At 41.7% G+C, this 144,179-nt stretch overlaps 2 protein-coding genes and 1 pseudogene across 3 annotated transcripts; 1 reads left to right on the top strand and 2 right to left on the bottom strand.

Annotated features, from left to right (window-relative positions):
* The first annotated feature begins 37,086 nt into the window (after window positions 1-37,086).
* LOC132993184 (hatching enzyme 1.2-like) lies at window positions 37,087-44,545 on the top strand (annotated as a pseudogene).
* Window positions 44,546-45,990: 1,445 nt separating this feature from the next.
* Window positions 45,991-48,941, bottom strand: fadd (Fas (tnfrsf6)-associated via death domain). Its single transcript, XM_061062113.1, has 2 exons — window positions 48,588-48,941; window positions 45,991-46,532 (listed from the first exon to the last, which is right to left on the bottom strand). Exons 1-2 carry the CDS (start codon window positions 48,886-48,888, stop codon window positions 46,261-46,263), a joined length of 573 nt encoding a protein of 190 aa, XP_060918096.1. The 5' UTR covers window positions 48,889-48,941; the 3' UTR covers window positions 45,991-46,260.
* Window positions 48,942-50,096: 1,155 nt separating this feature from the next.
* Window positions 50,097-138,504, bottom strand: LOC132970374 (anoctamin-1-like). 2 transcript variants are annotated; one of them, XM_061034628.1, is made up of 25 exons: window positions 138,368-138,504; window positions 124,071-124,225; window positions 108,339-108,683; window positions 102,681-102,779; window positions 101,712-101,863; window positions 97,595-97,649; window positions 95,106-95,157; window positions 92,216-92,271; window positions 91,857-91,898; window positions 87,027-87,091; window positions 85,988-86,122; window positions 85,526-85,686; window positions 83,938-84,023; window positions 77,589-77,657; window positions 75,238-75,312; window positions 72,482-72,683; window positions 69,998-70,109; window positions 68,289-68,346; window positions 67,698-67,798; window positions 65,833-65,975; window positions 59,420-59,572; window positions 57,827-57,879; window positions 57,441-57,625; window positions 56,598-56,703; window positions 50,097-55,189 (listed from the first exon to the last, which is right to left on the bottom strand). In XM_061034628.1, the coding sequence occupies exons 2-25, from the start codon at window positions 124,167-124,169 to the stop codon at window positions 54,947-54,949; spliced, it is 2,847 nt and encodes a 948-aa protein (XP_060890611.1). In that variant the 5' UTR covers window positions 124,170-124,225; window positions 138,368-138,504; the 3' UTR covers window positions 50,097-54,946. The 2 variants fall into 2 exon arrangements, with proteins under 2 accessions (XP_060890611.1, XP_060890503.1); XM_061034520.1 differs by lacking the exon at window positions 138,368-138,504 and adding an exon at window positions 136,080-136,469.
* Between the last annotated feature and the right edge of the window lie 5,675 nt (window positions 138,505-144,179).

The following is a 144,179-nucleotide window of genomic DNA, read 5'->3' as shown; positions in this document are numbered from 1 at the left end:
TCCCTTACACAATCTCGTGTGTGAACAAAAGAGTGTCTTTAGTGGGAGGCTACGGCAGCTAAGATGCAAAAAGGACAGATTTAAAAATACTTTTTTACCTACTGCAATTGCACTTTATAACGACTCCCCTTTAAGTAAGGACAGAAGACATTTAAACTTTTAAACTTTAGCCTGAGCTGCATATATCAAACTGTATATTTGCACACTTGACTGCTTTTTTTTATCATAATTATTTATTTATCTATCATACTATGCACTGGCAGAGCTAGTGTTTTGTACTGTTATCTAATGAGTAACAGCTACTTATGCACATGGACCATCCATACCACTTCTTTTTATCCTGGCTATGTATTGTGGGCTCATGTTTTTTGTATGGTTGAGATATGTATGTATATATGTGTTGTGTTGTGTGTTTGTGCTGCTGGAACACCTAAATTTCCCTGTTGGGATGAATAAAGTATATCTTATCTTATCTTTATCTTATACTTTATACAAGAAGGAAATTCTAAATAATTTGTAAGTTCGCAGAAATTCCCCATTACGGAATATTGAACAGTTAGATATTGAGTCAGCTCAATAAGGACAGTGCGTGAGAACTTGAGTTATCCTACTGCTTTAATTAAATGTTAGTCCTGGAGTGTATTTTGTCTCACCTGTGCATGTCCAGTTCATTTTAATCTTGTTTTCTTTCCACAAATAAAGAACACTACATAGGCTATGTGATCTATTGGCGCATATAGGCTACCATTATGAAAATGAAATATTGAACAGACTAACAAAAATAAACTCTATGCAACTTAATAAAAGAAAAATGGTGTGAGCTACAGTATATCCCAGAAATAAAAGTGGGGAAATGATAATGCACAAAAAACAGGCTTACAGTTTGTGATAGATTAATGTTTAATTTGCACATTGAAATGTTTTGATCTTAGGCTATAAAGTTGAATGTGTGCAGGAGTATTCATTTATATTGACATTAATATTAATATTTCATTTGTTTTACTTAGTGAGACGTTTCCAACAACTTTACTTTGAAGGCAACACCGGATAAGCTCCATCGTGCCTCGATGTTACTCGGTGTGACTTGACTGGAGGCGGTGAGCTCCTGCAGGACATCAGCTGATGGAGATGACTCGCTGTAAACTCGGATGTTGTGTTACTTATCACAAGATTAAAATTCAGGGACAAGATTATGTTTCCTGAATTATCAAAGCAAGTCTTGAGCCTGTAAAATTAAATGTTAACTTTAATACATTCAGTCTTGGTCTACAAAACTACAGGCGTTCAGTGAAAACCCCAATTAGTCAAGTCTGTCGTTAAATATTTCTTGTGACACTATTTTTGATTTAACTAATTTAAGTGACATTTTGAGTCTATATTAAGACAATAGCTGTCTTTGGTGATTTCTGTCTGTATGTAACTGCACATATCTGGATGATAGAGGGCGCCAGTTCTCCATCATTTGGCAGCCTGCTCGGATCGATGAGTTTGTAGAATGTGGCATCACTCTCTTCAAATGTAATATGGTTAATGATCAGTCGACTGGCTGCTTCTAAATAAATATGAACTTTTATAGGTCATCTCATTTGTAACTAAAGAAAGTTTTGTCTTCTCCTTCATGACATTATAATGAATAATGCACCATAATAGTACACAACCTACCTTTAATCTAAAATCTGCTTCCCCTCAGCCTCTCAGTAAAATACTGGCAGCAGGGGCCATTCTAGGCTCTGTTGGGCCCCTTAGGCAAAAATTAATTGGGGGCCCCTCCAACCAGCGTTCATTATTATTTTCCTCTTTCTCTTTTCACCCCCACACGGATAACTTCAATTTCCTTTATTACATTTTTTTTTTTTTTTCCACGGGAATAATGTCGCAATGCTTAGCAGGGCATTGAGAGAGAGTGCTGTCACATGGGGCCCCCTTAGGCAGGTTTCCAATTGTCGTTGCAAAATTTGCACATTCTGAGGCAATGCTATGTGGTTTAAAGTTCGTCAGCTATGAGCCACTCCACACCATGGGAGACCGGGCTTTCTGCTCCTCTGCTCCCAGTCTGTGTAATGCTCTCCCTGACCACCTGAGGGCACCACAGTCCCACAAAACCCACCTCTTTATCAGAGCCTTTTGCTCGTGTTTTTAGTTTCGTTATGACTTCCTGTTTTTATTCCCATGGTTTATTATTGATTGACATGTAAAGTGCATTTCAAGTAAAAATGTATTATTATTATTATTTATTGATTCTGCAAGACATGTTCTTATTAAAGTAAACGGTCATGGAGATCTTGCATGTTGCACTCGTCCTGGTAATGCACATTTTGAGAAGCAAGAGCGTTTGATACTGTGACAGTGCCACATATTAATGGAGTGTCTGTAAAAATGATTAATTATTGCTAGAATTTTTCAAAGAATAACAAAAAGTAGGCCTATTGTTATTGAAACATTTGCATCCGTTTAGTAGGCTATAGGTACAAAAATATTCCATTGTTTAAAAATATTTATGTGTGGGCAATCAAACGGTGTTATGATGAATATGGCCGAGGTTATAAAGGCAGGAGTGCCGTGGGGGAAAATAATGAGAAGTGAAGCGCCAGGAACACGTTGCTGCAGCTGCTGTTATGTTCAAAGTCTGTGTGGTTTAAAAGTGTTGGATAACGAAAGAAAGGAGCGCTGAAACGCCTCTGAGAGCGTCTGAAAGATAGACCGAAGACTCCCTCCGCGTCTCGTCACCATATGCATAGCGGGGCTGAGACAAAGACGGTCCGACTGACCGGATTATTCTTCCTCCTAGATCCTGCTGAGGTCGCTTATTTTTTCTTCCTTTTTCTTCTGGTATACCAATGATCGATCGACTACATTTGTTGGATTACTTTTGTTACTTTTTTGGAGTAACAAAAAAGAGCGACCGGCCACGTCGGCGGATGTCTTCCTTCTTTTTCTGTGGACTAAAAAAGACAATTTGAAATGAACTCTCGTAGATCATAATGCATATTGTTTGGGACTTTTGGTTTATTTTGAATTCATGAAGAGTAAATTAAAGGGAGGGTTAAACAGCATTGTGCTGCTAACCAAACAATTATTTTCCATAATGCGTGTGGCAACGGGAGCCTGTTACGTACATTGTCCAACCTGTAAGAATCCCAATACTGTAATTTAACCATCCACTATCTGAGTTCAAGATAAGCAAGCAATGTATTTATTTTCTATTGTTTTGTACCTTTTTCATCCTTGTAGAGAAGGAGGTTGAGGAGCGTCTTAATAACAGGAACTTAACTGAGGCAGAGAAGGCTTTCATCCTGGACTTTGCAACAGGAAGCACTAAAGTTCCTGCAATTGGATTTTCTCCCAGCCCAAAACTTGCTTTCACCCATGATGAAACAAATCACTTCCCCCGTTGCACACACATGCTCTAATGAGCTTAAAATATTTGTCAACACAAAGAATCTGGCAGATAATGACGAGTTTGATTACCATTTTCTCTTGGCTCTCGTGAATGGAGCCATTTTTAGTGCAGTCTAGTCAAGAAAAGCACAAAACAATGATTGGTTCCAATAGCTTGGCAAAGACAGACAAAAGTCATTTCAAATAGATATGAGCAATCCATTGTAAAGTAAACAACAGTTTGTGTTTGTATTTGTTTATTTTCTGTTAAGACTTTTGATGTTGTGAATACGGTTTAGTCTTTCCAAAAGTCAGTTTGTAGTAGTTAGTCTTTGCAAAAAATGTTCCTTGACTAATCTGTCAGTTTTCATAAGCTCATAAAAAGGGCAAGATGTTTTTACAACCAGAGCCAACAAAAAAAATGTAAATCCTAAAGAGTATATATGATCACATACATACTAGAATATGACAAAAAAGTGGCATTAAAGAAGTTGAAAACACCCATTGTTTAGTTGCCAAATGTATTTCATCATTTGCAGCCGTGTTCATGATTATGCTAACGAGTTAGTTACACAATCTTGTTGAATACAAATTCCTGCACTCTGTTATATATATATTTTTCCTTTGTTACCATCATGTTCAAGAGGGTTTACTGTACCAACAAGTTCCTGCACGTCCTGCTGGTTAAGTGGGCAAAAGAAGTGGTCTGCATGAGCTATTGTTGAGTCGACTGTTCTTTCCTCATTTGCAGCTTCTGGATGGTTCAGTAACGTAAGATGTCGGTCTAGCGTGAAAAGCTGAACTGGGGTCCTGTTCCGTTCAGAGGAAATTGAGTGATTGTTAAATGCATGGTTGATCCTGGGGATGAACACATAATGAAGACAAAATTAAATCTGATTCATTGTCTACATCCAAGGCCTCCATTGATTCTAACTCATAGAAAGGGTTCTGGAGCAGGAATGAGCGCTTTGCTAAAGTCCTGTCTGCTGACAAGAAAACTAGACCTCTTGTCCCCACTTGGCAGGACATAGAGGTCCTCGAGGCAGTTCAGAAAGCTGTGAAACCCCTTCAGGACTTCACTGACGCTCTTTCAGGTGAGGAGTTCGTTACCCTCTCATACGTCGGGCCTGTACTACACCAGTTTAACTCCAGTCTCCTCGCAACTGAAGAAGGCGATACCGAGCTGTGCAAATCGATAAAGACCAGCATTGTGGATTACCTCAACGCAAAACACGCAGATCCACCCACCAGTGACCTGTTGGACATCGCCTCTCTTGTGGATCCAAGGTTCAGGGCCAAATACATCGCGATTGAAAAATTGGATGCACTGAAGCGTAAAGGAGGCAGAGTCTCTGCTCGGTGATCAGGGAAGCTGATCTGCCTCGACCTCAACTTGTGGTTGCATCCAATTCCACATCAGAAATGTTCGAAAATTTTGTTGGCCTTATGTTGTATTCCCGCATAAGCTTGTACAATGTTGGTCTGGAGATCCGCAGGACTGAAGCAACTTCAGAAAGTGATGTTCCTGTAGCAGCAACAAACTCACCATGTCCTCTTTGGAAATGATGGTACTCCCCTCCTAAGAAAGAGAAGGAAAAGGCAGAGCCGTCTTCACTAATACAATGACTTCTCAGTTTGTCATGCACATAATGGAATCTCCTGAATAACTCCGGAGGTCAGGCTACCCGGAGGGGCTGTAGGCTATGTGTGAACGCAAACAGCCAAATTTTTCGCGCAGACTTTACCTGGAGTTTCTCTTTATTCACATTCCACGGCCTCTCAAAGCAAGGCCTCTCAAACAACTGTGGGGTGTTTGTTTTGATGGTAAGATCTTCCATATTAAGTGTATTTGTCCTATGAAACTTATCAACATCAGCAGAGTTTAATAACGGAGAAAAGACGGACATTAAAAAGACACTAAACGGAGCGTCGGACATTTAAACGGACCGTAAACATCTGTCAGTTTGTGAAGAGTCAGTCTGTGATGAGCTGGGATTAAAAAAAGTCTCTGACATGAGGAGTAACAACGAAATATGAAGCATAAGTTCTATAAAATCAACATAATGGAGTGTAGACCGATCTCTCCCGACTTTATATTTGATTTGTTTTTGATTCACTGGCAAACAAAAAGACTGTTAGTATGAAGTGTTCAAATAAAAAGATCATTAACGATTCCTTCATAACTATTACAGGGAGGTTATATTTCTTTTCGTGATCAGTCAGACTGTCCGTTTTAATTTATTATATTGAGAATGAACGGCTGACAGCGTGGGAGTTGTCTGTCAGTCAGAAACACGTTTTACATTCACCATTATGTTAAAGAAGTTTCATATCAGACTGATCATTAATGATCTTTTTGTTTGAAAAATGTCATGTTTTTTTTCTCTTTAGAACTTAATAAATAATTTCCAGTATTCGTAGGACATCATGAAATATCTTTGTTTACGAAATACAGAGTTCATTATCAAATTATTAGTCAAAAAAAAAAAAGAATCAATATTAAATCTTTTTGTCAGTATAAATTGTCCTTTTGGTTTGAAGCAGACTGCAGGTTGTTCTTCAGGTGTTTGTTATCAGGTAACATAAAGAGACTAAACACTGCTACTGTTTGTATTTTATTAGAAGTACAGTTCATATTTGTGCGGACATAAACAGATGTTTAAGTCGACTGACAGCTGAGCGTAATCAGCTGATGTCATCATCACAAACGGACGTCGCTTCACGTGACGCTACAGAGGAAAGGACGTCTCATGTCTCTTAAAACATATCTCCTCTGCTTCGTTTCCTTGCATCTCTGGTGGGGGGGGGACTAAGACGCAAGTGGAGGACACTTGGATGCAATTAAGGGGACTGGGATGTACCCTAAACACAGGGGTAATCAAACACATCAAGCCTGGGAATACCAGGTGCTGTAAGCTTTTTCATTTTTTTCACCTCAACTGAAGAAGGAAACTACAGCTATAGAATAGAATACTACATATTCTGATGTCATAATACAACATGTTGAAATGTCCCAAAAATTCTGCCAGATTTCAGATTGTGAGGAACACATCTTTAAATGGCTGTCACATCTGAAGATTCAGACTCACTTATGTTTCTTTGGGTTATTGACTTCCCTCTGCTGCCCTCGTGTGTCAGTGTGCTGGTCCCAGCTGAAGCTGATCAGCAATCACTCCAGCTGTCTTCCCTCGTCTTGATTACCTCATGTGTATTTAGTCTGTGTGCTTCCTACCTTTTGTGCCAGTTTGTCTCAGTACCTAGTGCGAGTAGCATTCCAGCCTTTTCTTAGTGATAGACTTCACTTGTGTATGACCTCGACTGTTTTTTGGACCCTGTTTTTTTTTGGGGGGGGGGGCTTTTTGTGCCTTTAATGGATAGATAGGACAGTGGATAGAGTCGGAAATCAGGGAGAGCGAGAGAGAGTGGGGAATGACATGCGGGAAAGAAGCCACAGGTGGGAAGTGAACCCGGGCCGCCCGCTTGAGACGCCAGCCTCAATACGTGGGGTGCGCGCATTAACAACTGCGCCACCAGCGCCACCAGCGCCCCTGGACCCTGTTTTTTGCCTGACAATGTTGCACCTCTGTCTACTCTCTTTGAGAACTTTTAAGGAGTTGTGCATTTTTGTCCACAGTTTGTGCCTAGCCTGACAATGGCCCGTTTCTGCACACAATAATCGCTTACGGCCATACCACCCTGAACACGCCCCTTTTTTCCGGCAGTCCAGAGTGAGTGTGAGAGAGCAGAAGCTTCTTTTGTTTCATTTGAGTCCTCTGTTTTAGAGTGTGTGTGTGTGTGTGTCCCAACAGTCACTGACTGTTAGGGGGAACATTTTGCTTTATTATGTCGCTGTTCGTTTGTTAGCATGTCGCTAACAAACTCATGACGACGGACAACAAAGATGACGGGACCACGGAACGGTGGCAAGGATAAAAGCCAAGACGACGGACAAAAAGGACAGACAAACACAGGCATGGAGTAAACGACAAAGAGAAGGATGACGGACAAAAAGGACGGATCAATACAGTAACCACAAAAATTTGGTATAGATGCGCAAGGATGGATTTGGTACATTTGTTCGTTACGGGGTAAAGTAGTATGAAACGGGCTGGGAAGGAAACAAAAAAACTACAATGTGATAAGCATGATTTTTGCCTTTGCCAGACAAGCAATATTTAACAGACACAACTTTGCACTGTATGAAAGTAAGAGAATGAAAGTGTGGCGTATGTTTGTGAACGGATGGAGAGCACACCTTAAAATGTTGCACGTGGCGAATGAGCAAATGTGTGCAGAGTGAATGAGGGGGGTATGGGATGTTTGAATTATTATTATTTTTTTGTACGTGGGATTGTGAGTTTGAAATGGGTGGTTTAATTTGAAGGGTTTTGTTTCGTGGGGACTTGAAAGCACTTTCAAGTTAATTTGGGGTTTTGCTTTGTTTTCAGGGTTAGGGTTGTTTGTTCGTCTTTTGATTTGGTTAAAGTAGCATTTGTTTCGAAGGGGTGGTTTAATTTAGTTTGTTTTATGGTTGCGTATGTGGAAAATGGTATGAGGTATTTATTGTAAATGAAATGACGATGTGATTGTGATATAAAATGTAATTTTGTATTTTTGATAAAAGATTTTTTTTAAAACACGCCCCTTTGAGGAAGTGAGCTAGAGAGGAGCTACCAAACATTTGTGAATTGAAACAGACCGCTCTAGGCCTAGTATTAAATTTATAGTTGGCTTTCCATACCTCCCCAGGAGGACAGTGGCCGTATCCGAATTGCCAAGTACCTACTCAATCTTGCAGTAGGCACTATCTGTGCTGCATACTGTTAGTATCTACTATTCAGTGTGCACACACAGTAGGCAGATATTTGTGCCTACTTCGTCTGATTCATTCAGTATGGAAGTGACGCCATTAGCCCGCCCCATGTTATTGACACTCCAACTCAGATGAGGGCACTAATGATCCCTCTGGCCAAATCATGAATGGCCCCATGGCTGACAGAATAAAAGCCAGCTGTCAACATCTGAATTCTGAGTTGCATTCACCATGTGGACACCGCAGCGTGTTGCTATGGAGTTAGTGCTAGGGAGAAGAAGGCGAGCCAGGAGAAGAGCTCAGAAGATGCTTTTTTCTCCTCCTGGCCTTGATGGAAGAGGTGAGTTCATGTCATTTTACAGGTAGTAGCGAAAAGTCAGGTTGATTATTGAATTGGCGCTTTGGTCACTGTGTGAAGGTGCAATACAATGAGTTTACATAAGAATAAAGTATCATGAAGCTAACCACACGCTAATAAAACGCTGGAGCAGGGTAACGTTAGCTATATAGTCAGCTGATTAAAGTCTGTTATCTTATTATTAACCATAATGCAGTTAGTTATATCGTGTTTATCTTGTACTTGACCATACATGTAGCTACCAAAAACATTTCCAAGTAATGCACATTAAAACTGTGTGGCATTGGGAAAAACTGTTTCTACTTATTAATTGTTTGCAATTGACAAAGAATGTAAAATAATGCAATGTGCAATTATTGTCTGAGTGAGTCCAGCCATGTAATGTTTTCAGTTATTTGGTTTTGCCGTTGATGAGATACTTGCATTAACTGAACAGCCTATTGTAAACTGAATTACTACACAGATTCTAACTCAGAACCTTCTTTTCCCCGCAGAATACCAGGGGAGCTAGAGGCATACAGTGGGTACGGAAAGTATTCTGACCCCTTTACATTTTTCACTCTGTTTCATTGCAGCCATTTGCTAAAATCAAAAAAGTTCATTTTATTTCTCATTAATGTACACTCAGCACCCCATCTTGATAGAAAAAAACAGAAATGTAGACATTTTTGCAAATTTATTAAAAAAGAAAAACTGAAATATCACATGGTCATAAGTATTCAGACCCTTTGCTGTGACACTCATTTAAGTCACATGCTGTCCATTTCTTCTGATCCTCCTTGAGATGGTTCTGCTCCTTCATTGGAGTCCAGCTGTGTTTAATTAAACTGATTGGACTTGATTAGGAAAGGCACACACCTGTCTATATAAGACCTTACAGCTCACAGTGCATGTCAGAGCAAATGAGAATCATGAGGTCGAAGGAACTGCCCAAGGAGCTCAGAGACAGAATTGTGGCAAGGCACAGATCTGGCCAAGGTTACAAAACAATTTCTGCAGCACTCAAGGTTCCTAAGAGCACAGTGGCATCCATAATCCTTAAATGGAAGAAGTTTGGGACGACCAGAACTCTTCCTAGACCTGGCCGTCCAGCCAAACTGAGCAATCGTGGGAGAAGAGCCTTGGTGAGAGAGGTAAAGAAGAACCCAAAGATCACTGTGGCTGAGCTCCAGAGATGCAGTAGGGAGATGGGAGAAAGTTCCACAAAGTCAACTATCACTGCAGCCCTCCACCAGTCGGGGCTTTATGGCAGAGTGGCCCGACGGAAGCCTCTCCTCAGTGCAAGACATATGAAAGCCCGCATAGAGTTTGCCAAAAAACACATGAAGGACTCCCAGACTATGAGAAAGAAGATTCTCTGGTCTGATGAGACCAAGATTGAACTTTTTGGCTTTAATTCTAAGCGGTATGTGTGGAGAAAACCAGGCACTGCTCATCACCTGCCCAATACAATCCCAACAGTGAAACATGGTGGTGGCAGCATCATGCTATGGGGGTGTTTTTCAGCTGCAGGGACAGGACGACTGGTTGCAATTGAAGGAAAGATGAATGCGGCCAAGTACAGAGATATCCTGGAAGAAAACCTCTTCCAGAGTGCTCAGGACCTCAGACTGGGCCGAAGGTTCACCTTCCAACAAGACAATGACCCTAAGCACACAGCTAAAATAACAAAGGAGTGGCTTCGGAACAACTCTGTGACCATTCTTGACTGGCCCAGCCAGAGCCCTGACCTAAACCCAATTGAGCATCTCTGGAGAGACCTGAAAATGGCTGTCCACCAACGTTCATCATCCAACCTGACAGAACTGGAGAGGATCTGCAAGGAAGAATGGCAGAGGATCCCCAATCCAGGTGTAAAAAACTTGTTGCATCATTCCCAAGAAGACTCATGGCTGTACTAGCTCAAAAGGGTGCTTCTACTCAATACTGAGCAAAGGGTCTGAATACTTATGACCATGTGATATTTCAGTTTTTCCTTTTTTAATAAATTTGCAAGAATGTCTACATCTGTTTTTTTTCTGTCAAGATGGGGTGCTGAGTGTACATTAATGAGAAATAAAATGAACTTTTTTGATTTTAGCAAATGGCTGCAATGAAACAGAGTGAAAAATGTAAAGGGGTCTGAATACTTCCCGTACCCATTATGTATATATATGCACCAAAATAATCATGTTTAGTAGCGTTGACTAAGTAAGTTTTTGTAGTTGAGGGGAGGGGCTAACTTGTTCTCGTCTGCCCAGCAACAGGTCTTGCGCACACAGTTGCACTGTGCTGAGTCTTCCCCGGCTGCGTGCCGTGGCTGCTGCGTTTGCAATTCAATGTTGAAGGTGAGTGTACGAAATAATTACCTGTAGATATTCAGGTTTTAAAAATTTAATACCCAAAAGAAGTTTCAAAACCTTTTAGCTAAGCGCTAACGTTAGCTCGGTCAGTTAAGTTTGTTTTAGCATGTGTGTTTGCCATCTGCTTGTGGTAAATGCTAACTTATTTCTGTTCCACAGAGTAATGTTAAAAAAATGTGCTTAGTCCACGGGCCCCATGTATGGAGGACAAGGGTCTTCCAAGCGGGCGGCCCGGGTTTGAGTCCCACATGTCATTCCCCACTCTCGCTTCCACTGTCCTATCTCTCCATTAAAAAGGCACAAAAATAAATATATGTCTATATAAGGCGTTTTGAGTACACGTTATTTATTAAATGTATTTGAAAACATCCAGCTACTCCTTCCTTACACTATTCCTGGTACTAGCCAACAAAGGACAAATTGAGTCAAGTATTGTGAGTTTGTGACAAAAGGGGTTGTCATTACAGGTTAAAACATGGGAGCTGGGATCATTTTTTGGTGAAGCTTTGTTATTATTTTAGTTTCGTTATTTTTTATCAACAATGATAACCTCGCTCTTATGTTGCTAGGACTCAGATGAAGTCTCATTCTGCCAAATATACACTGGGATCCTCCTCATTGAGCATGAAGGTGCTGTGCTCTCATCATGGAGGGACAAGTTGGGATGAACAACATTCAGGATCTGCCAGAAGCTGTGTGCATTCTGTTTACTCTCATATGCACTGCCGGGGGCGGCTCTCTCCATAGGATCCCGTTTGTGCATGTGTATATTTCAGCCTGCGTGTGCGTGTGGTGCATGATGAACAGAATTTCCCCTTGCGGGATCAATAAAGTAAATCTTAGTCTCAACTATATAACTGTATCTGTCCTTCCACGGTCAAGTTAAGTCCAGTTTGAAATGCAGGTCTGTAGTTGTTTGCAAGAATTTACAGATATTGTTGAATACTGTTAGATAATGTTTTGTCCTCATTATCAAAAAAAAAAAACTTTGAAATGAAATGTTGTTTTTTTGTACAATTTCATACAATAAACTAAAAATCTAAATGCACAAAAGATAATACATTAGTTGAAGTAACAAGTGATTTTAGGTACCATTAAATAAAGTTTATTTGTTCCATGTTCAAGTGAACTAATGATTTTAAGTACAGTCTACTTTTGTTAGATTGTTTTGTCTGCTGCATTCAATTAAGGTTCTTTGTTATTGTAGTAAAGATTATTTGTTCACCATTTTGTTTCCTTTCACTTCCTCTTCTTTCCTACTGCACCTCCTTTAGTACACTTCCTGGTTTCTCACTCTCTCCTCTCCCCCTTGATTGGTTGTTGTTTGCACTCTGTCACTAATTAATTAGATTGAATTCACCTGCCCACTCTGTCACTAATTAATTAGATTGAATTCACCTGCCCACTCCTTATTTAAGACTGCACTCATCCTCACTTGGGGCGGCAGTTCAGTAATGCATGGATGTTTCAATCCCACGTGTGTCTTATGTTACCCTTATGAGTCACCTAACTTGTAAGAAAATAAACCTGTTGCATAAAATTCAAGTCTTGTTGGATTCCTGCATCCTGACCCGATGCCCCATGGTGATGGCACCTCAAATTTGAACCCTTCTTTACAGTTATTATAACTAAACCACTGTAGTTTTTGTCACAAACAGTGCTGAAAATACAGAAGGAGGTGGACCCAATTGCAGGTAAAAAGAAAACTATTTAATTTAACAAAAGGGTAGTAGGCAAAATGCAAAACAAAAACTTACTAGAACAAAAGCCAAAACACGGAAAACAAGGAGTCACGAGGAATCACAAGAGCACATGGACATCTGGGCCCCGTTCCTCGTACCTGACTAACTCAGTTAGCTGGATAATTTCAGGATAACCTGACGTCAGTCAGGTTTGTTCCGTGCCTCGAAGCAGTTTAAGCTAAATCGCTATAGCAACAGCGCAATACAGTTAAACCTGCTCCAGGGCAGGTTTATTTCAGTTAACCAGATCTAAACTATAAACACACCCCGCCCAAGAAATAAGAACAAATTGTCATTTACATGCTTTTTCCTTTTGTCATCTCAAAACCATTATGATTTTCTCTTTTGTCCAAATGGAATCCAAATCATGAGTGGTGTAGTCTGTGTGCCATGTCTAAAATGACCTATATAAAAAGGGTAGCACCGTTATGTTTACATATATCGGGGCACTGGTGGCGCAGTGGTTAGTGCGTGTGCCCCATGTGTGGAGGCTGTCGTCTCAAGCGGGCGGCCCGGGTTCACCCCCCACCTGTGGCCTCTCTCCCTCATTTCCGACGCTATCCGCTGTCCTATCCATCCATTATAAGCACAAAAAGCCCAAAAATAAATCTTTAAAATGTTTACATATATCTAGATCTATGGTGCCTTGCCCTCACTTTACCAAATGATAAAAAGAGAACAAAAAAACATGTTCAAAATATAAATGTATTTGGCCACCGACAATTTATAATAATGGGGGAAGCAACAGACACTGGAGAAAGTTTGAGTTGTGCTTTCATTCAGCTGTCGGTCAAGCAATTTGAGCTCTAAATGCAGCTTCCTTATCTTCAGCAGCCTGTACACGATGTCGGTCTGCAGGTATCACTTGTACACACAACGGACACTTTCTCTTGGTCTCTGTCTAAAATACATCAGTCATTATTGAGTTGTGTGTAGGTCAGATACTAACTTAAATATCTTCTCACTATGCGAGTATTGAATATTAATCACTGTTGGTCTGACAGTGACACTGGGAACTTGTAATCACTGCTCGTTTGGCCTTTGCTGATGCAGAGGTGTTTGATTTGGCTGTTCATATGGTCTTTAAGTTTTCATATTCTTCCATGATGGTTTGCTGTTCAAGTTGTGTAAAAAATGTTGCACATTCCTTTAAATTCACCATTGATTATCACAGGGAGAATCATGAGTTCTGTGATCCAGGCCGCTCCCTTTTCATGTAGAACAGGCACGCGCCAAGCATCCGGATCACTCATGTCTGGTACCAAGTCACGATACTGATTTAGCACGATTCAGCGGTGGAGGAACGGACTAACCAGCCTTCAATCATCACGTTACTTGAATCAGGCTAAAAGGACATTAGCTCTGATTATTTGAACCACGTACTAGGAATAGGGCCCTGACGTGGACACAACTAACATTGATGTGCAACATCTGACAAACTACAATGAACTGACACAGAAGGGAAGAAACACAGAGACTAAATAGACACAGGGGTAATCAGACACAGGTGAGACTAATGACACAGGTGAAGACAATGAGGGCAATCACACTGGAGGGAAACACACAGAGGAAGGAATAAACACGAGACAAGAAACACTGGTGACTAGATCTTAAGGATAAATCAAGAAACATTAAGATACACAGAGAATTCAAGAATGTAACATAACCACTAGAACAAAGAAACACAAGGATAAGAAACTACAAAATAAAACAGGAAACACTAAAGACCCAACTAGGAAAGAAAACCAACTAAACAAGAGTATACCATGACAGTTTTAGCTGTTGTAAACAGCAAAAAAGTAAGTGTAAGTAAGTGTAAAGTAAGTGGTATAAGGCAATCACTTTACACAAAATTTTCTAGTAAAGTCAACTAATTTGGATTAAGATAGCTGGCAGGTTTTCAGTAGCTCGCCTATAGATTGACCGTCTGTGTAACAAAACAAAATAAAAATCAGATGACAGTAAATGCACCTCTTCTCACGATTCATATATTTGGCCCATAAAAACAAATGTAAAGTCGTAATGTTTTCTTGCACCTTGATGTGAATTTAAGATTATTGATGAGCATTGGCTTATTGCAATTTCACACGTGTACAAACAGCAGTTTAATTCAGCTGATGTGTGCTATGTGTATGTAAATAAATGCAAGCGATGTGATGTAGCTCTCAGATGAAGACTGTTTGGAGACCCCTGGTATAACGTCTGAGTCAGATCGTTGCGGTTTCAATGTGACTTTCTTTGTTATAATGGGTAGTGCCGTATGAGTCTGTAATGTGGTGGTCCATATGGCCGTAGCCTCCAGAAAAAGCCTTTACATATGTGCGGTATTTGAAAATACCAGTTAGTTTAGAAACAGCCAAACCAAAATGTGACCTGGATGCTGACATCGTCTCAGAATACGTGACGGATTCAATTAAAAACAGGAGAGCTCAGTTGGCTTAAGTCAGCACACAGGTGATTTTGCTCTGGTGAGATGGAATCCAGCTCGACACGATCATGCATACGTTATATTTTATGACATTTGTTTTCTCGCAAGTGGCTTGTATATTAGTGCCCACTTATACAATCATAAGTGGCCGTGGACAATCAATGCGCGATTATAGATTGTAACAATCTCCATATATCAACACACTGTTTCATTAACATGAAATCTTTTAAGATCCCCCTTGAACACATTACTTTTTGATACATCTGTTGGTGTCATCACCACATTGAAATCCCCCAACACAATACAATCCCCCTCCCACCATTTGTTTATTTCGATAAAAAATATGTTTTCTTTATTTTTCATCGTTTGGCGCATATATATTCATAATTCTCACATTTTTTTGTTCAAAAACATAATCCATTACGAAAACTATTTTTTATCTTTGTGGACTAAATTAACTCCTGATACCCGACTCGTTTTAACTTATATCGCAACACCACACGCTCTCGGCATGCCATTTGGACTTCAAAATCCTTTTTGACTTCCACTTGTCCCACCTGGTCTCCTGCAAGCAAAAAATGTCATTTTGCAGGGAATTAAAAAAAGAAAGTCCCTTGTCACAGCTCCTTAGTCCATTGACGTTTAACGAAAGTATCTGTAAGGCCATTGTCAATAAGGAAAAAAAAAAGGATCTACAGGATTCAATCATTGTCTTTATTTGTCTCTGCTTTTCTTTTTTTTTCACCAACTTTTTCCTCTAGCCTAGGCTAAGCCTTTTTTTGTGCGCTCGCCAGTTCAAAGACGTCCATTTCACTGTCAGTTTCATTCGCACTAGAGTTTTTAAGTGAGGGTTTACCCACGTCTTTTCTCCCTCCCGCCTGTCCAAACACCATCTCAGGCATCACCCTCCTCTCTGCAGCTTCCATTGTCCTCCTTCTCCACTCTGCTCCATTTCTCCGTCACTGTTCTCGTCCTCTCCGTCCTCCTCCTCCTCGTTCCTCCTCTCCTCTCCGTTTCTGCACTCGCTTTCTCTCTCTCTCAGTTGGTGCATTTTGTTAATTGTGCGCTGCACCCCACATTTGTGGCACATAACTTCCGGGCATTCCCGCAGGATGTGTCCTGACTGGTTACACATCCTGCATACTTTTTGCTGTCTATCATGTATTACTCGAAAAAACTCGCTCCCCACTACTGTGTTGAACTTGGTGGAGTACGGGAGCGACTGCACCTGGTCCGTAAATCTGACTCGTCCCGTCAGCAATTGTAGTTCCTGGCCACATTCTCCTTATCGGTGATGTTGGGTTCACTCCCCAGCCCGTCAGCTTCCATACAATCTCCTCGTCAGTAACGTAAGCCGGCAGGTTCGGAAACGACACCACCAGCTCGTCATTGTTCAATTCCCTCGCCACCACTCTCGTCTCCCCGATTTTGAATCCGTCCAGCAGACTTTCTTTCCCTTTGATGTTGCTCACCGTCACTTCCAGCTTTCCCGGTCCCAAAGTTCTGCAGGCCCCGCAAATCATTTTAATATTGTTCATGACCTCATTCAAAGGCACCTTGTCCCTCACCACTTCAATGTTCAAAGTTAGTTTTCGCTCAGAAACCACCTCTTTTGCTCTTGCTTTCTCCTTCTCATCTCTCTCTGTCCTCCGGTCCTCTTTCCGCCTCTCACATTGTCCTTCTCGGTGTTTCCGTTTCCATTCACCTCCTTCTCCATAGTCAACTGTCTATTCTTCTGACAGTTTACTTTCACCTCATCAATCAGCCCGCCGCGCCTCTCTTTTCCGCTCTCTCCGTCGTCCATGCCTTTCCTCGTTTCAGTTACCGTATTGATCCGTCCTTTTTGTCCGTCGTCCTTCTCTTTGTCGTTTACTCCATGCCTGTGTACGGTTGCCGTGTTTGTCCGTCGTCTTTGCCTTTATCCTTGTCACCGTTACGTGGTCCCGTCATCTTTGTTGTCCGTCCTCGTGAGTTTGTTAGCGACATGCTAACGAACATTCACCAACGAAAAGACCTTCGCAAAAAGTGGAATATAAAAAAGGATAAAGCAAAAATCAGTCCATGACTGTTAGAGGACACACACTCTAAAACGGAGGACTTAATTAAAACAAGAAAAATGTTTAAAATGAAAAAAACAACTAATGCTCCTGCTCTACTCACACGCTGGACTGCTGGAAAAAAGGGGCGTGTTCAGGGTGATATGGCTGTAAGCGATTATTATACCCCGATTTACATGTTATTTTTTCCTGCTTCTGTTTCTCTAAGCCAAGGGAAAAAGCAATACTCCTTTCCCCTTCATACATGTACTGTATTCAGCTTCTTATGGCTGCACCATTACATTTCTTTTTTTCAATTGCATTAATTAGTTCTTTTAACAAGATATATTTTTCACTGCATCATCCATCAGGAATCTCTGTGTAAGTCTGTATTGCAGCTTAATCATGTCGTGAATCCAGTTGTAAAACTTGTTAACTTGATACGAGCAAGGGGACTTCAGCATCGTCAGTTTATTACGTTCCTGGAGGAAACTGATGCGGATCATCAGGACTTACTGTACCACTCTCGTGTCCGCTGGTTAAGTTTGGGCAAAGTGTTTCAACGAGTGTGGGAGCTGAAAGAGGAGATCAGCGTATTTTTGGAGTTAATGGGGAAATCTGACAAATTTCCTGAGCTAAGTGACAAGAACTGACTTTGTGACTTTGCATTTGCTGTGGACATATTTTCACACATGAATGAGCTGACTGTGAAACTACAGGGGAAAGATCAGTTTGTGCACGACATGTACAAAAATGTTAGAGCCTTCAAATCCAAGCTAACTTTATTCTCCAGACAAATTGCATACAAATCTTTCGCTCATTTCCCCACACTTGCCATGCAGAAAGAGGCGACGCGAAATGCAAAGAAATACAGCAAATCCCTTGACGACCTGCACAAAGAATTCTGCCGTCGGTTTTCTGATTTTGAAAACATTGAAAAGTCACTTCAGCTGGTGTCCTGTCCCCTGTCAGAAGATCCTGAAACAGCACCACAGGAGCTGCAATTGGAACTGATCGATCTTCAGTCTGACTCCGTCTTAAAGGAGAAGTTCAACTCTCTTAAACTGAATGACTTTTATGCTTCACTTAACAAAGCCACGTTTCCAAACCTCCGGAGGACGGCACAGAAGATGCTGACTTTGTTTGGCTCGACCTACGTATGTGAGCAGACATTCAGCGTCATAAACATCAACAAAGCCCCTCACAGATCCAAGTTAACTGACCAACACCTCGGATCTATCCTGAGAATTACCACTACAAAACTGACTCCAGACTTTAATACACTGGCAAAAAAGGGAGATCAACAACACTGTTCCCACTGAAACTGGACGTGAGTTTCTCTACTGTGTTTATTAAAATTTAAATTAATTAAATGAATGCATTTGGAAATCAATTTGTACAATGAGCCTTGCATATTCATGCTTTGCTACCTGTTAAAGGCCAAATCCTTTCATGTAATGGCTTTTACATGTCATTTCTATTAGTTCACACAAACACTCCATCCATCTGTTCCTGGCCCGGCCCCTCTGTCAAATTTTAGAACCCATTGTGGCCCGCGAGTCAAAAAGTTTGCCCACCCCTGCCCTATATAGTCCACTCAATGTATCCCACAATGCATTTTGAAAAGTAGTGTATGAGCGATGGTCACTATGCGAGCAATATATACCATCATGCATTGCGGTTCAAAAGATTTTTACGAACGGAGATTGGCGTTTGACTCGGCTGCTCTCAAACCAACGAGAGGAGCGACCAGCATGAACGCAGAAACTCATTAAAGTTCATATTCAGAGCGTTTTACTGAAATCTATGATTGGTTTTAATAAAGATTAAAAGACCGTCAACTTTAGTGATGTTAGTCCTAATGATGATGACAGACGAGAAACCAGAGTCTGTGAGCTTAAATAATTTAGTTTTGGTCCGAAGATATGTCTCATTATGTAAAATTCAACATTTTATAGGTATTTATTATTTGTAAATGTTTTGTGAAAATACACTCAGTATAATTTGAGTTATCACGGAAATTCATGCCGTTATTTACCGTTGTTATTGATCCTCGGCTGTTGCTAAACTGCGCGTTTCAGTTGCGCGACAACAATGACGTCACTGTCAGCAGCCGGTGAGTGAGCGAGTAGTGTCCAAAGTGTTTTTTAATTTTGCTGAGTGAGTGCACTATATAGTCCACTGCATTAAACTCACTATATAGTGAATAGGGAGTAGGGAATGAGTGAGTGATTTCGGACACAGCCACAGACAATCAGAGGATAACGAGAAACAGGTGAGCACAATCGAGGCTGAGGGCAGGAAAACCTGAGGAGCAGGTTTAGAAAGATTAGAAAAAACAAAACATGACACTTGGTAACTTTACGGATCTTGTCAGTGGCTCTCACAACACCAGGCAATACAGAATCTGCAGAGAAACCTCAGCGCAGTACTGGCTGAGGAAGTGGAAGTCATGAAATGTGCTGCTGCTAAAGGACTCTACTCCTTCCTTGCCACATTCCGCTTCATTGCTGCTCTTCACCTGTAGGCAGGTGTTCTTCCACACATGGCACGCCTCTCCACGATTTTCCAGAAGGAAGATGTGAACTTCCTGGCCATCAAGGAGTGGGTAAACTATACTGACCAAAACTATTGGTGCTACAATTTGCAATAGCAAACATTTTGAATGGTAAAGCAAGTTACAGAACACATTTTTTACATAATTTGAATGTTTCAGGTTCCTCTCAAAATAACATTGATCACAGAGATCAAGAATTCTGGTCTGTCTTCATCTGCTATTTGCAGGTGAAAAAGTTACAGGAGTTTAAACTCACCAAACAGTTTGTCAAAAACAAGTTTCCGTTGTGGTCCTGAGCTCAGCTCTCAGTCTGTTTGTGGCAAGTGAAGGTTCGTGCAGCTTCTCTTACCTTTTCAAACCCAGTGTTTGAACTTCTCGTCCAATCAGCTCTTGCCCTTTGATCACCCATTTAACACCTGTGAGCCTAGGTTATGTCAGGTCAAGGAAGGATGACCCCCTGCTTCCCCAAGAGGTACCCCTCTGTGCCTTTGTTGTTCAGTTGACAGAGATCTGACTAATTAAGTTCAAACACTTTAGAGACTATGAACGTGACTGTGGTGGCGATATCTATAGTCTATAAATAACAGTTTCCCTTCAAGGTGACACTTGTTTGAGTAACAGTGCAAAGTGTCAAACACAGGATTAAAGTAACAGGAGTAAAACTGGACATTTATTGGTATTTTCACAACAGCGTAAGCAGCACAGAGATGGCACAGAAGCAGATACAACAAGTGTGCCTATTTGACAAGGAGTGCGACACAGTTTCAGACTATTACAAGTTGCGGCAAGTTATGAATACACTTCACAGATAGTAGCACATATGAAAGTATTTGTATGAATGTTAAGGTTGTGTGCAGGGGTTTGGCCACTGTGTAAGTGCAAAGAGTTTTTCCTCAGCAGAGTCCAGGGAGGGCCTGAGGACTGGTCATGTTGCTGTACAGATTGTGAAGCCCACTGAGGCCAATGGCTATTTGTGATATTGGGCTATATAAAGGAAACTGATTTGAAATTTGTCTGATTGTCGATGATTGTTGAACTATTTACAACAGACAGTAGAAACACTATTTACAAGATGTATACACAAACTATTTACAACATACACTATTTACAGTATTTACAAGGAAGATCAACTCTGGTCCAAGGAGACGAGCCATGCCTCAGCAGTGAGGCCGTTGGCAGCTGAGGGGCAGAAGCTGACCCTCTGTCTGTTGGCTCTCCTCAGCTGCCTGTGGCCCGTCTCCTTTATCTTCCTCAGCCCACACTTTCCACAGCGGCTGATGGAGGGGGCTCTGACCTTCAGAGTCACTCCCCTCCTTGCTGCCTCCGCCTGCCTCTCCATCAGCCTCTTCCTGGACCAGGCGGTGGAGTGAGGCGTGTATGGGCCGGACGCAGCAGCAGAGGTGGAGGCTGCAGCAGCAGCACCAGCAGAAGAGGTGGACGCTGCAGCGGGGGCAGCCTGGGCGGGGGGCTCCTGCTCCGGCTCCAGTGTGGGCTCAGCGGGGTAGATGGAGGAGCCCGGGTCCGGAGGGGGATGCTCCATCCCCTCCAGGTTCTTCTCCCTGGTCCTCAGCCGCTCCAGGCCCCCCTGGGCCCCAGCAGGGGCATGTAGGGTGGGCGTGGCCGAGTCCAGGGTGGCCTTCTCGTGTCTCGACGAGTACCTCTGGTGCCTGGAGATTAAAGGGAGAGTTAGAGTGGAACAGGGACCTTTAACATGAGAGTGTGTCATGAAGCACAGTGGACGGGAGTCTTACCACTGAGGTTGCCTGGCTCACATTGAACAGCTGGAGGGGCGTCCTGGTACTGAGGGCCGGGTGGCTAGTTGTCAAATTCCTGATGGAATTATAGTCCCTCAGAACCAGGACCCAGCGGTTAATCAGGCAACCCATCTGCCTCTTGCTGGTGGGATGGAGGATGCAGAGCTCCAGGAACACGGCCTCCACCAGCCGGCTGGTGTTGGGCCACGTGGTCGGCCCGCTGCCGGTCCCCGCAAGGCAGCTGTGGCCAGGCAGAGGAGAGAGAGAGAGAGAGAGAGAGAGATTAGTGGGATGGAAACACACAGACTGCTGGATGTGGAACACAGCAGGTCTCTGCAAACACGTACCGCTTGAGGCTCTCTATCCCCGGAGCCACTGTGGTGGTTTTGGCTTTGGCCTTCTTGAACCTCCCCTTTGTCAGCTCAGACCTGTAGCGCACTGGATACACTACAGGAGCCCTGTCTGCATCGGGGAGGCTCTGCCAAAGCCTGACCACCTCCTCCACCTCAGCGTTGCTGATGTAGCCCTTCCTGCAGTGCTCCACCAGATACTTGGCCAGCCGGACCACATGCTGGTAGCCAGGCACTCCTCTGGGGTCAACACAGCTCTGGAACACAGAAACAACATGAGCACATCAGTCCATCACTTCTTCAACATGCCATCAGACCAACATGAAGAAGTAGCTTCTCTTAAACATTACTAACCCCAGAGCTGCTGCCTGGCTCCTCCTGGCCACCAGGGCAGGCCGGCTGGGCAGGGAGAGCGGGCTGCAGCAGTGGCGGCTGCTGCAGTGGCTGTGGCTGCTGAAACGGCTCCTCCTCAGGGTTGAAGGCCATCAGCAGCTCATGTCCTATGTCGTCCTCCTCCTCCTCCTCCTCCTCCTCCTGGTGCTCTCCAGCCTCGTCCCCGTCAGGCTCGTCCGGGTCATCGGGGAAGGTCTGCAGAACCTTCCCTGTCTGGTTATACAGGTAGCTGACCCCGATCAGCTCACCTAAAGAGAGTATCTGAGTGAGTGTTATAGACTTCTTCTGTGTTTCTATTTACTACAATATGGACGAGTGAAACACTGGCTTAACACTTGTAGATGCTTGTTCATAAAAAGACTACACTAAGCTTTTGCATGTTGCGCTGTCATTATTACCTGTATACGCCAGAGGCTCCCTGCAGCCCTCAGCCAGCGGCACCCCATACAACTCCTGGCTGAGCTGGCTGAGGCTGTGCAGGGTCCGGCTGCTGGACACCTTAGCAGCCGACCCAGCCGTGCCCGCCGCCGCATGGAACCGGTCGTTGTTCCACTGTGCGAGTCCCTCCAACAGGAACATCTGATAATGGCAACCACTTGCAGAGGTGCCTGCAACATGAGAGAGAGACATCAGGAATATGAACACATGGAGAAGTAAAACAACAGTGACAGTCACACGTGTACGGTGTGTGTGTGTGTGTGTGTGTGTGTGTGTGTGTGTGTGTGTGTGTGTGTGTGTGTGTGTGTGTGTGTGTGTGTGTGTGAGAGACTCACCTGGGATGAACCTGTTGAGGTGCAGGTGGAACGACTCCAGCGACGTCGACCCTCGGGCACATCTGTACACCGGGAGCACCACCCCCCCCCCCCCCCCCCCCCCCCCCCCTTAGTCACCTGACGGGTTCTGGTGTAAAGGGGAACTCCAGGAGGATCCTGATGTGGAGAGAAGGACGGAATCAGTCAACACCTACTTTATAAACTTATAAACTTAACCTACAGTCTTCACGTCAGAACAGATGCAGCCGTACCTGGATACAGGGGACGTGGATCCTCTGGGTGCTCCAGATGTTCTCCATGCGGCGCCAGTCCAGCAGTGGGAAGCCCATAGTGTCTGTGGCACTGCGGTACGCCTCCACTGCCTCACTCAGGAGACAACCTACGGATGTAGTGCCAGATGTCCAGTCTGACGGCCAGGTGTTTCCACGTGGGGAAGAGAGCAGCAGCTGCGCAGGTCCCTCCGTCCCGCCTGCAGCAGTCTCTATCCACGTAGAGCACGGACGGAGGAGCCTTGCCCACCCGCTCATACCTGTTCTGCAGGCCCTCTGCCATCTCCCGCAGCCCGTTGTAGCCCTCCGCCACCGTCAGCACCGAGATGAGGACCTGCCCCATCTCGTTGCCCACACTGGTCATCCAGCTGGCCGTGTGGGCGTCGGCTCCGGCCAGCTTCCTGGTGACCTGCAGAGGAGAGGTGCCTCGTCCGTCAGTTAAGGGGCAGATGCTACATGTCGCCAGCAAATATTAAGCACACCATTAGTTTTTAATTACACCGAACCCTTCTCACCTTCTTGGTGGAGTCCATCTTCAAGATGGAGCCGAAGGTGGAGGTGACCTTCGCCCTCAGCTCTTCGATACGGCTGAAGGTGTCCCTGGCGTAGGTGGAGAGCAGCCAGCTGCTGCCAGGGACAGGCTCCAGCAGGGGCAGGGGTGGAGGAGGAGGCAGCTGCACCCCGGGGACCTTAAACCCATAGCACACACGGAGGTAGCGGTGGCAGCGCCTCAACCGCTCCTCTGTGTGCTGTTTCACCAGGAAGGTGCGCAGGCGGCTGGAGCTGTTGCCCAGCGTGCGTTGGCTCATCTGGGCCAGCACCTTCCTGTCCACGGCCAGTCTGCAGCACAGAGACAGGTTCACAGGTCAACAGCACACCCTTCACTTGGCTGAGGTAAAGCATAGAACTGTTAGCAGCACTGCAATGTAGTACTGCATGTTTGTTGCTGAGACTGACTGATGTGTGGGAGGCCCTACTTGAGAACACAGGACTGTGATTGGTGATGTATAGTTTTGCATTTAAGTTGAAATAGGCTCATGTTTGGGACTATAACTCAAAACACTCTGTCTGCAGGACTATAATCTTTCACTTAAGTGTGTTGTTTTTATTTTATTTTTCTTTATCTATTTTTTTCTTTTATTTATAGTATATTTTTGTTTTGTTTATTTGATAGTCTTGTTTATTTACTTGTTTTATTTGTATGCTGCTTCCTTTGGTTTGCTTTTGATGTTCTCTTTGATGTATTGTGTAAATTCTGAATATGTGTGGGGCCCTGCTGGAGCTAATGGGGAGCCTAATAAACTAAATTAAACCAATGTTTACCTGTATGTCATGACGGCGGGGAAGAGGTTCTGGTGCTCCAGATGCAGCTGGTCCCTCACGCACCTGTCCCATCCAGACACCTTCTTCTTGCAGTATCTGAGGGACAACAGTTACACATGATTTACCTTAGTGTTGGTGTTCTGCTTCATACAGCACCAACAAACATTCTGATCCTACTCGTCATTACCTGCACTCCAGGTACTCCGTCGCCATGAAGTACCAACCGTCAGTGTCCAGAACTTTGCGGACCGTCTTATAGACTCCGCAGCCTGTGAGCCTGCGTTCGCATCTCGGACACTTCAGGTGGTACTGCCACATGCGGTACGGGGCCCAGAAGAAAAAGGGCCGCAGGAAGAAGCTGTCGGGCGACGAGGGACGCTGCAGGTAGACCAGGCGAGGAGCAGGCGGGTGGTACCACAGCTGCAGCTCGTTGGCCAGGACCGCCTTCCCCGTCCTGTCCGTCACAAAGAGGGCCTTGCTGACCCAGTCCTGCTGCTGTGGGGGAAGGCTTCTTTTCCAGCCTGCAGGCAGGAGGAGCTGAAACGACAACCCAACGTTCACTGAGCTGCAGCTTTCAACTGCACAGCTACACACTTAGAAACAGACACTCAACTTTCACAACAACACACCTGCGCAGGAGGAGGAGGAGCAACCAGCACCACAGCAGCAGGCGGGTGTCGTGGAGGGGCCCGACGTACCACCACAGCAGCAGCAGGCGGTGGTGGTGGTGGTGGCTGAGATGCTGTTAACCACAGAAAAAGAAATGTATTATCAATTAGGAGACACAGTCTCATTGTGGCCTTACACACAGCTGGAATAAACACTCACCTGAAGCAGCAGCCTCCTGCTCAGCGACAGCAGCAGGTTCCACCATGAGCCGGTCGTCCTCATCCTCAGAGGAACCTGGAGACACAAGAAAAAAAAAAATTCTTTAGCTGTCAGTTAACAATAGAGAACAGGCTAAAGCACCTTTGAAAGCAGGCGTCAGGTAAAACACTGAATGAGAGTGGAAACCTACTTGACAGGACTACTGCCCTTCTCTTCCTCTGGGGGGGGGGTCTGGTGGAAGGGGCCATGGCAAAGGATGCAGAGGAAGAGGCAGCAGTGGTGGAGGCCTCCCTGTCCCTCTTCACCACATACTGCCTCAACATGGCCAACCTGGAGGCAGGATGCTGCACTGCTGTGCTCCGCAGCCAATTCCTGTAGCTGATGAAATTATAACAAAGTTTTATAGATAGATAGATAGATCATGTAAACTGTGTGCACACAAAGTTCCCACATTGCCTGCTTCATACCTGCTGGTCTCTGCATCCTTCGCCTCATAGAACTCCCTGTAGGTCAGGGCGGCGTGCTTCCCGAAGCCCACCGCCTGCTGACCTTCTGCCTCCGTGCCCGTCCTCCTCTTCACCGCTATGGCCGCCACCACAGCAGGAAAGAGACGGGCGTACTCCAGCAGGGAGTCCTTGTGGCAGGTGAGGGGGCTGCTACCGTCTCCCCCCCCCCCCCCCCCTCACGCTCCTTCTCGTGGCCAGCCAGCAGGTTGGCCGTGTAGCCGACGTCGTTGGCCAGCAGCCACTGGAAGGTCTGGCCCCAGTACTGACCAAACAGCACCCTCATCCTGCTGAGGACGAGCCGCTGGTCAGACGGGTCCCCTCCCAGCGCTGTGACCCGGGCCCGAGCGTCGGCCACTGCCCTCTGGCCAGAGGGCAGTGGGGGGGCCGGCTGGCTGGCCTGGCTGGCCCTGGCCTTCGCCTTCTGGGCCACCTGCACGGCCTCAGGGCTGGCCTGGAGCCGCAGCTCGGTGGACCACGGCAGATAAATAAAGGCCGGTGTGAAATCCATTTTTTCTACACAAGAGAACAGAACATGTGAGAAGCTGGAGGAACATCATCATTTCCCATGGCTGAGAATATCACAGTTTGCATACATGCTGACAGAGAAGAGGATCAGGCAGACTGTGATTTAAAGCTAGTGAATCCTCCCCATACTCTGAATGTGTATTTGAGCTTTCTTGTCTGTGCTGCTGCAACACCCGAATTTCCCCTCTGGGGATCAATAAAGTATTATCCTATCCTATCCTTCACCGTCACTTAGTATGGCTTTATTCTCACTTTATATAGCTTTACAGACGCTTCATATGATTTAAACTATTCTTTTCAGTGATTTCTATTCTATGGGCAGTGTAACTGCACACGGTCTGAATAAACGCCATTTTATATAGTCTCGGACAGACTGTTACAACACTATAACGTCCACAGATTAACAGTTTTATAAGTGTTATAATACAGTTGTGAATTCGGCATATAAAAAATGTAGAATAGTGATAATCTAGTAGAGTTTAGACTTTTTAAACTCTCATATCGCGATATTTTGTCATAGAACTACAGACGAGAGGTTTAGAACGCTGCGTTAAAAAGGCAGATTTTTTAACGGAGTTCGGTTCAAATACATTCCGCATTTCCCTGAAGTTATTTATCACACAGCAGGTCACAGACTGACTTGGAATGAATGGAAAGTTTAAACAGAAACATGTTCAAGTCTAACCAGCGGGTAATTCCTTTAAAAATGAATAGAAATAAGCAGCGGCATTCAACTGAAGCTAAAACAGCGTCCCGTAGACACTACAGTAGCGCCAAGCTTAAGCTAGCTTCGTCTCTTTCATTAACTATTTTCACAACGTTAAAATACTGATAACAGCCTCCTAACTTTGAACTCCTAACTTTGAACTCCTAACTTTGAACCGTAACACAAAACGAACCGTTAGGAAACTATCATCTTTTAGCCTCTCGGCACATTAAGCTCGTTTACTAACGTTTATGACATCGTCTCAACCCGTACACTCAGGTTACATTAAAAGTATTGAATGTAAACCTTTTACCTTTTAATGTCTAGTGTTTTAAAATAGTGTCCGCTCTCTCTCTCTGTGGCGATAACAGACTGACAGCCTCCGTTTACGGAGAGTTGGACCGCGAAGGAAAAAGTGAGAGAGCCAATCAGAGGGGTCGTGTAAATGAGAAGGGCCTAGCTCTCAGCCAATCAGAGAAAGAACACTGAGAGGCAAAGTGAAACAAGTGAGAGGCTAATTCAGACAAGTGAGACCCGAAGATGGCTTTCCTCTGGGAACAAAGTTCCATGGCTTAGCTTATATTGACGCCAGCAACCGTTAGTTTAGACAATTTGTACGTTTATCAGACATAATTCTCATTGTCTGCTTGGTTTAATGTTCCACTGTGGTTCTAGATGCCAAATGAAGAGGACGGTCCCACTTCACCCATCCCTACAAATGATCAGCGTATACTAGGTGTTGGATGGATTATCTGTGGGTAAAAGACACTTAATATACAGAATGTTTCTCAACAGCTTTATGACCTTGTATAAAACAAACAAAGCAGGTTGATAATCAGTAATTAATTGCGACCCTAATGTGCCTTGCTGGAGGACAATGTCCTGAAACGACACCCTCCCTGAGTCAGTCTGAAAATAGTTCCTCAGGCTGTTCTGCACCGCGTTGCCCGGTCAGCAGTGAGGCGTCCTGGGGGCTGTAGTGTTCTAAATTCTGTCGTACGAATGAAATTTAGAATGTTTCTAAGTATGAAAAAAATCTGTATTTATCAAACATGCGGACGGTGATTGTACGCACATTGGTAGGTAATCAGTGTTGATAAATCCCACATGTTCCTAACCTGCAGGCTCGTGCATGTTCGGGCACATTTGCATTCAGAAACGCCTCCACTAAACCATTTATGGTAACTACACACCTCTTTAAAAACCACGTGAACATATTTACCTCAGCGGAATAATACGAGCGCAAAGAAAAGAAGATTTATAACAGAAATGGAAGTGGATGAGGTTGAATAAAAAACGGTAATAAATAAATAAATAAAATAAGGTTAACTCTCGTGCTAAGTGACCCAGATAAATGATTAGTCTTTTCACTTAGTCGAAGTTACTAACAAAAGAACAAATGCTGCATGAGAGAACGTGACCGGTCAGAGGAGAAAAGACGAAGATAAAGTTTGATATTAAGCTAAAAAAATAAAACGCATCACGGCACAAAAGCGAGAAGCATTTGCAGCTGAAGTATAACACAATACTCCACAATTTCACCCAAGAACGGTGCATTTCCAGCATCATGGAGGGCACAGTTCTCTCTGAGGAAAAAATCAAACAGTCGCGCTCTCACAAGACAACTCAAAGCCAAATCATCTAATGGCAAAACAAGCCATAATGTAACATCTTAAACTCCTGTCACGTCGGTCTTTTTAAGGTTTTGGAACAAATTAAGGCAACACGTCTGTTTCAAACTAGACAAGATCACTTATTTGGGGTTTTTAGTTAAAGAAAACTCGGAACATGCATCTACGTTGAGATTCTGGCGTGCTGTGACACTCATAGTTCTTTCAATGTTGTACCGCAAGATTCTGTGCATGCTCAGATTCTGTGCATGCTCAGAGCTGTGCTTATATTTACACACATTTCTAAGTAAAAGTGCAAGTTGATAAATCCCACTCTTTGCGTGGGAATGTTCTCACACACACATCGCAAAATAACACATTTTGCGTCAGTTTTTGGCAAATAATGTGTTGCATTCTGCGCCCTCTTGAACACATCAGAGTGTGTTAGATTACTGGCCAATCACATTGCGTATCCGTCCACCAGTTGACTTTTCCCGCCCACTTGGCAAAAATAAATAAATATATATAACGATCTCTAAGCGGACTACCAACGATGCGAGTTACAAGAGGACAAGATCAGCGGAGCAGATAAACAGGTAGAAATTGTGCTATTGTGTATTTAATGTGATAATTCATAAGTCATATGATGTTAAGAAGTATAGAAAAAGTAAAATTACCAATATTTCGTCTTGGCCTGAATCAAGCTAGTACCGTATAATTATTCATGACTGTTGTGGCTAAACCGTTAAAATGCTAACTGTTAAAATGCCTCAGCTACCCCTGACTCAATTTATTTCATACTTTATTGGTGGGCGAGAGTCTTATAAGTTATTCACATTGATTTAAAAATTGGCCAACGTGTTCACTTAACACATACGCGGTCTAGCTAACGTTGATCAAGTCACTGTGGGGAAAAAGAAATCTGAAACGATAATGTTACGTGACTGAATTAATACCAAGCAAGCTAAGTGGCTTTTATAGCTAAAGTTGTGTTACATAAATTATTTAATGCCTATGTTGCAACTAAATAAGCTTTTGAAATGTCACAATGAAAATTAAAGCTAGGTGAAATAATTGTTAACTGCCTTTTTGTCTTTTTTTCAATGTTGCACATTTGATATTGAAAATGGAGGCGTGCCATTCTGGTTTCATCCGGTTCTGCTTGGTCATGCGTCAGCGATGTGGTCCTCTTCTAAGATAATAGCAAATACATTTTAGTAACCTGAATATTGTGCTACAATATTCTTACCTGATATTGAATATGGTATTTTAGTTGCTTAGAAGTCATTTTTAACATTTTGAAAATGGGTAATTGGAGAAAGTGGCAGTACTTTTGACACTTTTGTCTTTTTGGACTGCACTTGTGCTACTTTGGTGCTCTCTACTGCTGTCATCTTAGGGATGATTATGACCTTTTTGAAATAATAGATGAAGCCAGATTTCTGATCCATTTTTTGCAGGACATTTTAAATTATTGACTGTCCATAACTTTTTTGATCTAACATGTATCACAATTAGTTGTCCATGTCTTAAGCTTATAAGCTTTGGGGGTGGCAGTAGCTCAGTCCGTAGGGACTTGGGTTCTGGTAGCTGGAGCACCGCCGAGCCCAACCGCTCTGGTGCGCTCCCTGCATAGCAGCTTGTAGCAGCCCCACTCTGACATTGCTCCACCAATACATGTCCACAGGTCCTGTTTGTGCATGTGTGAGTCGGGCCTATGTGTGTGAGAAGCATGTCCCTATAAATAAGTGTAAACTCAAATTTCCCCTCCGGGATGAATGAAGTATATCAAAATAAAAATAGAACAGATGGTGCACCAGTAAGGACGGGAGACAGCAGCACCTTGACTACCATGCCCAATACTGATGCCAGGGTGAGGCAGGCCATGAGAAGGTGATGCATTTAATCTACTATTTTTCCATTTTACGGTAGAAGATCATAAGATGGCTTAGTTTCATATATGTATACTGATATTTAAGCTTGCCCTACATTTTGAAAAGTGAAGTTAATCTTAAGCGAAGGGTTTTTCAACATATTCCTATTTTTTCTGTTCCATCTCCTCTTGCTGCTATTCAAATGGTAATGTTAATGTTTCAGAAAACATGAATTCACCAATTATGCTTTGTGCTAGATGTAAGAGACTATCTGGTTTCCCTTCCGAATCTTTTTGTCATTCCCACATCAGGCAATTCCAAAGTATGTTCAGTACTGATCAGCCAAGGGGGAAAAAATGATTCTCAATTCCTGCCCCATGCATTGTGAAAAGGACAGACTTTCATTTGTCCTTTCGCAACCCAGTCAATTCACAGAACATTCAAACAGCAGCATTTCTTCACTTCTGAATTTACCAGCCTTAAACAACATGCGGCTCAACACTCAGAACAAGATGCAGCTCGTGAAGATCCCGAAAGGGAAGAGAAACACCTTCATGCCGAAGGTCAAGGCAAGAGCTCGGCCGAATAACAAACCGAGCGAGCTCTCAAACCTCCATCAAGAGGTGAGCCGGCTCAACGCGCTGCTCAACAGAAAGATGGAGCACTGCAGCCGGGAGAAGAACGAGAGGATGGCGATCAGCCACGAGTTGGAGGAGACGAGGAGGCAGCTTGAAAGACAAAAATCTTAAAAGGAGTTTTTTATGAACCGCTGCAAAGAGCTGGAAAGACAGCAGGGACAACCCTCAGAGGACACTGCCGCCACCCAGGGACAAAACAAAAGGCGCAAAGGGAACAAACGTGTTGCTGAGGAGGAGATGCAAGTGGACCGCACAAGCATCAACAACAAGACGTCAGCTGAGCTCGGAGGAGAAAGAGAGAATAAGCTCCTCAAAGAAGAACTGGAGAGGGTCAAATGTGCTCTAAATGAGCTGGGCCTGAAGTACCAGCATGATATGCTCAGCGGCGGGCAGCAGATTGAGACCTATCAGCGTGAGATGCAAAAACAATTTAAAGCTCACGCTGACAAAGTGTCTCATGACCAGGCTGTCATCAAGTCCTTAAAAGAAGAACTGGCCTCCCTACAAAAGAATATGGCTGAGGAGAGCCGCAAGCACCAGAACATTATGCAGAGTGCCGGGCAGCAGGTGGAGATCCTGCAGCGTGAGCTTCAGAACCAGAAGCAGGCTCACACTGACAAGGACAGATGTTCTGGACAGAGCTGGAGCAGATCAGAACTCAGCTCAGTGTCCAGAATGTCATCCAGAAAGACCACCAGGAGCTTCAAGCCCTGCACAAAAACTGTGTGGAACAATTCAGAGCTCAGATCCAGGAGGAGAGGAACAACAGCAACCTTTTCAAGGAAAACCTGGAGAGGTTAGGAGCTAGCTATCAGGAGCTGAACCACAGGTATCAGTCTGAAGTTTTCACCCTGCAACACCAGGCTAAGAGCCAGCTGTGTCAGTTTGAGTCCGTCACCAAATCTAACTCAGACAAGCTGACAGAGAGCCAGAATGTAACCCTGAAGCTGAGGGCTGAACAGGACGCCCTGCAACAGAACTACCAGGAGAAGGAACGCTTCTATGAGAGACAGCTGGAAGAGCTGGGCACCTCAGCTCAATCTTCAGCTCCAAAGAACCATGGAGCTCTCTGAGCAGCTGCAGGCCGACAGAGAGGATCACATGCCTCCCAAGAGGAAAAGAGCACGGCGTGATGAGAGGCCGGAGGACGAGCAGCGCTGGTGAAGACCTTCACGAGTGCATCAGCAGCCGACCCTGACAAGAGGTGGGGAGTGAATGATTCAGAGACGGACAACAAACTGTCTATCTGGATGGTTCCTCCTTCTCCTCTTCACCTCAATAGACATTTTTTTCACAGCGGACATTTTTGAATTGCCGTAGTTCAAATTATGGTAGATATAATTCAAAAATGTCCGTTTTTAAAAAAGATGGCCATAAAATGTCAATTGAAGTAACATGAAATAAATAAAAAATCTGAAACATTATATTCCTTCACGTAGAGTTGTTTTCTGCAGCTGTAAGTTGTTGTACAGTTCAGTTATTAAGAACCTGATTGTCCCTCTTCTAACTTTTACACTCAAATGTTTCTGCGGTGTCCGTTGTACAAAGACTAAAATATAAGTAGCTATACACTGTAAAAAATTATCAAGGTGGTTTCACTTAGAAACACGAGTTAACTCAACTTCAAGATAAGCTTTGTTTCATTTCACAATGTTAAGTTGTAGAAGTCGTTTGATTTATGAAAATATATTTTTTGAACTTGATACTCCGAGTTAAAACGACTAACTATCATACATAATCCATTCAAGAAGACTTGCTTTCTCTTGTCAAAGCAACATAGGATTATTATTTCAACTCACAAAGTTAAGTTAATTAATAATAATTTATTGTCTGAACTTGATACTCTGAGTTAAAACAACTAACTATGATACTTAATCTGTACAGGAAAACTCGATGTACAATTGCACGCTATTTTAACTCACATCTCCAAGTTAAGGTAACTTTACCATATTCATACCACTTGCCTTTTCAGGTTCTGTTAACTCATGTTTTTAAGGCAGTAACTGAACTTCAGTTTTCAAACTAAGTAGACTAAAGTTTTAAATTTTTATCCCTTATCTTGACTAATAAGAAGTTTACCAGTTTCACAATAAACATACAACTCATCTCTTCAGAAACATTCATTTCAACACTTGCCTCCACAGTCTTTTTAATCCTACCAATACACATATTGCAGATGACATATTAAAACAAGGCTAAAAGCCACAGTAAATGAAAGCATGTCTCCAAAGAGAAACAGATGTGTGTGGAAATTTAAAACAAAATAGTCGCCGAATCTGCCCTAAAAAAAAAGGAGCAATATTCTTGACAGGAACTCTTTCCAGATGAGAAACCGATGTTTCCGTTTGGAAACCTCAGGATTCTGTTTTTTAACCCGTGTACTCGGGCAGAGGCTTGTTCTGCTTCGATCTTCATCACCACTCTCTGTAGAAACTCAAAGGAATACGTCATGTCTTCTGTAAAATGATTGTGCGCATCATAAAATCAAACATTTTTCGAAAAAGATCCCAAAGCTTTGTTAAGTTGTCATATAACATTTTAATAACAGACAATTCTGTACACAAAGTAAGCTTTCCACATGCTCTAGTTCCAGGTCTATTTACAGAGAAAAATCGAGAATTGATAATTTTGTATTTACAGAAAATTGATGAGAGGACTGATTGTAAACAAATATTCTCAAGTAATTAAAATGATTTACAAAATTTGTTACGGGGAAAAAGATTTAAAAAACAGACTAAAATACTGTGTGAAATATAGATTAAAAACCCTGGATCTAAAAAGTCTCCAAGGGAACTGCTTCTCCTCTTCATCTATAGTGACCCCTAAAGGTCACAAGGGGGCGCCAGATGACCATCACCTGTAGAAACAAAACAACACATTTTCACTTTCACTGATCTCTAGAGTTTTGTTAGTGTAATCACTCATTTCATGTTCAGTAATTAGTAACTGCTGTTATACCGGTTTCATCCTTACAAACCCAGTTATGACTTCGATATAGTGTATATACTCTATACTCAGTCAAAGCTTGTCTAGCTCACAGCTCAAAAAGCATCTTATAGTGTGCTGACATGTATAGGTGGTTCTGCCAGGGGACTTGGCCAGCTGTGAATTGGCTCCTCACAGTGACGGCCTCTATGCTGCCAACCCTGGCAACATTTTGAATTGCAGCAGATGGTTCTGTAGGACCAGTCGGTGCTCCGGCTTCATCGCCCAGAAAGTTATGAAGGATGCGTGTTGCTTCGATGGCTGCCTCGGCTACCTGCGGTGACACACCAAGCACCCTCCGGTATATCCTCCACTGCTAGAATGCCGAAGACACACTCTACCATTCTCTACCAGAGAGACGGTGATTAAAAGACACGCTTTTCCCCCACAGTGTTCCCAGGGTAGGAGTGGAGGAGGAGACTTCTCCTCAACGGGAATGTCTCGTCCGCCAGAAACACGAGGTATGGGCCCCAGGTGCTCTGCTCCAGGTAGAGGGGCCCCCGTAGGCAGGTTGAGGGTCCCCTGCAGCAAGGCAGACCCGAAGGTTGAGGCAGCTAATGTCCCTCCATCGATGTTCTTCCCTTAGGCACCAATGTCAACCACCCTGAAGCGATACCGGGCATCCACCACAGCCAACAGCACAATGGAGAATGTCCCCTTATGATTGTAATAGAGGGAGCCGCTACGTGGAGGTGCCTCAATTACCACATGCTTTCCGTCCATTGCACCAACGCAATTAGGGAAGGCCCACGTGGTCGTTAAGTCCTCCGCAATCTTCCAAGGAAATCTTCCTCCACTCTGCCTCAGTAGGAAAAGCTATGAACTCACAAGTATTTTTAATTTTTTTTTACATGTGTTGCGATTATTTATGCATGATTTAATTATGTAAGTGCGGCTCTTTAAGGTGTGAGGGGTGGGGGTTGCATCAACCCAGTCGGGATGTCACTAAGAGGGGGCTGTGTTCCCTAAAAAAGTAATAGATCAGCTGTTTTAAGACTAATAACAAGTGACGGTAGTTAATTGGCATCCAACTAGCGAGGTGGCTAAAAACAAAAGTTACAGTTTTTTTTTCCATCTACTGCAAAGGAACAGATGTGTGTAGTTTATAAGACGTGTTATTAATTTAAAATGAGTTACATCCAAAGCATCCTGCATTTTGTTGTATTTATTGACATACTGTATGTGGTATATTAAATGTGTTAAAACAGTCCCTACATGACTGTCTGGCCTTGTCACAGTGGGTGTTACCCACAGTGGGTGTTTGTGAAAGTGTGTTGAATGTCCCACACTGATAAGAGCAGAGGAGAGTTGTTTTCTCTCAGACAGAGTGACAGATGTTTCAAACTCAGAGTCGACGACAGCACGCCAACACGATCTTAGAGTGTGAAAATGCTTTTGTGACACGCAGCACCATCGTAGTGCAGCAACTGGGAGGAAAATGCAATTTAATATTCTGACATTTCTATTTTGGTCCTTTTTTTGTTAAATCAGTAATCAGCTTCAGAGTCATGATAAAACTTCTGTGGAGAAAACTCTAGAGCTCTTGTGATTAAGTTTAATCAGCATGGGTCGTTTGATAAAAACTTGTGTAACCTCCTCTCTGCAGGTTTTTATCTGACACTGAGGACACTGAGGTCATGTTCTTTTTCTTTTTTTAATCTTGGCATTTGGCCATAAGAGGTGACAAAAATATAACATAAAGAAAACATGGTATTGGATGTTTCAAATATTTTGATAATCTTTGTATTTTACTTAAATGGTTAATAGACTTAGCGGCTTATGTAGCGCTTTTCTAGTCTTCTGACTTCTCAAAGCACTTTCACACCAAAGGTAACTCGTACCCATTCACCCCTTTTCACACACTTATGGCAGAGGCTGCTTTGTAAAGTGTCCATCAGTATTGACTAATCCATTCATACGTGCCGCTGATGAAGGGGTTTGAGTCAAGTGTCTTGCCAAAGGACACATCAGACGTGTCTGCAAGAGCTCGGGATCAACCCCCTGACACCTTGCATTAAATCCCATCCTGCAATCTGATAAAAGTGGATAGAATTTAAGAATAAGCGTTAACAAAGCGCCGCCTTTGAGCGCTTGAATTCAGATCTCACTTGCCCACCTCACATGTAAATAAGTGCCTTTCCGTTTAAGACTGAATTAATTATTGTGTACACCCAGCAGGAGGCAGCATTGCTCCCCCAGTTGATGGGTTGGTCCTTAACACTGCACAGGACGCATGAGTGTCTCCAATACTAAGTCAGTCTGGATAAATGGGTGCCAGATCACCTCTGAATGTGGTCTGAGCTGTTTGATCTCAATCCATCCACAGGATGCGTTAAGCTCTTTGCATTAATGCTATTAACTTTTTATCAGATCACCCAATCTGGATGTTAATGTAAGGTATAAACGGGTATTAATTGGTGTTCAACAATCATCAGCATAAGCAAAAAATGTAAAACTTCCTAAAGCGTTGTATAGTGAACACACACTGTTACCCATATTCTCTCTCTCTCTCACACACACCCACACACACCCACACACACCCACACACACACACACACACACACACACACACAGTGGTGACAGATGCCGTGTTTCACACATGTTGCAACCACGCAGAACTTTCCATTTACAGTGATAAAGGCGGCTGTTTGCACATTTTGATATAACGTTGTTTGCGTGTTCTTGGACGATATAAAAAGTCTCACTGATGCAGCGAGATGATCATTCTCTCTTCAGGCTCTCAGGTAAGAACTCTGTCCTACTCAGGCACTAAGCACTTCATCTCTAACAAACACATGTCATTGTTTGAGGTGATATATTAAGCCCTAGTCCAGCATGTCTCATCGACATTTGCATGTGTCGATATAAACACTCATATTTCTCTCTTCTTGTTGCAGGTCTGTTGCAGCCATGTTGGTTTTTTCTCTTTTGGCTCTGCTACTGGTGTCCTCGTCCTGGGCTGAGGTACGAAAGAAATCTCCAGAATTAGGCTTGTTTCCACCTTAAAAAAGTAGTTTCAAAGCTTGATTAAACAGCACAACGCAAGAGGTCATCTCAGCGTGCATACAGCTTTAAGTCATTAGTTCACACACAAGCCTTCAGTTATAAAAAGAAGCCAGTTAGCCCCTCCCAGTGCGTTTTGATGCAACCTTAGGCTGTATCGTTATCGGTGTCATAGTGGTCAGCCGCTTTTACCGGGTGCAGAAAGTCAACTAGAAAGTCAACTAGCCCAAGTTATGTCTCAGGTTTGCATACAAATAAATAAATGAATACGTCACATGCCATAAAGTTGTCTCTTTCCTTGTAAATCTTCAAGTTAGCTTAGAGGTTGGGACCAATTTAGCCCTTTAGTCACAGCCCACAGATATCTTGGCAAAAGTTGAATACACATGCAAACAGTTTGCAAACAACGGGATGAAGACGCTTGCAGAGTCGTATTTGAGCATAATCAGATAAAATTACTGAACCTTCTCTGCTGACATGTCTCGGCTTCACACCCTGTGCTGGTAAACAAATGCACGTTATCTAAGAGGGGTAACAGCACTGTGTTTCTTATGACAGTGCTGTTGCACTCAGAGACCTTTACTGGGTGCCAGAGCGCACAAAACCAAATTTCTACATATTGTTGCTTTAATCACATTTTTATTGTTATTACAATGAAGGCATTCGTAATAAACACAACCCAGAACTCTTCATTTTAAGAGTTCTGTAAGAGTTTAATTTTAACGCAATAAATTTGATCAATCCAGCCGAGATTTCTCAATAAAGGGGCCGAGCTGATCGATATCTCATGTGGCTAATACACTGACTTAACATAAACAAATACCTTACAAATATAACTTTAAAAAACAACTATCCCTTTTAATCTTTGAAATCTCAAATGTATGTCAGAATGAGAAGATATCAAAAGCTTTGCTTGGAATGAAGCTTGAAACTTTTAATTGATTGGAGTTTGAGCTGTAGAGAGCCACAGAGAATATTTAGGAAATGTTAATTACATCCTCATAACGGCTATGAAGGGAATACAATTAGATTTTTTTTCATACCACTTTCTGCTGCCTCTAGATACTCATTAGTGCATCACATCACTCCCGTACTTAAATTTCACTGGCCCCCGGTTAAAATGATCATTTTCACTTACAGATCCCTACATGGTCAGGCCCCATTATGTGACTGTTATCATTCAACCCTGTCAGGCAATCCAAAACCCCTTAGGTCAAACACACCACAGTTTCTTTCTGTTCCTCGTACACATCTGAAAACCTGTGGCAATAGAGCTTATCAGGCCGTAGCTCCCGAAACTCATACTCTTGCAATCTACTGAATCTGTAGATGATTTAAAAATCACTTAAAGACTAACCTGTTTGGTAATTATGCCTCAACTTGTTGATACTCTGCTTACTTTACTGTTTCTGTGAACTGTATTTTTAATTTTTCACGATTTCTCTTGGGATGGTAAATCTTTTAATTTATTTATTTATTTATTTCAAAGTTGGTTGTCTAGTCTAAAGTTAAGAAAACCCTCAGGAAGCAGCCAACATTGAGCACAGTTTATTTAACACTGCTAATAACAGAACCGCAGAGTCTGCAGGTAAACAATGTCTTATTGGTTCGCAGAGTGTGGTTAGCATTAGCACTGCAGCCTTCAATCCTCCCTGCAGGTTAACGTAGGGTGACCATGAGTCCCGAATGGACGGGAACCATCCCGTTTTCAAGCTCCATGTCCCGAGTCCCCACAAATATCTATCAAACAATAATATGTACCCAGTACGTCGATGACAACTAACTTAAACAAGCTGCTGAGGAGGGCACCTTTGCCTATCACCTTGTGTGAGCAGTGCAGGTCACCGATCCAGTAAGGAACATGTTGTGTTATATATCGACATTTTTCAAATGAAGTTGTGGTTGATCTTTGGAGACATGATGTTTTAATCTGCTGAGGCACTCTCCATGGTGTTGAAAGATTTACTGCTAAAACGTCCGACTGCACCATGAGCTCATATGTGGTATTTGTGGTAAAATTAAAGTGTCCTTATTTTGAGTTTGACAATAATGGTCACCCTAGGTTAACATGCAGATGCCTATGCTAAATGTGGTAAAACATTTATCTGTTCAATATGCCAGTTTACCTTGACAGCCCACATACGACTTTATCTCCATTGTCTAGATCAAAATACTGACAATCCCCGAAGCTCACCACGAGATCTGTCCACTGTGCTTGTTCACATCTGGGCAGAAGAGCTTTATGGCAGTCTGGTGGTAGCCATTGCCCTGAACTTAAATCCAGACTAGTACTAGGCTTCAGTTTGGACATAGCATTTGACCGTCCTGAATTCTTGAAAATATTGACGATTACTTTATCTGACTAGTAATTCTGGTGCCGACTGGCAAGGGTTTACTTTAACCCTCTAAACCACAAAGCGCGCACATCCCTACTTTTTATCTGTGTCTGGTTTATGAAACGGACTGTGATCTAAACAAAAGCCTTTACAACAAATTACTAGATTCATTGTTTCTGTATTTTTGTTTTTATTAGCCTGTAACCGAAGTTGGGGGGTTATAGGTGCCAGACAAGAGGTTTTACAGCATGTGGAAAAATCGTTTTTCTTCAACACAGTATAATTATTCAACAGTTGACAGTTAGACCACAGCACAATGAGATTTTTTTGTCAGAAAACTGAACTTAAATATGTTCAGGAAAAGCTAGATGCACGTGGTCTGCAGAAGGCGCCAAAATGGACACAAACTGAAAGTTCCTTGCAGGTTTTTAAAACTGAGCTTTAAGTCATCTAGTGCTGGTTTATATTCTGTTCATAACATTTTACTGTTTTTCTTTTTCCCCATGTCACTGTGAACGAATACAGGAAGGTAAGACCAAAATGTTATATCCCCTCTTTATACAACGTGAAATATAATCTCTCAGTTAAGATAAGAAAAATATAGCCTATGTATTTCCCAGAAGAATGAACTGTCTCTGTTTACTGATAATGAATGACTGACTGTATGCGAGCACTTTAAACTCAAAGTGTGCCCTTTACTCAATGTGTTTCACAGATGTTGCCACCATTGAGGAGGACACATCCAGGGAGCTTTCTGTTGGTGAACTGCTCGAGAGAGAGCCAACAGAGACCGCAGTGAGTCTAACTTTATCAAGATTATTTATCCACTAACCTTTTCCTGAGCTTACTGTCGGGGTCAAACCTGACCGTATGATGATGTCTTTGCACCAACAATAATCCAACAACATCCTAAACGACACACAGTTCTATTATAGCTGTTGTTTGAACTCAGCCCACCTGTACTGGTGTTGCAGATCCTGGTCCTGATGAGCCCACCCTGATCGGAGGAGACATCGCCATCAAGCCTGGCGCCGACAGAAACGCCGACCCCTGCACCTCCAGAGGCTGCCTGTGGCAGAAGTACACCGATGGGAAGGTTTACATCCCTTACTACATCGCCAACCACTACTGTAAGCGTTCAGTTTAATTTTTGTGTCTGTTTTATCTGAATAGAGACATTTTGCTCAGGTTTGTTTTCAATGTGTTGATTGGAGAGTTTCTGAAACCAAGGCAAACGCATATTTCTAAATATTTAGATATAATTCAACATCACTCAGCCTGCAGAACAGACAACACTTCAACCTTTACAGCAGGGACTTTTAGAGGGGCATTTTTACCTCAGGGTCCAGGGTCTAAATAAATAAAGTGGATTCATTATTAAAGCTCCTGTGAGGAACTTTCAGGTGGTCTTGATTTTGGAGCAATCTCTGGATAAAGTGAGACGATTCATATCTTTCCAGATCTTGTATTTTCACCCATATTATCCACTGTTCTCTCTACATAAGCCCAAAAAAGTATATTTCAAAAGAAAGAAAGAGTTTAATGCTGAACTGCAGGTCATGCATTATTAAAATAAACAACTCTTGTTCTGACTCAAAGTATAAAAACTACAGTGCATAGTGTAATTCCACCGTGAGGTAAGGTTACATTGCTGTTTGTAAAAGCAGCACTGCTACTGATTGTCTCTCTTTTTTTTATTCCAGCCTCCAGAGAGATTTCTATCATCACTCGTGGACTGGAGTCCTTCTCTGCAGTTTCCTGCATTCGCTTCAGACCCTACCAGAACGGAGATCATGAGTGGCTGAGCATCGAGTCCAGGGACGGGTAAGGCTCTGGCTGAGGGTTCACAACTCACAGGAAGGATTTGAGCAAAGTTTCAGGGATTATTCAGTCATTTTTATGCCTTTACCTGAGAGACGACAGTGTACAGAGTCGGCAATCAGGGAGAGAGAGAGAGCAGGGGAACATGCCACAGGCTTGACTTGAACCGGGCCGCTCGCCCGAGGTCAACAAGCCACCAGGCCAGCATGTCGGCACACATTGTACTGGGGGGTGGGGTTTTGATTTTTTAAGGATAAGAGTTGTTCACAGTGAGATGCATTAGCTGACCTGATTGACAGTTTGTCAAGAAGCTTAAAACCCACCTCAGCTCTCAGGGCACACTCACACTAGGCAATCCATACCGTGCCTAAGTGCGCTCTACCCCTAAAGTCCAGTTTGTTTGACTGGTGTGAGTGCTCCGACCCGAGCTTGGAAGATGTGTGCTTCAACACGGTACAGTTAATGCACGAACACAAGCATGGTTAAACAGCGTGGACCGCCTTCATTATCGTGAAATCCAGGAGTGTTATGACAATCTATCTGACAGAAATCAGTGAAGCAGCTGTCATATCCTCTGTGATGTTCTCCGATGTGCGGACGCAGACTCAGCAGCACGCCCCTTTTATTTATATTATTATATTTTTTGACTCCTGTCTTGTCCTGTAAACCAAGCACGCTTCATAACTACATAAAGCCGTGCAACGTGTTGTTTTAACGACGTTATGTAACCGTGGTAACAGATAAAGTTACCGTGCTCAGGCCCGGTTAGTCCTGCAGCAGTGTGAGTGCAGGCCAGCAGGGGACGGTACGGGACAACTTATCCTGGTGTGAGCGCATTCTTAGTCTGACGTAAAATTGACTGTAAGTTAGGTTGAGACAGCATTTCCAACATGGCGAGTGTCATCGACGGGCTTCTAAAGCCCCCTGCAGTAACAGATGGGTGACGTCACTCAGGCTTCGTCCATTAATATTTACAATCTTTGGTACAGAAAAGGTGAAAACAAGTGAGGATTTCATAATGAAAACTGATAAACTCATATGAACTCAGTATTGTGATATGTATAGTATCTTGAGTTGAGTCAATCGTTACATCTCTTATGCTTTAATGAAATAAATAACTAATAAAATCTAAGGGATGGAAAACAAAACTTCTCTTTTTAATAGTGATATCTAATATATATTTCTTGATGTGTGAACAGCTGCTACTCCTACGTGGGCCGTCAGGGTGGCGGTCAGACTGTGTCTCTGAGCCGTCAGGGCTGTCTGTACCACAGCACCGTCCAGCACGAGCTGCTCCACGCCCTCGGCTTCAACCACGAGCAGACCAGATCTGACAGAGACAGCCACATCAGGGTGTACTGGGAGAACATCATCGATGGTTCGACACTCTCACTAAGTTGTTACATGAATGTAGAGGTTGTAAAAAAAAAAAACAGTATGCATGAGTGTGAGTGCTTCTGGCTCTTTTCTTTTCTCTGTCTGTCTTTTCTTCTCCCTTGACTTAGAACTGAACACTTTGTGGTTTGTGCATTTTCTCTTATCTCTGCAGGCATGGCGTACAACTTCGACAAGATCAACACTCTGAACCAGGGAACTCCTTATGACTACAACTCTGTTATGCAGTATGAGAAGTACGGATGTTTTTATTTTTGTATTTTTACTCATATTTCCCCTCCTAAATACATTTTACTCGCAAGCATTCAGTGTCTCTTTCGAAGTATCTGACGACCATCGCAGAAGTGTACGTCGTCTACTCCTGCGACTAGCAGGCCGAACTCCAGGCTCAGATGTAGACCGTGAACAGGAAGTGGACTGAGCCTTTTTGTTTTGAATAGTAAAGCCAGTAGAAGCCACCACAAAGTCAGTATGGAAGACTTCCACAGAATGAGCCTACTTCTCTGTAGATTTCAAACATTAGACAAACTATTGTTTCAACTTGTTTTTGTGGTCTTAAATGTTTGTTTGTTACCATGGATACCTGTTGACCAAAACAAGAAAAAGGAATGTATATGTACGCTGTAATCTAAATAGTGTAACTACTTGAAAAGAAATAATAATCAGGATGGCTATCATTTTTGAACTCAAGGCTTTGGACAGTATAAAAAAAAATCAATGAGTGATATCAGGATAACTAAGTGCCCCTCTTATTTACAGTCTAATAGCTCAGCGAAATCAGAGCTAACAAATTCATTATCTGACCTTTAGAAGAGTTTTTATGTGACTCTTGTGAAGTATCATTACTAACCTAAATCCGCTTTTAAACGCTTATTTTTTTAAAGCTTTTTTTATTTAGAGATAGATAGGATATACAGAGTCAGAGACCAGGCCTTGAGGACCACAGCCTCTGTACATTGGGCATGCAAACTAACCACCAGGCTACCGGCGCCCCCTAAATCGACTTTCAATCCTGATCCAGCAGCGGTGGTAGAAGCTCAGGCTGTAGGGACTCGGGTTGGGAACTGGAGGGTTGCTTTGTTCAAGTCCCGATGCCGAAGTTGATCTGGTATCTGGAGAGGTGCCAGGTCACTTCCTGAGTACTGCTAAGGCACAGAACCCTGCACGCTCCCTGTGTAGCAGTGTGTAGCAGCACCACTCTGACATCTCTCCATAAGTGCATGTCCACAAGTCCTGTTTGTGCATGTGTGTATTTCGGCCTTTATGTGTGTGAAAAGCATGTCTCTCAATATCAGAGAATTCCTCAGGGATTAATAAAGTATGTATAAATAAATCAGGGATAGTTTCCATCCAGGTTATCAAACTCGAACTCACCTCTGTGCATTGTGGTGTCTGATTCACTCAGGTACGCCTTCTCCAAGAACAACCGTCCCACCATGCTGCCCATTCCAAACAACAATGTGGCCTTCGGCACAGCCAACCAGATGAGCCAGAACGACATTGACAGGCTGAACAGGCTGTACAAGTGCTGTAAGTATTGTTGGGGATGTTATGCCACTCTGTTGTCATTGCCATCGTAGTCATAGATAAACATTCAAAGACATATTTGCAGAGAATAAAGACTGTGAATGTTGTCCCTAACCCTCTGTCTCTTTAATGATTTTTCTCTCTGCAGAAACAGCACGTGACCTTTGACCTGCCTGCCTGATGATGTCATCGTCGGCTGATGACGGAGACGATGAGGTTTTCGGGGGGATGGCAGTTTGTGTTGTCCTTTCAAAATAAACCTGCGAACTTCGAAAGCTGCCTGCCTGCTTTATGACGGACGTAATGAGACACATCATTTTTAAATACCCTACTGTTTGATTTTCACATCACAAGAAACAACCATAAATGGAAATAACTTTGATTACTTGATTAATCTTAAAAAAAATAATTAGGAAGAAAGACTTTTTGATTTTCTGGCTGAAAGTTAGATGTGAGGATTAATACATTTTTAAAAGTGCTCTGCAAAAAAAGAACTCAGAATCAGCAGCTAATTAGCTGATTTAGTAGAGAAGTTGTGAAAACAGGAAGTAAAGCCAGCCGCTCTGTCCAAAGCTCAGTATTGATGTATTTGTCCGAGAAAAATATAATATTTGCTGTTGTTTATGCCTGATATATTAAACAGCTAGATACATTTCACTCTCCACCACATAGCAAATACCTGATTTCCCAGAAATATTCACTGCAATACATATTTTCCTGTTTCCACTGATTGAATAAAAACCTCAGGACTTTTGAGTTGTGGTATTGTAAGGAGCAAAAAGTTTGTAGTTAACACACAACATGTTTGGGACTTCAGGGGATCCGTAGTGTTGCATACAGAAACACTACTACAAAACACATTCATGTACCACTTCACTTGAAAACTTGAACCGCAGCAGTGAAGTAATGGCTCTGATGACATTAAAAGGGAGATGCCGGGTAACTCTGCCCCTTCATTGAGAAACCGTCTCGCTTCAGACGGGGTCGTTTGCACCAGTTTGGGAAAAAACAACCTAAATAGCCATGTCAGAGTAAGAGTTCAGAGAAAAGCCTCAGCGCTTCACTTTTCTGTCAGAAAGCCACTTTTTGTTTTAGCACAACTTCCAGACAGGACACACACGTCCTCCTTCGCCTGCAGCGCACTGATCAGTAGAGTTGTAGTGAAGACAACACTAACCGAGACCGAGACATACCTGAGACCAGAGTGCTCTGAGACTGAGAGAAGACCACTGAAAAATCCTCGTGTGCAGGGGGCATGACTTTAACATCGGGAAGGTTGGGGATAAATATCAAATCATGAAAAGAATAGAAGTTACTTGTTCTTTTAGAAAGAGGTGTTTTACGTCTAATCACAGTGATGATGTGGAAAAACAGCCTGTCAGTGGTGGTCTTGACCGGTCTCGGTTTAAAATCCGCCCAGTCTGAGACTGAGACAAGAATGCTTTCGATTCAGAGTGGAGGACGAGACCTTCAGAAAGTGGTCTGGAGACCAACACTGCTGCTCAGCTGTTCTGATCTAAAGTGTGAGTCGATTTGATTTTGCCTTGTAAAATCAGTTATATTGTGAATTTTGAAATCACTGCACCCACGTTTGAGATTAATTTAAGCAACAAATGATGACTTGAATAAAAAAGTACGAAGCCAGATGCCCATTTTACAATTCAATATTAAAGAGGTCAAAGGTGAGGTGTTGATAAAATATCACAAACCTGTCTGTAACGCTTGTTCCACTTGAAAAAGGCTCTTTGGTTTATTTTTCATTTTTAATCAACAGAATTCAAGTTCATTCCCTTATTTTTCATCTTCGAACAAAAACATGAAAAAAAAAAAACTTAGATCAGCCCATTCAACATTCGCTCTCGCTGTCATACTTGTGCAGCTCTACAATCAAGAAGTTGATTTATCCACAACATTTTTTGTGCATTATTTGAAAGATCTGAATACAACTCTGTTGAAGATGAATTATTAAAATCCCAGCTCACATCATCCTTCACTGACGTCTGAGTCTCTCCTCGATTTTATCGGCAGTTAGGTTCAACCCGCAGGCTCTCAGAGCTTTTATAAGATCGTCTGTTCGGGCCTCGGCTCCTCGACTCTTCCTCCATTCCTTCAGCATCTCCACCGTCGTCTCCTCCAGGTCTGTGGGATGCCTCAGGGAGATGGACTCCAACTTTGTTTCTTTCAGTCCCAGTTTGCGGCCCAGTTTGCGCCAACCTCTTCCCAGACTCTCTGAGATCAACTCCGTGGCAATGCCCAGTTTTTCTGCAGGAAGAGGAGGAGAAAATGTGGGTTTAGAAAATGTAAGAATAATCAGATAACCAATTACAGTTAATACAACATTTCTTTATTAGAAACACAACTATTCAAACAGCGTCATAAGGCCAGGAGAGACATTTATAAGGCTCAATAATGTTTCTTCTGCTTGTTGTTTATAATCCAGCTGTTCTCTTTGACTTGTCTGTCCCCGAGTTATGTAGCATCATATGTTTAAGGTTCCTAACCAAACAAATCTGTCCTCGAACGTTTACACCATTTTAATGTTGGTGCTTGTTGTGTATTTAATCCACACAGTTCTGTTCCAGTTAGACAACTCCAGGTTCCTGTAGTGCATCTTATAAGCATGGAAAACACCCGCCTTATTAAATACCATCACTTCTCAGGTTGGCTGTTCCCAGAGAGAACATGCCACGACATGTTCAGAGATGCTGGTTTCTCAAAATGTAGTTCAGTGTGTGCTAACTAAAAGTCATCAAGACTTTTCAGCTGCATCTGTAAAAAAAATAAAAATTGTACGGTATCCTGGGGGACTCTAAAAGGATGATGTCATCTGTCTCAACACCTGTGTGATAAACAGAGGTTATGCAGTTTGAAAGACATGGCTGGTGTTTACCAGTGGGGGTCTGACAAGCTGACAATTTGTGTTGCATGATGGGAAATACATGACAAAACCTATGGACTACAAATAGCACTCAGCATATCTGATATTGGTCGTTTGAGTGACCCTTAACTTTTTTCTTAAAAGTCTTTTTGGGGAGAATTTTGTCTTACCTATTTGGTGGGTGCTCTGAAAACCACCAGGGAGCCCCAACTTCATCAAAGCCCACCCTTTAAAGATGGGAGGCGAAATCCAGTACACTTCTGATTAAACCATAAATATCTATGTATATATGTATATATATATATGGTGTTCGTACAGAGCTCTGTAAACGGGACACAGCTCAGCCCTTAAAGCTGCAGGTGAGTTGATTCAACAGATTTCTGAGCACAGGTAAATCTTTCTGCAGTTTGCACACCCTAATTTTGAGTCATGTCAATATTCTTCTCATGTAAAATTGTAACAAGCCTTTTCTTAGACAAAAAAAAAAATATTAGAAAGTCTCAATGTTGAGCCTGCTGGGTAATGCAATAAATCAAATCCCACTCTTATGATGCATCACGATGATCTCATGTATGTTAGAGCAGTGGTTCCCAAAGTGGGTGTCAGGACCCCGTGGGGACTGAAGACACTGAGAGGGGGGGTCACGAGATGCCTTTCATAACTATGTTTTTTTTAATGATTTAAAATTGCATATTTTGCCCATTATTCTGAAAATAAATACAAAAAGTTGTCAAAATTACAAGTGTAGTCGTTAAGTAAGATTTATGCTGAAATGATTTTTTGTATTATTATTGTATTTTCTCTCCCTTTATTTAACTGATGTACATATGTTTGATTTTTAAGTTCTTGTTATTTTTGATAATTATATTCCTGTTTCTTGAGCTGTTGACAAAAAAAAATCAAATAAAGATCAATAAAGTTTATCTTTATCTTTAATTTAGCACATAACCGCATTAATGTAGTCGTCTGTTGCTTTCTAAAATATAACACACTGACATCTCCTGTGTCTGTTTATTAAATGTTGCATGTCCACTCAGTCCTCCAGTTTATACATGAAGATTACACAGCCTTTCAAGTCAATAAACAACTAAATATTATACAAATATAGAGGGACAGCGGGGGTCCCACAGTTCTTTGGGGGTCCCGAGCAAAAAGTAATCTGTTAAAAAGTATATTGGTCAGTCTGTGTTCACACTACTGGATACATTCACTGTAGGCAGGTATCATGTGACGGCTGCAATTTGTGGTGTTTTTATTAATAAATTATGAGCTTAGGCTTATTCCTTATTTAAATAACATATATAGTTTTTGATTTTGTTAGTATAATTTTTTTTTTTTTACAGTGGTGGTTGCTTTGCTTATGAAACACTGATCTAAATAAGCAGCGCCGCCTGGTGGCCTAACAGCGCTACATGCTCATATATATTAACACTTCATACCTCTCTCCGGCTCAGGCGGCTGGTTCTCGCTGTTTTCAGGCTCACAGTCAAAGTTTTGGAGTCTCTCGGAGAGGTCGGGTCGTTTAACAGTCCGGAGAAGCTCGCAGACATGCCCCGTGTTGTCTACTCCCAGTTTGTTTCTCTGAGTCAGAAACTGAAACAGTTTCAACCCGCTGTCGATCTTCTCCATGTCTCTCTTCCCGATATCATTATTACACAAATACTTGATTTGTTCCAGCTCCGAGGCAGACAGGTTGTTAGAAATGTCGAGTAAAACGGCGTTAAACTGTAAAGAGCTCATTTCTTCAGACAGAGAGGAACCCGCACTGACACGACGATCTGCCCCGTCAGACCAGGAAATACTTTTTTACTTTCACTTCCGTTGGTTTGTCTCAGTTTGTTGACAGGTCTATGTGAGATTCCTGAGGAGCTGGTGAAGTGAATCCGCAATTTAAACTAGAACTAATGAGAACTCTTTTTTTTGTGTGCATGTTTTTGCCTGAACCAAAGTCAATGATCTGACATCTGGGACTGTGCTCAGTAGGGGAGACCGGGGTAACAAGAGCCACACGATTTTACCTAAAAAATAACAGTTTAGGCAATTTATTTTGTCTATGTGTTGGTACTTTTTTAGTATTGAGATAGTTTTTTTTTTGTTTTGTTTTTTTAAGTGGTTAACTTAAAATTCTTGGCCCTGTGCATCGCCATTATTTATTATTGCTTTCACGCTTGCTGAAAATTCCTTAAAACTTCCTAAAGTTTTTGGGGCGAGCTGCATGTGTGAACACAAACAGCCACATTTTTCACTCTGAATTTAACCAGACCTTTTCTTTCCAGTCCCCTAGTACATTTTCAGTATGAAATCTGGGCGACCTGAAAATTCACTGCGAGCAAGCGGAGGGTCATATATATATATCCTGTGATTAGTGATAGACTGTATGCACGTGACCAAAGTGAACTTAGCATGGATATGAAGACAAAACATTCTTTTCAGGAGTGCATTTGAGAACAGCTTCTGGAGGTTACAGAAGCACTTAGTGGACATGCATCAAAACATTTTATTTACCCCATTTTCCTCCGATAATTAATGAGTTCTTGTTATTTGGCGGCTGGTCAGCGGAGGCACATTTTATCTGGTTCATTGCTTTTTAAATATCCTTTGAATGCTTTTCTATGACCGTGTTACTTTGAATCAGCTCGGTTTCAAACGTGCTTAATAAGGTTTCCTCACCTTACCTGTACTTAAAAGTCAGCGTGTCCTCGAAACTGACCTGCTGCTAAAAACTGAACAGATGTCTCAGAGCGTCTTCAAGGCAGAATTACTCATGCCAGATTTGTTTTTCTTTGTTTGTGTCATGCAATCTCTGCACGTGTTCAAGCTTCCAGCACAAGCAAAAAGAACCAGCAGATTATAAAAAGGTGTGATTTGACAGCAACAAACACCAACCTCATGTATCTTGCACTTCATTTGTTTAAATATACAAATGTTCAATGAACGCATCAACATCGGGCAGTCCATCTCTAGTTTATTTGCAGTAGATTCAAACCAAAACAAAAATAGACTCAAAATATCAGACAGACAAATCGCTTATACATGCATATACACACACACATGTTGTGAAATGTGCTAAGACATACATTAAAAATTAGCATGTCACAACTTGTATTGTTTTATTGATTGCTGCAGATGCAACGTGGAATCAGACGGCAGGAGAAGGACATCTCATCAAGACGATCGAGTGACGGTCTTCATCATGTGACATCAGGTTATAAGAGGCAAAAGATCTTCTAGCTAAAACAGGCTCTTGCAGCCCCGCGGCAGCTTGTAATCTATCACTGAAAACCAACGCTAACCCTACTAACATACACATCAGTAACAGAATTAAAGAAAAAACAAAATGTGCAGTTTTTGCGAGAAAAAAAAAGAAGGGCATGTCATTTCCCGGAAAGAAATACCTCTTTTGTGTAAAATGTCTTTAGAGGCTGTCACTCAAAGGTTTTTTTTTTTTCCAGGCATCCTTAAAGATACAGCAAAATAGGTCCATAGTAATAGTTTCTTATACATTAAATAAGGATTTAAAATCAAAGCAATCATAGAGTGTTATTGATAGATCCCCTGAATATAAAACCCCTTCAACACACCAGACTAACACTTAGAAATGCCTTGTAATAAAATAACAAAAACACACATATATATATGTATATATGTATATATATATATATATATATGCCAGAACAACCCCCCTCCCCACCAGATTGTTGATGGACAGCTTGCCTCCCCCTATCCCTTTCCAAGCCCGGTGCAGTCTAGGCCTGTGAAGGCTGTTTCATCATGAGCCGGGGATCCGGCCGAAGATTTCTGCCTTTTAATGAGGCAGTTTCTTCTTACCACTGTAACTTTTGCTGCTTTGCTAAAGTGCTCATGATGGATAGGCCGGATAGGTTTTTGTAATATAGCAATAAATAAGGTCTTTTACCTGCTTCTTGTAAAGTGTCTCGAGATAACACTTGTTATGAGTTGACGCTATACAAATAAAAGTTGATTGATTGATTGATATACAACTTGACCTCAAGTGATAAAACATCACTGAAACTTTAAATGTAAGGATACATTCCATCAGTCTGGTGCGGGGCTTCAACGCGGGGTCGTTTGATGTATTTACAGCAAGGGCGTAAGATGGGACACGTCGACGAGCGTAGACTGTACACATGACTCCACACCTCAGTCCACGGTACATTTACATTCCTCAAAGTGATACCCAGTCACTCCCACAAGTGTTTTTGCAGTTTCATACATAAAATTTAAAAAAACAAAAGTATTTGTCAGTCTTTGTGCTTGAGTATAGCTTCAGAATTCAGCCTGGTAATCCTGGTAATCAAATATAAGGCAATATAATATCAACACAGTGCGGCCTTTCCGTTTTGGCGCCCTTTGTACGAAAAACTGCAGAAAAGGAAATCTCAAATGAGCCGTTGTTGGTTTCACAAAGGTGAGGGTTTGAATTTCTCTGTGAACTGGAAAATAGCAAGGCAGGTAAACAGAGTCAGTATTGTGTCTCCTCTCCCATCAACTCCCACCTTTGTGTCCTTGAGCAACATTTTGTACCGCTTGCATGAGACAGACATCGTGTTTAAAATACTTAAACAGAAACTAAATGCAGCCTCACCTTAAATGTACAGCATGTTCAATTAAGTCTAACCGTCTAAGCTAACTAGATAGTTTGCATTGCGAATTGCTGCATGATTACAAATATTTTCACTTTTAACAATGAAGCTGAGTAACAACAAGACCAAGTGTTTAAAGCTCCCCTGAGGTTTGGGTTGATTTTGGCGCCCCCTGTGGACAAAGTGGTACGTTGCCGCAGCAGGTTCATCAAAAATTACTATATCGAAATACTCAACCATTTTGCTGATGGTCTTGTTTACTTTCGTTGCTCATTAAGAGGCGACAGTAATCCTTTTGGTCTGTTTCATAACCCCCTTAAAAGCTCCTCACAGGAGCTTGAAACAGTGACCCTCCAGGCTGTATAAGCCAATGTTGGTAATAGGTTGTGAAAAAGTGACCAACGAAAAAAATCTGTCACAAATCACTGGGATTTGGTCAAATGAAAACTCATCCGTAGGGTGATAACACAGCTTAATTATCCCCAACACACTGAGTTTGAAAAGTCTGAGTCTGGGGGGGGGGGGGGGGGATGAACTGAAACCACAAAACTGCCATATCGTCAAGTTTTTAGTTAAAATGATGAAAACATCCACTCGGATAGAAACATAACCATTAGTTTGGAATCATGTTTATGAGGCTGTAGTCCTCCAAGCGGGCAGACTGGGTTTGAATCCCACCTGTGGCTCCTTTCCTGCATGTCATTCCCCACTCTCCCGGTTTTCTGACTCTATCCACTGTCCTCTCTCTCCAATAAAAGACACAAGAAGCCCAAAATAAATCTTTAGAAAAAAATAAATAAATATATATATTTAGAGAGAGAAGTTGTACGTGTGGGTGTGGTGGGCAGTGAGAGCCGGCATAGAGGGGGGGGGGGTGACTCTGGGATCTTGGAGCTCACTGTCCTGTCTCCCTGAGGTGTCACTGGGACTAATCAGTAAAGGGAGTTTCCCACTAGACACTCGGTTCCTGCTGTCCATCAGCCTACACGGTTGGGTAGTGGGGGCCACATGAGGCCGTGTAGTAGGGAAGGTAGTTTTAGCATTTTCACTACCTGGAGCTCACATCACAGCTGGGTGTTGTTGAAGGGGCCATAGGGTACAGGCAGGTTATGAAACTCAACAGTAGGGCATAGTAGCATAATTAGGATGAGGGATGTCTTCACTGAGCACCTATCCTTTCATTAGGGTGCCTTGTGTTTATTTAAAATATGAAATATAAAGTTCTGTGATTTTAACTAAATAATGAAACACTTCCACAACTTTGTTATTTTTGAGATTTGTTGATTTTCTATAGAGACTAACGGTCTGCCACGGCTCATAGCCAGAGGCGCTGTTTGTCAACAGGCAAGGCAGGCAACTGCTTGGGGCCCCAGACCCGTAGGGGGCCCCTGAGGGCTCACAAACTTAAACCAAAGCAGCGGCTCCAAATTTGCAAATTTTGCAATGACAGAAGGAAACCTCCCTTTTACTGAAGTAAAATAAAGAGGAATTAGCTGTCTATAGAAAAGAGCGTCGGCTGGCAGAAATAATGATGATGAACGTTGGTTGGAGGGCCCCCCCCAATACATTTTTGCCTAGGGCCCCACCAGACTCTAGAATCGCCACTGCTCAGGGCCGTCACACGTCTCTTTCTGCTAGCGAAAGCTTTGCACTGTGATGCATGATGGTACTGTGTATATTGCTTTGTTGGTGGCCGTCAGATGCAATGAATCCACAATGTAGGGTTTAATAATGCTTTCTCATACTTTTTACAGCAATACAAAATAGTGTTTCCATATATTGAGCACTATATAGTGAGTATAGTGTGTGATTTTAGGACACAGCATGAGTGTACTTAAAACTTCTCGAACAGCGAACAGCAGACAAATTAAATTAAAAAGGAGATCGAAGAGCCATGAGAAAGATAGAGTAGAATAATAAATACTGGACTGAATAAGCAGAAACGGGGGAAATTCATGTGTATGTTCCCGTTAGTTTGATGTATATCCATTTTGAAAATGTATTCATGTTGTGTTTTCAGTTTGTCGTTCGTTTGCTGCCCCCAAGTGGCTCAAAAATCAGCTGTAATAAATAACTCTGAAAGTTTTAACAGACATAACGGTGAAGTGGATTTAAAGTATCTACAGTTCAGCATCTCTGTTCGGGGCAGGTGGAGCATGACATCATCATGTTGTGTTTACACTGTAAATCTCGCCAATTTAAGCTTTACAAATTCCAGTTCATTGGAAGGAATAAAAAACGTGACTTGTGCTTCCAGGAGTAGTAACGGCACTGAGCGCTGTTAGGCAGTTTGTTCGTACTCAAAGCGTAACAAATGTAACAATGAGCAATACTGTGCTCAAACGAGAGGATCGTACAAATCAACAGGTCGCTTGACACAGACGGTGTTCCAAAACCTTGATTTTGATCCCAGCAACCGGACCACATGTGCCCGACCATGTTGCATTATTTTTTTTTTTAAAGTACATCGATAAATTCCTGCATTTGTATATAAGTGTGCAAAGCCAAACAACAAAAGTCCAATCTGGGTTTTTCACACACTGATGGCAGGAGGGATGATCTCTGTGTGTGCGTATCTCTGCAGTGAGATACCTCGAGGACAATCTTCTCAGCAGGAGCATCGGGACGGATTGACAGAGGACATCCTGGATTCATGTTCCATGGGGAAAGAGCTGCAGGGATGAACTCACTGCTTGAAACAAAATGATTCCCATGAAGGTTTGGCACTGCTTTGTCAAGACGTCCTGAATGAAGACCTCGTCAACGCGGTGATTCCCTCGAGCTAAATGACGCTAAATGGCTTGTTCCTTTTCTAATACATCCAATAAATAATGTGTAATGATCGTAAATCTTTTGAATATCGTCTAAATATCTGCTGGCGTTTTTGGTTAATGGCTGACTATGCAACGTGCGGCTCGCTGTAAAATGTAACATCTTGACACTGTAAAAGGTTTGAAAAGAGGAAAACAAGCAGTCTCTATGGTGAAGGAGTCAACATGTCAAAGTTTAGATTTTTGACATATTCCCAAACCGCGTAAAAGCAGCAAAGCGTTGCTGATTATTTAGTTAACTCTCTAAACCTTAAACACCTGTATTTAATCAGCTGGTTGACATATTTACACTTTGTATACATGTGTCGCATTTGCTTGTTGCTTTTTGTGCTTGTTTTCTCAGAGTACCAGCAGCCCGGCGGTTTAAGAGTAGTTTGCGTACGACACGGGCCGTGAGCGGGGCTGCGGCGGGGTCTGATAGGCCGACGACGGGGAGGTGTAGCTGTCCTGGTTGTGGTTGTCCCGCGCTGCCAGCCTCTTGCCCTGCTCCTCTTTCATGAAGAGCTCCACCATGAGGATCTTCTCCTTGTGCATCTGGAGGCTGATGTCCTTGGGGATGTCCGGGATGAGCCAGTCCACAAAGTCGCTCATGAGCATCACCACGTTCTGCGCAGCACACAGGGAACAACAACAACAACAACACATTCACTGACACAATCAAGAAAGACTACAACACATATGTGTGATCGTTAAGGGTCAGCAGATCAAGATTGTCTCATGGATAGTAAATTAAAGTGGAAAAAGAACACTGATGTTGTTTTCAAGAAGGCACAGTCAAGACTCTACTTCTTAAGGAAGCTTCAAACATTTGACATTAGCAAGAACCTTCTATACATTTTTTTTTTTTTTTTTTTAAATCAGGGAATTTTGGCTAAGTGTCATCTTTTATGCTCTGCTGTGTTTGGGGGGGCAGCATCTTTGTGGATGCTGTTCGCTTACAAAACAGCGACAGAAACGGCTCCTCCTTACTTTAACTCTCTCATCCAGGTCTACACTCCCTCCCGCCCTCTACGCTCTGCCAATGAAAGGCGTCTGATCCAACCTTCACAACAGGGTCCTAAGACGCTGACTAGACTCTTCTCCTCTGTCGCCCCCCGGTGGTGGAATGAACTTCCAAACTCCATGTGATCTGCAGAATCCCTCTGCTCCTTTAAGAAAAAGCTAAAGACCCAGCTCTTTCATGAATACCTACTAACTTAATGATGATGGTCTCCATATTATTGATGATGATGATGGTAATGACGATGGTTTTTGTTTGATAACGACGACTTATAAGATGGTTTCTATACTGATTAGAGCTCTCAAGAACTGCCCTCAATGTTGTGCTTTGCCTCTGGTCACTTCCTGTCAGCACCTGTGTGTCCAATCGGACTCAAAGCTGATCGTTTGCTCTTACTCACATTGTTCCCTTTTTTCTAGATCCTTGCTTGTGTTGTTCTTACTCTCTGATGTACGTCGCTTTGGATAAAAGTGTCTGCTAAGTGAATTGTAGAATTGTAGAATGATGGAAAAAAAGAATGAATAAGCTGATCAAACAGGCTGACTCTGTGACTGGTATTACCGCAGACTCATTTGAGGTTTCCTTCGATAAGAGAATACTAAACTAAAAACTGATCTTTGAAGGCAATCCTTTACACAGTGTTTTTAATGGACTTTGAAGCTCCTTCAGTGAGCGACTAGTGATGCCTTGGTGTTCCACTGAACGACTCAGGAGGTCCTTTTTTCCAGCAGCAGTCAGATATTATATATACACATATATATAGATAAAATATATATATTTTAATGAACTTAGTTGTGTCTCTGACTCATGGCTTTAAATGATGTCTCAAATGGTTCAGAGTTGTTTGTTATTTATTATTGTTGTTTTTTGACCACAGATTTTGAGTCCATGAATACTTTTAACATGAAAGTTGTGTCTGCACATCTTTTTGCTCACCTTATGTAAAATAGAAATGGCAGAGAGGATGACACACCTATTTGAATACATACAGAACATATGATTTTTGTTACAAACCTGAAAGACGATGACAAACGTGAGGCGTGCAGCCAGAATGGCCCAAAACTCCTTGGAGAGTTCGTACTGTGTGCTGGACCCAGGAGGCTCTCTGTAGTCCTTATATCTGCAGACAGAAGGAGAAACACGGTCAACACACATGATTCATTTAGAAATATTTTACGACTAAAGAAACCTTTAAAAAAAATCAGTTTAAAGAAAGGAAATATAAAACATTACACAAGCAGAAAAAGAAACGATGTTGAAATGTTCAGTAAATTTGATCAATATGAAAATTAACAACAAAAACTACAATTATAAGAATTTTAATTAATTCTTCTTTGTTTCCCTTTTTTAGTCTATTGATTGAAGTCGTCAATAAGTATTTAGAAAAGCGCTATATAAATCTAATTTATTATTATTATTATTATTATTATTATTATTATAATAAGCTCACTATGTCTGCTTTTTCTGCAGGTTTGCAATGACATTAAATAAATTAAAATAAAATAAATAAATAGAAATATATATTTAAAAATGAATGAAATGAAAATCCATATTTACTTTCTATGTTAAAATACACAGTAATATCATTTATAATGGATTTTTTGTTGACATTTCTTTTATATTGCACTCCAAGGTATACCGACATTATATACAGACCATAACACTTATCTAATAAATAATACAAATGGTTTAAATATCAATGACACTATATCAAAGTATATGCAATTAAATAATTAAAAATTTAAGAGATATAACTTTTTTAAAGTATTTTACTGAAGAGGTCTGTTTTAAATATTTAAATGAACGTCTCCGCTCACAGCAGACTCCAGACTGAAAAAAAATAAAGTGACACCTTACCTGCATATGTCTACCTTGTAGCCCAGGTGCATCGGCATGAGCGGGTCTGTGCCTTGCTGGAAGTCGCTGACGTTGAAGTAGGACAGCGTGTGGTTGACGAAGCCGTGCATGGTGCCGTCAGGACTGTACACGTACTGATAGACGAGCCGGGGGATGAAGTCAGAGGTGAAGGAGATGACGAAGGCCTGAGGGCAGAGGTGAAAGGTTCATTTCATAACCAGGTTAAACCACGACTTCTTCATGGTTTCTTAACTCACAGAATAAAACAACTCCACAAGGTGAGACTAAACCTTGATATTGATTTCCATCAGTCAGCTGTGTGTGGGAGCATTTCTCTGACAGGCCCCGGCATGTTCAGTAAGAACATCTGTACTATGAGGACTTACATTAACGATGACTGCTACTTTGCTGAGGCCTCTCAAGAGGTTGTACCAGATACCTGCAAGCAGAGGAACCGTCATTAAGGAAAACACACTGACATCAACATGTGAATACCAAATAAGGGCAGTAAGTTCCCCGAACAGCCACAAGATGGCACACACCGTCTGCAGGAAAGGCAGAAAGACTTCCCTGCATATCTGCTCGATCCCAATATCCACACTCACAGACTCACACACTTTGAGGTCCATTCCCAGGAAGTGTGTGTTCAGTGCTGTCCCACTGACACTTCATGAAGTGCATGGGGCTCTCATTCACATATTTTAATGCTAAACTACACATTGTACTCTCCTGTGGGATTTACCCAGAGTTCATTGTGCCGTTAAGGGCGTGATTGTCCTGCCCGCCCCACTGAACGAAACAAGCATGGACCTGACGGAAAACACCTCAAATAAGTTTGTCTGTAAGTGACAACATGTAGTTCATCTCTTCTGGATTGTAGCTCACCTGGAAGTTCACAGACTGTACAAATATAAATACCTCCTATCACTTCAGCTCAATCAAATACACAGATGATCCATTCCCCTCAAATATAAAACAGTAAGATAGGCCTATCAGCCGTCAATAATAAGGGTGATGCTCCTGCCATGTTTGTCAGAGTGACACAAACCAATCACAGCAATGAAACAGCAACCTCCATCAACAGGTAAGCTAAAGTGAGGAGTTTGGTGCTTTTGTTCGGCCTGTTTTTTTTTTCAGAATTATTATGGAAAACTGTGTAGAATAAAATATAAGAAGTCATTTTGTTAGCACCTTCAATTAAAGCTTAGATTTACTCATTTTAATCAGAATCAGAACCTGTGTTTATTACATTATAAGTACATTTACACATACTATGAATTTGATGTTTTGGTGCAAAATAGTTAACAAGGAAATATAAAAAGCTGACAGCTTAAATAGGAATAAGGTACAAATATAAAGTCTATTAGAAAATGTATTATAGAATATGAAATATAAAAACATAAAAAGTACAAAATGTGCAATGGAGGAACTGTGCAGGTACGTTCAAGACTGCGTGCAGTGTAAACAGAAAATATTAATTCCTAGTGTGCGTTAATGTGACGCATAGATTCAGCCTTCAGATTACTGTAATGTTCTCTGACTGTGGGGCTGAGTCTGTGTTATGTCGGGGGAGGGGGAGGGGGCGGGGACATTATTGATGAGGCTGACAGCAGAGGGGAAGGAACTGTTGCCGTGGCGTGAGGTGTCTGTATTAAAACAAAATCTAAATGACTTTATGTGAGCATGCACCGGTTTGGGTCACAGATGACATTTCCCCCATCTACAATTTATTTGCAAAAAACAGCTTTCAAAGTTTATACGAGAACAATTCTTGTTAGGAAGAGATGATAGAGAAAGTAAATATTAAAAATGCACGGCCACGCAGTGAGGTGAAGACCTTTGAACAATAAAAAGATCAAAGCTAATTGCTTCGTCGTCTCATAATGAAGACGCTGCAGATTTAAATATCGAGGGGGAAAAAACAGAGCATGAAGGTTATTGTTTTGTTTTGTTTTTCTGCGGGGGATTCAAACTCCTACCAATGTCTCTGGCTTTAGCTGCTATCGGCCTTCGCAGCTCCATCACAAACTTCTTGGCGTCCAGGCGGATCTCGATGATGTTATTCAGAAGTGCGAAGAGCGGCGCCAAAGGGAAGGAGGCCACGAAAAGAGTCACCATCCCAAACTGGATGACTAAAGAAAGAGAGAAACAAGACAAATGATCAGAAGTTACAAGATGAACAAATTATACTTCAAAAGCTGGAACTGACGTTAGACACTATTGTACAGAAATCTATTCTTGATGGACATTCGACAAAAGCAACACATATTCTGTTAATATGAAAAATACTGTATGAAAGAAATATATGAGATAAGATGAATTTCAAGAATTAGACAAGACAACCCAACCCAAATCTTCTCCTCAGCCCTTCTATATGAGCAACCTGATGCTTTCATATCAGTATAACACATACGGTTCACTTCTTATCAAGCAGCAACCTCGGCTGAAAAGTGAAGCCAATGTGGAAGTGCCAAAAAAAATGCAGTTCCTCAAGTGTCCACTTGAGGCTGTGTGTAAAAGCCAAAGAACCCCCATTATAGGTCAAAATGCCCATTTTTACAGCCTGGTGCAACAAGTGTTTCAGTCTGAACAGCTCATGTCTTTGTTGGTAAAAGGAGGATTGAGGAGGATTTTTTTTTTTTATAATATTGATTTTATTGAGGGTAGGAGTTATGCAGGATTTTGGGTGATTACAGGCCGGTCTGAGTGGACTCACAGGAAGGCGTGTTGGAGCAGTTTGCCAGTAGGCTCAGGGCCCGCCTCCTTTATATTCTGTATAGAAGTTCCAACATGGCGCCCACCAACATTCATCTTTAAAACATTCATCTAGAAACCAATGCTTGACATCACTGATACTACGTCCATGTTTTATGCAGTCTATGGTACCTAAAGATTAAAACCACAAAAGGTAGGTGCTAATATTTAGCTTCTTTTTAATCTCATTTTTCCTTTTCCTACAGTATAAAGACCAAAGTCAAATTAACCAGACTTCTTGCTGAGTATTAAAACAATAAGTCCTCCAAAGTCTGAACTGCCTACTTTTCTAAGTAACAGTTTGTTCTCTTAAGAACGTTGTGCCAAAGAGGGATCGCAGACCGCTATGTGTAGTTGGCGAGTCATTAAGTATTAACCACAGCTGTGTAATAATTGAAGTCAGTTTTTATTTGGGTATGATTTTACTGTTGAGGTTGTGTTTGTTGTCTTTCTGCGAGCTCCTGCTGCAAAACAAAACTCCCCCTGTCGGACAATAATGAGAATCTAAATCTGAGTGTTTAGGATTTATAATCCTTCATAATCCAGTCTTCTTCAATAAAGCATGAGATTTATTTTCTAAATGATGCTCTCTTTCAGAGTAAAATGAAGAAAGCAGGGTGTATTTAACATTAGCATTCATGTGGAGTTGTGCAAGGAATCTCTAATCAGAGCTTTCTTTGCCTACATGGACTTACGAGGTCGTTCCGGCTCTCTGGTGAAGAAGTTAACAAGAAACAAAGTAATTAATACAGAGCTAGTGATTATGGATTCATTATCTCTGCGCATGAATACCCTCTGTTAGCAGTGAAGAGTTCACATTTAATTGTGTTTTGTAATCCTATAATTAGGTCCAACAATGTATAATTGTCCCTACATGCAGAGTTGTAAGAGGCGCTTCTCTGTACGTGAACATGCACTTTGATGATTGAGAGTCTAGTCCTCATGTTATTTCTTAGTATTCAGCATTAAGCTTGTCAAGGTATACCTTGATTCCAAACTTCAACACAATACCAGTAAAAATCCAACGATACCAGGACCTGTTTAGATACCACGGCAACAAAAAAGAAGTTCTAAGTACCCAATATTGGGTAATTTCTTGTTTTAAATCATCAAAAAGTCCTGCAGACTGTCTAAATTGCACAATTCATAATCCATAATTCATATGGCCATTTGGTCACAACATACCGGCCCCTAATTGTTTACACTAAAGCAAAACAATTAGCGATCATACATTCAATGGGGCCAAAAAGACAGGAATTAGAAATACTTTACATACATTACAACATACATTCAAACATTCAATAGTCTAGCTCATGTGATCCTTCAACTTTAGGATTGTAAGTTCAGAGTTCCAAGATATGCACGAAGCATGTACTGTATGTATATATGTAAGGGGGCTTGAGCTCAAGAGTCAGGGGTGTGTATGTGTTTATGTTTGTATGCATTTCTGTATGTGCTGTGTTGTCCACTATGATGACAAGGTCGTTCAGGCAAAGGCTCCTTTTGGGGTGGAGCCACTTGTTTCGCTGTTGTAAGATTGTTAGATATTCTCTAATCCATCTCCGCCAGAAGAGATCTGCTAGGTACTGTACCTGTCTCCATCTTCTCCGGGAGTACAGGTCTTCCTTCTGAAAGAGTCCAGGCAGCATGACTGGTTTCGTTTTGAGTTGAAGGAGGTGGTTTGGTGCAAGGGGTTCAAGGTCGTTAGGATCACTTGACACTGTTGTTATCGGCCTATCGTTCATTATCGCTTCGACCTCACATAGTGCTGTTTGTAAAGTTTCATCATCCAGTATTTGCTCCTTTAAGACAGAGTAAAGAATCTTTTTCACAGGTCTGATTAGCCTTTCCCACACTCCACCGTGATGGGCTCCAAATGGTGGGTTGAGTATCCATTTTACTCCATCCTTCAGTAATGCATTTTCCCATTGTCTGTGCGGATGCTTGTCACTGTTCCTCTGCGACACATGAATCTGCGCAGAGCATTAATGCACGAGTCAGTGTCCAATGAGTTTGTCTCTTCTAAGTGTACAGCTCGACTCACCAGGCGAGTGAAGATAATACCCCAGCGTTTAACATTTGACCGGCCCCACTTCACCTCTCCAAAATAATCAATACCCACATGTGTAAAGGGTGGTAGATCTGGAGACGCTCACAACCTTCGCTTGCATGCGGCAGCAGAGGACACAGTTCTTAATGATCCGTCTTGCAGATGAGTTTGCTGTCAGGAGAGCATGTGGCTTCTCCCTGAGTGCCCAGTCTGCACATGGATATTTTGCAGAAGTAGTTTGGATATGTGAGAGTTTTTGGGTTTAGGCTTCGGATATAGCCAACGTGATATAGCGATCTGATTTGTTTATTTTATTTTGTGAAGTTTAGTTTTTGCTGAAAAGTTTTCTATTCATAAAGGTAGCTTATAAGTTGACTTTGGATCCGCGGCTGCCTTTTGTTTTTATTTGATAGCGTGTTAAACCCGCTCAGCAATTGCTTACCTAATTGATTTTGTTTGAAGCCATTACAGATAGTTATAATGCTTTGCATCAATATGTGAGGAGTGTCCACTTGAAAATTACACGTCCCCCTTTGATCAATTGTTAAAATAAAAGGACTATGAGTGCAGCGTTAAAGTTCATTTTCCATGACATCCTCAACCACTGATCACAAATGTTCATCACTGATGGAAGTAATGAGAAAGGGAATGAATCAATACTCATTACTTTTAAAGGTGAAAGAATCAATAACACATGAGAAATGGAACTCTCCGATGCTTGCGACCTGCTTTACTTTCAGCTGTGTTACACCGAATAGACACATATTGAATAAGACATTACTTCTTTACAGGGAACAGCTTTTGACACCATCAATCATTCCATGCTTCTCTCCCGCCTTGAAACCACTTTCAACATCACCGGCACTGCACTCTCCTGGCACAAATCTCTCTGACAGATACAAGTTCATCAGCATAAACAATTAAACAACAAATCCCACACTGCTCCCCTCTCCTGAGGTGTTCCCCAAGGTTCAGTTCTCGGACTCCTTGCCTTCAACCTGTATATGCTTCCCCCCTTGGGCACATAATCCGCCGTCATTGTGGTGGAATTTCTGTACCTGTTTAGATTTAAATGTACAGACATCATTTTGTCTATTCACTGTTCTCTGATGTCAGTCGGACCTGATAGAGTTCAGCTGTGACTAGAGAAGCAAGAACAGCGTGTCAAGTGTGTCAAGGGTCCCTCATATCTGCATGTTTGGTAGACTTAGTGACTAGTCCAAATTGTCCTAGCCATCACAGACTAGATTAGGTGGGTCAATATGACCCTGGAATCAATAACGTCTTTTGTATATAGGCAGAGCCTGTGGAAGTGTTTGGCAGAATTGGCATGGCAAGACACCCCACCTGACGTGTTTTGTTTCTAAATCTCTCCTCTGGAGCATTCTTGTATGTATAAACTTTCTTCAACGTAAGCCTTATGAGTCTCCTGAATCTTTCTTGTGTGAAGTCAAGTTCTTAGTAATTTCCTCAACAAACATGGACTTCATCTTCACTGCTTTGCCGATGACATTCAGCTCCACATCGACACCAAAGCCCTCGCTGAGTGTTCTCATCCTTCTCTTAGATTATTTCTTCTTTGTATTGTTTTCATTGTTTTTGATGTTAGTTATAATTCTTTTTTGAGCTTCTTTGAGCATTCATAAAAGCGCTATATTGGTTTAATGTAATATTTGTATTATAATTATTATTTACACAAACGAACACATGAACATCATAATATCGATCATATTGTGCATTGATGCAAAAAGTCCTTTTTTAGAAGGCTTTCAGGGGGGGGGACATTTTCATTTTTTTTTCATTTTGACCTGTGAAAATATCTGAATTACTTAAACAGGATTAAATAAATTAATTTCTCACACAGGTCATAAAACTACATTCTAATGTTTTTTCTTGTATGAACTTTGAACATGTTAAACACAACATGACAACGTTCATTAAGCGGATATTTGTGATTGTGTGTGTGCACTGGCTGCTCCTGCAGTACGTGTTGTTTGAGTCTATAGGGATATATCTTCAGTTTTGGGAACGAACACAGCGCTGTGTAATGGATTTTGTTTGGCTTAGTTTTAAGCTACAGACTACAACCCCAACATTGCAAAGGTTAAATTTGTGATTTTCTAAACCCGATACTTGCATTCAGACACAGTGAGATTAAACAAAGAGAATTGAAGCAGCCTCTGATATACAATGACAGATTTCATGGCTCATTTCTTGCTCATCCAAAGTTGAAGGCTGAATTGCCTTCTTATTTCTACAGTAGAACTCAATGGCACCTTAAACGCAGCCTTCTTACACTTTAGCCAACATTGATTATTTCACACTGTGTCGATAAACCTCCCCGTTTATCAAACGAATCACAGACCAGCTGTGATCTATTGCACCACTAGTGAGATTTTATCTGTCTTTCTCTGTTTACAAGCTCCACTGATGTTGAACAGCTCACCAAATGATAAACAGCAAAGTGTACAGTGTGCATCAGGACTACAGTGAAAGACATGGATGCTCATTGTGGGGGAGGCACTTCAGATAACGGAGTCTTAGTGACAGACCAGCAGAGACCTTTATACTCCGCTGGACGCTGCTGAAAATACACAACACTCAAACAACAGACAGCTACTGTAGAGCTTACACTCTTTCTTAAGGCCAAATATTGATCAGGGAGAAAGAGGAATAAGAGTGTTGAGCTTGAAGGAGCTTTAATCCTCTCTCAGCGGTATTGTGATGTTTGGTAACAGGATAATAAGCCTCCTCGAGTCGCACTATAAAGATCTCTTTCCCTCAACTGGGACGTGCAGATCAACTGCTTAATAATGCACACATCCCAATAGTGCAATTACCCGGACGCAATAACCATAAGCTCTGAGCCGCCGTCTTATAAGCCAGACATTTTAATTCTATTTATCTTGATTAAGCACACATACATGCACAGGAAATTGTGGCACACATGAAACATGATATTGCCTATGTTTCCACATGACTGGTTGACATTTGGCTTCTGGGGAATGTGATTTCAGGAAATTAAAGGTCAAAACATCGTCCCTGAACATGGAGATTAATTTGCATTTCAGCTGTTTTTATCAGATGAATATGTTTGCTAATTCCTTGCATAATGCTAACATCGCACTTAAGGGAGCTGACATTTGCAGGTTCAAGCGAAGGTCTGACATTAAGCAAAGAAACAGAGGCAGAGTAAAGCGGACGACTGTGAGGAAGCCGAGCGATGTGGTTGTTTCAGTGGTCGGAGCCATTATGGGTGACCTAAACATGACTCATTCTGCAAAGATTCAAGTGTTAAAAAGGCACAGAGCATGAGCATTTCTCAAGGATATATGTCTTTAGAGTGGATGACATCACATCACATACGAAGAAGTCAACCTTTTCAATCCATTACTGAGGAAGAGCTACAGCAACAAGGATGAAACTATAAACTGCTCCTGGGGAGAGTCACAACCTTTCTCTGTTTGCATTTTTAGACACACAATAAAATAACTTGAACCAAAGACTTTTAGTAACCTGCCCAGACCATAATAACACCAGAGCAGCTGTGTGCATGTTGTGTATTTGTGTCTTTGTGTTCACACTCACTCATCTCCATGTACTCTGGGCTGAGGCCAACAAAAGGACCCAGGATGTGGTCTTTCTCGTGGCGCTGCAGCGCTTTGTTCTGCTCCTCCTCTTCTTTTGAATCCAAATCTGACTTCCTTCTCCGCAGCAGTTTCTTCAGCTTCCTGCAAACCAAAAGACAAAAGGTAAATGGACTTGGGCTTGTGTAGCGCTTTTCTAGTCTTCTGACTACTCAAAGTGCTTTTACACCGCAGGTCACACCTACACATTCACACACTGACGGTAGAGACTGCTACTAATCCCATTCATACACATTCATACGCCATTGACGAAGCAGCGGGAGCAACGTGGGGTAAAGTGTCTTTTCCAAGGACACATCAGACATGTAGCTGCAGGACCTGGGGGTCCAACCCCCTCGGCCACAGCCGCCACAGAGAAGAAAAAAACACTCCAAAGCTTCCAAAGGAACAAAGCCTGTTTGTATGAGTCATACCTAAAAAGACTTGTTAGTAATCAGCTACCTAAGTGCTAAACTTTAAGCTTACTTAATGTGCTTTTGTTAAGTGTTCTTTGACTGGAGTTCTCTCTATAATTGTTTCATAAGTGTCTGATAAGCAGCGGTGCTATGACTCACTGTTTGGAGGACCGGGTGCCAACAAAGCCTGGCCTACACTGAAAGATATTTAAAATCTTATCAGATGTTGAAAGTGTGAGAGACCCCACAAAGTGATACATTTTACAGTTTTTAACGACTGGTTTGCATTATACCCATTCTTTGAGACGGTGTAGAGGAAAACAAATTGTACAAATTAAGTATTTAGTGCAATAAAAACTTCGCTCATGCATCCATGTGCAAAAAAATAATTTGTGAGGAAAGGAACCAACCAGTGGTTCATGAACAGCTCCGACCGTGTTAATTTTTCCCAAAATGATTTAGCACACCTCCGTTTTGATACAACTAAAACAGATAATATTGTTTTCTTGAGGTAGGCAGAAACACATTTGTTACTGTTGATATGTTTAGCAGAACTGTTAACTTTATTTTTAGCTCAATCTCTTTAATATTTTAGTTGGGTGACGGCTTGAATAGTGAAAAAAAAACTTTGGGTCAATGTGGATTAAGTAGCTAATGTCGCTCGTTTTAACTCAAAAACTTTTACCTTTACTGCTAATTACCTATTTCCTAATTCATACAAAAAGAGTGTTCTCTCTTTCTTTGAACTAATCTCTTTATGAACACACACATACTCACAGAAGTTCTGCCTTTCTTGAAGATGATTTTGATTACTCGTTTTTGTCTCAAACTAATTTGAAAGAGATGTTGAATCATTTTAAAACCATTTTGAGGGATGGAGGGTAAGTACTGTGTTCAATCTGCCCTCACTGATTTTAACAGGGTGATAAAAATGATATAAAAACCCTACACGCTACAGGTTACCTTGACTGAAGCCAGTGATTTAACGCCAGTAGGGTAACTTACTTTATGAAATAAAAACACTGCTTTGGATATCTGTCAATTAGACAGTTATGAATGCTTGTGTTTAAAAAAAAAGATGGAAAGCAGACAGCAAACAAAAAGCAGAACCAACCTAGAAACTCCCATCAGAGTGTAATGTGACGATGAAATTACAGGCTGACAGAGGTCATCAGTCTGGTTCTCAGGTAAGAGCGTCTGAAAACCGGCTGAGGCGAGCTGAGTGGGCGTGCATTATTTGTCTCCTGCAGGATTTCCTGAGGCCTGTGCTTGTATTGTGATCTTTGGTGAACTGTTTAGCTCGTGTGTGTGTGTGTGTGTGTGTGTGTGTGTGTGTGTGTGTGTGTGTGTGGCTCCTCTGTGTGTTACTGTCATGGAAAAGCAAGTCTCACAGCACATGCTCTGCACTCACGGTATGCCGATCTCAAACAGGTTGTTCTGGATGAGCTGCTTGCCCAGCATGGTGATGCACAACTGGATGCACAGCTCCATGAGGCAGCCTGCATGGGCACACTGCAGGGAGGGAGAGGGAGCAAAGTCAAATAAAGCAGGAGGGGGGAAAAAAATAAATAAAAAGTATCAATGAAATTACCCTATTTAGTGAAAGTCTCAAAGCCTAAGAATAAAAGTATCACACATATTTTTAAGACTGAAATCTGATTGGTCATCTCCCAGGTTTAAATAGATGTGTGTTCACACATATAATCTTTCCCCCACATACTGTAAGTGTCTGTTTGTTCTGTCCGTGAGTGACATCAGCAGCTACAGTTTCACCCAAATGACCCTGACATGAGCTGTTTCTCATTAAAGAAACAAGAGAAAGCTAAACCATCCATTTCTACACAACAATGATCAATAAATACAATCAATACAATCAATACAATCCGACCCCTGATCAGTGAGAAACTATTGGAACATGGACTCTGGTGTTTTTTTGACCTTTGGTGACATTTAGAGAGTTTTACAGCATGACTCTTAAGTGACTGTGTTAAGTGTGAATTACCTCCTCCATTCTGTACGACCCAACGACGTACAAGTAGTTTCCAGGGCGCCCGACCAGTCTGTCAATCAAACACAACATCGCAGAAGGCAGGGAGATCAGGAGAGCAGATGGTACACAGGAGGATAATGTCTCTTTACACTGAACACAGTGTTTTGGATCAAATTGTGACAGATAAAATATGAGGTATTCTTGTTGAAACGATTTTATCAAAAATATTTTGCGTAACATATTAAACATTTTAATTACCTAAAAATGCCGAACATAACAGATGTGTGTTCTTTTGATCAATGCAATGTTGAATGTTTTGGACTTGTTCATGATATCAATGGTGTTGATGTTTTTGGAAGAAGGTTTTTTGTATTAATATGATTAAATAATTGCATGCCAATTGCTCGTAATTTCCCTGAGTTTTGATGCTCTGTATGGATGTTTTCCACCTTGAGGTGCAGCAGCGCCGAGATAGAAAAGTGGCATCTTGCATATCACTTGGGGAGCAGCGTCATGTGCTGTAAGCATAGACTGTAAATATTAATGGATGAAGCCTTAGTGACGTCAGCCATCTGTTCCTGCAGGGGGCTCTGGAGGCTCATCAGCAGCAGCCGCCATGTTGGAAATGCTGTCTCAGTCTAACTTTCAGTCAACCTAACGACAGGCTGAGAGCTGGAGCTGAGGCGGGTTTTAAGCCTCTTGATGAACCATTACATCACGCCCACCTGTCAATCATGTCAGCTACACGCCTAACTATAGATAACACATATCTCAAAATCAAAATGGAGCAGTTGAAAAAAATTTGACCCATGTACAGTTTGTGCCCATGATGACAACAACTAATCAGATCTATTTTGACTGCAGGATTTTGCACTACCGCATTGGCTTCACTTTTCAAGGTCAGAGGTTGCCGCTTGGCTGTAAGTCAGCAGTTTGTGGCCGAGCTCAGTTACTAAATGTTGTTACCTGCCTCTATAAATTCAACGCTTTAAGATCTAACAATAAAAAAATGTCAGGTCAATACATGAAGCCTAACGTCTATGCCAAATGTTAAATTTGGACAGCTGATTGCATGGGATCTAAAGCTTTCTGCAATTGTTTTTATTGTTAACTAGGATTAGCTTTGCTACGAGTTTACTGGTGTAACAATGTAATGTCTGAAATGTGTTTACTGTCATCACCAAACAAACGTCATTACACATGAAAAACTGATGAGAGAAACGTATACATTCCTTTAATAACACCACTATGTTGCACATTTGTTGTCAAGACAAAAAATGTATATATTTATGTCAGTGTCACTGTAAAGTAAGACCATTGGTATTAATTTACAAATGCATCATGGTTGTGGAAGGTGGGCGGTACCGGTGTGACAGACGAGTGGTACATGGCGCTGGCCCCCTAGTGGACACAGCGCTGAAGCTGCTCCATTAAACTAAAGGCACACTCTGCTGACTTTCAGCACATGTCGATGTTCCCCAAGCAGCCATCACTCGTTTTAAATTAGTTTGACCTGTCATCTGTAAATCTATATATGATTCTGGCCTCACATTTCAAAAACCATCACTGGAAGAAGACCTCTGTTCAGGTCCCCTGCCCCTTCCGTGATGTGTGTATAACCACCCTTCTTCATCAGAACTAACAAGTTTCTGAATCGATAATGACAGTAAAGGTTTGATGAATATATTTGAAAATAAAAACGAGCAGTAAGGAGGGCTTACCTGCCCCTGAAGAAGGCCAGATAGACGATGGGAGTGAAGGCATTGACAAACTTTAAGATGAAAGTTTTGAAGATGAGGCGCTCTTCAAAGCTCTTGTCTGTCTTTGGAACCTCTGAAAAAAAAAAGAGCAGCAGACATGTCACTTCAGTATCTCACACACACATGGATTCATCCATTAGTTATTCTATTTTAAAAAGCAGGAGATGTAAAAATATGACAACGACAACGATTTCAGAGATGAAGTTTGAGCTCTTCGTTTTATAATAGGCATTTAAATGAAACCACTTAAAGGAAGAATGTGCGACTTTTTGATCCAGTAGATGTCACCCTTGAGCACCAGCATTAAACCAAAACAAACTGCTGTTTGGCCACGCCTCCTCCATACTGAAGCCTCCGCTCTCCTCCAGAGACACACCTCCAACCCCTCTACACTCGCGTTCACACGAAGGAGTTATGAACGCACCATAATCAAGCACCATTCAGCACAAGCAGGGGACAAAATTGGCTGCATTGTTGTCTTAGCGTGCTAATGTTAGCACACTTTGGTTAACTCATAGCTTTGACACAGAATGACCGTGATCTAAAAATGCTTAGGTGACATCAAAATAAGCAGTGAGTAGGCTATTGTCTTTTTCTCTAGTCCTTGACTAAACAGCTTTTATACAAAAGGCCGTCTCGTCCATTTAAACATGATGTGAACAGGAGACTCGAGCTTCTCACTCATTGTAGACAGTCATGACTCAGAGAGACATTTACAGAGTATATACTTGATGTTTGCTGTATTTATGTGTGAAATGTTGCACATTCTTCCTTTAAATAAGAGTCTGTTCCACTTTAAAATATCAAACAGTGTGCTTTAATAGTGGCATAATAAATAAGTCTGCAAACAAACCAGACAGTAAAAGAGCAATCTAAAGTTCTTCAGATGATAAGTGGAGCTGGGTGATGTCTTAAATCTTGACAAAGTTTAATAACACAACATGAGCAGGAGGCACACTAACTTCCTCTGACTGTGTAGAATATCTGATGTTTTTACATCACAGAAGACAAAGAATACCATTAAAATGTGCCTTAAGGTAAAACAAAGGACTCATGCAGGCTGATACTGAAGTTCAGTGTGGTGCTGAACTGAAGAAAAAGAGAACAATACACGCACACAGATGGGGGGCCATTTGAAATCTCAAGTTATGATGGTAGAGGACTCTGTGGCTGTAAGCCATCAGCCTATTACATCATCAATCCGCCAAACCCATCGACCTAAATTAAAAGGCAAACCATTGAGTGAACTGAAATTAGTCGAGGTCTGATTTATTGCTTATATATTCCACTTTCATTTGTAAGCCGAAGTATGTGTAAAGTTTATTTTAATAATGACTCAATTAGGCTTCAAATAATCCTTTCTTAAGCATTAAACTTCTCTCGACCTTAATAGCATATAAAGAGTAATACATCAGGTCTGAAGCACTTTTTACACAAACATGTTAAAGATCCATGATTAAAATTTCAAATGTGTTTTTATCTTCCACTTCCTCATTGAAACATTGTGAACCTGTAAACACAGCTCTACAGAAGATGTATCCTCCTCCACTATCAAGTCATTTGATGTCCCTGATTGGCTTCCAAACTGCAGAAGCTAAATTAGTTTATTTTACATGCAGATGTCTTTTTAAAGACATTAGTTAAAGGTCACATATTCTCCTCTTCTTCAGTTTAAATAAGTCTCAGAGCTCCTCAAAACATGTGTGTGAAGTTTCCTGTTCTAAATCCACTCTGATCCTGTATTTGATCATGCCTATAAACCCCTCTATTTCAGCCCTGCTCAGAACAGGTTGTTTCTGTGTCTGTACCTTTAAATATGTAAATGAGCTGTGTCTGACCACGCCACCTCTCTGAAAGGGCTTGGTGTACTCGAGCTTTCTCGCTCCATGTCCTATTGTTTACGGTGAGAAGGCAGACTCAGAGGGCAGAACAAACACCTAGCTGTGGGAGTGTCACCCACCTGGGGGAGGGGCTACAGCCCTTTGTGATGTCATGAAGAGAAAATCTCCAAACGGCCTGTTTGAACACACATTTTCTGAAAAGTGGAGCAGGCAGAAGACAGAGAGGATGGACTTTTCTCATAATTGGGGGGTTTGTAGATGGGCTAAGGATACATGTTTGAGAAACATGGTGAAGTGCATTTTGCATAATATGTGACCTTGTGTTACATTAATGCTGATGGGTTCTGGAATTGAATTATGATGGATCAAATCCTGTCCTTTTCCCTCTCAACACTGACAGTTTTCTTATTGGATGATATTATTCAGCTTCCTATCAAAAAAAAGAACACTTCCGAAACCACATTCAGGTCTTGCACCTTTAGATTCTGCATTTATACAAAACCTGTAAATGAAGATTACTGCAGAATACATATGCAATATAGGCTACCATTGTACCCTGGTAAGGGAACCCTGAAAACAGGGTTAACACAGACATGAGCCTCACCCAGTGTGGTGAGCCAACGGGCAATACTGCCGTAGATTTCGTCTAAGATAATGATGACGATGAGGTTGATGATGGCGGCGGTGGTTTTGACGGTGGCTCTGACGTTGGAGCGAGCTACAGGATAGCTGCTTATGTGCAGTGCTGCCTTGATGCTTATGCGGTACAGGATGACTCCGAAGACTATGACAAACGTGACGGCAATCTGAGAAGAAGAAAAGAGGGACATCACTCAATCTGACAATCTGCTGGTAATCTGACGGATAAAGAGGCAAATATTTCAAGAGACGCTGCTGGTTTCAAAATGGCAGGTTAGATTTCTAAAGCATTTACGCCTCACATGATACTGCATGCACTTAAACCTGAAAAAATAGAAAAAAAAGAAGCAAAGATTCCAGTCTAGTAAAGAGCTGAATGTCCATTGGATATCTGTTTATTTACTTGATGTATGTATGCAGGTGTTTTACACAACGATAAGACAGCTGTTCTGACCTGCACCTTCACTCTCCTGCAGGGGCGTGTCTAGAGGAGGAGGCAAGGGCTGGCATGGGCCCCCCTTGAAATCTTATGGGCCACCACAGGTGCCACCCCAAAATCCTTGACTTTGAATGGCTACTTTCCTTGCCAGAGGTGGGACTTATGTTAAAATCCCCCATTCAATACTTCAAATTGTGACTTTAGACGTATTGTTTCCTAATCCTTGAAGAGTTAAGAAATTCAGCAAGTCTCACAGATGACTGGAGTAGATCCTGAAGTATGTACTAATTCATAAATAGACTTTGAAATTTCAAATTCAGAATCAAAAATCGTTTCAACAAAGAGGACGGGTTGATTGTAATACAGAACAGCAGCTGTCATGATAGTGTTGCAGATGTGATCTTTAAATTCAAAGACTTTCTAGATCATCTTAAAAAGAGATGTATTTTCCGTGTGCTTGCAACAAAACTTGATGACTCAGCTTAAATCAAATTTATCTTGTTTTTGTTGTTTTATAAATAGGGCTTAGATTTAATGGATTCCATCTTGATTGCAACCAGTGTCTAATTTATTCTAAAATCTCATTTATTTTGAAAACCTTAATTAGGGTCGGCTTTCCACATTTGCAAGTCAGTGAAATTATGAAAACATCCATTAGTAGCATCTGTTAGCTGAAGCGCTGCGGTATGTTGGAAGGGGGGGGCGGCCTCATTAACATTCAAACTGTATCTACAAACATGCTGATCAACCACAGAAATAACAAGTGCAGCCTCATATGACTTCATCCCTCAACTTTTTACAAAGCTGCTTGTATAAAAGTTGAACTGAAGGATACTACTGGTGCTTTTTTTTCTTCCTGTGACTAATTAGCTGTAACCACAGACTTGGATGTAGAAATAGTCTCAGTGACATCAACAATCAGTTTCTGAAAGGCTTTTTGGAGCAACCAATTGATGACGGTCTTCATATCGGAAATTCTATCTCAAGATAACATCTGATCAATCTAGCAGCAGGTGAAGAGGTGGAGCTGAGGCTGGCCTTAAGCATCCTGACAAAACAGCTACAACCATCCAGCTGGCAGTCAAATCAGGCCCTCCTTAATGTATGCAAAAATATACAAAATTGAAGGCCTAAATATCAACAAAATGGGTGCGCTACAACAAATTGAGTTTTAACCAATAAAGAAATGAGCTAAAACGTGATGTCCGGGCTGTAAACATGCTGTTAAAATGGGCAGGTAATCGTGGGCGTTAGTGGGGATTCCTTTGCTTTTGCTACCAGCCTCAAGTGGACACACCAAGAACTGCAGTTTTCACCTGAGGTTGATCTTTGGCTGTAACCTTCGACTGTATAAAAAGATGGAAGGCACGGCAGCTCTCCAAAAGTGAAGCCAAAATATGTGGAGCTCGTCCCACCGATTGGTTACAGTAAAGGTCATAAGCTCCGCCTCCACCATGTTTACAGATAAGACAATGGTCAAAGTGTTCACTTTTCTGAGAAGTTTAAATTAGTTGTTAGATGTTATAAAAAGAAGTTAACACCGCGTGATTGACAGCTTGGTTGACAAATGTAGAACCTGTGCTGCAGTGTGCACCGAACTTAGCAGAGTAGAGGGCACACTTGATAGGAAACATAACAAACACAAGAGTCATTACATTTCATAACCCGGAGTGTCTGCTGCACACTGACACAATAATCTGTTCTGGTGTGGACTGTAACCACCTGATTTATCGGTATATGACTTTTGGTTCTTTACAGATAAAACAGGTTGGGAAGTCAATACCGTAGCTACACCAGCTGGTCGGTCCCTACCGTGCAGACTCTGGCTCCAAATCTGCATCGCGTGGGGCAATTTGGCTTCAATTTGAACAGCGAGAAGAGGTGGAGATTTGTCTTGATTTTAATAATATCCGTTAGCTGTTTCAGACAAACGATGATAGCTGAAACAAAGTGCTGCTAATGTCCTTTTAAGCTAATTTCAAGTTAACAGGTAGACACATCTCAATAGACCCTGACTTAACGTTTCTATAGCAGGTCATTGTTGGTGAGTCAGCTAACAAGAGAATCACACTGTTTCTGAAACCTTACAATCTGTGTTTCATTTTCTCTCATTCGCTGTTGCTTTTTCATAGAAAACGTTTGAAAAAATAAAATCCTGCTCTCCCTGTGTGTAGTGTTTGTCTGACTCTAAAGTGAACTCAGGGGAATTCAAATTTACACGTCATCCCTCCAAATGTCAAAAAATACAAAAGCTGATGATGCAAGACGGCAGGGAGACTCACCATTAAGCACATCGTGAAAAAAACGACCAGGTAAGCCGGCATTCTGTCCATGCATGTCAGCTTCTGCTTCTCCGCCTGAAACACACAGACACACACACAGCGCGCGCACACACACACAAAAACACAGGGTTATGTGAAGGTCATAAGGTGCAACAATATCAGAAACATGAACGCCGCCTTGTGTATTTTGGACCTGTGAGTGTGTTGATGTGTGTGTCATGGCCTCATGTTTTTCTGTCAGTAGCAGCTTCTAATGCTCTGGGCACACAGATGCACACAGCACACACACACACACACACACACACACACACACAGCACACACACACACACACACACACACACACACACACACACACACAGACGCACAGTATGTGGCCGCATTGGAGCACAGCTAATTCCGCCCAGAGCCATCATGTCACATTCAAGTCTACTGAGAATTGGGTCAGAGAGCCAGGGCCAGTGTGTGTGTGTGTGTGTGTGTGTGTGTGTCCTCTTGTGTATTTAATAAGGAGTGAGACGTGACCTTCGTACTAAAACAATAGCAGAAGGGTAATCATCTTGTACACACGCTTGACTCAGAGCCTTGTCTGCAGGCGTCAGAACACGTCAGATCTTTTTTACATCAAGACATGTCTCTACATTCTCCTGCCGTTCTTACAATGAGACGTATACTGTGTGAGGTAACGCTGAACTACACATCCCAAGATGCAATGCAAGATTGACGACAATACAGCTGTGGCACAATTTGTCAAACCTGTAAAATGGACTTGTAAGACGATGTTTCACTTTGCTCGGTGCAATATTGTAATGATGGTTAATATGTGTAATAGTGTCGTCAGGCAGGCACGGGGAGGATTGTCTGACCTGTCTCACATCCTCGTCCGTGAGCTCTCACCGTCACTAGGACGTACAGAGTCCCCCCGAATGCAAAGTGAAGCATTTAGAAGTCTCCTTTATGCCCACTTCAAGTTACTCGAGGTGCAATATGCTGGATGTTGTTCGTGCTTCTCTGCTTATATTTGGATTGATTTTTTTTTTTTTTTCTTGTTTTTTATTTGTTGATAAATCTGTGCAGGCTGCGGAATGTGAGCAGCACTTCCATACCGAGACAAACTTCCCCAAAGAGACAGTAAAGTGTGTCGTATCTCATCACGTCGTATCGTATTGTGCCTCTCCATGCCATGTTGTGACGCGCAGTATTGTACTGTTTCGGGTTGTTTCATGTCGTATCCTGTTGTATTGTTATGTGTCATGCCGTATCAAATAGATATACAAATACAATATCCTATTGTATCTCATCGTTTTGTACAGTATCATATCTTATCGTATCAAATCGTATTGTATTGATCTTTTTATATTGAATCTCATCAATCGTATCACCGTTTGTTGAAAAGCTTGATAGTGTCCCCAAACTCAGTTTTATCTACACAAAACAATGAATACTGTTACATGTACTGGGGTGAATATGTGATGTGTGATATCAACAGAGATATCACATATCTGTGGATCAGTGGTAGAGTCGGTCTCTCAACCGTAAGGCCGGGGTTAGATCCCCAGCAGACACGCGTCTGATGTGTCCTTGGGCAAGACAGTTGCTCTCGCTGCCTTGGCGGCGGCGCATGACTGGGATTAGTATGAATGGGATCAGTATGAATGGGATTAGTATGAATGGGATTAGTTAATACTGATGGACACTTAACATAGCAGTGTGTGAATGTCATCAGTGTGTGAATGTGTAGGTGTGACCGGCAGTGTGAAAGTGCTTTGAGCAAGACTAGAAGAATGTTAACCCTCAGGCATCAGTTTAATTTACTACCCTCTTAAATCACTCAGGACAAAAATGTCCACTTCCAAAAAACTGCTATAAAAATAGAACAGATTGATATTTTTTTCTACTTTTTTTTTTGCATACATCTCTTAAACAACTTCAGCCCTGCTCAAAACTACCAAATATTGAATAAATATCAGGAATTTAACCCCGGTTCCCCGTTTGTACTACAGGGAATATCTTACATTTGGAAAAGGGCGCCGGTGACGTCAACAGCACCTTTCTGAAAAGTTGAAATATTTTCAACTTGAGCGATCGTAGCGGCCGCACAAAAAAAGGCAGCGCGCTGGGAAGAGAAAAATACTGGGTGCTTTTTTTCTCCAGGCGAACACTCTCTAATCATTGACAAAAAAGACGCTGGCGCTAGGTGGACACGGGGCCTAATAAAGTCATCTTAAATCTGCTGGCTAAATGTGCGACCTCTGAAAGATGACATTTACCTTTTTAAGACCTTCATCTGCATTTGCATGTAAGAAGTTCTAACACACAGCCAAAACATTTTACTGATGAAATCCATTTTTACCTTTTCAGAATTCTCCTGGCGCATCTTCTTGTCCATGACTCTGATCTCGTACTCAGCTCGGTTGTGGTCCTAAAAGAGAAAACATACTTAGGTATTGGAGTGAGATGTTGAAATTAATAGTTTGAATGAAGTTTGTAAAAGTTGGACTTCTTTGCCCTGTGCATGAAAAGAGAGAAATGCATCAGCCCACCATGACAGGATTAAGTGAAGCACATAAAACCAAAGACAAACACTGATGTTGGTAATTCCACACCATCCAGAGACGACTTTTAACTCCTATAAACTTAAAGAACAGCGTGCACTAAGGGTTATTGTGTCAACGCTTATCACAGCGTTTAATCCTCGTCATTCAACATACCAAGATTCCAGACTGGAGTCACTGAGGGACACATGGATGAATGAGATGAATATTATCTAATGAAAGTTAGAGATGATTTGCACATAGTGTCACACTGTGTCCAATGCACATGTGTCAAAAGTGTTCACATTCATTACTCAGGTAGAAGTATAGATACTAGGGTTTAAAAAGACTTCTGTAGAAGTTGAAGTATCAACTCAAGCTTTTTACTCAAGTGTAAAAGTGTAAAAGTACTGGTTTCAAAACTACTTAAAGTATAAAAGTAAAAGTAATGTAAGGGGGGAAAAAAATGCCATTAAGGACGAAAGCTTAGGCTGTGCCACAGCGTGTCGGAATAGTATATGTTTATACTTCTCATCCAACCACAATCAAATTCACTCTATCCGGATGGCGCGATTTATCTGGATAGGTTTTTTTGGTTTTTTTAACGATGACAAGCAGGAATGAAAACAAGCCAAAATGAAATAGGAGTAACGAGGCTATTTTTAAAATGTAAGGAGTAGAAGTAAAAAGTCGGCTGAAAAATTATTACTCCAGTAAAGTATAGATACTCAAAATTTCTACCTTACTTGACACCTCTGTTCCAATGCGTCTGTCTCGTTCAGAATAACTAGAACTATCAGCTTGTCCTGCCCCTCCGACAGGATGACCCTGATGAAGGCCTCAAGCCGAAACGCGTCGGTCTAATTTGTTAATAAAGTTGATCTTCATACTACAAGTGTCGCTGGAGCTTTTTGACCTCTGACAGTTACAGGAACAATAACAATCATGATCAGGAATAAATAGTTAATCAAACTGCAGGACCAATTAGGTGTTTTGAATGATTCCCCCAGTCTTAGTTTGAGTCTGTTGTGTAAACACAGAGTCTGATATCCATCTGACCGGGTAAAAAGACAACACAGCATGTTGTGCAACATTTCAAACTGATCCATAGATAAGTGTTTATCTTCCTGAATACACCTGTTGTTTGACGAACGTGCAAACTCTGCACACTGTCCAACGTGGAAAAATGCATTCATGGCCTTCATTCGTTTTCTAAGGCCGAGTGCTGAAGCATTGCCGATGAATGCTTTTCTGCATGTTAAAAATGTGTGCAGAGGTTTGCGTGCACTTTTTTTTTTACACATAACTCTCGTGTGCACCTGTCGCACGAGACAGATGTGAGAAGTACTATTTTCCTATATTGGACCTTTCGGTAAACAACCCTCCATGTGGCTGTTGTTGAGGGATAGAGATGAACATTTAAAGTCTGTGTTATATCTGTGTGTTTGTGTACTCGTGTAGAAGTTCTAGAAATGCAGTCGACGAGCGCCCCGGGCCAGGAGCAAGGAGGAACACACTCTGTTGATGTTCAAACTCAGAAACAGGAGGATGATTGCGAGTATCTGTCCGAGCTGAAGAAGTGCGTGCACAGCATTGAGGAAGAGTGCATTTTGGTGGAGAGACTCGAAGCCTCCGAGCACAGAGACCATCAGTCAGCTGCAGGAGGAGGCTCTGGGTCACCCGGCCAAGAGGGAACAAATGGAAGCAGAAAGGCAGAAGGACAGAAAAGAGCTTGAAGAGTTGCAGTCCAGGGTCTTCAAAGGCTGAGTTAAAGCAGTTACACCGAGAAGATCACGAGGGCAGAGAGCACTAAAGTCAGCAAGGGGAAAACAGCTCAAGGAGCTCCAGGCCCAGGCTGAAGAAATCAGTAAAAAGAGAGAAGCTAAGCAGAGAGAAGAGCTGAGCAGCCAGGCCCAGCGCAGCAGCACCATGATGGTAGACGAGGAGGAGGAGAGAGCCAGGTCCACTTTGAACCAGGCCTTTCAGCGCATTAACGAGGCCACCGGAGTCACCAGTTTAGACAGAATCTCACAGAAAGACAGAAGGCAACACCTGATGAATGAGAAGGAGGAGAATGAGAAGGTGCTGCAGAAACTGAAGGAAGAGAGGGAGATCCTAAACCAAAACTTTCAGGACATGAAGGAAAGAACAGCGGCTAAGCTCTGCAGGGACAAACAGATGTTGGACGTTTTGCAAGCAGCGTCTGCAGGCTCAGCAGCGCCGTTTTGATGCCAGCACAGAGCACCCCAATCAGCTTGATAAAACCATTGTTTTCATCCGGGTGTGGTCGGAGAGACTCGCTGACAGACTTAAACTACCTGAGGACAGAAGGGTTACGGTGTCTCTCGAGTATTTTCTGGAGCTGCTGGGTGAGTGCGAGCTGAAGCTGGAGGTTCTGCGCGAGAAGCTTCAGGGGAAAAAAAACCTGCCTGCTATCAAGAGAGACACGGAAGAGGCTTCTCCGTCAAGGCCGAGGGGCGATGACGACCTCTCTGAGGGGGAAGACGAGGGGCGAGAAATACGAAGCCGACGTCCTCTCGCGAGAAGAGCTGAAGCGCCAGTCTCAGCAGATCATCGACTCCCAAGTCCAAGAAGAGGCGTGGGAAGAAAAAGAAGGGCAGGGTCTGAAGTAGATCCCAAGGCCCACCCCCCACCTCCCCCGGAGTAAAGACGTGCAGCGTATGCAGAGGAAACAGCATCATGAGAAGACAAAGCTGAGGGTTAGACGCTGTGGTTTGTGCCTGAAGGTCCGGTTAATGTACAGCGAGACAGACAGAGACTCCCGAGTGGAGATCGAACCAGTGAAAAAGAAGACATTTAATCTGGACTGCATTACAGACCAACTCTGCAACGATTGTGTTGTATACCCTCATCTGATCACAGAATGATTCAAAACATGCATAAAATATTATGTACAAAATCAACAATGTTTTTTATCCTTAGAGAGCAACGAAACATGTTTTTCAGGGCAAAGGCAAGGCACACGCAGCAGCTTGTCTACGCAAACGCATGGCTGACAAAACGAGTATATTTGAGCCCTAAGAGTGTGATGATTCTGTTTCGGTTCTCTCTCTTTCTCCCCCTCCTCTTTCTCCTGCAGGTATGTGAGTGGCTGGCTTCTCCTCTCAGCAGCAGACGAGGCTCACCCGGCTCCACTCAGCTCATCCTCCTGACAATAAAAGCCTCGAACTCGGACCGGGCCGTGACCCCCAAACCGCAGTACAAACTGAACTGTGTTACACCCCTAATAACTATATCTTATGAATAAGTATTCTCTTTACACATATCTATCATTATTATTAGTTAAGCTTCAGATTCTCATCAGGTTTTACAATTAGGATGTAAAATCTGCAGCGTATATAAAATGAACGTTTAGTTAATCAGAACATATAGGTCGCAAAATTTGGGTCAGCCACGTTGCCCGTTTAATCCCTCCCGGTCTGTAAACAAGGATGGGAGGTTTTTGGAGGAGCATATTTTCAGGCTTTTGAGAAACGTATTGGTTTGACATGCCGCTGTCTTCTCGCCAACATGTCCATGTGGGCCCCATAAGGGCTGAGCTGAGAGAGCCTGGACTGGAGCTGAGGAAACCATGTGCAGCTCTTATGTTGCACCAGGTATACTGCACGGTTTCTTTATCAATGTGTGGATGTAAGACAGGCAGGGAGAAAAACTGGTCCTCTTTGATCCAGCTTTTTCAGGGATATTACTCATCCAGCATTTGTAAATTTTAAAACAACGAGCGTTAAAACCATTAAAAAAACTATAAAAATGATTTAAGCTCCTATCCTGCAAAGAACTCAAAACATCCTCAAGATAAATATAACCACCAGTATCTTTTCTTTATCGTCGCCTGACAGCACTGGTATGCCAACTACTCGGATAGAGATTTTTTGTAATAGAGCGAGACATTTCACAGCAGTTAACAGCCGAACTAGAAACCTGCTTCGCTTTCTTTAAAGGAACTGAAACATTGCAGACAGTGTGCATGAATTCGCCTGCAAATAAATGACACAATATTGGTTGGCGAGGTCTTGAATTTTTGCTGCTATCTAGACTGGTATCGATATTGCTTGAATTGTATTTGAAGATTAAAAAATCTGACATTGTGAAAACCCTTGTGTGGAGGGCATGATTGTTTCTGTCACAGGGGAAAATGTTAACGTAAGAAGAAGTCGAAGAGAAAAGTGATAAAAGCCAACCAATGTCTCGTCAGCTCTGCTGCTGTCAGTCGGCAACAAACAACAGCTAAAGCAACGTGTTGAGAGAATCACAGCATCCGAGGATGAGTGTCAGAGGAAGAGGAGAGCTGCAGGGAAATGAAATAAGACAAACAATGCAACACAGAGTTAAAGAAGTATTGAAGTGAGAAGACCTGAGGCAGATTGTTAGAAACCTTGAGGGAGAAAGGTTAGCTGTTAGCGGCTGCATGACGGGTCAGAAACTATCAAAGAAAGAGAAGTTTTAATGACAAGACGGCGAGAAATAAAAACAAGATGGATGCAAACCTTGTGTTCCTCCTGTAAAAACACAACACACACAGAAACACACAAGGAGAAGATGTCAGTCAGAGGTTTTCACAAACACATTCATGTCACCTGCTGTAGAGATCCAAACAGTAAAATGACAGTAAAATCATATCAATCTGCATAGATACGGCTGGAAAGGAAGATGTAATGCAGATGTCTGAGGCTGTGGTGTTTGTGTGGGAACATTTCGCTGAGGGCTGACTCACTACAGAGCTACAGAGGAGGAATTCTCATCTGCATATCCTGACCTGTGGGCTCATGTCGGCCTTCTTTGTGACTGTGCTTTTTAAGGAGTCGATGTTTTCTGTATCAAATAGTGTGAAATGAGATTCTAAAAAGCCTGAGGTAGAGTATATTCATGAAGAAACTTTGATAGAGTAAGGAAGTGGGAGGGGGCATCCAAAAGTGGTTTCCCCCCAAACTCCAAGTCCAATTTGAAAGCTTTCTACCAAAAAAAAAATCATAAATGTTAAACAAGCGCACGACTCTCCCTCATATTTTATCTTACATATTTTACTTTGGTTCCCTTAAATGTACATTTTGTCTTTCTTTTTTTAAGTCTGGAAAATTCTCAGCGTGACAGAAATTTGTCATGTATTCTGATTTTAAAGTCTGAATGATGTCTCTTCTGTTAACTTTTAAGGAGGATGGGTTTTTATGTCCTGCATTCAGCCAGTAGGGGGAGCTCTAAATGTTATGACTTCACTTTAGGCTAGGTGTTGCGCTGTCCATTCTTTATACAATCTCTATGTTTTTAAGAAAGTTGTTTATTATTTGCAAAAAATGGGGAGCTTAACGGTTCACAAGAACGCGAATGAGTTGGAATTTTTCTGCATCTTGCAATTCGCAATTTAATAAACTATGTAGCCTTAACAACTTTTTTTCTTGCATTTATCTGCACAGCTTTTTGTTTCACTTTGCCCGAAATCAACCTGCAGATACCTGCTGGTCAATCCATCACAATCCACCATGTGTGCACTGATTTATGAACATCAGCCATAGAGGAGAGATTTATTAAACGGGGCTACACACTAGCACCTTACAGCAATAATGTTGCTGTACAAGTTTTCAATCAGCCATAAGTAATGACTGACTATTGTTCCAAGGCTAACACTGTTTTTTAAAGCATACTTTTCTTGTAATGGAGGAACAGTTTTGGTTTAGCTTTTAGAATTAGCTTTTTCAGTATGATTTTTATGAAGAGTTTTATATAAAGTAGAATCACAACATTTTAGATGAGAGGTATTGTTTTGGTGATTTGAGACATGTTGGGATGTAAACATATTTACTTTCTTGTCAAGAGTGAAATGAGCGGATCGTTCGCATAAATCTAAAGGCTGAATGTGAAGCTACAGCCAGCTAACAATTAGCGTAAAAATCACACTGAGACATGAGAATGGGGGTAACGGATAAAACCAAACCATTAGCACCAGATGAGTGATTAAGATGTTGTATTTATTTTGATTAATTCGTGCATCAAGAAGAACATATTCTATGCATGTACCTTTTTTGTAAAGTAGATATAATACATTTTTCAATACGTTCAGAGGTGCTGATCTGGGTCTTTTTGTTAGCTTCTGAAGAGCACAAGGGTAGCTACATGCATTTAAAGAAATGTTATTTGTGGGGGGTATCTCACCTCTTCCTCCTCTCCGAAGCCCGTCAGGTCCCAGACATAGTTGAGTCTCATTTGTCGTCTCTTCCAGTGCTCCATGAAGAGAACGGCTGCAGAAACAATCAGAAACAGTATCTAAAAACAAGCTCATAATTTGCCTCTAGATACTTTTTCCCATAAATTCACCATGAAAAAAATATACACGGGCATAGAGCGGGGACATGACATCTTTCATAAGATGAGCATGAGGTTACAACAGGTTGTTTTTTGAATGAAGTGGCCAAACTGAAACACTGGCTTATGCAGGGGTGGCATGAAGTTTATGTGTTATAATACTACAAATGAATTTCATCTATCGAACCTTTCTGTCTCCATTGATCAAATCCAAGTCTAATTAACAAAAAAGAATGGCAACACATAAATCTTCTTAGTGTAATTCTGAAAGGACTCAACACAATTTTGGCTGTTGCAACTCAGCCAAAATTATTTGAACACTCTGAGGGTTTTTTGGCACCTGGGCGGGGGCACCTGGGCGGCCAAATCAGATTTTTAATTGGGGCCATTACCACCCCTGGCAACCCCTCTGGACACGCCCCTTGGTGACACATACTGTGTGTGTTCATAATCCACGTCTCGAGAGGATTTGATAATGTTATTTTTTTTGGCCTAGGCATGTGCAGACGTGTCAGCAGGGTCAGGGTGCATACCAGAGAGGGACTTTCTTTATTTTAACAGGTTTATTATGCCTTTATTGTAGAGACAGGGCAGAAGATAGAGTCAGAAATCGGGGAGAGAGAGAGAGTGGGGAATGACATGCGGGAAAGGAGCCACAGGTAGGATTTGAAACTGGGGCCGCCCGTTTGGAGGACCACAGCCTCTGTACATGGGGCGTGTGCACTAACCACTAGGCTGACGCGCCCCCCCAGAGAGGAACTTATTTAAGTCTCTGATAACGAAGGCTTATTTTGTCAATGTTAAACATCAGTGACATCTGTCGCAAACTGATCTCGCCATATGCTTAGCTTGATGATTGAAGTGTTGCAGATACACTGACACGTATCAAACACAAAATGAATCGTGCACTGAGTGATACACACAACTCTGGGTGGATAAATGTTTTCTTTTCAATAATGCATCCTTTTCCTTCACACAAATGTCGCCCCTTTGCTAACTCTAAATGCAGGATACCTTGGGTGCAAAGCTTATGTAAGTCTGCCACCTCATGCCGTCAGTAGGTGAATCCCAGATGGCTGTGGAGCTGTGACTCCGTCAGACACCAGCTTCTCTCTAACACATAACACCTCCCTGGTCTGAGGCCCTGCTGCTGCTAACAGATGGCAGCATGGTTTGGCAGGACATCAGAGGGGGTCTGGTCCTGTGTTTACTCAGGAGTTATCATCGTGGGTTAAGACAGTAACTTTTATGTACGCCTGGGGTGAGGTTTCCTTGTTTACTGCACAATCTCTACTGAATTGATTTAATAGTGCTGTCTGTTAAACTGGAACATTTCCAGCGATGTGCAGTTACACAGGCTGTATTTATCATGCTGCACTCGTCGATCCGACTCTTTGTTTTGCTGTTTTTGCATGATTGTGTGTGAATGTGTTCTCACCCCAGAGCGCCATGAAGATGGAGAAGAAGACGGTGGCGGGGTTATCGAACAGGTGGCTGGCTCGGGCCGTACCACATGCTGTCACCAGCTTCCAGTAGCTGCAGGCTCGGTCGCACAGCGGACACATGGTGATGTTATTCCTGGGATCACAAATCTCCATACTGGCAAAAACAGGGAGGGATGAAAGAGAGAAATGATTCAAATGTAAATCAGTTTTATTCATAACACATGTTTTTACTGAGGAGGAATATAGATTATCAGAGTTGTAATTTGTCCATTGACAGAATTTCCCAATATTCAGATTGCATTTGTCTATTACATTGACCTTCAATTGCACATGGCTTAATTGAGGCGCCAGACTGATTAAAATCTGGTTTGTTTTATTTTTTGCAGATCCACAAAAAAAACACAAAAACACGAATGCATGTGTGAAAGATGTATTTGTGTGTGTGTGGTTTGTACCTGGGAATGTTGTCATCGACAGTGGCACAGCCGTAGAGGAAAACAATGACTCCGACAATGGCGGCGGGGATCAGCATCTGAGTGTACACTCCTAACCAGGCGAAATATAATCCAACCTTCTCCCCAAAATACTTTCTGTGAGAGGAGAAAAAGGATTAAGGTTTAAAAATTTAAAATGATACTGTTCGGGCGACAGTCTTGGATTTCTTTTCAGTACATGCTTCCACTTTTTGTAAATTCTTCCCCCAACTCAGCATGAAACCAAACAGCACAATCTGCCCACATAACTGTTGTGTTTTTACCTTTAATAAACAACTCCTTCAAGCTCGCCTGTCGTAAAAACAACCACAACAAACTGTGTTGAAATCACTTAATTAGATGAGAAATTTGAGTCCCTCAGTGAGCCTGAGTCAGCTTACGCTTGGCTTGCAGCCTATAAAGCTGAGGAGTGTTTTTTTTAGTGTTTTTTTAATATAAACCTTTATAAACCTTATTCAGTTTTAATACCCGTTTCTACCCCCGGGTCTGTTTGTTGTGGATAACTCAGGTCCAGGTAAATACCTCGAAAACAATCAACACTGAATGAATCCAAACCTAAATCAAGTTAAGCCCCTAGAACCAGCATCAGCTCAGCTCACAGCCCCTCCTGAGGAGCAATAGAGAAACACTGATTTTTAATGAAAAGTGCTTTTATCAACGAGGTGTGCTTGTTCTGTAGAGGAGGAGACCCCTCACCTAGTGAATCAATCTGAATCTAAATACAAGCAAGCTAAGCTACTGGCATGAATCTTACATGAATCTGCGCGAGGAATCTCCTTGAATCTCTCTGTGGTGTCTATTAGTGATGTGCTAAATCAGTGCTCAAGAGGGTTTGATAAGAAAACTCAATGAGCATGCGCATCAAGCGGAGCATCAATTAGCCCGTGAGAGTCCTCGGCTGTACTTGTTGCCATGCAGGCAGGTGAAGGCAGATAAAGCTGCTGAAATGTGTCTGTAATCAACTGACGGGGTGTGACGAGAGCAGAGCGATGGATCTGACCTGATGAGTCCGATAGGCTGGTACTTGTAGAAGACGCTGTAGCTGGCCCACTCCTCGTACAGCAGCTGTGAGGGGAACAAAAGAGTCAACCTTCATTAATATACAATGTGACTCACTCTTTATCAGTGACTATCCATACCGTCCACTCTCTCTCTCTCTCTGTGGAGGTTTATTGACATTACGCACGACGGAGCATCACAGCCTGTTCTCTAATGCACTGCTGATAAAAGTATGATAATATAAACCCACTGATTCTGCATATTCACAGTTAACTGTTCTTTCTGCAGGAGCACAACTGAGCTTGTGGTGTATAGTGAGAAAAACGTTTCCACACATCCAAAGAAGGTGCTGGTGACAAAAAAAAACAAAAAACAATCAATGCAATTAAGGACAGAGCTGCAGGCCTGACAACATATCAGGATTTATTTAACATAAGTGAATTCCAGGAGGGATTTCTGTCAGCTCATCAATGTGTAACACATCATTGCTGTGGGCAGACAATCATCATATCAACTGTATGTGTCCCTCCTCCCACTCCCACAGCATTGTCCTTAACATGCACACATAATGCTGCTGATTTAGGAAAGGTGATACATCCTGAGATCACATGAGATCTTGATGTCAGGTGCAACAAACGGTTTAGAGGAAAACTGCTCACGCTCAGTTTCTGCGTGTGAATCAGTTCCTTTGGGGATAAAATGTACTTTGATTTCATTGATTTGAGTTCCCTCCAAACACTTTCTATTCTGAACGTCTTGAGGCAACGCTTGTATGTTGGAAAACATGAACATAGGAATAAAAAAAAAGGAAATCGTCCTGGGTTACCAGGGAGATTTTCATTGTGTATCAATAAACAATGTCTCCACAGTTTGAATAAGTGGGAGTATGTTTTCACCACTCACACTGTGTGTGTCCTAACAGCACGGGCGCATCAGATACCACGTCGCATCGTGCAATGGACGCTCGCTGTCCACTCTGCACCCGTTAAATATTTAATTTTTTCCACTTGCAAACGGTATGACATCTAGTGCTTTTGTTTTGAAGGTGAAGTGTGGTGCTTTGTATTGATGATGTACTGATGAATCATGGATGTGGATGTCTCCACTCTCCAAGTTTCCACTATCTTTTAGTTTCCCACGTTATCTTGTAGTTCTCCTGTGATCTTGTGAACCCGTGTGTACAAGCTGATCATAGCTGCGCTCACGCTCCACAAACTGACCACGTGGGGCAGGGCGCGCACACTTGGATGGAGCTAAACTGTGGAAATAGTATTTTCTAGATTTAGACAATGTGCAGGAGTTTGTCTGCAATTTTTTGACAATTGAAAAAAAAAAAAAAGAACAACACTGTAAAACAAGTGCTAGAGCCTTGTAGAGCCGCCTCCTCTCTCGTTCCTTGTCCGTCCATGAGCAGCAGAGAGGAAAATAGAAACGGGTATAACGGTAGAATCGCTGCACAAGGCAGTTAGGACTCCCCAATAGGAAGCAAGTCAATCAAGCTGATTTTGTCACCGATGCTCGTTCGCGTCGCAGACTGTTGGAAGAACACTGCTGGTGTGTTTTATGCTAATAATAGAAATGTTAATGTTTAGAACAAATATTTATAGAACATGGACTAGGTCTCATTGATGTCACCTATTGGTCTTTTGAAGCCAAATAATGATGTTTGCAATTGGACATACCGCCTCCGACTAACTGTTGGTAACCTAGAAACAGACGCGGAGGTAGGCGGACCTTATAAGCACCCTAACAGCTACAACATCTGTCAGTCAAATCAGCCACGCTCCTAATTATGGCGTTAATGTGACCTCTGGGGCTTTTGCAGCCAGCCTCAGGGTGACACTTGAGGAACTCCATTTTTTTTTTTTGCACTTTTGAATTGGATCCGTTTTTTCAGCACCACAGCTCGACTCTTGATTTAGATCAATCTACATTTGCACACACTAGATCACATTGAAAAAGTATTGAAGGAGGTAAACTCTGACAAACTAGTTTGAAAGCTTTTAATCTGTCACTTTTGTTTGATGGAGGTGTGGTTAAAGCGTTATCACAGGGCTGCATGAGGCTGTGGTGGAGGGGGCCCAAGGTGATATCTTTCTATGGGGCCCAGAAATCTTGACAATGCTCACAACTGTAGCATCTGTTATTGTGATGTAAGAAATTAATCAGAGTATTAATGTCATTAACAGACGAATATTTCACTCCAATTTAATGCCGACTACCTGGAATTTTCCCTCCAATTCCCCGAGTAAATGTTCTGTGTGAAGTCGGCCGGAGCTGATGTGAGAAAGTGATCTCTGTGAATTTAAAGAAACTGCTTCCTTTTGTTTTTCTGTGACCAGTTTGTTCTCGTCTGCTCTTTTGCTGGGACCACAAATATGCTGATAAACACGTAGTGCTGTTATAGTCGGACAGAAAAGGCAAAAACTGTCATCACAGTGTCACAGTGTTGCCTTTGGAGAACTCCTCCCTTTTATCTGCTCAGAGCATGTCCGTGCTGAATGAAGGCATCAGATGAGATATTTGGAAAGACTAAAGGCAGTAAATCAAAACCACACAAACAGAATTTCCTCATTGGAAATAACACCCTCGTTTTTTACAGTGAATCAACTCGGGTTTATTTTAATTAAGTTATTTAACCAACCACAACCAACAAGCTGCCTACAGCCTACAGTGCATCTGAAGATACAATACATCACCCTTATGGTCCTTGGTTGAGTAACCTGTATGTATATAATGCATAGATTGATTGAGTTACTGCAAATGCCAACATACTGCAAAATACTGCAGCTCTCTCTGTAACCTCGACAGGGAAATGTATTTCAAAATGCCTCATTTACTGTTTTTGTAAAGATTACTTCATGTTTAACATCCGCCTGTAAGTTTAAGGACATTATATTACTCATTCTACACATTTACTTTAATATATGATGGTATCTAGAAGGAGTGTATCAGTGTGCTCTCAGATGCATGTCGGTGTGTGTTAGTGTGTATGGATGTTCCTTAGTGGGATGTCGTACCTCGTGGTCAAACATATTTATATGTAAATCACAGCTGTAAGATAAGGTCATTACAATTATCATCAATCAGCTCACTGGCTTTGTGCTCTGGTAGTTTCCCCCCCAAACCAGGCAACGACAACATAAATCAGGGTGAAACAAATCACAAACACAATCACACCCTCTGTGTGCAACGGGCTGAGCGGCAAGAAGTGAAGGTTTTAAATCACAGGAGGCAGCCCCCGGAGGAGCGTTTCAGACGGCCGGTAACAGCAGGAAAAAAAGCCCGAGGGAAAACCAACACCTCATTTAAAAATCTATCACAGCCGAGGAGAAACCATTCCTTAAAACATGTGTAATGCGAAATATGTACGTGTGCTGCTGTGGAGGCGCCGAGCTACAGCTATACAGAGAACAACAGAGGGGGGGGGATTATCAGGCTGTTGCCTTAGTGACACACTGCCTACAGTATAATTATGGAGAGTGTTAGCAGGGGAGGACATGACTTCAGACTCAGCTTGAGCTCTTGTGTTCCTTCACATCGTCTGCTTCTTTTTATTCTCGTACAGTTGGAACTCAAAATCTCAGAAACTTTAAAAGCAGCTGTCGCGTTAGCCCCGCTCGTCTGTCGTGCTTTTCTTACTCGTTATTACAAAACGTTCCCTCATGGTGCGACGCATTAAGTGTTTGACTCACGTGTGAATGTTGTGTTACTGTGCTTTGTTAAGAAGGAAGCTGTGAAACCCAATTAAACAAATGGAAAATAAAATCTCTGCTTTATAAATTCATCTGTGTGAGAGAGAGAGAATCTTACTGCCTTAATGTGTTCATCTTAATGGAGATTACTGAGGTGTAAAATAGCGTGTATAAAAGAATCATTGGGTTATTTTTTTTCTAATTGAAAGACGGTGCCTCATTACAACAACTTCATTTATTTCCAGATGAGCCTCTCAAATATGCCTTCATTCATACATTTTAAATTCAGGGTTATGTGTCTCAGGACACATCGGACGTGTTGCTGCAGGAGCCGGAGATCGAACCCTCAACCTTCTGATTGAACAAGGACTCTACCAACTGAGCCACAGCCGCCCCTTGTATTGCTTGCGCTCAGGTCGCTGATCTACATTGGTTTTGTTTTGAAAAACGAGTGCTGACAGCACAAAAAGCACTTTCTTTGGACACAGGCCCTTAATTGGTTGGTTGTTTTTGTTATCAATATTTGCTTTGGGTTGAAGAAAATGGAGCGCTTGCTTGTTGACTGTAAAGCCGTTCAGATATGCTCATCACAGCGGGGGGGGCTTTCCCTGTCAGATGGGGAGGGGGCGCGGGGGATTTCCCGAGGTAAGACGTGACGTAAATAAACAACGCGGAAGTAGCGGCCGAAGCAACAGAGTCCGCTACACAACGTTATAATGAGAATATTTACCTTTATATCAATGCTATGTGTAATCCAATGGAATGACAACATCCACAAAAGAGAGGAGAACAACATACTGAGGAACAGAAAACAGAATGCAGACGTTTAACTACGTGCACGGAGATCGTAGAGGTCGCGTGCAGACACTTTAGCCGGTCACTGTATATAAACGTCACTGGGGTCCCATTGGCTCGAATTGAAAATCTCCAGAGTATATGCGGCCGCGTTCAGACATCAGCTCACTCGGATATTCTGCGGATAAAATACTAGGGGTCTGGCCGGTGAAACTCCGGGTAAAGTCCGCACGAAAAATGCGGCTGTTTGCGTTCACACGTAGCCAAATCTCCGGAGTTTTTCAGGAGATTTCCGTATGTGTGAAAAGGGTTAAAGTGTGACATCTCACAGGTGGACTCACCTTCCTGTCGTTAGATTCTGCACTCACTCCCTCGATGTCTCCCTGTGATAGACAAACACACACACACACACACACACACGTTTACACCCCACAAGACAAACTGAACACACTCTGTTCATCGTACTTAGAATGAATAATGCCTTTACTGTAAACACAAACGTATCACACACTATGTGATTCATGCTAGTCACATATGAATTCATTTTACATAAATCACAGAGTGAAAGTAGCAGGTGCTCTGTGGATATTTACATTAGAGACTAATTGAAATGTAATAATTCACTCTATGTAAACAAACAGTAATTAATCAGCTGTTCTCAGACCGGAGAACCTCCATGAGGTGTGATGCAGATACTCACATCATGCAGGGGATAAGCAGATGTGTAGACGCTGTTAGCGAGCAGACTGGTGATCCCTGAAAGAGGATTATTCAACATATTATGATGCAGGCAGAGAAAAGCAAACAAACACACACACACATGCATGCACACTAAGTCACACACAGCGATGTAAAACTCAGAAGACGAGCTCGGGATTACAAACACATCCAGAGCTTTAAACCAAGAAATGACTGATGAGTATTTCCTATTTAAAGATCAGACAAAGAAGACGTATCATGGGTTTTTAATTGTTTGTTATTGCACATCGCAACAACAAACCTCAAAGGCTAACTTGGGTTTCTCATTATAAGGCCTGGATATTTTTTTTGTCATTGTTTTCATTCCTTTCAATGATGAATGGATCACACCCACTAAAGTCATTTATGAGATCTGTTAACATGAAGTCATGACTGAAACAAAGTCTTACACACTTAAACAGGCTGTGGACATCAACATGTAAACCACTTGTTGTTAAACTAAGTGCACCTCAAAAAATCGTACCGTGAAAAGAAAATGTGACTTTTTTCTCCTTATGTGGAATCACACCCAAGACCAGAGTGCTCCGTGACCAAGACCATAAATATCAATGAAAAATCATCGACTTGTGTGCAGCGGGCGTGTCACTCATTTAGACCGTACCACTGGGAAGGTTTGCGGATGTAACCGGGGGATGAAAATCTAATTATGAATGAATTGAAGTTATTAATTATTTTAGAAATGGGCGTTTTCCTTCGAATCAAAGTAATGACGTGGAAAAAAACAGACCGTCAGCGATGGTCTTGACCGGTCTTAATTTCAAAATCCGGAGTCCGCCCAGTTCAAGATAAGACAGAGTCAAAATGCTTTTGATTTCGACCTTCAAAAAGTCGACTCCAGACCGGATGTTGAGACCAAGACTGATTTCCAGAACTCCAACACTAGCTTAGAGACAACAATATGAACCACTAAGGGTTGGGGGTGTGGCTAAAGAAGAACAAAGAAAACAGAAGAGTCAGCACACTCAGTCCTTTAAAGTGTTTATTGTCTGGGTAGAGCAGCAGCGTGCAGATCAACGACGGACGCGTTACAGTGCAGAGCCTTCATCAGTCCATCAATACGTACTTTAAAGGACCATGAGTGTGCTAACTGCTGGGGTGAAGAATTTGCCCACAAGAATTTCTTGATTGACGATTATAGAGAACAAACCATATGACGTATTTTTGTAGGCCAACCCGGAAGTAGCGTCACCATGGGGCCTAACGAGAATCCTCCTATGGGATGTTTTCATTGGATTTTGGATAACTGCAGAAAATAATCTCTGTGGCAAACACACGTTTCTGAAGCGTAGGCGTTTTGTTCAGCAGGATAATCTTCACAGATGAACGCCATTTTTATGATGTTTGAAGCGTTAATGCGGCCGACAGAAGTAAAAAGCTAACGTTATGCTACAAGCTAACTACACCGCGGTCGGATGATCTCCGATAAACTAATCCTCGTATCTTAATAAATAGTTTACTAACATAATATTCACCTTAACCTAAAGATTAAACCTACAGGAGACATCTCCGACTAGTGAGAGAGTTCCCGCCCTCTGTGTCCGGCGTGATGACGTTTAATGTCCCCGACAACCGCTGTAGTCACATTTAGCCACTTGTTAGCGACTGCCTTTTTAAAGACGCGTAAAAACTTCAAAATTCACAAGTGGAGGTATTACCTAACGTAGTTTATGTGGTCTAACAAAACACCAACATCTCTTCAGCTTGTGTTAACCACAGACCTTATTTCAGGCGCCTAACCACAAACACATTCAAAATCCCCGTTGACTTTTAGACGTTAGACCCCATGGTGCTCAAACGGTAACTTACTTCCGGGTTTTAGGACTCATTCCTGTGGCGCTCTATAACATGTTGTCAAAATGACGTAAAGGATTTGAACTCTTGGCAAAGCCCTGATTGGTTGAGGGCTGGCAGGAAAAAAGTCTGGATAAAGTTGGGGTGAAAATGTCTGACGTTTGCGTTCACACATGCATCCGACCTTGAACATTGCTTTTCTACCCACTCACACCCGTCCACACACTGATGGTAGAGGTTGCTATCTAAAGTGACCATCAGAAGTAACTAATCCCATTCATACACATTCATACGCCGCCAACAAAGCAGCGGGAGCAACTTGGTGTCTTGCCCAAGGACACATCGCACATGTGGCTGCAGGAGTCGATCAAACCCTCGACCTTGAGGTTGAGAGACGACTGACTCTACCAACACATAGCTGCCCAGTGTGTGAAAACACTAATGGTGATCACTTCATCAAAAACAGCAGGGGGTGCGTAAATGAACTGTTTCAAAATAATCCAAAAAGGTGATAACATTTCAACATCACCTGATATCCTTCTGTTACAGAATGAGTCAGCATGCAACGAAGAGTGCAGAAGTTTTGTTCCTTTTTACTACTTTTATTCTGTGCAGCTTTATGTAACAAACTGTTTCTGTGCATACTTTCACTGCTAAACAAACACTGCCTTGGTTTCTCTCTACGTGTCCTCTCACTTTATTTGCTCTTCAATCTGCCCTTTTCCATTTTCTTTTTTGTTCTATTGATGTTGTATTTTCTGCCTCAAAAAAACCACCCTGAACATATTTCCTATATATATTCTTCATCTGACAATTACATAACTCTCAAGAGACTGTCGAACTCAGCCAAGGCCGATAATCTCACCGGTTATCAGCCACTTTCAGCCAACACTTCACTGAGACTATGACAGAGAAGTACAAGTAGCTAAGGTTTGACACATGGCAGAGATAATCACACCTCTTCTCTGGGGAAAATTAAGATGAAGAAAAAGCTCCTTTGTAGATTTATTTCGTAAAGAGGAAAGAGGCGGAGGTCTTACCCATGGGGTACTTTCCTCTGATGCATCTTGTCCTCTTCAGTACCTCATAGACCTGGAGACACAACAAATCATTAAAACCTCGTTAAACCAAGCACAGTCAGTCTTAAAAAGTAAGATTTTTGTGGAGGATGAGAAGCTGGATATTTACTTGCATAATCCCAGAGGTCAATTCATTAGTGCAGGCGAACTGCAGTACACCTGTTCTCAGAGAGTACAACATGCAGCCCTTCACACAGTTTTATTGACGAGAACCGGAGCTCAACAAGGAGCCCACCAATAATGAGAAGAAAATCCCTTTAGCCAGTAATTAGTCAGGCGCTAAAAGGCCTGTGTGGGTGTATGTGTGTAATTGAATGCAGCAGCACATGTATGATGCAGAGTCATGTTTTGTGCTCCTGTCAAATACAAGCACACAACACGTCTGTGTGTGGTTCAGTCTATGCAGACGACACATTTTTCTACACAATACCAAAAAAAACCATACATTTAATATATCGCTCGCCCTATATTTTATTTTCTCTGCACTTTACTCAAACATATACCCTTGTCTATGTATTAGTATGTGCTTTAGTTTCTAATCTCTGTGTGATTGGCTGCAGGTGACTCTATAGCGCCATTGGCTGACTGCGAGGAGGCTGTTCAGGGGAGATGATTGGTTCTAGCCTCAGAGCTCGCACTTCTATCGTCTGGCTTCTCCCATCTCCTGCAGGCTCTCCTCTCTTCATCAACCGTCATCGACTGCCAGCTAAAATATCGATGTGATAAAACCGATCTGCTGGATTTGACAGGCGTGTTGAGGGTGGCGTTATGTTTTTTTTTCTCCTTTTGAGACTCTATTGTAACAATGTAAAGCTCATTGTCTCAAGCGGTTTTAGCTGTGTCCAACTACATTTTGCTCGTCAAGTGGTGCACAATCTTGGCGTCTGCAGGCTGACATTTTATTTACATTTCTGATATCAGTCTTTATTCTTTGACAGACGAATTCCGGACAATTTCATTTTAAATGACTTAAATAATATTACACCAAACCATTGAAACAACCTGATGAACGATCAGTGCCTCTCCAAATTAAGTGAGTGAACATTACAGCATGAGGCACAAAATCATAACCAGATTAATAATTAAAACCTCCAGACACTGTTCATGTTCTGTGTGTTCACTATTAAATAAGGGTATGGCTTTTAAGAAACCTGCCACCTTTACGCCTGACCACACCTCATTTTAAGACAAACACACCCCTTGGCGGTAACAGGGATGCAAGCTCATTTGCTAATTAAACCGCTTTGGAACTAGGCGTTAAAATCACAACCTGCGTCAAATTGAAATTAGGAAAGAGGCCTGCACTGCGTGCCAAGACGCTGGCAGCCGGACGTCGGATAGGACCCTTCGTCTATTCCTCAACCACGAGCTAAGCTAGTTTGCCTTTTTCTAATTCTGATTTGATGAGTACGTCAATGATCCTCAATCGTCTTTTTTGTTATAATCCAAAAGACTGAATTAAACATTAAAGTGGGCTACACAACCTCTACTGTTTTAGGTTCTGGGGAGCATGGAGGAGAGGTCATTGTGTTCACTAATACAGCACGGTCTCCAAGAAACTTGACTTGTCTTCATCATATAGACCATAAGGATTAATGTTTCTGAATAAGGAGTGTATATAGGTTGTGCAACTGCATCATTGTGTTCTTATCTTTTATAATCTTTTTCATCTTCTTCTCTTATTAATGCTTTTTTTTTACGTGAATGCTGTGCAGTATCTGTTGTTTGTGGTTTACACTCGTAAGTGCCTCTCTGTGTACATGAGAGTTTGTGTTTGTTTCTATCATTTTATTTTATTGATTGTACTGTAGAGGCAGCGTGATGTGTGCAGCAATGGAATAGAGACAGATTTCCAGAATGGGACAATAAAGTATCTATATTGTGCATCACATTATATCTTATCCCTTAGCATACATAGCATCGTATATTGTATCATATGTTATCCTATAGCTTAGCGTCACATCGCAATGTACTAAAGACTGTAAATCATAAATAGATGTCCGACCTTAGTTAAATAATGGAGGTCAATGTGAAAGTGCATTTTACCTTTATTTCTAATAACTATAAGGAAAGACTCCACAGGATGCAGGAAGAAGTCTGATTGTAGGGATCTGGATGTGAATAAAGTCCCTACTTCTTTCTACTTCTCAGTTAATTTATTACCTCAGTAAAATATCCTTAATGAGTTCATGGGCTTAATTGTGACTTTAAGGTCTTCTTCAATACAGCATGATCTTATTTTGTAATTGATGGTCCCACTGAGTGTAGAACAGAATTAAGAGGATAGGCTTCAGGACATGGCTACGTGTGTTGAACAGCTGCCACCATGGTCACAAGTCAACCAGGAGAGAGACTTAGAAACGCTTCAACACTATGAACACCGTGTTGTCCAAAAATGCTTCGGCTACAAATGAACAAATTAATTACTATTATTAATGAGCAATACTTACTATTGAGCTCCTGGTCTTGCTGTCGAAGAATTTGTCCAGGTCAGACAGGTCGAATCTGGAAACATAGAACAGGTGGGGTTTTAGTTTAGTATCCAAAGATGTCAGATGGAAGGTGACACACAGTAAACAGAGGTTTAAGCTGCTTCAGACAAGACGTTAAATAAAAACACATTTATCAGACAGAACCATGTTTACGCTGCCTTTAAACCCACATCAGACCTGAACATTTCCTGTTCCTAATCTGAACTCAAACAGGAACAAAAGCACAAAAACAAAGGAGTCACATGATGAATGTATATGCAGATGCTGTGTTATTACGATGCACTACAGTGACTCTAGGACACACAGCACCGTCCTCTGGATGTTTTCCAGCCTCTGTCTATGCTCTGGATCTCCTCATTAATGTTTAATGATCATTCTTCACTTTTTATACTTTGTTGTTCTCTTTGTGTTTAGCATGCATCATAAATAAAATGTGCCTCCAACTTTTTTGAAACAACATTGGCCAACAGGGGAACAGCTGTTTTGTTCGTCTGTCCTTTCTAATCTTTTCACTATCAATATTTTGCACGATATGTCGACATGAAAGTGGCTTCATTCTTCCAACAAACCTCTTTTGCTACCAAGCCGGCAAGACATTTAAAGGTATGAAGAAATAATAGCAAAGGTAACACCTATTTTGTGAAGAATTTAAAAAAAAAAAGTCACATCACTCAGGTTTTATATAATTATATAATTCCTAGAGGGAAAGCACTTGGCAGTGTGTGTGCTCTGAAAGCATGTCATCAAAGTGACTGAGTGGGCAGCTCCTGTGTCCGGGCAGTAAGTACAGTACTTGAGCTGCTGGTCAGTCTTGTTGATCTTTGCTGAGATAGTCTCTGAAGCTGTTTTCACAAAATGCACTCTTGAAAATTCACAAACAAGTTCAGGAAAAACCTGCCCATAAAATCTTCCTTATTTGCTTTTTTTTCCCCACATACTGTATGTCCCTCACAGCGTGAAGTATCAAGAGGTAAGACACGACATTATAAAGACGCTGCGGGAATCCAAGATGACAGGTGAAGCCACAGAGTCCGACGTTAGCTTAGATTAGATTAGAAAACTTTATTGATCCCCAGCGGGGAAACTCATTTGTCACCTGGTCAGTTCACACACACAACAAACAATATCGACAGTACATCATAGTACACAACAAAAAAAATAAACAACAAACACCACTGAAACCATTTGAATAATCATGTACAGCCATGAGTCAGAAACACAACTAAAAATGTTCATTAAAATATGGGACTGCTGCAGGAACAAAGGACCTCCTGAGTTTGAAGCAGACTTTGGTGCATGCAAGAAGACAGCAGCCAATCAATGTACTCATGATATGAACGTCATAATCCCCGCCAACTTGCTTGTGGGGATTTTTTTACTGAATATTTCTTGCTGGATTCACACATCAGCTCACCCCACCTCTATGCGGACATTTTACCAGGGTGCTTGCAGGTAATAGTCCGGGGGACCTTAAAGGCTTTATATGCGATTTTTCACACTTAAATATAATATAAATCAAGTATATCCTCTGAAAATAACTCTGTGAGTCATGACTGTCTACAATGGGTGTAACACCCGAGTCCCACTGTCTGTGATGTTTTCAGAGTTTTCAGAGTCCTATCTTCAGTTTGTTTACATCGCCGGGACGGCCGGCTGACTCCTCCCCTCGCATATAAAAGTTGTTTAATTGAGGGACTAGAGAAAAGAAGAATAACATACTGTACTCACTGCTTAACTGTGTTTCTAGATCACGCTCATTTCAGGTAAATGTACATGCAGTGTGAAGATACGAGCATAATAAAGATTGCTAGCATTAGCATGCTAACTCAACAATGCACCGCGAGTTGTTTTGGTTTCATGCTGGTGCTCAAGGGCGACATCTGCTGGATCAAAAAATCACATATAAAGCCTTTAAAGCTTCTATGAGGAACTTTTAAATTGTGTTGATTTTAGCGCCCTCTGTGGATAAAGATGATCTTCCATGTGTGTGTGTTCCTTTATTTAATTTGAATGTCTTAAATACAACTCACTATACATCTTTGGCATTGCAAACGTTTAAAAGGCTGTTTCTTTACTGTGCTGTTATTCACCACGTCTGACAACCTACCTTGTTTTCATAGGTCACATAGAGGAACCAGTACTACTTCCAGTTAGTACCATTACCAGATCAAATCTCCTTACAGGGGCTTTAATATTTATTAATGCCTTAATGTAAAAACATAAGCAACTATTTCTGACAAAGCCAGACCAAGTAGTGTTTATTTGAAGGACACTTTAATCTACAGCTAGGCTTTACCTCGTGAATCTGGCTTGCAGTGTTTTCAAAATAGACAAAGATTAAGAGATGGAGAAGATGTGGAGGGAGATCTCCGGCTCGCTGTTAGTCAGAGCTGTAAATATAGTCGCCCACTGCCCACTCTCTCCTCCATACATCCCAGCAGGCTGACGTTTGAGCTCAGACTTTCTTCTTCTTCTCCGATCACTGCTTTTCAAAATGCTTTAACTTGTAGAACCGAGAGGTTAGGCAGAGAAGTCCGGACTTCTGTCTCGTTTTTAATCAGTCTATATTTTAAAATCCCACCATCACAGTGTGGAGAGAGTGTAAATTATTTTTTGTGATTCAGGCAAGCCGTGTTTGTTTCCTCCTGGGAGAGAGAGCGGAGGGATGGAGGCTTTGGCTGCATGCAGCAAGAGAGCGTCACGCTTCAGCTTTCCTGCCACGCTCGAGTCAAACTGTTTGATGGTCTTGTTGTGCGGTTTTTATTCCAATTTACACCTCAGTGGTTGTTATTTCATCGTGCTGTTCCAATCATAGAAATCCCTGTGTGGCTTAAGCTGCCCTTTTTCCAAATCCACTTTGGCTCAGAGATTAAACATGAAGATATGAGGATGATGGCCCTGATAACGAAATGCTTACACCTTGCCCTATGATCCCTTGCTGTATTTGGATCAGTTTTTGTGTCCACAGATGAAAGTCCGATAGTCTCTCTGCTCTTAGCTCATATTTGCTCTCCACCAACTTCTGCAGAAAATACGATATGTTCACCAGCCAGTCTCTACCTCGGTCTGTCTTTTTGTTGCTGCTGTCGAGGCAAAATTAGAACCCTGAGGCTATCATCTATCAACCATTTAACCACTGGGGAACCAGCCAATGTTCCTGTGCTTCATGCTTCAATAAAGATAATTGATATTAGACACATATGGTCATGACTTCCTCTCCTTTGTGACAGCAGATTAGCAACTCAATTCCTAAATGTATGACTGTATTATAGTGTGTATTCTTTTAAGGGACAAGATGACAATTTGCTGCAACAGGCCTTCCCCTCTATGAACTGTACAACTCCAGGTCACATCGGCACGCAGGAAATATTGGAGGAGAGTAAATCAGCATCCATAGTATTTAGCCTTTTTCCTTGCTCCAGCGCTACTACCAAAACATCTCTACAATTCACTTAGCAGACTCTTTTATCCAAAGCGATGTACATCAGAGAGCAAGTACAACACAAACAAGGATCTCGGAAAAAAAAGGGAACAATGTCAGTAAGAGCAAACGATCAGCTATGAGTCCGATTGGACACACAGGTGCTGACAGGAAGTGACCAGAGGCAAAGCACAACGTTGAGGGCAGTTCTTGAGAGCTCTAATCAGTATAGAAACCATCTTATAAGTCGTCGTTATCAAACAAAAACCATCGTCATTACCATCATCATCATCAATAATATGGAGACCATCATCATTAAGTTAGTAGGTATTCATGAAAGAGCTGGGTCTTTAGCTTTTTCTTAAAGGTGCAGAGGGACACATCTCAGGTAGCACAGTTCATGAAAGGTGTTGGAAGTTGCCACTCCAGGCAGGCGATCATGTGCCTTAAAGGGACATAACATTCTCAGGGGTGAGCATGCCCCATCCTATGTTTGGGCTAAGCCCTTGATATCTACCAGACTTGTGTTGTTCAACAGAACTAATTGAGGTTTCATTGGGTTACTTCATTGGTATCCACATAAACACACTGTCAGCAGATTTCAGAAGGTGAACATCCTCTTTACCACTGACAGTCAACAGAGGTTTTACTTACAGATGTTGCTTCTCTCTGGAGAAAGGGTGAGAGAGAGATTTGACACTTGTGGGCCTGTTGGCGTCTACTTTGGGGTGAAGAGGAGCTGTGACTTTGTGAATGAACAGACGGATCTTCTCCACCACGTTACCGCCTTGTTTCACTTCATAGACCTGCAGGGATTTAAAAAGATGACGATCAGATTGGGATTTGACATGTCTTCTCTAGCACTACTGTTCAAATGATTGAACTCCTAAATATTATTTCCACATATTTTCTTATAGCACGTATGTTCTCCAAGTCTTTAGATCAATGACTAAGAAATGACAATATCCTCATGTGCTGAAAGGTTTGGATATTGGCAGCATGCAAGGCTATGCACTATATTCTTGAAAAACAGCATAAACTTAAAACAAACCTTTTTTGAAACAAGGGATTTATAATGGCTAAAAATTGGCCAAGGTTTAAATCAGAGATAGTGGATAGTGGCCCGTCTAGACCACTGCAGGGCACCTTTAATGCTCAAAGCAATGGACCTGAAACCAGTTACATTTACGTTAAATATACCTGAAGGTATAGTTAATCTCACCCATAAAAGGACTGTATTTGTCAAGACTTGGACTACTTCCGAGTAGCTGAGGATTGAATTAGATATTTGTCCCACAGTGGGGGTTTCTGTTTAGACTCCAAGACTAGGGTTAACTACCATATTGATTAAAATGGCAGGGTACATTGTGCATTATGGTACTTGACAAATGTTCAATGATTATTCATGCATTCAGCAGTCCTATTGGATTTCTATCAAATCTCACTCCAACGACAGGAGCTGTCTCTACTATATGGTCTCAATGGGGAGATACAAACGCAAGCATAGAAGAACAGGAAACAGATTTATTACATTTTTCAGCGAATGCAGTCTGCCTCTGCACAAATAGAAGTCACAGTGAATCTGCGTATGACAAAAGGACATTTCACTGATGGGTTGAGTACCTTTTTTGTTGGCATCTTGAGCTTCATAAACTCAGCCTCTCGACACAGAACGTTCCAGGGAGCGTGGATCTTCAAGAAGCCGATTCCAGGGATCTTACCCTGAAATCAAACCAAGGTTATGATATCAAATAGTGTCTCTGCATACAAGTTGGGATAGTTCTTGACTTTCCAATTCATGAACAGATGCTTTGAACACTACATGTTCGGTTAACAGATGGTTACAAGTATTTCAGCTTACACAGCTTGGTGTTGGTTTAGTGCCGAGTTTAAAGCTCCGCCATCGAGTTAAGTCCCGTGAAAATCCTCTGCAGCACAAACTCAACTCTTTATTGCTGCATTAGATTGTTTCTGCAGCCTCAGCTGTTATGTAAACCACTCAAACACCGCCAGACTCACTTCACACCTTTCAGCTCATCACACTGACCCGTCTGGATACAAAAATACATAACAACCAACTCCAGCTGACTTACTGTGTATCAAACAACATCATATTAAAATGGTTTCTCCTGTCTTCAATCCAACAGGTGATTAAAAATACATTGTTATGAAATGAGGTTGTCGCAGCAGGAGCATGCAATTAGAAAAAAACTTTGGAAAGCATGAGCAAGGGGAGAAAGTATTTTATGCACGCCTTCCACAACAGGAAATTAAACTCTGCTTTGCAATCATATGTGAAAGTATGGTGTTAATTCTAGTAAGATGTATGACACAATATGTAAACCCTTTATGGAGTGATTGCTTTAACTGAATTGCTTATTTCTTTTGTATTACTGATAATTAAATGGTAAATGGTTGAGACTTTATATACAGTTAGCTTTTCCAGTCTTCTAACCACTCAAATAGCTTTGACACTTCATGTCACAATCAACCTTTCACACACACATTCATACAGTGATAGCAGAGGATGCATCAGTCATAAATATACACGCTGCTGGTTATGCAACTCGAGAAGTTTTGGTGTCTTCCCCAAGGACACTTCAAAATTTGAACTAAAGGAGCCAGGATCACACCGTCAGCCTCCCGATTGAGAACAACCGACTCTACCAGTTCTTCGCTAATGTGCCAAATGTAAACACAGCTCCATTGGGGCGATGGACAGCCAAGTGGTTTTGTTGTGCTCTAGAGGCTGTAGTCCTCGTCCCAGCAACCATTGGGTTCAAATCTGACCTCAGCCCTTTGCTGCATGTCATCCCCCCACTCTCTACTACCAGCTTTTTCTGTCTCTCTTCAGCCGTAATATCGAAGAAAAGGCAAAAAGGCCCCTCCAAAAAAAGAAACACAGCTCCATTGTTTTTGCTTCCTTTGGCAGGTGATGGTGGTGATTTGTTATAAAACCATGGATGTAGTCACAGTGACGTCACCCATAGGTTTCTGATGAGGCTTTATGAAGCCCAACGATTGGCCATCGCCATACTGGAAATGGTATCTCCCACTATCTTTTGATCAATCAGGCAAATAGTACGCCTCCTATCAAACAGCTATGATGTGCCCACGTGTCAGTCAAATCAGCCGCGCCTACAATTATGCAAATGCATGAATAACTCATAGGCTCTTTATACCAGGCTGTAAACGAATTTGATTTCTCCTGTAAAAATTGACACGAGACCTAATGGTGATTCCTTGTCTTGTCCTTGTCTAGCCACCTTAATTCTTTATTTGGAATAATACATGTCATTCCATACACAATTAGCCACTAAGAACTTTTCCCCTGCATTTAATGTCATTTAGAGTGACATTTAATGACAAGCTGAGTTTGACATATTAAACTGTGATTTGCTAAAAGCCTTTGCAGAACATGTTTGGAACCCAGCTGTGATCAGGCAAAGGTTTGCTCATGCAACTTCTAACACATGATTCACTGGGTGAAGAGTCAATTCATTTTCATTTGTTATTTCTAAAGACCAGGGACGAAGAAGTGACAAAAAAGCTCTGGCTTTACTTTAATGACCACAAATGTTTTCTTCATGGATTCACTCACATAGCAAATACTAGGCAGTGACACAAGAGCTTCCAGGAATAAACTTGAGCAAACATCCATGTTTAGATGATTTAATAAAAGAAAAATAAACAGACTGATGTCAAAGTAATCCTCTGGAGTCAGTTCAAAGATGTGGATTAACTTAAAAAAAACAATTACCTGACTATCAACAGAAAGCTGGATGGATGGATGGATAGATTTTTCATGTAGTGCCACTGACTATCCAGGAAAAGTTTTGACTTCTCCTGTCAAATACTGTAAGAGCTCAACATCTACCCACATCAACTGGCATTCATTTGGTCCAAACATTGATGGTGCCCACATGAAGCCAGCTTCCAACTTTGGTGAGAATCTGACTTGAGCTCCAAAGCAACAGTCCAATTGAAATATTTGAAAGGTTCTTGGATTTATTGCTGGGAAATATGGTCCACACGTTGATGGCACCCAGGTCAAAACTGTCTAAAATACTCAGGACATTCTTCTTTTTTTTTTTAAAGATTGATCTGGATGAGACAGTGGATTGGGTTGGAAATGAGGGAGAGAGAGAGAGAGAGTGTGGAATGACATGCCGCAAAGACGCCTCAGGTTGGATTTGAACCCGGGCTGCCCACCTTGAGAACTAAAGCCTCTGTACATGGGGCAGGAAACTAACCACTCACCCACATGCACCCCGAAAAGGACATTCTAACCTGACACGGAGGCGCTGTTTGTCAATAGGCAAGGCAGGCAACTGCTTGGGGCCACAGGCCAGTAGGGCCCCCCAAGGGCTGACAAACTTCAAACCAAAGCAGTGGCTCAAAATGTGCAAATTTTGCAATGACAGTAGGATACCTCCCTAAAGGGGGCCCCATCTGACAGCCCTCCCTCTCCTTTGAAAACCAACCTTTGTCAATGAAAGTTACCGAACGAAAATGGAGAGGAATTTATCCGTCTGGGAGTAAAAAGAAAAAAAAAAGAAAGAGCGGAAGCGTCAGGACACTACCAGACATAATGGTGATGAACGCGGGTTGGAGGGGCCCCCGACGAATATTTGCCTAGGGCCCCCAACAGACTCTAGAATCGCCACTGACCTGACATTTGTGTACACACGGATTATTTTATCTTTGTTGTAAGGCAGGGCCGACACTGTAGGATTAAATGTCGTGGTGGTGATCTCGCACTGTACGACAGAATCGATAAAGATGCACAAGCAAAGCTCATGATTTAAGTGCTCACCCTGTATGGTACGATTGTCAAGCCTGACCCCGAGCGCTCACACTTTACTATTTAAATCAGGATGGAGCACTGACAATTTCTTTTGAAAACTCCCACAGACAGAGAGTGAAGTCAGATCTATGTATATTTCAGTTGTCTGATACGCACAGCTCAAACACTAACACTGTCAAAATGGCTGGCGCTCTCCCACATACACTCAACATCAAACAAGCCAACTAGTGAGCCTAATCATAACAAATATTCCCTGTCAGCTGGAGGGCTGCAGCTACTTCCTGCCAATATTTCTCTCGTTCATTTTTTTCGTGATGGGGGGGAAGACAGATCACACAGTCACGACTGCAATGGAGCCTGAAATGCTGTCTGCCAGTTTGCTAAGGGGGGGGGGGGGGGAGAAGCCCTGAGGTTTAGGTATCGGCTTGTGGCTATCTGCTCTGACTGATGCAGTCGTACGATCAATATTTCCGACCTGCCAGATTTTCATCCGACCAGTTCGGAGCAGCAGATCGCCTCTTAAACTGTGCAGCAAACGATGTGTGGTCAATTATCAGGTTTAAATCATCCTGAAGTCGCAAAGTAGCTGCCTGCTTTTAAATGTCACTCCAGCTAAAGTTCAGTCATGAAGACCTTATCCTGCATTCAAGTTTTACTGTCCATTCTCTATGTTGCATTCACTCCTCCACACATGCTCGGTGATTGTCCTGTCAACAGCTGTTCTCCTCACCTGGTCGCATCTACCCAAGAGCACTGCTGCACTCCCTCATTGTTCGCCTATAATAATACTGCTGTCTTTTTTAATATAGCTTTCACTTCCTCGAGGTCTCTCCGCCATCGTTACGGGCGACCCTCCACCTCGCCATCACCTCTACGGCTTTGCAATCTCATCAGCTTCACCATTTCATCAGCCTCGGACGACATCATCATCCATCCCCCTGTCGACTCCAATTTTCGCACTTTCATCCCCTTTTTCATCTCATCAGCTCGAGACAACACCACCAGCCAACATCTCCACCACCTGTGTCTGGTCTCAGGGGGAAATAGTCAGTGTAGAAACCCTTGCTTCACTCCATCTCCCTTTAGAGTTCAACTGCTGAGGACGATAATTCAATATCACATTATCTATGTAAAAATAAATATTTATCTATATTTAATTTACTTGTCTCTTCTGACTGAACTGATTTTGATGTAAAAATGTGTAATCAACATTCTTTAACATACGTATAGACTATGCCCAGCAATCAGAGCTCCTCCTTGCTTTACCTACAAATTATTTTAATAAAAATAAAAGAACAAGAGTCTGAAAATAACGTGGAGAAATTGTTTGATTTTGTGCCGAGAATAAAAACCCGACTCTCATAGCAGTTATGTGATGACTGGATGGCTAGTAAAGAAGACAAGGATGCCTCTAACTCCCTCCCCCACAAATAGGACTTCCTAGGGGGAAACAGTCATAGGCAGTCGTGCTGGCTGGTGTATTATTTACCACAGGGGGCTGAAATTTCTCACAGATGGACAGAGATGCACATTTTCGTTGGTTAGCTTAATGCTAACACGGATTTGCCATTAACAGGCTAAATGGATTGGGATAGAGAATGGGGTAACTTTAATTTAAGAAACAATCTTTTCTGTAAGAGTGTTCAGTAAAATAGATTATTTATTTGAGAGTTAAGAAATACTAAGTTATTTTCTTAGCATCTCTACAGACTGTAACACAGTCTTGTCATTGGTCAAAAGTCTGTGGCCATAGTGCCGAATGAATTTAGCCTAAATGATCAGCAAATCACGAGAGCGTGCCATGAAAACCTGTCAATCATTTACACTAAAGAAGTGAATGGAAGAGGATGCCACAGCGCCTGAGCTGCAGGAATCAGCCCATTTAGAGATGTTGCATGTTTTTCTTGTAACTACTATGTTCACTTAATAAAAGGGAGGGCTTTGCCCAGCTAGCCCATTTATGTCAGCCATCAGGGTCCTTCCTGAAGTTCACAAAAAACATAAAAACTAGACGGTCCAATGACACCAATACAACCACGCAACCCTCCACTATATAGAAAAACAGGGCTGACTCCACACTGCTCTAACCCAGGGAGGCTGAGCAGTGTGACACCTTAATGACTGCAGCTTTTCAGCGTCCTATAAGGCCTTGACAGGAGTCATGGGTGAGGCTTCATTGAGTGTTTAAACTCTGCCTCTCCCTCGAAGGACGTGTTGGGCCGGTTCAGGAGTTACTGACAGTCTACAACCACAAAGCTGACACTTCAAGTTTTTCTTGGAAGTCTAATTTCTTCTCCATTCAACAAAATGTAAAACTGATGCAATGGAAACATTTGCCACTGTTACCAACGTAAACAGCTTTAAATAGGACAGACGGCCCCACAGGCCTAGAAACTGAAAGTGTTGCAAAATACTCAATCACATTCAGCTCTAAAAACGTACACCTATAAACCTCCCCCCCACCGCTTTCTTACCCCTTCATCTTTTTCCAGCTCCAGTCCCGTCTCCAGGAGGTTTTCCTCAAACTCTTCCCTCTTGAAGCGCTTGTCATCCTCGGAATTATCAGTCCGATGATCCTGGGCAGCGATCTCCGGGTCCTCCTTTGGCTGCAGCGGGGCTCTGCTACTTCTCATGCTCAGGCTGCGCCGAAGCCGTCTGACAAAGTTGTTTTCTCCAAACTTGGCCGACCGTCGCCGGATGCTATTTGGCTTCTGGATGTCGTACGCCAGCACGTAATCCACCCGCCGCTGGCCGTCAGAGAAGTACGGGCCGAGCCGATGCAGAGGCGAGCCATCATTGGCATAAAGATTTTTCAGTGGCTGGAAAAAACAAACAAAGTGACAAAATATGTTAGAGTAGCCTATGTGTATAGAAACATGTTTTACTCCTTATAGGTCACATATTCTCCTCCTCTTCAATCAGTTTAAATAAGTCTCAGAGCTCCTCAAAACATGTGTGTGAAGTTTCTTGTTCTAAATCCACTCTGATCCTGTATTTGATCATGTCTATAAACCCCTCTATTTCAGCCCTGCTCAGAACAGGCTGTTTATGCGTCTGTACCTTTAAATATGTAAATGAGCTGTGTCTGACCACGCCCCCTCTCTGGAAGGGCTTGGGTGTACTCGGGCTTTCTCGCTCCATGTCCTATTGTTCACAGGTGAGAAGGCAGACTCAGAGGGCAGAACAAACACCTAGCTGTGGGAGTGTCACCCACCTGGGGGAGGGGCTACTGCCCTTTGTGATGTCATGAAGGGAAAACCGCCAAACGGCCTGTTTGAGCACACATTTTCTGAAAAGTAGAGCAGGCAAAAGACGGAGAAAATGGACTTTCCTCATAATTTGGGGGTTTATAGACAGCTAGGGATCCACATCAGTGTCAGAATACACATGGTGAAGTATATTGTGCATTATATGTAACCTTTAAAAATTTGGCCTTGACCTTAACAGAACACGGTCAACTCAACAAGCTCTTCAGATTTTAGTTGGTAGGTGGTGCGATGGGTCAGGTTATTAAGAGTTTTGCTTTTTGCTGTGACATAAAATCACTTTTAGCCAGCAGTGACTTTAAAATGTCATCCAATCCGGCATTAAACGAGCACAACTTCCTCAGACACAATGACAAGCAGCGGAAACTAGAACTCTCCACAATGCTGTTCTGCTGTCATTCTATTTCCAAAATTACACAAGCTGTTTCAAACTTTTTTTGGGTCAATTTCATCAGTGCATAATTCAGGAATATCATTGACTGGAAACTGTTGGTGACCTCCTGCTATAGATATATCGACTCATGAAAGGACCTTTCATTCTTTCAGTGAACGTCCACAATCAATCGTTTTTAATATCAGTATAAAACAGATGTGTTCAGAAAAGGTCTGCTGTTAGTATGACACATACAGTACAGAGTAAAGCAGATGAATAAACCAGGTTAAAACCAGTTAATGGATTTCAGAAAACATGGCCTCTGCTACAAGTAACTGGGCCTAACATTATTTTATTACATGTATCTATCTGATTTAATTACTGTCAAAAGAGCGTCCTGACACCATCACATCCCGACCTTCCTGAAGTGTTTACACAGCTACAGTGTCCTTTATGTGCAGGAGCAAATATGCTTTGAAATAGAGGAAGGCTTTAATGTCCCAGAGGAAGATTTGTTTTTACTGTCTCTATAAGTCCAACACAATAACATACAGATATATACAATACATGAAATGAGTTTATAATCACCCTTTCTTTAGCCTGCAGAGCTCCATACTAACCCACAAGAGACTCTCTTTGAAAAAAAGAAAAAAACATGTTTAAACCAAATCATTGCTAGAAATGCTTAATATGTCTGCGGTGTAAAAGCGCAATAGAAGTCCGTTTACCATTAACATCAGTTACATGTGTACACCTGAGTTAATAAGGCCTCACCTTATTTAAGTGGCTTCCTAACTTGTCTCTCTCTCTCTCTCTCTCTCTCTCTCTCTACCAGCTAGTTTTGGTTTTGTTTGCACTTCACAAACCTGCACTCATCCATACATTTCATTTATGACTGATTTATCAGACTTACATCACTATTAATGTTTTACCTTAAGTTTAAAATTAATTTACTTACTCTAAACCTTATTTCATGTGTGATATCCTTCTTTGTGAATTACTTTGAGCTACCCAAAAACAGCATTTAGTGTTATGGCTATGTGTAAGTCTATGAGAGCCAAGTCAAGGTTAAGAGAAGTTTCTGGTTACATGTCTAAAGATTCACAGAAAATCTCTGAAATCTTTGCAACAGTAATGTTGAAATTTCAAGTTGATGAATCAAACACTCAGCTTCATCAAGTCTCTGTGGACGTGGTTGATCATATTTTGATTGACAGTGTCAAAAAACATTCCAACTGTGCCCAGACTCTCAGTCAAATAATGCCAAATCCTGGTTGGTGGACTGAGTTACATTTCATCACTTCACACCAGAGAGAATGGAAAAATGACAACTCAGATATAGAAAATCTAAATCTAGAAACATGAAATGTGAAATTACTTGAACTTTTGTAGATTACTGTGAGTTTATGTAGCTGCTTGTAAAAACAGGGTCTTCAATACATTTAATCAGAGTTCTTCTGATTTCTAAACTGAAGCACAGGTGAAACACAGGTAGGGCAATCAGTCCTGTAGCTTGCACCATGTACTAGTGGTATGAACTAAAGGTGCAACAGATCACAAATCTCTCAGTTCAGATTGGATCATGGATTTTTGTCACAGATTGTATCGCATTTGAATGAGCAAAAAAAAAAGTGTTTACAACATTTCGACTCCTCGTCTAGCCGTGACTCAATCTGTGCCTTTTAATTTGAAAGTGCTTTTAAAAATCTGAGTACAAGAGACTGTAATAAAAGCTGCATAATTTCAACAACAGTATTTTTTATCCTTCAAAAAATGTTATCCTTCAGGGACTTCAACGTTACAAACACTAAATGGAAGTCTTTCATAACATAGACTATTCATTGACATGTGTATGTGTCCATGAAGGGAGGGAATGAGGATGCACTTCAGTTTTTGGACCATCCACATCGCTCTGTAACAAAGTTTGTTTGGCTATGTTTACAGCTGCAGAGTCTGTCACATTACAATGTTAAGTTTCTGATGATGACATATGCAGAGCTGCAGGCCTTTGCAGATATTGTGCAATATATGTTTTTTTTGTATATGTGCCTTTCTGTTTACATGTGGATGTGTTTTTCTATTTTCTTTTTCATTCATTGATTCTAGGAAGCAGCTGAATCTTTGGCAGCACTTTGAGTCCAAGACAAAATTCCCTAAGGGGAAAATAAAGTGTATCGTATCCTATTGTACATACGTGCATGATAACTGCAGACACGACAGAGTGAATTAAAAGCAGCGTTGACATGACCAATGTCTGCATGAAAGTTTGAGAAAATCATTTTTATAAATATATTTGAAAAGAGTGAATTGAATTCCTGTTTGTACAGTAAATCTCCATGGAGACGACACACACTAAACACTCTTAACCGCTGCCTCCTTTTCTCTGAGACTCTTCACATGAATTTAGCAGCAGGACATTTATTTTACACCATGGCCCGTATCATGGGGGGGTTCATCCAAACGGATCACGGATCAACTGTGTTCTGTTTCACCCCAAACATGTACCTAAGGGCGCGCACCGCAGGGCACAGGGTATGCTTCGATGGAACTAGTACCAATGGTATGTAGTCAGAAGTAATGGAAGTCTAAAAAAATCTGAAAAGACAGCCATTATAAAAAGAAGGACACACTTTTTAATCTCCTCAAAGACATTCAAAGTGATGCACCATTTATTCACAGGGATTTCACCAGTGACAGAATTAGTTGTGTAAAGATTTTTTTTTTCAAAAGGCGTAGAAGAAATGTTCAAACTCTGGATTACTCAAAGCACGGTTGTCAAAATTTGAAAACCAAGAATTTTCTCACTGAATAAAAAAGAGAACATGGCAGGAAGCTGGGGAGAAATCTTGCTCTGGAGAAAAATGAAAACACAAGGAAAGATGGAGACTGGTGTGCAGAGTGAGAGCGCCCCGGGGTGAAAGGATATAACCTAGTCGACGGTTAAAACAGAGATCATCCTATTCACTCTCTGAAGTACCTGACAGTTCAGTGGACTAAAGCACTCGTGGACAACATACACTTTCACACATACGATGTTACAACATCTACTGACCCATGAGACTTTGTGTCAAGACAACATAGAGTCCATCGTACACAACATCTCGTCCAACAGGGAGCAGCATGACACAAACATGTGCTTCTACAGCTGAACTATGTTTGCTAAATCATGAAATATTCAATTCACATAGCGAGTAGCGACTACAGAGTGATATGCATCTTACGCTGTCTATTTATGTTGTGCAATTCCCCAAAGAAATTCCCAACTGCATTACACGAAAGGCTGCGATGTCCCTATACCAATAAGGGTGTGAAGACCTGCAGTGGATTGATGCAGTATGTAGTATCTCTCCACAAACGTCACCTCAGATTTCAATACACATCTTGTTGCACTAAGAGAAGAAGAAGAAGGAGGATTTCATGGTGTAGAACATAAGCCCTTAATGACCTTTGACCTTCTCGAGTAAAGGAAGTGCCTGATGATGCATCTCTTATTGATACCAAATTCCCTTCTAGAGAGGAGCCAACAATGTGACTTCCTGTCAACATGAACTGACAGAGCTTGGTGTCTCTTGACTAGGACAGTGCCATATCTTTTCTTTTTTATTCTCACCTACATCATTTGGAATTGTTTTTCATCTTAAAATGTTTGTCTGTATAACATAACAAACCCTGCTCCTAATTTCCAGGTTTATGTGGTTAAGCTCTTGGACTGTAGCAGTTCTGTCTGGGCAGAGAGAGTCAAATGGAGAGAGAGCTGTGGAGCCACACATTTCTTTAAAGCGTTAGTAATCGACGTGTGTCGCAGTTGTTATGTTCTCCTAGTGACTCACACAACACTACACAGTATGGTGCCCTGCAGGTGAAGCCACTTGAAGTGAACATTGGCTGCAGGTCTGCTCCATTAACAACCCACATACGTAGAGCCACAGGGTTAAATAAAACCAGGAGATCCTGAAGATAACAGAAATACATAAACTGAAAGGCCGACTCGCTATGTCTGACTCGAGCATCTTCCAACATTTTTCAGTGACCCTGCATGCACAGCAGTAATTCCCATTCATGCCTTCCTCCCATTTTGTTACTTTTTAGTACTTCCACGGCCCTTATTATAAACTATTAAAATACACTACACCATTCATTTTGCATGTTAGTCTGACAAAACCAAAGTTGCCCAATGATCTATGAATCACACAATCAAGAGCTACAGAACACTTAAGCCCCTCATGCCCTGACCACCTACAACACGATGTAAGGGGCGTGTGCACAGCTTTACTCTGTGCAAAAGGAAAGGCGATACCAAAGCTGGTTGAAGGTGCCAGCTGGCAAATCATTTCAGGACGGGACAGCAAAAAAAAAAGACAAATAGGACTGCAAATTCAAGCCGAGCCTGACTGAACATTTCCAGATAATAACCTCAGGTCACCTGTGAAGTAGCCACACATTCTACAGGGTGAATTATGATATAGGACACGGTGGCACAATGATGTGACCAAGCGTGTCAGCTCCAAACAGCACAAGAGCAGCGTCAAGGCAGAGAAGGGCACACCATCGATATCAGCCTTCATGACTAAAAGACAGACAATTGTAGTGGTAATAAGTAGTAGTAATCATTTATTTCGGTCACAAGAAAAAAACAAAAAGATTTTGACCGAAAAGGTGGAGGCTGAAGCTTTAGCTTATTGCACCTACCCTTGTTACAAATCGTATTATTTAAGACACTACTAGGTTACAAAAAACAAAACATGTCAGAACAAAATCTGTTCTAAGAATTTCTTTCAAAACAAAACAAATGAAACAAACAAAAAACAAAACAGAAGTCACACTCACTAAAAATAATCAAACCGACCTTTTATATTTGTTAAACACCATTTCTTTAAACCTGTAAAGTGAACTACACATTCTTAATTCCATGTCATAAGTATTCCACATATTGATAAAAACCCAAAAATGGCTATGTTGAAGAATGCCCTGTTTTCATTTTGGGGCTAGAGTCATTTATTTGATTGATGCAAGCTCTTGCAACCCTTGGACCACACCCTTACCCTTATCCCTACAGTCCCATACTATGAATCCTAAATGTTGGCAGGTACTACATCAATGAGCCTTCTTCCATTTCTAAACCTGGGCCTGGACTGGGCCTCCCTCTCCATCTTTTAATGGGTTGGTCCAGTTGTTTGTTTCTTTGTGTTTTATAGGTAAGATCAGTTTTATAACTTAGTGTCATGGCCAAGGCCTAACTACAAGTTTGCCCCTTTTCCCTCCGTTCACCTCCCCCTTGTGTTTGCTGTTGTGACTCTGTTTTTGTCACTGTGGGTGGAAATCCTCAGCGCTCCTCACCTGCTCGTCCACTAACCACATCCTGATTGCATCAGCCTGCTCACATGTCTGCCATCAAGACACCAACCTGCACTGTATAAATACCACTGTTCTTCAGTCATTCATCACCAGATCTTTCAGTCTACCAATGTGTTTCAAGGCCAGCTCATCCACTCTTGTGTGTATAGATCATTTCCTTGTGTGTTGTTAGCCGGCAACGTTTTGTCCTCCTCTTCAGGATCAACCTCTACCAACAGGCTGTCGTATTCAAGACACACTAGATCATCCTGTCAGACACTCTTTGCCTGCCCAAACAACTCAACCTCCTATTCAGGATATTAACCTATTAACTACCCTTCATTAAACAAACTTCACTGATTACTGAGTCTGTGTTCTGTAAAAGAAAAAACTGCCATAACATTTAGAGGTGATACGAGTCATTTTGACCTTCATTCAAGATCACATTCGCTTTGCTCTCACTCGTTGTTTCAGGTAAACATTGCCCTACCTTTCAATTTTTGTGCAGGCTGTAAACAAATGTAGATTTCCATATAAACTGGTAGAACATTGTGCAACAAGGTAGTTCCTCTATGGCCTCTTCCAGAGCTGATTCTCTTAGATCCAGCCATGTGTCTGTATTTTAGAGCGGTCAAAAACAACAAACAAACAAAAAACATAGAAAAGAATAACTATAGTGACAAAATTATAACATCTAAAAAAATGTAAAATCTATTGGCTACAAAAATATCCCATCGCTTCAGATGTTGATGATGGTACAGAGAAATGTTTTATCAGTGATTGGGGGAAGTCAACAGCTCATTAAAACTTGGGTACCAAACCAATGGGTAGATAGCTTTTGTTTTGCTTCAGTTACTCGAGGTGACATTTTTTGGCCCTGGTTCATTATTTTCATCCATCAGTGCTCTGCTTCACTTCTGTCTCTGTTTACTGAATGTAGAGTTTCAGCTGTTATGTGAGGAACAGATTAAGATTTACTGCACAATTACACTGAAGACAGTTACATGATTAAGAAAATAATTTAAATACAACTACAGCCTGATAAAATGAAACATAGAGACTGGATAATATTTAATATTCTCATTTCTGTTAAAGCACCGCACACACTGCAGCACAAGCACTGACGTTGAGTTTTCATTTTCCAGATTTATTCTCTGATGTGATCTGGTGTAATTCTAAAAAAAATATCCTGCCGTCTGACCTTGTCCAGTCTTATTCATCTGATTACAGTTGAGTGTTTTGTTCTGCCATATTCATAGGCCAGCTAACCCCTGGTTGTGTGTGTGTGTGTGTGCGTGTGTGTGTGTGTGTGTCTGTGTGGGTGGGTGGGTGTGTGTGTGTGCTGGCAGAGGTTATAGCGACACACTCCTGCAGGCCATCAGAACAAACCATGAGCACACAGCGGTCAAACACACAGATCTTCAGCTGACCCGGTCTAGCTGTTTATTTCACTGCAGCAGATAAATCACTGCTTTGATTACATTACATGAACATTTATGATGCTTAAGGGAAATTATTCTAAGAAATGTAACAAAAAGCTGAAGAACACAACAGGGGGGAAAAAGAACAAAAATAGAGAATAAACAACTTTGGACTTAAGTAAACAAAAACATCCTTTAATGTATTTGCTTCTTAACACGTACGACTAACATTTCCACATCAAATGAAACACCAACACCAGTTTTTGAGTGTTTCCTTCAGAAGGCTTCTCTTGCTACAGTAAGTGGGCTGTTACTCAGCTTGATTTGAACACGACTTATCTTCGCTTTCAGCATTTTAAGCATTAAAAAGTCAACTGATTGAAGGCTTTTAGAGTTGTTTTTTCAACAGAGTGCCTAATTATTTTGTCCTTTTTAGAAATGATGTTCCCCAAAGAGCACAGTCATCATGGCCTGAACTCCCAAGTTCTCCTACATCTCCTTTTCCTTAATAAAATAATCTTTAGGAGGCAACAGGCTAATTTCACACAAGAGTGTGCAGAATCAATGGGGCCCCAGAAGAGGGGACGCACTAAGGCTGTGCTCAAATAATCGATATGGTAATATATCGTCTTGTGCTCTTTACATATACATGTCGATGCAGTTGCAGAATGGATACGGCTGCAAAGACAGTTTGGAAAGACAACTGACCTATGGTGTAGTTCACAATAACACCATAGCCATACTGCACCTCTGGCATTCAAATATAACATTTATTCAGTTTCACATCCTTCACTGGTCGAAGCAGACGTAGGTATTGAAGGTTGTTTTGTGTACTTCTCCGGGTTTGAAATGAGGAACATATAAATGTAAGAAAACGTGACTTCTGGCCACATATCAATGTCTGCAGCCACTGCCTCTTTTGTAAATTGTTGGGATTCCTGTTGAGTTCAAACGCCTTTATGTTACCCCCAAATTTCCACATCCTCCATGCGCGCCGCGGTCGGTCACTGCACGCACTACGGCGTAGTTTGCTGCCACTTTAGTCAGTCATTGTGTTTCTACAGCGAGCTCTGCCACAATGGCCACTGCGCTCTGCTCCAGGACTAATGGTTAGGGGTTTTGGTCCGGTGGAAAAGTGATGTCATGATCTCTATTGATTTTTTTCTTCCAAGACGGCCGACTGTTAAGACACTAAATTCTCCAAGTCATTAACATCAATTGAAATGATGTTGTTCACTCACTGAAGCTGATAACCTGATCGCTCAGCCTTTGATTATTTGTGTCATTATCTCTGATCTGTTATCAGGAATAAATCAAACGGGCTACTGTCTGTCAAATCTGTGGATTGGTTCAGCTCCCGTGCTGCTCAGGCGCCCCTGATAGAAGTGGCCGCTGAGAGTTAGTTTAAAGTTTACAGTGATTGAGAAAGTGGAGTGAAGACAGAGCAGACTGTATGGGAATGACAGCATTAAAAGCAGCTGATAACAAGCAGCCATGTTTACATGGTTATAGAAAAGCAATAACAGGGCAATGCAGTTGAAGTTGACACAGGCTGCGGTCAATAAAAGAGTCGTAAACTCAGGCCGGACGCTGCTAAATTACCTTCATGGTCGCAGATCAACAGTGAATCACAAAGCTAATATTGACACAGCGCTGAAACGACAAAGCTCTTCTCCTCTTTACAGCCACAAACCCTCTGTACAGCAATGTGTGTGTGTGTGTGTCTGATAAGGATGTCAACATTTTCACTTATTCAATACTTTGATTTGATTTAAATTGATCAATCTCATTTTTTTTTTTTAGAAGTACTCTAAAAACCTTCAGATTTTAAATCATATTTTCATCAAAAGGTGTCGTAAGTGAAACAAAGAGAGCACTTTCTAAATTGCACACATATGTTGGCGATGTTTGGATAGGTTACTGAAATGTTGCCAACATATTTGTGCAGCAGTTTGCCTGCAATTTCTGGTTATTAAAAACCAAACTAAAAGTTTTTTAAAATCTTAACAGATGTTGTAAAAGTGAGCGACCTCACACATGTCATCAAATAAAATAGAAGATTTGTTCCTCCGGTTTGTGGGGAGCAACAATATGACCAAAACACACTAACAGATTCCATCCACCACCAACCAGAGTCCTGACTCTTACAACTGAAGATCTCCCAAAATATCTCCCAGCTAAACCCTAGTAAACACACATGGTGGACGATGGGCTTTTTAGTGAAAGAAGGTTAAAACTATGGATGAAGACGTGAGCGTGGGTTGTAACATGTCAGCAGCGTGAGCTTCAGGTGAGTTAGTATTGATTTGAGTGGGATCATTTTGTTCCCCCCCTTAAGATGCTGCAGCTCGCTACTCAGCTGTCGCTTCTATTGTTTCATCCTCGCGACAGTTCAGGAGTGACAGTTCAGGAGTGTGTGTGTTCGAGATGAAATCATAAATATTTAACACGTTTAACCATCGGTGTGGTCACAACGTTCTTCAGAGCAGATCACTCTTAGCACGCCACAGGAAAATCTAGCAAGGTAGTCTTACAAACCATCAGAATATCGTCACTCTGCTTACGTCTGTCTGAACGGCATGATTATCTTCTAGTGTGTATTCCACTTTACCAAATATTGGGTTCCTAGGACTTCCTGTTTTTGTTGCCGTGGTGTCAATACAGGTATTGACATAGTTGTTGTTTTTGCTAGTATCCCAGTTTTAAAAAATCTGGGTATCGAGGCAGTCCTAGTGATTGTGATAGGCTGTTGGTGTGTGTGTATTTACGCCTGTGATTGTACTGTACATCGCCCTAAGCCTCACCCCCACCACTCACAAGCACACACACACACACACACACACACACACACACACACACAAACATGTTGATCATCTGCAGCCCTCTCCCAACAGGAAGCCGTCATAGCAGCAGAGGTCAGAGGTGGGTTCTCAGAGGGCGCATGAGGATGTGGTGCTGTGTTGCATCGTTCACCAATAGGAACTCATTTCTCACCAAGCCACCGGGAAATGAGGTTCTCCTCTCCTCTGGGCTTCCACATGCATACAGCCACCCACACACACACACACACACACACACACATTTGTGAGCCATAATAAGCTCAGGGCTGAGACAGCCCAGCAGATTTCAAGTCAATAGTGTTTTCAGCTGCAGCAGTAAGCCGCATGATGCGCATGAGTCTTTGCACATTGATGCTTGAAATCACAAATAAAAAAATGTAACTGTGAGATTTTCACTGCTGACACATTTAAGGACAAATGACACTCTCCTCTCAAACATATAGACTTTCTCTGAGCTGCACTCAAACTACATAAAAAATGCATTATAGTTACTGCCAACACTGAAGCTTCAGTGTTTATCCAGCTCTGCATCAGTCTGTAAACCTTACTGCGTTCTAACCTCTCTCCATTTTTTCAAAAGCATCTCCAATATTGGTCCTAGTTTGAGCACATTTCTCTGCTTTTTCTTGTGCTTGCTGATGGGTAGAGTCATTTCCATCCTGATTGGCAATACAGATATTGTCGATTGTATTCTAATGGAAAAGCAGTAAGAAAGCGACATCAATCGATAAGCTTCATTTCACAGCTCTGCACTTTGTTCCTGGAGGTGTAATGATCACTGCAGATACGAACAGTGAGATGACGAACTAAAAGTGAAGTTTCATTTAGATCTTTATCCTCCCATATTATCTTGATGTCTTGGTTGGCACGATAATAGAAAAAGCTTTTGTGCTAATAGAGGTGCTGAGCTGAAAGAATATCCTTCAGCTCAGGTGGTTCTGCTCTCTTCTCAGTCTTTTTGTCTAGCTGCTGGAGCTCGATGTTCAAGAGCGCTGCTGCACTTAAGCCATGAAAAGATGAAAAAAACTAAATAACCTCCTCTTCCCCTGTGTAATTATGAAAAACAGAAATGCAATGTTCTTTATCACTTGTGTTATTACACAGAAGCGAAAATAGGATCACTTGCATTTTTCACTGCAATAAATTCTAAACAAGGTAATCAACCGAGACCATCACACTAACCGAGACCAAAGAGCTCCGAGACCGAGACAAGACCAAGATCATAAATATCAGTGAAAAGTCATCATCTTGTGTGCAGCAGGCGTGTCACTTGTTTAGACTGTAACACTGTTTAAAGGTTGTGGCCGTAACCAGAGGAATAAAAATCCAATTATGAATGAATTAGAGTTACTTGTTCTTTCAGAAAAGGGCGTTTTCCTTCTAGTCACAGTAACTCCCAATTCACACTCTAGTCAATCATTGTGTTCACTCAGGGCGCGCTGCGGTCCGTCTCCGGCGCGTGCCATCAACGGCATTACGCTCTGCTCCGTTTCATATACGCAGCGAGTCTATTTTCGCCGGAGTGCGCTGCAGGCACGCGTCAAGCTGGACAGAATATGACAGCCCGGACAGGAAGTCAGAAAAGGAAACGCACAGAGCATCCGGTCAATTTTAAAATAAAACACAACATACAGACTCACGATTGTATTTTTCATCTCTTTATCAACATGACGTCAAAACAGAAACCGGATTAACAACAATGCATCCTCAGAGAGACAAAGCAACATGTTGTTTGCATGTTTTTCTCTTTATTCCCGCGGGATCTTGTCGTTCTCCTGTGATGTGTCATGGGTGCGCTCCGCTGCGCTGACGTCACAGAAACAGATCCAGTGTGAGTGGGCGCGAGCCGTCCGACGGAGCAAAACCGTGGCGCTGACGGAGTATGTGTGAATTGGGGGTAATGACGTGGGAAAATGGTCTTGATTTAAAATCCAGAGTCTGCACAGTCTGAGGTAAGACTGAGTAAAAATGCTTCCAATTCAGTGACGAGACCGAGACCTTTAAAAAGTGGTTTCAAGATCAGTTTTGAGACAAAGACCGATTTCAAATACTATTAACTCTGTAAACATGGAGTTATTTGTGGTTTGTGCACTATACATTACTATGAGTAGCTCTGTAGATGAACAATGTGTCCATAAAACAGCCATCTGAAAGGTTGAGCCTGCATGATGCCTTCCCTTTTTGTTTTTCTCACAACACAACACCACTCCTCTCTAAGGTATACAAAATGGATTTAATAGACTTAAACACACAATAGCTGTCAATGGGACTTCAAGAAGTCATTAGTTTGTTATTGTTTGCAATATTGCTGACAATGCAGGTTCACAGATTGTGTGTAAATGTACTATTAATGCTATTGTGTGTGCATACAGCTTTTAATAAATTATTTTCCCTTATAGACATTTAAAAATCATCTCAGCTGTTTCACTTTGATCCTGCAGACTAAGAATGCACATTGATATTTTTCCCCACACGAGGCGGCTGTGGCTTAGTTGGTTGCGTCGTCGCTCAACCAGAGGTTGGGGTTCGATCCCCAGCTCCTGCAGCCACATGTCCAATGTGTCCCTGGGCAAAACACTGAACCCCAAATTGCTCCCACTGCTTTGTCAGCGGTGTATGAATGGGATTAGTTACTTCTAATGGTACCATTACAAAGCAGCCCCTGACATCAATAAATCTTTACTTGTATAGCGCCAATTCATAACAAGTGTTATCTCGAGACACTTTACAAAAAGCAGATAAAAGACCTTACTTATTACTTTATTAAAAAGACCCAGCTTAATCCATCATGAGCACTTTAGCAACATTTAGCAAAAGTTACAGTGGTAAGAAAAAAATTTCTTTTAACAGGCAGAAATCTTCTGCAAATCCCAGGCTCATGACGAATTGCGCCAGGATTGAAAAAGGGATAGGGGAAGATGGGATAAGATGCCGGAAGAGGGATAGGGAACGGGGGGGAATCAGTATGTGAATCAGTGACGCATCATTAGGGGTGTTACCGATCTGTAGCCGCTGTAGCCGCTTGTCCAGAGTCACGGGGCCCACCTTTGCTTGTTCCTTGATTGACCAAAACTTCGGTTGAGATAGCATTTTCAATATGGCACCCGCCATCAATGGGCTTCAAAAGTGCGCTTCAGAAAGCAATGGGTGATGTCACTGAGAATATGTCCATGTTTTAAACAGTCTATGTTCTGAACCAACCTCTGGATCAAAGGTAGATTTAGCCTTCTTATGGTAACATAGCTGCTAACATTAACACACCTTCACAGAAGCTGGCAACGTGGCACTGCTTTACATAAACATCAGATTTTATTTCTCTTGGCAGTAAACAAACAACACATGTTTTATAGTCGGGGCATCACTACATATTCAGAGCCTAAGAACAGTTACCTTACCCGAACCTCGATAAACAGCAGATGCTTGCACAGCTACTCACACAGAAACTCTCTCACAGGGGCACATACGCCTCGTAGTGAGTGTCAAGGCCTCTGGCCCGGGGCAGCTACCCATGCCTTTACACTGAGGTGTACACGGTTACAGTCTGTCAGCATCGCCCCCACCATCCCATGACAGCCACTGCCAAACACCTTTAACCCTCACTGCTCTGTTGCGTCTTAACCTCATTTTAACCTAAACTGAGAGAAGACAAACCAAAGAGCCAATAAGCCACAAGTCAGTTTGAGGGGACTTGGAAAGAAATCATCTGTTGTTTAATTAGCTGCAACCTGACTGCAGACACAATGCATGCCATCTTTGTGTTAAAGTACATTATAGGAGTTTATTCCAAATGACAACACCTAAACAACAGCTTACAAACACAACTATTTGTTATGAACATCTTTCATAGGCTGCGGCTCAGTTGGTAGAGTCGGTCGTCTCAACCGGAAGGTCGGGGGTTCAATCCCCGGCTCCTGCAGCCACATGTCTGATGTGTCCTTGGGCAAGACACTTAATCCCAAATTGTAGCTTTGGCAGCGGCATATGAATGGGATTAGTTACTTCTGATGGACACTTTACATAGCAACATCTGCCATCAGTGTGTGAATGTGTAGGTGTGACCTGCGGTGTAAAAGCACTGAAACTGGAAAATCTCTATAAAAGTTCAAGTCCATTTGCCATTGCTTTTTGTTATTAGTTGGACATGAATCCTGTGCCCTGTTTCATGTGTAACTTATCTGAGTGGTTCTTAAGAAAGTAGCAAAAAGAACTACATTACAAATATTTAGAGCATAGAATAATGTAAATTATCTATAACAAGTGCTTTTGGCTAATCATGACCACAGAATGTAAAAATATGGACATGAAGTCTCAGTGACTTCACTTGTTGGTTTCTGAAATTACGTAATGAAATCTCATCCTAACTTTAAGTCAATCTAGTAGCTGAGGATGGCCCTATCCTCAATATAACCAAAACTAATGCAAAAATAAATAAATAAAAATAATCCTCTTACTACCTTACCTCTTACTTTACCAATAAATATCAACATTCTGGGACCCAATCTGTTTTTTACTAGTTTGTTGATATGTTTATTTCTGCTTTAAAAGTTGGCATTTTAATACGGGACCTAATGGAGATTCCTTGAATGTTGGACTCAGCCTCAAGTGGACACTTGAGGAACTGCATTTGTATATAATTTTGCATTGGCTTCATTTTCTACCCTGGCGTTTGCTGATTGCTGATAACCCATTTCACAAAGATTTTTTTTTACTCCTAGTAGAACATGTGTCACATCTCCTTGATTATTAAAAACTTGCATTCCCATCTCGTTGATTAGACTTGATTTTGACTTTTTTTCATCTTCGCTCATCAGTTAGACGGTGCAAACTTCAATTCAATGCTCCAATCATATTTCACCTTGCCTCTGTAGATTTGTAAATTCACAGATTATTGACATCAGCTTTTTTCTGTTTGCACCACCTTCCAATAAGAAAACACATTACTGTAAAGATAACATGGATGTTTTTGTCTTACTATGGACACGTTGCTTCCAGCATTTTTATTGGCGAAGTCTCCATCCAGGTTTTTCTCTTCCCCAGGGACTGGCAGGTAGTGGTCGTTCCTCATCATCATGGAGTGCTCCTCCTGCTGCGGGCTGCCTTCGAGCTCACAGGCCAGGGGAGGAGAACCTGAGGGGGAGCAGGGAGATGGATCAGGCATTAGCTGTGTGTTTTATAATCTTCCATATACCAAGCAGCCTCATGCATATCCACATTTGAATTATGGTTAAGAGTGAAGAAGGTCCCAGTAACAGCTGCATGAGCAATGCATGCAAATAAGGTACAAAAAAAATCCACAACAACAACAGCAACACGTTTTGCTTCTCCATCATAGTTACTGTGCAGGTGAAGGTGATCAACAACAACATACCTGTCACAAATATTAAACTAAACAAACTCAGTAACATCGGAAACCATTTTCAAAAAGCCTGATATGAAGAAAATATTTTCTCAAAGCAGAGGTGCTCGGGGGATTTTTAGGGCTTTACTAATGTGACTGCTTTTGAATGAAATATAGCAACAGAAATACAGTCTTCGGTTAGTATAGTCCTAAGGGAGCACAAATGGAAAAAACATTTCAGTAAGAGTTTCATTCAAATAAAGCTATAACGCTCTGTTTTAGGTGTAACCTAAATGTTGAGGGCTGAAGCATCAAAAGTTGAGTTGAGGCATGGGAATGAAGGCAGCGAGAATGATTCCACTTTAAGGTTTTTATTAGCACAGGTTTTTTCCTTACTTTGTCGAGTGTTTTTTCTTGTTTCGGAGACAAAAATATGACAATTAATGATTTGCCTCGTTAACAAAATAATGTTCAATAATTCTTAACAGGCTCAGTTAACAGATGTATCAATTAAACAATAAATCACGTCTGCCTATGCATCATATACAAACATAACCACTAAACTCATTTACTCAAACAATAACTCAAAAGGTGGAACAGGTCTTGTCCTTTGGAGAACAAACTGAGCAATGAACTCTCCTTCCCTTTATGGGAGACCTGATTTGGGGATCTCATTCACCTGTGGCTGATTGCTGCAGCCAGCACAGGTGTTTCTTGTTGCTCCTAATTGAGCTCAGGGAATCAAGGCAGACATGACATCTCAACATTGCCGCCCCCAAGGCTGGTAACAGCTTTGAACCCAACTTCATGTCTTCTAATCACCATCATCTCTGAACTCAGGCAATGGAACTAGCCGTGCAACAGGTCAGAGGTAAGTTCTGGTTTTGACTGACTTCTGCTGTTCTGACCTGGCACCAACGTCTCTTTCCAGTAAGCTCATCGCTGTGGTACATAACCTGGGGGAGTGAGGCCTCTCGCCGCCCCATGAGGAGCATATTTGGAGTGACAGGGTCAGGGTCTGCAACATCCAATCAAGCTCTGATCTGAAAACTAGGAAGGGCTTGTCAGCTAGGTGGGTGAATCGAAACCTGCTTTGAGTAGATATTGATAGTGGGTCGTTGTCAGGCTTTGTTTGGACTGAGCACTTAAGTTTCATTCTCTGAGCATCAACAGGAGAGGCAGTTGACGCGTGTCACACCCTCTGTTAATTGCAAGCTGAAAATCTGGGGCGGGATTTTCACGCGTCTGACGCTTCAGCGTGGCCACAGAGCCCGGGCATACACGACTACTGCTTTGCCTATTTTCTCTGGTCATCTGCTAAACGCAACATGTGCTACAAAGAAATCTCTGTCATTCATGGGAACAGGAAAAGACACATCTGTCATAGACAACAAAATCTTGACAACTTGTCTCTGCTTAAGAAAGCCTCTTCTACCCACCCTTCATTTACTTTTGGCCTCTGGAACTGTCAATCTGCTGTGAATAAAACTGAATTCATCCAAGCACTTGCAAAAATGTCAGACATTCAGGCACTTTCCCTTACTGAAACCTGGATCCGCCCAGTCACACCAGCTGCTCTTTCTGTTGACACAATGTTCTCACACACACCCCGCTCTGTTGGACGTGGAGGTGGTACAGGTATCCTCATTTCTAATACCTGGAAATTCAATAAACTCCTTATTTGAATATCACACACTCTTGGTTACTGCTCCTGTTAAAATGTACATTACTATCATTTACCGCCCACCAGGGTGTAATCTGAATGATTTTGTTGTGGAACTGGACATGCTACTCTCAGAAATCCCTGATGATGGAACACCACTGATTGTAATGGGAGACATGAATATACACACTGATAAAGCCCAGGCAACAGACTTCCTTGCTCTCCTATCCTCATTTGACCTCACGCAGGTCCCAACTCCTCCTACCCACAAAGCTGGCAACACTCTTGATTTAATCCTGACTCGGAACTGCTCGACAGCAAACCTGACTGTCACCCCTCTGCATCTATCAGACCACTTCTTTATTCAATTCACAATCTCCTTGCCGGAACTCCCTCAGGCACACCCACAAATGGTGTCTTACCACCAAAACATGCGATCGCTCAAGCCAGCTCAGCTGTCTAACAAGGTAATGGCTGCCATGCCTGCCCAAAAGGTCTTTACCGCACTCTCTTCAGGCGAGGCTACAGACACACTCTGCTCCACACTATAGCCTCATCTCTGAACAAGCTCTGCCCTTTGGTGTCCAAACCCGCTCGCAAAACCCACCCTAGCCCATGGCTCACGGAAGTCATAAGAGAGCAAAGAGCAGGGCTGAGGTCAGCAGAGAGAAAATGGCAAAAATCCAAACAGTCCGCTGACCTCAATGACTATAAGCAAACTTGTCTCATTCTCCTCCAGCCTGAAAACGGCCAAGACAACATGTTATCAGAACAAGATATGCAATGCCACAGATACAAGAAAAATGTTTTCTGCTTTTAACTCACTGCTTCAACCACCTCCTCCTCCACCCTCCGATCTGTTCACACCAGACATGTTTGCCTCGTATTTTACTGAAAAGGTTGCAACCATCAGTAACCAGTTTTCTGAGCATGACCAACTCAGCCCAAAGGCACCAACCAAAAGTGCCTCACTCGACTCATCCTCCTCTCTGACTGAGGATGAAGTCTCTAAGCTTGTGCTAGACTCTCGGCCCACCACCTGTCCTCTGGACCCAATACCGTCAAGCCTCCTGCAGACCATTTCCTCTCCGCTTAATGCTGCACTTAAGCATATCATAAACTCCTCTCTGTCAACGGGTGTGTTCCCCACCGCATTCAAGCATGCTCGGGTCACGCCTCTGCTCAAAAAAACCACACTAAACCCAGCCCAGGTTGAAAACTACAGACCGGTTTCTCTTCTGCCCTTTCTGTCAAAAATACTTGAGCGCACAGTCTTTAAGCAAGTCTCTGAGTTCCTGTCCAGAAACGATCTTTTTGAACCAAATCAGTCAGGCTTTAAGCGGGGCCACTCTACTGGAACTGCACTACTGTCAGTAACAGAATCGCTATGAGCTGCGGGTCAGTCCTCAGTTCTATTACTGCTAGACCTGTCTGCTGCCTTTGACACAGTCAACCATCAAATCCTCCTATCCACGCTCTCTGAGCTTGGCATCTCAGGATCTGCCCTCTGCTGGTTCGTGTCCTACCTCTCTGGGCGATCCTTTAGAGTGTCGTAGAAGGGAAAAGTGTCCAAAGCGCACAGCTTATCCACAGGGGTACCTCAAGGGTCAGTGCTTGGTCCCCTTCTCTTCTCCATATACATAAACTCACTTGGTTCAATAATCCGCTCTCATGGCTTCTCATACCACTGCTATGCTGACGATACCCAGCTCTTCCTGTCATTCCCACCAGACGATGTTACAGTCTCTACAAGAATCTCATCATGCCTTGCTGATATCTCTAAATGGATAAATGAACGGCACCTTCAACTCAATCTTTCAAAGACTGAGCTCCTTGTCATCCCAGCCAGTCCCTCTATGCAACCACAGATCAATATCCAGCTTGGAACAACCAAACTCATGCCCACAAAGTCTGCCCGGAACCTGGGTGTCATGATTGATGACCAGCTAAATTTTAAGGTTCAAGTAGCCTCGATTGCCCGGTCATGTCAATTTGCCCTGTACAACATCAGGAAGATCAGACCTTACCTGTCAGAACACGCTACACAGCTCTTGGTACAGGCTCTTGTGATATCACGCATTGATTATTGCAACTCTCTACTGGCAGGTCTTCCTACATGCACTATCAAACCCCTGCAGATGATACAAAATGCAGCAGCACAACTGGTCTTCAACCTTCCTAAAAGAGCACATGTCACTCCGCTGTTCATCTCCTTACACTGGCTCCCAGTTACTGCTTGCATCAAATTTAAAACTCTGCTGCTCGCTTACAAAACAGCGACAAAAACGTATCCTCCTACTTTCATCCAGGTCTACACTCCCTCCCGCCCACTACGCTCTGCCAATGAAAGGCGTCTGATCCAACCTTCACAACAGGGTCCTAAGAAGCTGACTAGACTCTTCTCCTCTGTTGCCCCCCGGTGGTGGAATGAACTTCTAAACTCCATTCAATCTACAGCGTCCCTCTGCACCTTTAAGAAAAAGTTAAAGACCCAGCTCTTTCATGAATACCTACTAACTTAATGATGATGGTCTCCATATTATTGCTGATGATGATGGTAATGACGATGGTTTTTGTTTGATAACGACGACTTATAAGATGGTTTCTATACTGATTAGAGCTCTCAAGAACTGCCGTCAATGTTGTGCTTTGCCTCTGGTCACTTCCTGTCAGCACCTGTGTGTCCAATCAGACTCAAAGCTGATCGTTTGCTCTTACTGACATTGTTCCCTTTTTTCTAGATCCTTGCTTGTGTTGTTCTTACTCTCTGATGTACGTCGCTTTGGAAAAAAGCGTCTGCTAAGTGAATTGTAGAATCCGATGAAACATATCCAAGTGGCTTGCAGTTCCTGATGAGCTTGCTGTGGGCAGCCCCCTCACTCTGAGACCTCTCCATTAATGCATGTTCATAAAATCCTGTTTGTGCATGTTTGTGTAGCATGTTCACTAAACAGAGTGTAAAAACTGAATGTCCCCTCGCAGGATTAATAAAGTGTAAATTATTATTATCATTATTTCCAATATGGTGACCGCCATCGTTCGGCTTCAAAACATGTCTTCAAAAACTAATGATTGGCCTCACAGTGACTATGGCCATCTCTACGAATTAAGACGCTTTGGTATTTATAGCATCATATGTTGAAAATATGGCCACTGACCAAGACCAATGACAACAGGACAGGTCATAGAAACCTGGGATTAATTGTTTTTAAACTGCACTCACACCTTTCTAAACTCCAAAAAAAAAAACGATAGCACTGTGCTACAAGATCAACAAAAAAACGTCCTACATTATATTTAAGGTTATTCTAATGAATACATTAGGGAGATGGCACTTCAAATGGACTGCCTTAACATTCTTAAGTCATGATCATTGCCATATAAGTGTGAAAGTATTGGTTGCATCTGGATCAAAGGGGTAGCTTTGGTAAAAATCCATTTCGCAGCTCTTTCTTTGCTGCCATGGTCTTTTCTTCTGTGACTGTATTAACATATTTTTATTAGAGTTTCTCAGAAATACTAAAATTTCAATGACATTAAGGGACAAAAGTTTTATACACATCAGTGTCTCAGCTCCATGTCAGCGGCGTTTTATGTTTGGGTTATATTTGTTAACAGCTCTCTGAATTTCAATTTCCAGAAAACCCTGAGAGTGTTGCAGGTCAAGTGGTTTGTAGCACTGGTTCTAGAAAGCTATGCAAAACAGGCTAAATGGAAGTGGCCACAAATGAGACACTCAAGTGTGTGCTTCTGCTTCTGTATCCAGGTTAGTATTTTATGTAGGTCTACATTTCAGTCCTTGTCTTTGCTAACTTGCCTGTTCGGTTGGAGCTGCTGGTTTGCGAGGATATATTGCAGACCCATTAAGTGAAAGTGGATTGATAAAGATCAGACTAAAGGCATTTGTGAAATGTGTTGTGTATTGTAGTCAATGCACTCAGCAAATAGTTACCATATATTCACTTATTAAATAGATACTTTGATCAAATGTTCAGCATATTGTTGGTCTGACTAATTACTCAACCTAAAATACCCTAAATGAATTAGGACTTCCCCTGTTGTTGCTCCAAACACAAAATGACCTTTGCCTCTGTTTTCCAGACAACAGCCTTTTGTAATGGTGCATGTAATGACCGCCCTTCCTCAGAATTGAAGGCGGAAGTATGGCGTGCTGATGTTGCACCCTAACCAGAAAGACAGATAAAACATGTTTTATGTATGCCTTAACATAGTCATAGTTTTTTCTATCAGGTCAGTTGTGTTAGTAGGCAAACTCTTCAGCAAACAACATAAATTGTCATTTAGTTATGTGAACTTTTGCACTGAAAAAGTCCATTCCTGGTTTTATCGTATTATATTCATCTTTCATTTCATGACAAAAGCACTTAGGGCTGCAGGTTAATGATGCTCTGAAAAGGCTAATTGGCACAGTTACAGGAAATCCCCAACTTTATCACAAAATCTGTACTTAGAATACAAATGTTTAAAGTAATGTACAATTATATGACACCGATATATTGTTTATTATGTGTAGTTACAGGTAGTCGAAGGCAACACAACCCTGCCCAGGGCTTGATATCATCTGCCAAATGTTTTGGCAGAGAGTCTAGACAGGCGGCACCCAGCATGGGACCTGGATTTACTTTCACAACATGAAATGTTTTCAGTGTAAATCAACATTTACCACCAGGACTGGTCCATCTGTCTGAAATTTGGCTATGTACAAAGAAGGCTGTAATTTCTTTAGTTGCATCTACCTTCATTTGCAAAGTAAATGTGTCAGCATGGCTTATCATATATAATTTCTTAATCAGCCAATTTAACAGACAAATCCATTTAGCACATGATATCTCTATGCAAAAAACTGGGACAGTCATTTGCTTCTGATTCAAGATAAGCTTTAACTTGGTATAAGGTTTGCCAACAATTAATCTCTCTCCCTTTACATATTGTTGAGGGAATATATTGCAATATCACCTATTTCTAAAATCTTTCAGCTCTAGTCTACATGTGTTTTCACAGACAGGGGAGGGGTTGGAAATATCTTTGAATAGTTCCCACTTGACTTTCGAATAGTATTTAGTCTTTAAATGCCGATCCCTATACAGTAAGTGGTCGTTTGTAGTTTCACAGCAGAGTACCACACAGTGTTTCAGACTGCATTGCCTTCAGCAGGAGAACAGCCACAAATCATATGAGTGACATTTACAGAGTTCAGAGCAGGTGAGTCAGACTAAAGAGGTCACAAGAATCTAAGGTCGAAACATATGGCCGCTTTTTTTTGTAATGTTTTTTATCATTATGATCTCTTTTTTTAATTACAAAGTTAATGGTAATACCTCTTTACCACACCTCAAGACTTTCTTGTGCCAGTTGAGTCAACCCATTAGTGATTGGGTTTCGGCCCCATGATGAAAGCCCTTTGTCTTGTAGTGTGCCTTAATTCTTGGCAGTATGAACTGGGTGTCAGGTTGACATTTCCAGGGAAGACATAACTAAAAGCATCCATCACCCAGGAACAATTGGTTTAGTAGGAAGGGTAGACACTGTGCACTGTTTTACTCTAGAATACTTGGTAAGCATGACTGAACAGCTAAAGAAAACAAGATTGATGACTGCAGGCAACCTCACTCTAAAAGCAAAAGCAAATCTAAGGCAAACAAATTGGATGTTGGAGGAAGACTCGAGCCGTTGGTCCGACAAAAAAAATAGAGTTACTATTCTAGTTTTTGTCATCATACCGATTAAAATGGTTTCTTCAGAAAAAAAAAAAAAGTTGTTCCCAGTGGATAAATTGTCTTTGTGTAATGTATGTGTTCACTTGGACTAACAAGAGAAGCATTGCTACCTTTGTTACTTTTAACTCTGTGTAGTTTTGTATGATCTTTCAGCTTGTTTTGGTACTTTTCTGTTTTGGTTCACTGCTTTCATACTTCTTGTTTCCAGCAGGAAATGACCCAGTCTCTGCATTTATACCAGTTATTGCAATTATCTCAATCCATAATTTATATGCACTACAAATAGAGGTGGGCAATATGGGAAAAATATCAAAAAAATCACGATCACGATTTTCATACTGATCTTTAGACAACTTTGTAAGTTACTGACGAGTTCAACCAAACTTATTTCCCTGTATAATGTTTTTAAATGCACAAAAACTACGCTGACAAGTTTAGTCTATTTGAAAAACATCTTTGTTGTGTGTCTTTCCCTCAATTCGATCAATATTTATGCACAATGTGAAGGTTTTCCTCACCACTTTGAAATTATGATTTAGTTATGTGTCCTCTTTTTATGTTCATCAGGAACATTTTCACGCAGTGATGCATTCATTTAAAAACATGTAGACTTCGAGTTCTTGTGTTTCTGTTCTATTTAGACCTGTAGAGTTCCTCCAGCTGGAGCTTCATACAGGCTCTGCAGCCTTTGTTGTTTTTTATGACATCATTGGACTAACTTTAGTTTAGTTTATATATAATTAAACATAATACAGAATGTGTTCATTCTGTGACACATGATCAAAGTAAGCTTTACTGACAGAAGAGTTTAATTCATAGAGGGGGCGGGACATTGTTGATTGACAGACAGACAGTCACCATAGTTACTCACTCTCACCTGCCTGCTGCTTTGTAATGTTGTTAAGCCTAATCCCTATAAATTCAGTTATCACAACAGGTGAGCTTCGGGTGGAGAAGCTTGATAAGTAACTTTTAAAAACCCGAGAGAGAGCAGAAAACACTGACAGCAACATTTTAAACACCGGGGTTATATCTCCACTGACTGTCTGTCTGAGCTCCGCTCTGTCTGACTCTCTGCAGACTGTTAACATCTCTCCGGCTCGTTAAAAGGTTTCTTGTTGTGCCGCTATCTGAGATGTAAATTTAACTATGCAAACTATGCAGATAAGTTAACTGTTGCTCATGCCGTGTCGGTTTGAGAAATTATTTATTTTTTCATTTGTTATTTGTCAATGTTATTTCATTCAAAAAAACCAATAAAGTTAAGGAAAACAAACAAACATAAAATCTCAAATTTTGAATGAAAAGGAGCAGAAAGAAGATTAATAGAAAATTATAAGAACATTTGCATATAACCGGGGTGGAATTGTTTTTGCGGACTTTACTTTTAAGTTTTGTTTTCGTTTTCACAGCTGTGGAGCAAAAAAGGAGGGGGTGAGACGCGTCTGTGTAAGAGCATAAACTGCAGCATGATAAAATAAACACATTAGCCCGGTTCTACGATCTCTCTGCTTTGGCAGATCGTCAGCAAGTTAAAATCCTTCACGATCTAAGATCGTTATATCGCCCACCACTAACTACAAAAAAAAAACTGTTTACCAGGAAATCAATTCTTATGTGTCATTCTTAAACAGTTCCCACAGCAAGTGATGATATGATAATGCTGCAACCATGGACCATGGAACCATGGATGGATATTTTGTGGCTGGTAAACAGTCAGAATGTTTGCATGCACAGTTAAGTCGAGCAACAGTTACAGCTTTAGTCGGACTATCCTTGTCCCAGTATACAAGCACCTAGGGAAAATCATTTTATTGACCTAAGTATTTCTGACTCTGCCACGGTAGGTGGCGATCGAGCGGCAACCTGCGGTCTTGAAAAATGAAGCCAATGCGGAAGTGCAAAATCTTGCAGTTCGTCACATGCACATGAAGGGCAAAAAAAATCTGTTTTTACAGCATAAATAAAATGTTTACAGCCTGGTACAAAAAAAATGAAACAGAAGGTGCATTTTTTTAAACTGCTCCGTTTTGATTTTGTTAGCGATATTTAGGCACATAGCTGACATGACTGACAGGTGGGCACGATGTAACAGGTTGTCAAGAGGCTTAGAAACTCGCCTCAGATCCAGCTGTCAGCCTGTCGTTAGGTTGACTGAAAGTTAGGTTGAGTTGACGTCACTCAGGCTTCAAACATTAATATTTACAGTCTATGGTGGCGATATGCCCCCTTACAGCTAGCTACTATTGGACCTTCTTCTGGTTGACCTATTACATCACATACTAAACAATCAACATAGAAGTTAGCGAGCAGCAAACTGGCTGTTTGTGGAACATTGTAAACATGGACATCTTTTCATCTCTGTGCATTTTACACTACGTTCTACTTTTGCCACAAATAAGATGCACAAAATCCCTCGTGCTTATATATGATATCCGAAAATGTCACAGCTGCTTTGTTACATATTTATGCTGTTTGACTTCCGGGTCAAAGCGCGGCCCGAGAACTTTGCAGCGTGCTCAGAATGTCTAGGCCAGTTCGGGTACCATTGAGGTGCACACATGCAAGAATAAACAATTTAGGTGGGTTAGTCTGACTCGAGAAACTCGACTATGTACAATTTCAGTTTACATTAACATACATAGTGAAGAGGTGCAAATACACACCTGCAAACACTGCCATAGTCATGAGTAGAGCAGAAGAAGAACAACAATACTGAGTCTTTCAGATTACTACTTTAAGTTGGTTTTTCAACACATCTATTCCATAAACATAAAATCTAATGAGATGCAGGGGCCAGGAGTCCAACATCCATCAAAGCTGCCAATGTGTTATTATATACACTCACACACAATCTCATTTATGTTCTCATCATTGATCAAAGAATGGACGGCAGAATACTTCGCCTCAAGTGAAGCCAAAAGATTTATAGCTCAGACCTGCAGCAGTAGAACTTTAAAATCAAAATGCACGTTTTGTTACATTTTTCTCAAAGCATGTTTTGATAAAATAGTTATAATCACACTGACTTGTCGTTTCTTAAAAATATATATTATTTGATGCTATAAAAAGCCAATGCTGACATCTCCGATGACGAAGGTGCCTCCTGTGGCGCTATGGGCATTGGGAGAGCAGAGTACAGCAGAAACTACAAGAGGAAACATAACAAACACCAACACAAGAGTCATTGAACTTCCAGCACAGTGAGTGTTTGCTTCAAACCCACACAAGACTCTGTTCTGCTGTGGACTGTACCCAAGTGAGGGATGTTTGCAGTTTTATCGGTAAGTTAAATGTGTCTCTAGCAAGTCAATCCATACTGCACAGACTCTGATTTCAAATTAACATTGTGTCAGCACCTGCAGGTGTTTTTGGCTTCACCTCTGTACAAAGCAGGAGGTCACGGCACACTGTCCATTTGTATATGCAGTCTATTGGGCTAAATAATGTTCTGCTGCCCCCTAGAAACAGTGTATTACAAAATCTTGAAAAAAATAATTAAGTCAAAGCTGTGACCGGGATCTGGATTACAATTAAATAGTTTCTATTTTTTATTTGTGTTATCTATTTAGACCTGATAACTTAACTTTTGCAAGTGATAAAGAGCTAAAACTAAGATTCATGCTCATATGATTTTAAGTCACTGCTGGTTCCTTTGCATCTACAAATGACTCACACTGAACTATGTCCGTAAAACTCGAACTAGTATTTAAAAGGTGAGTAAACTCTTCCATCAATATGCTGTAAATATTGGGATGAAGACAGAGCCGAGTCTGAACACAGCAACTAGTGACTTCATGTACAAATTGTCAGGTCAGGTTGAACCCAGTAAAGTTAAAGTGAAACAGATTTTTGTTTGTGGCTACCATACTACTTCTTGTGATGTTGGGATCACAAATGGGCAGCAGGAAATTACCAATACATCTATAGCAGTCGAACCTCTAAGAATCTACCGACACTGTGAACTCCAGGTAGCCTACACTGATCTGATGCTCCCTGCATACACACACACCTGTGGTGCGCACGTGTGCGTTACTATAAATCCAATCCCGTTTACACAACCAGAGGATTTTAAATGAATCCATGAAGAAGAGAAAATTAAGTGTAAACGCACACAGCATTATGTTCAATCCACGTCTCACTGAGCGCGCTCAAACCATCACTACCACCATCACATACCTGCGTTTCAGACCACATTTTTGAAATACATTTCTGCAGCAATAAAGAGCTTCTTCTTCTTACCGGGCTCCTCTGCGCTATCGTACTGCTTTACGCTCCCAACCGGTTTATCTCCATCAGCTTGACGCTCCATTGGGGTTTTTTTTTTTTTTTAAAAGGCGCACGGGGTTCCTTCACAGACCCAAAACAGAGCTACAGAGCCGTCAGCATCTATCCCTCAGCGTGCTTCGTGGCTTCACAGCCGCCTGCGCTGTTGCATGGAAACGCCGGACGGAGAGCTACCACTCACACATGACGAGAGATGATGTCGAATTTATCCAAAAATAATGTTTTTTGTCCAAATGAAGAGACTGTATGCTCGAGAGAGTACTTAGATCAGAGTATTTCAGAAAATGTTTCAGGTCTGAACAAATGCTGCCAACATGACATTATCTGTCAGAATGAGACTATTGTGTGCTAAAACATGTCTCCTCCGTGTGTGAGGACGCTCTCTGTCTAAATGAGATTACCCACTCACACACAGCAGAGTGATAACGCGCAGGGGAAACTCGGTGAAAATCGTGCCAAAACGGTCGAGAAATGTGTTGCATTCAATTCCCTCAGGAAAACACGGAAATGTTGTTTTCCTGTCTTACCCAACACTTTTCTGTGATAAACTCAAACAATTCGCTTTCTTTTCCACTAAATGTAGCTACACATGCATACTCTATGGTAATCACTCAATTGAAATGATGTTGAACTAATGATACGAAAAACCCACGCACAGTTATTTTGGCTTATAAAATGACACACTAGAAAGTTATTAAAATAAATAACCACCATTATCATCAGCCTATTTCTGATATCCTCATTCTGCAAACCATCTTAACACAAACTGATGTCTCTTAAACTCCAAAACCAGAAACTTTTTATTCTAAACAACAATTTAGATGAAACAACTCAATTGAAACCTAAGACAGTTTAACAGGTTTTAAAGCTATGCAATATATTTCTCTTGTCATTCCCATATCAACGTTGCTTCCTGATTTCACAGAGACAGAAAGCAGGAACATGTGTCATTTCTGGCTGTCTGGTTCAACTCTTTATGTTGTGCAGCAAATTTGTTTTTGTTTTTTTTCATCCAGGCGGTTCAGAGATGTTCCATCTGCACATTTATCAAGCACTTCTTTCTCTGAAAATCAGATATCTAGCTGTGGTCATTCAACGTGATAGTAAAATGAGAGAAATAACCTGAGGAGGGTCGTTTTTTTTTTTTCTTCTACAGGATATAAACAGCTGACATGCTATGCAGCCTAATACAACCCGGCATCAGAGATCAGAATAAAGCTGGTAAGCAGTGCGCACTGCTGGTGTGAGATTAACGGGCATTCGGGAAACATAGTCTTCCAGTAGCTTTAATTAACTTGTAGGCAATGTTATTTCCTATGGGACTTGAATGCAGCATTGTTCTCCAGCTCGAGCATCGCTGCGCCAGCTGGTGCCGCCCACTCGCGCTGGGGTCTTCCAGTAGGCGCGAGGTGATCAGAGCGCACGAGCGAATGTTGTAGTGGTCTTGCGTAAAGAAGAAGGACCATATCAGAGACATCTACAATACGGGGGACACAGGACGCGTGACCAGCAGCTGGAACATGATGTTTTATCTATTGGACACATCGCTTTCGCTACATGAAATGTTACATATGAAGCAGATATCGAGATTCAGACTCGTGCTGTCTTTGGGGGACATATTTCATGTGGAGAAAACAAAAACAAAATGTCCAAAATATCTGCAGTAAAAGTTCCATGAAACCGATCACGGGCAAATAGAAACGTTTTCCTCAGTCATCGGTGCAATTCCCTTTCTTATCCTGGACGCGCGCTTCTCTCTGAGTGAGACCCGGAGCTCACGGGGAAACTCATGGGGAGCAAAAACAGCTTTCCTCCCGGACACCGGAGATTGTAGGTGCCACGGAACATAAGGAGCAGCGTCAGTAACAGTTTTTCCCACGCAGCAGTCACATTCACATATTCTTCAGAGTAGACATCATTGGCATAATCAAACACTCGGGGAAGCCTCTTAGTAAAAAAAAAAAAATATGCCCCAGGACACGTCAGTCAGACTTACGCGAGTGTTTAAAGGGAATCCCAATATTTGACTTCGTCTAAAGCACTGCCCAATTAATTCAGCATAAGCAAACTAAACACTTTAAAAAAAATAAAAAATAAACTTAAGACATCACATGTAGCTCAATGGGGAAGAAAATGTACCCAGCAGCAATTTACGCGCACAGCAAATGAATCCGAGACGCGTAAAAGAAATGCAGAATTAATTTATAGGAGAACAATGTGTAGAAAATGAAATCAATATTCACCTTTTCTCCTGGATTAAAAGAGGCAGAGAGAGTCCGTTTGCTTCGACGAGAAGAAGGAATAGGTGCAGGTATTGGACAGGTAACACTTCCCACTCACCTGTGTGCAGACAGGGCGGAGGAGGAAGTGCTTGTGGGCTCCTCAGGTAGAGTCTCTCCTCCCACACAGCAGCGCAGGGAGAACATGAAGTCATTGGTGGATTATGCAACGTGACAACTGAAGGCATTGGGACTGCTGATAGGCCAGGAGCCTTAAGGGAACATATGCAAAAATAAATCTATAGATCTTGTCTTTTATTTCAGTAGGTGATCTAATATTGTTGCTTTTTATTGTTTCCCCCCCCCCCCCAATGTTTAAGGACCATGGCTACAGGATTTCAGCCAGGCTTACAGGGAGTCTGCTCAGGTGAGGCTGACATTCCCAGACGTGTGTGGACTTGCAGTAGACAGGAGGGATGTTTTGCAGTTCCCAAACACACGCCCCCACATCTGAACTAAGAGACAAGTGGTGCAGGAAAAAAAAAAAAAAAAAAAGAAATAGTGTATAGAGTTACTTTTTTAGGCATGTAAAAACAAACATCCAACACACAAGACAGGACAGGCTGTGATATGCATCATCAAACCCATCAAACAACTTCAAAAAAAAAAAAAAAAAGCCTTCAGCATTTCTTTTTGCATATTCAAAGTGAGGCTGTTTGTCTGTGCTGTCATCTGAGGACAAGATGTTGGGCTGTTAGACAACTTCCTGTCCTTTTACTGGATATAATGTAGAACTGAAGCGATGGCAGAGCGCAGACATCGGATGATTTATCATGGCAAACGTTTTGATGGGTTTTCTTTAACCCGGCCGCAGGGGAAAGAATTAACTCCTCACTTGACCTCTGAGGCGTGTTTGTCTGGAAGGAGTTGTCTGTGTTCCTCAGAGAGGGGAACAACACAGGATCAGTATTATTATTATTATTGTGGTATTTGGACTATGATTATCACAGTATATTATTAGTAGTTAGTGGGTGAAGCAGGAGTTTAGAGCAGGATCTGTTGCAGTACTGGTAAATTATTTTCATTGTTGTGTTAAGCCTTTTTCACACATGCACTCCTGAAAATTTCCAAACATGTACAGACAAAGCAACGCGTAATCAAACATATTCACAGTATCAACAAATGAGTGTTAAAGAACATAATCGTGAGCAGAAAACATGATGAAGCAGCTTCACTTCGTGCACAAATGTCACATGTCGCTTGATAAACATCAACACCTATTGAGGGGAATTTTTCCTGAAAATATTTCCTGCTACATTCTCACATCAGCTCTCCGCAACTTCCCAGGGAAATTTTGTCAGCGGCAACCTCAGAAGTTGAAAACGAAGCCAATAATGCAGAAGTGCAAAAACTCTGCAGTTCCTCTGGTGGTCACTTCAGGCTGGCTGCAAAAGTCACAAACACACAAATTCTACAATTCTTGTTTTTACAGCAGAAATAAACAAGTCTACATTCTGGTTCTAGTTCTGATAAGTTCATGTCTTTATCTGCACACACTGTACAGGGGTGACTTTCCTTAGACCTGATCCATTTTGGTGACATTAAGGCTAAGACTTAAACAAATGATGCGCTGTGGCGGATCTGATTGACAGCTGGGTGCGTTGTAGTTGTTTGTCTGGAGGCTTAAGGCCCGCCTCCACTCTTTGCCTGTTACTAGGTTAACTAATATTAGTTTGTCAGAGCATTTACAACATGGTCGACTGCCACCAATGGGCGTCAAAAATCTGCTTCAGAAACCAATAGGTGACGTCACTGAGACTGCGTCGATGTTAAATAAAGTCTATGGTTTACACATTAGAGCATATCAGAGAGCAGAGTAGAAAGGCAGAATTCAAGTGGAAAAAATACAAATACAACTTTATATTAATATTTATACAGACAGACTTTGCATCTATCGCTAAAACTAAAAGGGACCTTTTCTCACACTGTGTGACACTCAGCAGCTGTCCCTCTGAATCTGCTCTTCACAATAGTTTTACATAGATGAAAATGAAGATTAGACCGTATGTAGCTCGTTTTGAATAAATGCTTATGTGGCACCTGTGCCTCCGCAGAAGCTTCCTCTAGATAATTTGACACATTTTCACCCCCCTACATTATGCAACCATGACATAAAAATTGTCTGAAGCCTTGAGCCTACTACCTGCTGCCTCGACACGCTACCTACAAGCTTTTTTAAAGATGTTATAACTGCATACCATTCGATGACCTGCAGATAGTGAACAGCTCTTATCAGTTAGACCGTTTTCCAAAGGCCGTGAAAACCACAGTTACTTAACCTCAAGTCTTATCTGGAGGCCTCAGGGATACGTATGAATAACTACAGGACAATATCAGACCTGCATTTTTGCACATTTAAAATGTTGATTAAAAGAGAACAGATGCTTTCCTTGTGCAGACGAAATGTTTTTCTTCTTTCCAGAGTGTTCAGTCTCCGCCACAGCTGCACATTTTTTAACTTAAACCACATTCATGTTAATGTGTGGGCTGCACTGACACAGCTGACTGCAGTGTGTGTGCGACTGCCTGGAGAACTGCTGTGTGATGCATTGCTTCATTTGACCAAGATAGGGGACCACTTGGCGCCAATTATAAATCATTAATCTGAGTTCTAAGCAATCAAACTCTTTTCAATCTGCATGCCGCCTCTTGCACAGGTGATAGATATTATAAATATCTATGCAAATGAAGCTCTTCATAACAGCGTCATCAAACAGCTCCTGACATTTTCCTGCACAAGTGAGTGATGAGGCTGCTGCCCACCAGTGTTAGAATCTCCTTTTAATTGGTCACATTTTAGTTGCCAACTTTTTTCCTGATAAACTTATTACATGTAATTTTTTTTGTGCTCACATATTACACTCATTTATTCAAATTTGCTTTGCCCCTCTGACAAGTGCGAAAGATGACCTCTTAAGCAAAGCCTATAGGAAGTGTAACCAACAACGAGATGGATGGGGCCTAACGATCTCGCCCCACCATTCAGCGACCGTGCGTTACACTCTGCATGCAAAGGGACAGGGACATGTGTTTCCCGCCTTCAAATGGCACCCTGTAAACGCCTAGTGCATTCAGGTTAAGGCTGTTTATTTGTTGCATTCTGAATAAAGGTGCTGCAAAATAAAAATACATTTTGCTAGAATAACTCCCACATCCATATTTAACAATTTAACACTCGTCACCTTAGCTTAATGCTAACTCATAAAGGAAAAGGCCTTTAACAGGATAACAGAATTAGCACTTTCAAACCATAAATGATGTCAGTCTGGGACACCTCTTGAGGAGCGTTGTGTGATGTTGTAGCTCAAAGACTTCCTTATGTATCGTATACTGGTTTCAGGTTCTGGACAAGTCTCACAAAGTTCTTGTTTCATCTCGTTCAGAGCAGCAGGAAACCACGGCCAGGGATCATGCAACTTGTGCATCTTGTGTTTCAAAAAACAGTTGCAGAGACATCCAACATCGTAACATCGATGTTTGTATTTAACCCTATAATGCCTGTCCCAAGAAATAATGGACAGAAAAATCTAATATTTTCAATCTGAAGTCTTAATATGGATCAGCATAACATATCTCCTTTAAAGGAGCAATATGAAACATGTCTTCTGAATGAAATCATAAAATGATCTTACAGTATCATCATACAGAGTACGAGCTGCTGCTCTCTGGTAAGAGGTTCAGAGTTCCCCGTTGTAGACTGAACAGGTTTAAAAATGTATTTATCCCTGTTTCCATCAAACTGTTAAATAGTGGCAAATGGTATTTTAAGAACCTGATGTATTTATATACTTAATTCTTTTACTAAATAATGATTATCGTTTTATGTTTGATGTGGATGATGCAACACAAAAGTGAAGAGCCCATGACAATAAAGTTAATCTTGATCTTGATCAGACATTAAGGAAACATGCTATGTTGAAGTGCTGGCTTCTCTGACAACAATCCAGCAGCCAGTATGTCCTCCTTCTTTAGTTTCCGGTCCTGAATGGTCTGGATTTGTTTGGACCAGAGAAGGTAAAGGCGGTTTTGAGGCACCCACACCCAGCGTTTTTTTTTTGCCGCCCCTCAGTTTGACAGGCAAATGCAACCGACAGGTGTTCAAGTAGCAAGTGAACAGATTCTACCCGACCTAAACTGTTCTAATAAGCTCCACGAGCAGAAACGTTTGCTAAATGGAGAGAGGTTAGAACGCAGAAAGGTTTAAAGACTGACACAGAGCTGGCTAAATGATGAAACTTGTTTTGTAACCTGTTTGCTCTGTTGGCTTCTTCACACACACACACACACACACACACACACACACACACAGCGTCAAATCAAAACCAGGGAGTGCCTGTTTGCTAAATGTTTCCCAAATGGATGTCAGTGTGGACAGTGGTGGGGGGCTGAAATTCTAGCCTTCCCTGTGCTGCAGGTAAGAGCAGGGTGCAGTCTGAGGAAAGGAATTCATTTGCATCAGCTTAGTTCACCCATTGTGTTTCAAACTAACGCAGAGACTTTCATAGCCCTGGGTGTTGTTTTACACGCCACACCCAAAACCTTGCGAAAACTCACCAGATGGTTGCCATCACTGAAATAAGAGACTTTTTTTTTTTTGACCTATAAGCGGCTGCCGCATATCTCTTTTTGTTTTCTCTGCGTAGCTCTGAACGACTTATTTTAAAATGCAGTTTATTCAAATTAAGAATGCATCATAGTGTTACCAAAGAGAGCATCAACAGAAATAAAAAGAGAAGCAAGAAAAAGCTGAAGTAAACTTTTCAAAGATCGTATCATCATCGTCTACTTCTGTGTGCGGCTGTCACTGGTTCAGCCATTAGCATGCTGAGATCAGGTCACATCTCTTTACAGCTCTTCACCCACACAAGGACTCTCAGGCTTACCTGTGAGTGTATGCATCGTCCCACTCATGCATTTTTGCTCTTGTCACTACAGGTATGTAAAGTAAGTAAATCCCACCCTATGAGTCAGAGCTCTTTACATGTGAACTAATGCTGATACAGCCAAGAGTCTCTGCTGAAACTTATTATAATTCAAAGAACTTCAGGTGGAAGAAAGAAAACCTGTGTTGTAGATCACGTCACAGTTTCCACAGAAAATGTGACTGATGCCAAAAATATGACAAGTTCTTCCATTGAATTGACAAGTTCATTTCAATCAGAAGAGACAAATCAATGAAGAAAAGATTATTTATTGAACAAATTATTTATAAATATGATGATCTGGCTTGACAGCAGGTCTTTGGCGCTTGGTAGCAGCTGTATAGATCCCTCTGTGGAGTCAAGACACTCAGTATGTTTACATCCAGTTAAACAAATCAATCTATTATGTTAGTATTTAAAAACAAATCATTGTAACAGAAATTGTACAAGGTCAAATTTCTCGAATTCCAACAAACATAATGCAGTTGGGAGTTGATACACTTGCATGTATACGCCTCACATGGACCCCACAACTGGACCAGGAGGGTGCATGCTCCACAGTCCCTGTGATGAGCTTTGAACTGGAAGTTAAACAGCATACATGCATAACATAGCAGAAGATTCTCTGTCGCCTGCCTTCAGACACCACCACAGACCGGAGCGATAGTGTGCACGGCATTTGTACCAAAAGCAAAGTGCAGAGCATGCACAAAATATTCAGCGCCGTAAAGTCGTTCATGTTTTCAGTGTTTGATTTATACAAAAGAAGAAATGATTACAAGTCATTAAACATTTGTTTTTTTTATCTAGAAAAAACCTCTCTAGTTTGTGTTGTTTCAAACTTTTAAGAAGGA

Source organism: Labrus mixtus, chromosome 1 (genome assembly GCF_963584025.1).
Source record: "Labrus mixtus chromosome 1, fLabMix1.1, whole genome shotgun sequence".
NCBI lineage: Eukaryota > Metazoa > Chordata > Actinopteri > Labriformes > Labridae > Labrus > Labrus mixtus.
This window is presented reverse-complemented; position numbering and strand designations above follow the sequence as displayed.

Coding starts and splice junctions, on each gene's coding strand:
- fadd (XM_061062113.1), bottom strand. CDS start 48,888: ATGAGCTCTTTACAGTTTAACGCCGTTTTACTCGACATTTCTAACAAC. Junction 46,533..48,587: donor GCCGCCTGAGCCGGAGAGAG/GTATGAAGTGTT, acceptor CTCTTCCTGCAG/AAAAACTGGGCATTGCCACG.
- LOC132970374 (XM_061034520.1), bottom strand. CDS start 136,149: ATGGAGCGTCAAGCTGATGGAGATAAACCGGTTGGGAGCGTAAAGCAG. Junction 97,650..101,711: donor TCCAGAGAGAAGCAACATCT/GTAAGTAAAACC, acceptor CTATGTTTCCAG/ATTCGACCTGTCTGACCTGG. Junction 65,976..67,697: donor CTGTTTGAGATCGGCATACC/GTGAGTGCAGAG, acceptor TTTGGTTTGCAG/GAAGCTGAAGAAACTGCTGC.